Source organism: Pelodiscus sinensis, chromosome 5, assembly GCF_049634645.1.
Source record: "Pelodiscus sinensis isolate JC-2024 chromosome 5, ASM4963464v1, whole genome shotgun sequence".
In the NCBI taxonomy this organism is placed as follows: domain Eukaryota; kingdom Metazoa; phylum Chordata; order Testudines; family Trionychidae; genus Pelodiscus; species Pelodiscus sinensis.
In genome coordinates, this window is record NC_134715.1 from 118,797,805 (window position 1) to 118,912,358 (window position 114,554).

The 114,554-nt window shown below is 42.6% G+C and overlaps 1 protein-coding gene across 2 annotated transcripts; it reads left to right on the forward strand.

The window, feature by feature from the left end:
* The first annotated feature begins 5,608 nt into the window (after nt 1–5,608).
* LETM1 (leucine zipper and EF-hand containing transmembrane protein 1) lies at nt 5,609–67,474 on the forward strand. 2 transcript variants are annotated; one of them, XM_075930895.1, is made up of 14 exons: nt 5,609–5,792; nt 7,958–8,015; nt 13,288–13,741; nt 22,693–22,836; nt 24,164–24,301; nt 32,197–32,400; nt 33,803–33,922; nt 34,385–34,516; nt 38,889–39,068; nt 42,682–42,837; nt 50,063–50,197; nt 51,638–51,828; nt 56,783–56,939; nt 63,168–67,474. In XM_075930895.1, exons 1-14 carry the CDS (start codon nt 5,714–5,716, stop codon nt 63,315–63,317), a joined length of 2,298 nt encoding a protein of 765 aa, XP_075787010.1. In that variant the 5' UTR covers nt 5,609–5,713; the 3' UTR covers nt 63,318–67,474. The 2 variants fall into 2 exon arrangements, with proteins under 2 accessions (XP_075787010.1, XP_006134794.2); XM_006134732.3 differs by having other exon boundaries at nt 5,610–5,792; nt 56,801–56,939.
* The last annotated feature ends 47,080 nt before the right edge of the window (nt 67,475–114,554 follow it).

Here is a 114,554-nt window from a genome sequence, read left to right on the forward strand (position 1 = left end):
TGGCAGGGAAGTTGATCACCTTATCATCTCTCTGGAAAATAAGTGCTGCCTCTGACCCCACTACTCTGAACCTACCCAAGGCTACTAGTTCATGTTAAAAAGCAAGCAGGTATAGCTCCCTGACCTCCTCCCCCAACCTCTCCCAGCTCCAGGGGAACCAATATTCTTTGTGCCCGGGGCCCCAATACATCTTTATTCCCTCTTCATAGGCCTTTGTTATGCAGGTTATCCTGGCCTGTGTTTGTCAGAGGCTGGAGAAGGATGGCAGGAGACAAATGGCTGATCATTGTCTTCGGTCCACCCTCTCTGGGGCACCTGGTGTTGGCCACTGTCGGCAGACAGGCTACTGAGCTAGATGGACCTTTGGTCTGACCCAGTACGGCCGTTCTTATGTAGGTTAAATGATCACAATGGACACTTCTTATCTTAAAATATGAGACTCAGAAAAGTCACGTAGAATATGTAATAATATGAGGGCCTGATACATTATCATTGGTATGAGGCCTAAGGTCACAATGGTCAAGACTTTGCAAATATAAAACAAAATTAAGCTGTGAGCAAGAGGCAGGCCCTGTTCACAGAAGCTGGCAGGAACAGGGCTGATATTACAGAAACACTCATACCTAAGATGTAGTAAGCACAGGCTATCAGGGCCGGCTCTAGGTTTTTTGCAGCCCCAAGCAAAAACAATTCCGCCCCTGGTTGGCCCACTGCTGCAGGATAGGCACTGAAGAGGAAAGCGCCCCTTTCACCTTGCAGCTCTTTGACTCCCACCATGCTCTCCAGCCAAACCCAGCCTAAGTCCTGTCTTCCCTCCATACATATTCCCCCCCGCCCCCACTCACTAAACCCAGTTTCCACCTTCTCTCCCCTCCCAGGCAAACCCAACCCCTCAATGACCGGACCCAGTCTGTCCCCTCTTCTCTCCTCCACCTAATCCACCCTGTGCCCTCTTCACTCCTCCCCCCCGCTCCCGACTGGACCCAGTCCGCTCCCACCTCCCCCCACTGACCGAACTTCGTCTCCTTTCCCTCTCCTCACCAAACACTCGTGTCCCTTCCGCACAGCACGTGCGGAAGTGTCGGAGTACCCTGGGGGAGGGGTGAAAGTGGCACAGGTCCCCCTACTTCCCTTTCCCCGGTGTGAAGTGGGATGCCGCAGGCTCCCCTCCCCTGCAGGAGGAGAGAGAGGAGCCGCCAGGCCATGGCTTGCCTGCAGCTGCCGCGAGGGACCCTGCGGCCAGCGGCTCCTGGGGGTGCTGCAGATGTGCTAAGGGGCCGGTGCGGTAGTGCAGCTGGCTGGCTGCCCCAGGCAAAAACCTGGGAGCAGGAGAGGGGCAGAGCACTGGGTGAGGTGCTGGCTGTGCTCCAGGGTCCAAGCTCCGCGCGGAGCAGGAGAAGGGTCTCCCGAGCTCTCTTGGCGCAGATTAGACAAGAGGCTGGAGGGAAGGCGGTAGGTGAGGGGGAGGGTATGTGTGAAAACAACAACAAGCAGCACGGCAGTAGTCCGAGGAGGGATGGCAGCAGGCGGCTCGGAAAATGAAACACAGCTGCCTGCCCCTGCCGCAGCAGGAAGTGGTGGAAGCCTGGCTGGATGATCACTCGGACTTCACCCACTCTTATTGTGTTCGGAAAGTCCCTCCCTCCACACAGACGATCCCCGAGAGCTGCTTCCCCTTGACATCCCCTCCCCCCGCCACACATACACCTTCCCCCTCCCAACAGCTGGCAAAAACGAAACAAACACGCAGCCGCTCTTGTGCCGCTGTCACCCAAGTTCCCAGCAGTGGGCGCGCCCCGGCTCTGCCTTCCCGGCCCAACCCCCAGCGGGGTGGGAGGGTTGGGGGGAGCTGCTGCCTCACCCCTCGGCGCAGTTACCAGTGGCCACAGGCTTTGCGTGCCCCACTAGACACGCTGTCCAAGCCCCCATGCTTCTCCGGGGCAGTGGGAGCGCGTCTCGCCGCGTGCCACTGGCTGTCCCGAGCGGAAAGCCCCGGTGCGCCCCACGTCCACAGAGCGGCAAACCTGCACAGGACACTTTTCAGGAGTAGCCCTCCCCCCCCAGCTGGGCCCTGCTGGGCTGAGCCCTGCTAATCTCTGAGCTGTCTGCGGGCCGGCGGGGCGGGTCACTCGCTGATTCCCAAAGTGCTGCTGCTCTTGGGCTTGACATCTCAGCGGCCACGTGTGCACTGCATGTGGTGAGGCGAGGCAGGAGAGGGGCAGAGCGGGCTACGGGCCGGGTGAGTTGCGGGTGGTGGCAAGCTGGCGGGGCGCTGTGTTTGAGGGGAGAGAGCTGGAGAGGAGAGTGGGCTGGGGGAGGTCTTGCCAGCTAGGGGCGAGGGGCCGGGGCTGCTTCTGCAGTCGGAGGGGGAAGTAGGGGTTCCCTCCACGCCCAGCACTGAGGCGCTGTCCCTTCTTCCCAGTCAGCCACATGGGGAAGCAAGGCCGCAAGCTCCACCACCCCTGCAGGCCGCCAGCTCCACCGCCCCGCACATTGCCTTGAGCGGCCACAGGCAGCCCTGCGTCCAGTGGTAAGGCTGACCAGAACGCTGCCCCTGCAAATGTGCCGCCCCAAGCACGTGCTTGTTTTGCTGGTGCCTAGAGCTGGCCCTGCAGGCTATGAACACATTCCAAAGGGGTCATAGCAGAACACCCAGTGAAGAAACATCTTGGTACCAATATATTCCCCACAAATAACAAGCATACTGACCCAGGTTCAGGACAGCATGATAAATAGTGAACAAACCCCCATGTACAACATAATGGATGGTATCTAGGTAATGTCAGAAGGTGGCAACCTGGTACGTCAGGGGTGATGTATAACTTGTTTGTACCTATGTATAAAAACATACCCCAAGACTTGTCGTCTTTGTCTGTCCTGGGGGCAATGAAGGATCCTGTCATTGATTGAACTGGTCCATTTTTAGGCAGTATATTTGTAGTGGATCGGTAGGGTCTGCTGACAACTATTACTGTACTTCATTTGACAATAAACCTGATGCCTTTGATCCTTATCTGATTTAGTGGTCATTAAGCGCTCTCTGGGAGTCTGCTGTATGTGCCATTGGGGTAGTACAGCATACAGAGGGGTAAGCACACACCTGACAATCATTGTACAGAGCAAGATACCTGATAGGACACCACACTGGTGACTTTAACAATCACAGAATACAGCAGAAAAATAGAGAACTAAAACTTTCTATAGGTTTTGTTTAAACCATCCAATAAATGTAATGGAAAACTATATTACAGACTGTAGATTTTTAGAGTACGTTCTATAGTACTTCATTTTGTTTGTGTAACCCTTTTTGTTTCTTTTCTAAGCTATTGCATTCTATAGGATTTTCTGCATTGTGTACCTTTTCCTCAGTCTCATCCCTTTGCTTATGTGCTCCTCATTCTAATCCTCTATCTTTGTCTACTGAGTTTGCAGCAGGGCAGGGAACATATTTTCACATGTCTTTAAAACAGCCATCACAAACAAACAAAGGTGGTAAAAATGGAATTTGTTTTCACAACACATTTTGGAGTTCTAAAAACAATTAATAATACAAATTGAACTGGTGGGGAAAAATTTACTTTATCTTAGGAACAGTTAAATATTTGTTTTAGAACTTGGTGAATCTGAATACTGCTTCCTTGCATATTCCTTGCACTGGAAATATAAAGTTACAGGAAGAATGCGTGAAGATTCAGGTTAGAGAGACACATTATATAACTTTAAAATATACATTCATTTACTACACTTGCAAAGTCTCCAATGTTAAAGCAACTTCAAAAAAATTAGTATTTTCCTTTCCTGTATATAATCATGGTCTGTGCTAATATAGTTAATCACATTTCAGGTCAAAATGCAAATAAAAAAGGAAAAGCCTCCTCTTGATCAGGACAGCAGAAGTAACTAGGTTCATAGATGAAAAAGCATTTATCATTGTGCATAATCTGTGAAATACAAGACTTTGATAAACAATATCTTATTACCATTCTGAATCTGGTTTTGTGGCAGCCATCTTGCTGGAAGGGGATGTCAGCCATCTTGTTGATAAGATACAATAGCTTTGTTTTTCCTTGCTATATAAGTAAGGTATTTAGTGACATTCAAGCCTAACATAAAAACTGTTTCATATTTAACTATTCTGACAGTCAATTATACATTTTACAATTTTTTCTTTTATTCCCTGTTTCTGTCTGCATGATATGCAAAAAGGCAGCTAATACTGTCTTTACAGATTTTATTCACTGTGTGGTAAAATATAATTGAAATGTAGGCCAGGAGCAAAGTGATATTTTAATAATTATATGCTATCAGGCACTACATTGTAACAATACTACTAAAAAGTTCACTGTTGATAACATGATTTGTATATATTTTCTTTAAATATCTGTCTGTTCCATACTATAAGAAATATGCTCCCTACTGTATGCAGTATAATATCAGATAACTACACTTGCTTAGAGAAAAATTACAAAATTCTCAATTGCAGTTAGCAGAAGCAGGCAGCTAGTCCTGATAATATATAGGACTGGCATCAATACAAACATCTTTTTCTCCAAAATATATCTATAACCAGTAATCACACAGATATGTAATATGTCACACTATGCATGACACTGAATATGATTTCTATTAGAGGACATTTATTAATTTGAATTTACAGTGTTTGTTCTTCAGTGGTATTTTTACACTCTGTTTGAACTCAGTATCTATGGCCTAGTTAACACTTAAAAAAACTATTTAATGTACTATATGGACTACAGAGTCCATCCTGCTCAGGCTGAATTCTGTGGGAGTTTTAACATTGACTTCCATCATAGGAGGATCAGGCCCAGTGTCGACTTACAGAGATGCTGCATCCTCAGAAAAAGCTTGTGCTGATTTTTTTAAGACAGGCTTTTATATACAAAAGTAAAAAAAACCAACCCCACAACATCCACCCAGGATCAAGTAAACAAGGGTGAAGTGGAGGAACGACAATAATGGTAAAAGAATAGGAGTGTGATTACAAGGTCAAAATTCCCATGTCTATAAGGTTCTGTGACTGCTTTCGTGTCTTGTTTTAGATGTCTTGTTTTAGAAGCATGTGCCGCTGGACAAAACTGTATTTGACCTGCCACATGCAACACTGAAAATTGTATACTCTCCGATTTTTCCTCAGTAGCAGGAAAATGTGTCAATGTTACAACTACCACTTAAAAGTTTCTGCCAGGATTCCTTCCAGACTGAGAGCTCTACATGGTTTAATTTACCCTATTCGGGCCAAGAATAGGTTTTCTTCTAGCCCCAGATAACACTACTCATACAAAAGGTTAGTATCCTAGTCCCATGGGAGGCATCAGTATCCACTTACTCGAAGGTTACTATTAGTTACCACCTGCCTGAATCTCCCTCCCTGCCTGCACCCTACCTACAGTACTTGCTTCACCCTCCCCCCCCCCGCAGACCTAAAACTACATCTCCCAGCCTGCAGCGCTCTTCTTGCATTTCCGAGAGGCTGTGGAGTTCCCGGCTTGCAATGCGACACCGGGGTCCCTAGTCCAATAGGAGCCGCAGGGGGCGGGTCTATGCAAATAATCCCCCTCCCCACGGTTGGTCTCCTCCCCCAGTGGGCGACGGTTCCGTTTCCGTGTCGCGGCGCAGCGGGGTTGAGGGGCATGGCCCGGCGCGGAGCCTGCCGCTGCCCTTAGCGTCACCTCAGCCGCCGGCCGGAGAAAAGATGGCGTCCATGCTGCTGAAGAGCTGCGGCCGGCGGGTCGGCTGCCTCCCCAGGCCGCTGCGCAGGGAGCCCACGTGGGGTAAGGGCCGGGGCGAGGCGGGTCCCGCAGCGCTGGGCCCCGGCTCCTTAGGGCCTGGACTTTCCACGCACGGGCTGGGCCTAGCGGTCCCCTGGCGGCTAAAGGAGCCGGCGAGGGGCCTGGCAGTGACCTGGGGCCGCGTGCGGGGCGCCTCCTTTCCCCGCTTCCAGAGCTCCCCGGGCAGCTTTGAACTCCCGTGGCGATCTCCCCCGGCCTCCTCCTTGTGACCTCGCAGAGCTCCTGCCCGCGGCCCGGGGAGGCGTCCTCCCTCCGCGCCTCTCCTGTGCCCGCGGCGCCTTTAGTCTTCGCTGGAGCCTTGGGCTGCGGGGTAGAAGTTACCCGGGTGGCGGGGCGCCTGGGCTGAGTCTAAACTGTTGTGAATTAGTTAATAACGCGTGACAGGTTAGTGGCATTTAACTACAGACAATAAACAAATGGTTTCAGTAGTTGTGGAAAGGGCTAGTGTGAGACCTATTTAACCATCAGTGCTCTAGCTACAGGTCCTACAACGGCAGTGCAAGCTTTCTTGCAGTAGTTGGAGGAGTCCGTCACTGTGGATGAAAGTTAAATGACTTGGCCAGTTCAGTTCAACCAGGCCCTGCTGAGACTCCTTTGTGGGGCAGGTAATTTGGCGTGGAGCGTGTTGGCTTACGCCTTCCACCAACACTTCTAAGGGCTTTTGTCCACTCAAGGGAGGAGTTTTCTGCAAGACCTGTCTGAGCTGTGGGTCTTTTACCAGGACCTCTTCCAGACCTAGCAGCTGTTTTGGGCGACTAGGTCCGTTGTGGCCACTGAGGCGGTGAAACTCTTTGTAGAGCCCCTGATACACAATTAGTGATAGAAGAGGATAGTCAACTATTTGATAAACATAAGCTTATTGGATAATTGACTAGTGATGTGACTAGTTGCTTCCTCCCCCTGCCTCGCTGCCTCTTTCAGAGAGAGGCAACAAGGGGGGAAGTGGGAGCCAGCTTAAAAGCCAGTTCCCCCCAGTACTATATCCGTTGAGCTCAGGGGAGGTAGAGGCACAGCGGGAAATGAAACAGTCTCCACTCATGCTGCTTCTGCTGTGATTCTGCTTTTGAAATGTACAAGAGCCCCAGAAAGTCCTGCAGTCTCTGTGGGACTTCTGCTTTTGAACTGTAGCAAGATCCCAGCAGGACTCTTGCTGTAGTTCAAAGGCAGCGGTGCCCTTATAGACTGATCGAATAGTCAATGGAAATCACATTGACTATTTGATTAATCTAAATTTAACATTCCTATATACAATTCCTATTTTTGTGTGCAAGAGGCAGTCTCCCCCTTGGTGTGCTAGAAGTTGGTCCTGGCAGAAACCACCTGGACTGTAACAGGTGGAATTGAGTAGATCCCCATGCATGTATCCAGGAGATGCTCCCCATCCCACTGGGCCCTCCAGACCTTTTTATCCTACAAGCCCCCAACCTTCTCTCTCCTACAGTGTGAGCTGGCTGCTTACCTTGCATTCAGTTTGCTTTCAAACCACACCTAGGGAACCCCCTGTATACATTCATGCTCCACCAAATGGTGGGACTCTCTAGCCTCTGTAGTGGGTGAGGAGTCTGATGTTACAGGTCAGAAATGACTCTTCAAATTAGGGATGTAAAATCTGAGTTCATTAGTTAACCAATTGAGTACCAGGTTGAACCGGGTAACTGATTAACCCAGAATCCCTGGCTGCGTGGGGCCTGCTGCTGCCTCGCCAGCTCTTTCCTCCCCTCTCCTGGCCATGCGGTGGGCTGTTACTGCTGCTTCTGGCTGTCCCCCGACTGCTCAGGGGCTGCTGCTGCTGCATGCATCTGGCCTCTGACTCCCACACAGGGCTAGAGCAGCCTTCCGCCAATGGCAGACCATGAGTGGGGGGCTGCTCCCAGATACTGGTTAACTGGTACCCAGTAAGAATCATCCATTCACATCCCTACTTTCAAATGCAGATAAACCTCTAAAAGTTTAAATGAAGATAAATCAATAGTTTTTTGTTTTGTTTTTTTAAATCTTTGAACAACCTACATTTTTCATCTAATGTGCTGTACCTAATAAGATCCATTTCTAAAGTAACAATTGGCCTTCTAAAATAATTAGTTCATTATTAATGTTATGGATGAATTGTCTTTTTAAACTTCAGAATGTTTGCAATTTTTTTTCAGGTAACCTGCGAGAGCGTACTTGTCTGAGCTGTGTGTCTCTGAGGTTGATAAAGCATAAGTAAGTAAACATAAACATGACACAGTTATTTTTCTACACTTTTAAAAGTATTCCAAGTTATCCTAAAAGCTTTAGAATCTCATAACAGCGTGTATGGACTGCTGAACAAAACACACACTAACCACAGCCCATATTATGGAGCCACGAAGTTAGGCCCGAGAATAGCATTCTAATCATATGGCTGTTATGTCACTTTTGAGAGTAGAAATATATGAAATCTTTTCTTTTTTTCCCAATCCATCTTCCTTAACTTATGCCAATACAGTACACACTGTTCTTGCGAAAGCAGAAAAGGTAAATTAACTGCTCATGAACTGTTGCAGGTGACACCACCAGAAGTCAGTAACATACACATATCTAGATGTTGCTCTCCATCAGTTTTGAGCAGTAGTTGATAGTTGCAGGGTAAGCAGAGTTCACTTGAGCTGTACATACAAGGCTATAAGTACCCTGTAATATGGTTCTGGCTGAATCCTTCAAGTGGATGGTCATTATTGCAGTCAACCTTTGGATCCTATTTTATTCCTGGGCAAATTTGCACACCGGTAGTGCAGCAGAATAATGCCCATCTGCAGAATCCCTTTGTTTCCCTGCAGAATATGTATTCTGTGGGGAAGCAAAGAGATGCTGCACCAACCACTCACCCCATTGGCAGCTTAGATATGTCTGTTCAGGCACCAAGGGGGAGAAAGAAATCACTGAGAAGTGGTGGTCTGGGAATGCCTTGGCCACCTAGGGACATTAGTCCCAGCTGGGGAGAGGAAGGAGGACAGAGACAAAGTTCCCCTTCCCTATGTGGAGCAGCCAGGGTGGTTCAGATCAAGCTCTGGAAACTTCTGGCTTCAGGAAGGTCCATGCTTCCAGGGTCGGGAGTTCTAGATGTGGGGGGGGGGGAGGAGGTGGTCTAGATATGTGAAGATTTGTTAGACAGGAAGCAGCTCCCTGTACAGTGATGCCTCCCTCACACCTGTGCACCTGGAACCCCTCCTCTGAGCCCTCTCCATATCGGGAATCCCACTCACCACCTACATCAGGAACACTCCATTCCTGGACCCCCAGTCCAATGAGCCCCAACCAACTGGACCATGACACCCATCCCATCAGGGCCTCCCTCCTCCCAAACTTAGAGTCCCATTCCACTTGCACCCAGAACCCCTGAGCACTGATTCCCACCAAGCTGTCTATACCCAAATTGTGCCAAACAGAATGTTGGTACTTTTGAGGGAGTTCTACATTGAGAAATTTTAAAAAAGGTCAAAATTGTGCATATTTGAATTGTCAAAATAACAGAAACACAACAAAAATATAATCACACCATTTTCAATTGTTTTGGTAATTTATTTCAAAATTCTTGTCAGCAAATAATTGAAAATGGTGGGATTATGTTGTGTGAATTTGACAAATAAAAATGCTGAATTTGAAATATTTCAATTTTTTGCATAGTACTCCTGAGGGAATGTGATATGCTTTCCAAGCCTGAGTCTGGGCAGAATCCAGTCATTCTTCATAACTCTGGGCTTCTTAGGCTCATACCTAGGTGAAGACTCCCTGTCTTGCATTCTTTTGTGGGAGGTGGGACACCACAGACCAACTGCCCTAGACCCAAAAACTAATGCTGAGTTCTCCCGAGCTTCTCCAATAACTTGGAAAGGTTCCCTAGAGTTCCATCTCATTTATACTTCAGTCACTCAGGGATTACATGGCATGTAATACAAGGAACATGGGCTTTGCACAGGAGTTTCTTAGACACCATAACTTATGCTCTTGAAGCATGCAGGAGTTATAGCCTTAGGGAAAATGGAAAGAGTTGATCTGCTGTGTCCCCTAAGTCCGTACTCACCCCTTCCTGTAGTGTATAAGTCCTGGTCTTCTCAGAATGTTGGCTGTGTGACCCCTCACCTGTGATCCTTCAAAAAGATGAGATTTGTGGCAATTGCATAAAAATATTATTAGGAAGTCCAAAAAATTGTGAAGAATAGCTAGCCAAAGACTCAAAAAAATAGGCCCCCGCCCCCCCAAAAAGTTATGTAATTGTTAAGCAGAGTTCTGCTGAAACTGTTGAGCTATCAGTGGGGCCACTGAATGATTGAGATGCTGAAGTAGCACTCAAGAATAATAAGGCCATTGTTCTCTGAAAACACCCACTCAATGTGCAGCAGCAGTCAAAAAAGCAAACAATGTTAGGAATCATTTAAAAAGGGATAGAGAATATTGCCTCTATATAAAACCATGGTATGCTCACATCTTGAGTACTCCATACCAATGTGGTAGCTTATCTCAAACATATATTGGCATTGGAAATGGTTCAAAAAAGGGCAAGAAAAATGATTAGGGGTTTGGAATGGGTGCCATGTGACAAAATATTAAAAAGACTTGGACTTTTCAGCTTAGAAAAGAGGAGACTAAGGGGAGATATGATAGGTCTATAAAATCATGACTGGTGTGGAAAAAGTGAATAAGGAAAAGTTATTTACTTATTCCCACAATATATGAACTAGGGGTCACCAAATGAAATTAATAGGGTTTAAATCAAGCAAAAGGAAATTTTTCTTCATGCAACACACAGTGATCCTGTGGAACTCGTTGCCAGAAGATGTGGTAAAGACTTAAGACTTTAACAGGATTCTAAAAAGAACTAGATAAATTCATGGAGGTTAGGTCCATCAATAGCTATTAGCAGGGCTCAACAAATAATACAGTCTATTGTAACCTGGAAGAGCCAGATTCGGGCGATTTGCGCATGCGCAGATTGCCGGAGAATGCGGTTCAGCGAGCCCTGGCTATTAGCCAGGATGGGTAGGAATGATGTCCCTAGCCTCTGTTTGTCAGAGGCTGGAAATGGATGACAGGAGAGGGATCACTTGATTCCCTATTCTGTTCACTCCCTCTGGGACATTGGCATTGGCCACTGTTGGAATACAGGATACTTGGTTCGATGGACCTTTGGTCTGACCCAGTGTGGCTGTTCTTATGTGGAGAAACTAAATGAATTCTTTGCATTGTCCTTCGTGATGGGGGATATATGAGGGAGATTCCCAAACCTGAGCCTCTCTTTTTAGGTGACAGATCTGAAGAACTGTCCTAGATCAAGGATTTCATTAGAAGAGGTATTGAAACAAATTGATAAATTAAACAGTAATAAGTAACCAGGACCAGATGGTATTCACCCAGGAGTTCTGAAGGAACTCAAATGTGGAATTGCAAAAGTACCAACTGGTTTGTAACCTATCCTTGAAATCAGCTTCTCTACTAAATGACTAGAGAATAGCTAATGTGATGCCACTTTTTAAAAGGCTTCAGAGGTGATCCCAACAATTATAGCTGGATAAACCTGATTTCAGAGCAGGACAAATTGATTCAAACTACAGTAAATATCAGAATTATATGAACACAGTTTGTTTGGAAATAGGGATATTAGAGTATAGTCGAGTAAACGATTAACCAGTAAGTCTGGGTTTACTGGTTAATCCTATTGACTACATGCGCCCCCTCTCTCCACCGTTGCTTCTGTACCAGAGACAGCAACGGGGGAGAGGGGGGATCCAATCTTCCTGCAAACAGAGGCAGATTCACAGAAGCAGCCTCTGTCTGTGGGGGGGTCTGAGCAGGCAGCTGGGGAGCTAGTTTTTAAACCAGCTCTTGCCTGCCACCCTGTGCTGCTGCCTCTGATGCAGAGGCAGCAGCACAGTGTGTCAGGGGGCTCCCCGGGAGTGGGACTGGAGAACACTGGCTGCTGTCCCCATCCTTGGGGACTATTGAATAATCATGTAACCACTAAGATTTCATGTAGTTACACAACTATTCAGTTACATAATAGCTAACATCCCTATTTAGAGTCAAAATGTGTTCTAAAAGGGAAATATGCCTCACCAATCTACCATAATTCTTTGAGGGGGTCAACAAGCATGATGGACAAGGGAGAATCCAATGGATATAATGTACTTATATTTTCAGAAAGCCATTGACAGGGACCTTCAGCAAAGGCTCTTAAGCAAAGTAATTTGTCATGGGAGAAGAGGGAAGGTCCTCTCCTGAGTTGGTAACTGGGTAGGAATAAATAGACAACTTTCAGAACAGAAGCGGCGAGGAGTCCTGTGGCACCTTATAGACTAACCAAAGTGTTAGAGCATAAGCTTTCGTGAGCAAAGACCCACTTCGTCAGATGCATGAATGGAGAGGTAAATAGTGGTGAATGATTTGGAAAATTTGTACATGATACAAAACTACCCAGTATCGTTAAGTCCAATGCAGAGTGGAAAGAGCTACAAAGGGATCTAACTGCATGACTGGGCAAGAACATGGCAGCTGAAATTTAACATTGATAAATGCCAAGTAATGCACATTGGAAAACAGAATTCCAACTATATATATAAATTGATGGGGTCTAAATTAGATCTTACCGCACCAGAGAGACCCTTTGAAGTTGTTGTGGATGTACAGTGGCTGTCAAAAAAGCTAACAGAATGTTAGCAGTTATTAAGAGATGGATAATAAGACACAAAATAACATCCTGTCTCTTTATAAATCCATGGTGTGACTCACACCTTGAATACCGAGTGCAAATGTGGTCACACCATCTCAAAAAAATCCATTGGACTTGGGGTAACTTCAGATTTTCAGTTAACACAGAATTATCTGCACTTGCTTTAGTTGTTACCTTTACAACTTCATAGTTCCAGATGGTTAACAAAAAAGTGCTAAAGTACAAACATGATTGCGTTTAGTGGGTGGTTCTAGTTTTGTACATCTAATAAGCACTTGGAACAATGTCTTTGTTTTCAGAGTAAGTTTCATTCCTCTTTCAGAAAGGCTAATGAAATACGATTCTTTTGTCTTATGCAGACCATTGATAGTTGAGATTGCAATCAGAGCAGACCAAACATCTGCTGGAGAAAGGTTAGAAGTATAGAGATGATGAAAGGATACATTTCTTTGAAGTGGATTAATCTGATACCAATTTCTATTCTGCTCCTTAACCCTAATACTGTAGCTTGTACTTTGTCTCTGTTTGCCATCCGCATAGGAGATATGAAATGCTTTAGATAGGTTATTTGTCAATGATTTCTAGTTTTTCATCTACACTTAGTTTTCTAAATTGAAAAAACTTCTGGTCATTGTTTTCTCATTTCTAAAATGTTGAAAATTTTTTCTCCTCCCTTGAAAGTACAGGTTGAACCTTTCTAGTCCTATTGCTATTTTAAACACATAGTAAATCTTTCTCATTTAGTGCTTATTGATAGATTTTTTTAAAATGCTTTTTTCTTTCTTAAAGGAATGTACACTTCAAATATTGCACTAGTGTCCACCCTGTTTACATTTACTATGGAAAAGATCAGTACAGTTGTTGGACTAAAGGACATGGGCAAACATATTTTAGAGTTGTGAGCTCTCCTGGCTCATGGACTCCACTTTCAAGTTTGGGCATTTTGGGGCCCCAGTACCTTCCAGTACGATGGTGGCATTCTTCACATCCTTGTAAAGATGACTCCATGGTGGAAAAGTCACTTAAGTCTTTGAAGGATAAAAACAAGAAGTTGGAAGAAGGAGGCCCTGTATATAGTCCCACAGAAGAGGTTGTTAAAAAATCTCTTGGACAGAAGATTGTAGATGAGGTGAAGCACTATTATCATGGCTTTCGATTGTTATGGATTGACACAAAAATTGCTGCAAGAATGCTCTGGCGAATACTTCATGGCAATGTTTTGTCTCGCCGGGAACGGAGACAGGTAATGAGTACATATAATCTCTGTTTACTACTGAGTGATTAAGCTTTTTGCTTGGGTTAAATTAAGTGGGTTCCTTGTGCTTTTTGCCTTGTATTTAGAATCAATAAGATTACTTCTAGCATTCCTAGCTAAGAGAACTTTACTCAATATTTGACGCAGCCAACTGAGGGAAAAAAAGACTGGGGTTTATTCATATCATATAACCAGTATCTATATTATTTCTTTTAGTGAGTCTCCCAAATATAAGTTTTTGTCCTAGTTGTATCTTTCGAAAAACTTAGGAGCAGACACTTACAATTTTGTCTAGTTAATAGTCACAATGCTATCTGTATTTTCGTATTGTTCCGTTAAATAATTGGGCAGTCACCGACACTTACTGCATTAGTTCAGTATTAAAATTAAATTATAATTTTTACATTATTTCCACAGCCACATCAGCCTGTCCATGGGTTTATCAGTTTGTCACAACATGACTTTTTATTTTATTTAAACTCAGTGTTGCTTTGGTCTTTAACTGAAGTAATTTTATTTTTGTTTTGGAAAATAAATGAAAAATGTACATGCTTTATCTAAATGATTGTTCTTTTTAAAAATGAAGGCTGGAGTGAGGATGGGGGGGCAAGGAGAGGCAGAGGGTGGGTGGAAGTGTGTGTGGGGGGGGCAGGGAAGGTTTATCAAGCTTACCGAGACCACTCGCAGCTGCTCCAGCAGGGGCCTTCATTGGGGCAGTGCCCCCCTCCTATCTTGCAAGCCTGAGGGGGGGCAGTTTTTTCACAAAACAAATCAGAAAATATTGGAAGAGGGCTTGCATGTTAAAAATACAGAATTATCTTTGTAACTGGAATTGGGAATGTGGAAGAAACACTCCAAAGAACAACACTGGAGAATAAAAGTATTAAAAATATACAGATTGCTGAATTTGGAACCATAATAACATTAAATTATGGAAATACACATTGTACATTGACTATTTAGGTGGTTCTGGAATCTTATTGCAGTACAAATGTAATTTAAAAAAAATTATTTCAGATTACTATATTAAAGCAAGGGTTCTCAAACTTCATTTCACTGTGACCTCTTTCTGACAACAAAGTTACTACTTGATCTGGGTTGGATATGTGTGGAGCACAAGCCCTGTTGCTCCAGATGGGGGAAGAGGGCCACAGTCCAAGCCCTATAACCCCAGATGGAGGGCGCAGGCTTCAGCTTCAACTCTGGGTTTCAGAGAGTCTAAGGTTGGCTCTGGCGACCTCTAGGGATGTGAACAACTAGTCGACACACTAGTCGATTAGTCACCTCCCCCCCCCCCCCCTTTGCTCCCTCTATCAGAAAGAGTCAGCAAGAAGTGGGGGGAGAAAAGTGGTGCTTCAGATCAGTAGTGCTGCATGGAGCCCAGGATCTGCCACTTTGAAACGCCGTGTGCAGCCCATGGCTAGCTGGGAGTCCCCAGCTGGCCCAGGGCTGCATGCAGCATTTCAAAATGACAGTGCTACATGGTGCCTAGGGTCTGCCGCTTTGCATCACCACGTGCAGCCCAGGGCCAGCTGGGCGTCCGACACCAGGCTCCCTGCTCACGCTGTCTCTGTGCTCTCTGCTGTGCTTTTGCCTTTGAAGTGTAACAACAACTCTAGGCAGGAACCCTTATTGACTTAATTGAATAATCGATACAAATTGTATCGAGTATTCAATTAGCCAATAACATCCCTAGCAACCTCATTAAAATCGGGTTGTGACCTACTTTGAAGTCCTGGCCCACGGTTTGAGAACTGCTGCATTTTAAAGGAAACACTAGATCCACAGCTAGAATTCTGGCCTTTTAAGACTTCAGGGCTGACCCCAACACACCTTTAATAACAATCGAATCGTCCCATAATGGTCCATACGACTGTCAAGCAAAAAAAATTATAAAGCACACTCTGGTGGATTATAATGTTGTTAATATGTGATTAGTCATTATGTACAATCTTCATTGTGATTTTTTTTTCCTGTTTTTCTCTTTAAAAAAAAATTTAGTAGTTATTTTATGTCACTTATCTGCCACATATGTAAGTTGAAAAGTGCTTCCTATTTCTTTATAACAAGTGGCAAACTGTAGTAATCTGCTCTTTCTCTGGTTGTCTTTCCTTTTTTTCCTTTCCCCTTGTGTGTGTGCACATTCCATTTCTTCCCACAGGCTCTCTCTTTCTTATTTCACCAAGAAAAACAGATGTAAAGCACCTTTGGAAAAAATTTTCACATAAGTTCTGTATTTATTGCTATACAAAAAAAAAGGAGATTAAAATTTTGATACTAATTTTTATTTATGTGATATACTGGTATATATTTTAACTAAGATTGCAAAGAGGTATTGCTTTATTAAAACCATGACACTCACATATTGCTTAGTCCAGAAAGAGGTATCAGTCTAGGAACAGATCATCTTAACTTTATACTGGTTCTCACATTGGTGGCATGTAGCTTAACATTGCATAAAATTAATGAATAAAGGAGTGTAATACTTCTACAGATGAACTTGGAATGATTTGTCATCAAGATTGCAGTACATTTTAATGTGCTTTTCTTAATCAGTTCAAAGAAAACTGTCTCTAAACAGCTTTAAATTCCTAGAAAAAGGATACCTGTTTATGTGGTAAAAGTTAAATCTTTTTTAAAATTCCACAAATTCATATTGTTGGGGGGAAGAAAGTTGGTTTTTAATTACTTATACATGCAAAGATTGAGAAGCTGTAAAAACAAAATTAACTGTTGGAGAACTGGCCAATTGAGTAACACAGATGCATTCTTTAGCACCTTTAAAAATAATCTGCTTTAAAGTTCTGATTAACTTGTACTTGTTGCAGTTTAGTCAACAGCTATAAGTTTAGTTGAGAATGCAGGGATGGGGGGAGGGAGAACTTGAGGGAAATAAGGAATCTTGAGTGGTGGGAATGAGTTTATTCTTGAAGCAGCAATAAAATAGAATTGGTGCAATACTCAGTATTTGTCTAAACTGCACTCGCTGTTGTGATCATGTGCAAAATATGTAACTAACTTATTTTCACATTCAGTTGCTCTATTTCCATGCTTTTTTTTGTAGCTAGTTTTTTAAAAATGAGTAAAGTGCTGCAAATCTGTGTATCTGCCTGTTTGTGGATCATGGATCAGATGCAACACGCATTTTATATTCACACAGGGCTCTAAATATCAGTATCTTGATGAGAACAAAAATGCTGTATTATAATACTTTGCATACATGCATAAGGTTAGTTTACACACACTGTTTTTAATCTAGAGTAAGTATTTACAAAGCTGGGTATTGTCATTACCTTTGTTTCAGAGATAAGAGTGGAAGGGTCAAAAGTTGTAATTTCAGTTAACATGGTTGAACTAGAACACAGCTGTCTTCACTTCTGTGTCCCAGTGGGATCACTCTACTTCTGACATGTTCAAATATGCAAACTGGGATAGAAACTTGGATGCTCTGCTGTTGAAAGACTAGTCTTATCTTTAGACAACTTGTATAGAATCTGATTGTGAACATCAGTACTGTCAAGTGCTGTTGGCTAGCAATGATTGAATTGTGCTATTTGCAGTGGGTTGGCTCTGGTATTTTTCCATGTTAATTCCTTATCTGAGCATCATCTAAGGCCTTGTTTCATACTGAGGGTTTTTTCGACCAGTGTATGTTACATAGTGTGTCAATGTACAAACGTATGTAATTGGATAGCTATACTGGTGTAAAAAACTTCAGCATAGAAAAGGACTCTTTTACAAAAAGACACTTACTGCAGATTTAAAATATAGCTTTATTTTTCATTACATGGAGCTACAGATATTTGAAGGAATGTCAATTAGAACTGTACTTTGCAGTAAACTTGCTGAAATGCAGTAATCATCTAAATTCTGAACTTCTGGATGACCAATTATCATAAGATTGGAATAAAGGGGTAGTCAACTCTTTTCACATACTTATTTTAAAACTTACCTCCTTTTAATGCAGCTTTTATTATTTCTTTAAACATTAACCTTAACAGCTAGTGTGATTCTGACTAATAACATTTTAGGTTGTTCAAACAGGTTTCAAAATCTTGCAGTTCATACAAAATGTACAAATTCACTGTTGATTGAAAATAAAACATTTTGTTTTATTAATTATTTCAATTAAACCTTAAATCTCTTGACAGTCTCTGGTGAAATCTTATCTTCACACCAACTGACAAATGAGTTATATTTCTGCTTTCCTTTTCCTTCCTCTCTGGAAACAATTATAAACAGATATCCAAGTAACCTGACCACATGAAGAGCAACAGTAACATGAACAGAGCAATCAAACTGTTGCTTTTGTAAAACCAAAAATCATTGTTAAAATCCTGCTCTTGTAGAGGTTAGTGAACTTAATCATGCGTGGAGATCAATTGGGCCAAACCACAATATGATTAGCACAAATTCTTCTGTGTGGGAGAATCAGAAAAGCTTCTTGGGGATGAGGTGCTGTATGCCATCAAACCGAGCTTTTAGGGTGCTACTGTTTGCAGGGGCTGTAGATTTGGGGTAGAGTCATTGAGTTTTCAAATGACGTGTATCAATTAGTGGCATGAATCTGCAGGCCACAAACTTCCTTCTCCCCCAACCTTATGTCCAGGTCCTGAAGCAGCTGCCTGTGCTCAGTGGCCAGCTGCTAGCACGTGCAGGCTGGACGCTGTGTGTGTTGGGGACCGTGAGCAAAACGGCACGGGCTGTGAGCGTTCATGCGGCTCACAGCAGCCCGGCCGTGAGAGCGACTGACCTGAGCAGTTCCGGGTTCTAGTTGATGCTGGACTATAAGGAGTGCCGGACAACTGGATGCTGGACTATTGGAGTTTTACTCTAGTAAAACTGCACTTTAACTCTATACAGCTTGATCCAAAACACTCCTCTCTTCCATCCCCAATGAAACACCATTGCAAGCAAAAACACAGTTCTCCCAGGGTCTGTGCTGGGGTCTTTTGCTGGAACAGCTCTTTTGGTGTCATGTCATACCTTTTCACATTGCTGACCAGCATAGCTATAAGAGTATATTATGATGAAGTGAGAATAAACACTTCATATTTTCTTGGAAAAGCGACGAGGAGTCCTGTGGCACCTTATAGACTAACTGAAGTGTAGGAGCATAAGCTTTCGTGGGCAAAGACCCACTTCGTCAGATGCATGTAGTGGAAATTTCCAGAGGCAGGAATAAATATGCAGGCCAGGATCAGGCTGGAGATGATGAGGTGATCCAATCAAGGAGGATGAGGCCCACTTCTAGCAGCTGATCTGGAGGTGTGAATTCCAAGGGAACAGAAGCTGCTTTTGTAGTTAGCAAGCCATTCACAGTCTTTGTTTAATCCAGAGTTGATTGTGTCAAACTTGAAGATGAACTGTAGTTCAGCAGTTTCTCTTTGAAGTCTGGTCCTGAAGTTTTTTTGCTGCAGGATGGCTACTTTTAGATTTGCAATTGTGTGTCCAGGAAGATTGAAGTGTTCCCCTACAGGTTTTTGTATGTTGCCATTCCTAATATCAGATTTGTGTCCATTGATTCTTTTACGTAGGGACTGTCCTGTTTGGCCGATGTATATAGCAGTGGGGCATTGTTGGCACATGATGGCATATATTACGTTGGTGGATGTGCAGGAGAATGTACCAGTGACAGTATGGCTGATCTGGTTAGGTCCTGTGATGGTGTTGCTGGTGTATATATGTGGGCAGAGTTGGCGCCGAGGTTTGTTGCAAGGATTGGTTCCTGAGTTCGAGTTATTATGGTGCGGTGTGTAGTTGCTGGTGAGAATATGCTTCAGGTTGGCGGGTTGTCTGTGGGCAAGGACCGGCCTACCTCCCAAGGCCTGTGAAAGCGAGGGATCATTGTCCAGGATGGGTTGAAGATCACTAATGATGCGTTGGAGAGGTTTTAGCTGGGGACTGTAGGTGATGGCCAGTGGTGTTCTGTTGGTTTCTTTCTTGGGCTTGTCCCGTAGCAGGAGGCTTCTGGGTACACGTCTGGCTCTCTCAATCTGTCTCCTCACTTCCTCGTGTGGGTATTGCAGTTTACAGAATGCTTGTTGAAGATCTTGTAGGTGTAGGTCTCTGTCTGAGGGGTTGGAGCATATGCGGTTGTACCTCAGTGCTTGGCTGTAAACAATGGAACGTGTGGTGTGTCCGGGATGGAAACTGGAGGCATGCAGGTAAGTATAGCGGTCGGTAGGTTTTCGGTATAGGGTGGTATTGATATGACCGTCACTTATTTGTATCGTGGTGTCCAGGAAATGGACCTCCCGTGTAGATTGGTCCATGCTGAGGTTGATGGTGGGGTGGAAGCTGTTGAAATCATGGTGAAATTCTTCCAGAGTCTCCTTCCCATGGGTCCAGATGATTAAGATGTCATCGATGTAGCGTAGGTAGAGAAGGGGTGTAAGTGGACGAGAGCTGAGGAAGCGTTGTTCCAGGTCAGCCATAAAAATGTTGGCATATTGTGGGGCCATGCGGGTGCCCATAGCGGTGCCACGGGTCTGGAGGTATATGTTGTCACCAAATCTGAAATAGTTGTGTGTGAGGATAAATTCAGAGTTCAGCCACCAGTTGTGCTGTGGCATCATCAGGAATAGTGTTCCTGACAGCTTGTACTCCATCTGCATGTGGGATGTTTGTGTAGAGAGCCTCTACATCCATGGTGGCTAGGATGGTGTTTTCTGGAAGATCACCTATGCATTGTAGTTTTCTCAGGAAATCCGTAGTGTCACGAAGGTAACTGGGAGTGCTGGTGGCGTAGGGTCTGAGCAGAGAGTCCACATAGCCAGACAGTCCTTCAGTAAGAGTGCCAATGCCCGAGATGATGGGGCGTCCGGGATTTCCAGGTTTGTGGATCTTGGGTAATAGATAGAACAACCCTGGTCGGGGCTCTAAAGGTGTGTCGATGTGGGCCTCATCCTCCTTGATTGGATCACCTCATCATCTCCAGCCTGATCCTGGCCTGCATATTTATTCCTGCCTCTGGAAATTTCCACTACATGCATCTGACGAAGTGGGTCTTTGCCCACTAAAGCTTATGCTCCTACACTTCAGTTAGTCTATAAGGTGCCACAGGACTCCTCGTCGCTTTTGCAGATTCAGACTAACACGGCTACCCCTCTGATACTTCATATTTTCTTGGTTACTCAGTGTCCAGTAGCTCATGCAGGTAAGGGAAAGAGGGAGAATAGAAATGAGTAAAAAGGGACACTTAAGCTGCTTTGAGGACCAAGAAATTACCATCTCCTGTGTTTAGGTACTTTCTAGAGTTTACATGAGATCTTTGTTTAACAATACTATAGAAAGACAGTGAGACTTATGCTTTGGAAATTCTTTCACTAGTTGTAGAAACACTGGCATTGAACTCAAGTGTATCATAGTCAACAAGAAAAAGAAGCCTTATTGTGATGACATTTATATAGGTGTGTAAGGCAGACTTGTTAGTTTAAATGTGTTAACATTTAGCAGCTGACAGAAGGGCATTGAGCATGTTCATGGAGCAGAGAGTTAAGAAGGCTCCACTTATTCGCAGTGTGTCTGACACCATGTCTGAAGCAAATGAGCTTTGCCTATGAGTTCCACACTGTTGGGTCTGTCACATGGTAGGCATTGGCTATGTTTGAAGTTTGTTTTTTCATCTAGTATACTATCTGAGACTGAGTCTTAAGAATTCATCACACAGAATGCCTTGAATTGAGACACTTGACTGATGGAATGACATCTTTTAACTAAATTGGTTGTGCTGTGTCTTCCATCTTAAGGAGCAGATTCTACAGGGTTGCCTAATATCAGAAAGGGCAATAATGGACAGGGCTGGCAGCTAGGTCAAGTTGGTTGGTCTCATAGTACCAGTTTTTATGCATAATCAGAGCCCTGCACAGGTACAAGATTTATATCTGTATCTGTTCCACAATCTGCAGTAAAGGTCTACAGATACCTATATCGGTGGATGTAAATCTGATCTCCGTGGCCACTACGACCAACTTCACAGGTCACGATACATCAGTGATGCCGTTGAATCAACCCCCCCCCCCCCCCCCGGCTCCTCTCACTTCTCCCCAGAGACTTCCTGTCCTGTCACATCTCCTTCTCCACTTTTGGCAAGGAGGCTACAATCCTGAGCCCTGCTGTGCAGTGCTGCCCTATACATGAGCAAGCCAAACACAGCTACACATCTGCGGTGACGCTACTGCCAGGACAGACAGTGTGAACAACTGAGCTTTTCTCAGCATGTGCTCTGTCTGCCTGCTAGTTCAAAATACAACAGCACTTCTTTCAAAATGGTGCTTGACTTTCTTACAGGAGCACATTTTCATACTCCCTTCTGGGAGTTCAAGTTACCCTCCCCTGCCTGATCAAGCTGGGGGCAATTCCCAGAATGCCCAACAGGGTATTGCCATGTATTGCAGCCACTCAGTGTGTGATTCAGAGAGCTGCAGGAACCTTTGGGGCTGTATGACAGTTGCTGCATTTGAATGAGTGTGTGCTGCTGTCAGAGCTTCATCCCTGCCTCCTCCCCCTCAATCTTTCTCCCTCTTGGGCCTCTCACATTTTTTAAGTTAGGGCCAACGCATGTGCCTTGTCCCACCCAGTCTGCTAGAGTGTCACTCTGACTTCTATGAGGAGATTGCTAGAACCCAGTGTGGATACAAATTTTATATGCACACGTGATCTGCAGTCCACAAAAATGATCCACAGGTATAAAGCAGTTTTCCACCCATTTGCAGGATGCTATTTATTGTTTTGTTCAGCTCAGTGTCCACTATGTCAGGCTGAACCATGCTTTGGAGCAACTCAACTCATCATATCCTATAATTTGTTACTTTGAAATATCTTCATAGAACAAATATATTTAAATTGTAATATAGTCTATATTAATCTTATTTTGTTTTTAATGTTGCTATGTAATATTTTGTTCTTGTTTTAAAAGCCTTTAATTTTTCTTCCAGTTCCTTCGGATATGTGCTGATCTCTTTCGCCTGGTTCCTTTCCTAGTTTTCATTGTTGTTCCATTCATGGAGTTTTTGCTTCCAGTAGCACTTAAGCTGTTCCCTAATATGCTTCCTTCAACATTTGAGACAAAATCTAAAAAGGTAACTGCAACATAGTTTGGGATCAGTCAAATATTTGACAAGAACTAAATTATACTTGAAATTCTAACTTGATCCTTGTTGAAACTTTGTAAGAAAAAGCTGTGGTTTGGTTCTTGATAGCAAGGCCCTAAAATTTTCCTGGGTTACAAAATGCTGATGGTTTAACAAAGTGGATTTAGTAATTTATTCATATTTAAGGTGGCTAGGATATTGTTAGCATCTTGGTAGCCAGAATCACATTTTTAAAGAGTTGTAACACTAAGGAGTGGTGGCCCTTGCCTAACTATCACCTGGAAAGGATGGTAGGTCGGCTTGTTCCACTGAATAAAACCTATCAGAGGCAGCAAGGGGGAGAGGAGGTGCTTCAAAGTGTCAGTGCCACATGGAGCTCAGAGTCCCCAGCTACTCCTGGGCTGTACTTGGCATTTCAAAGCGGCAGCGCTGCTTGGAACCTGTGGTCAGTTGAGGACTCCATGGCTCAGCCAGGTTCCCTGTGACATTTCAAAGTGGCAGTGCCGCAGGGAGCACGGGGCCAGCGGGGGACTGCTTGAGTCCCCTGCTGGCCCTGTGCTTCCTGCAGCTCTTTGGCCTTTGAAGAATAGACACAACCTTGGGGCTGTTGCTACACTTCAAAGGCGAAAGCATCCTTATCGACTAATTGAATAGTTGATGCAAATTGCATTGACTATTTAATTTGCCAATTAATCTAAATTTAACATCCCTAGTAAGTACTTAGAATCATAGAACTAGATGGAATGTCAAGAGGTCATCAAGTCCAGTCTACTGGATTCATGGCAGGACCAAGCACCATCTATACCATCCCAGACAGGTATAGTTGCCTAATCTTTTAGAAATTGCAAGGACATTTTACTGTTGGCATCTTGATTTGACTAGTTTGTGACTCAGATTGAAGATCCCCTGGATCACATAAGTATTTGCTCAAGGAGCTAGTCATCCTGTTTACTACTGTAATTTGATGGTTTGTATCCAACACCAACTAATATTCCATCCATTAGACCATCAATCCATAGCATTTAAGACAATCGACTTCCTAGTTAGTGACTCAGAAACAAGTAATGTCATTTTTGACAGAATGCCACTCTCCTTCTCCTTTTGCCTATTCAGTCCTTCCTAAATAGATTATGGATGGAAAATAAATGGCTAGTGTTCAAATATTGCAGTATAATAACATTTACACACCGTGATACAGAAAATCCTATAGAGTCTCATTCAAAGAGAGGTTTGCAAGTTGTGGGGAAGGGGAATCTTAGAGGGTATAAGTCTGAAAAGGACATCTTTTAAAGCAATATACTCTTGTTTTATATAGGAGGAGAGATTGAAGATGGAATTGAGAGTGAAACTTGAAGTGGCTAAATTTCTTCAGGACACTATTGAGGAGATTGCCTTGAAAAACAAAGCAGCCAAAGGAAATGTTACTAAAGATTTTTCTACTTTCTTTCAAAAGGTAAAAATATAACCTTGTACTCCATTCACTTAGAAAGAAATAGCTTGATATTTACTTTTTTACTCAGCAATCGCCAGTGGTGAAGAAGAAAACTAAGATTGTGGCATAATCCGTTGCTACTTATACCATGGTCATCTATCTTTACTCATGCTAGATTTAATTGGATAGCATGTGTCATATGCTGAACAAAAGGTGCGCAGAACTGTTGCTTTTCTAGTTATAATGTATTTTTCTTTGATATTCTGGGTGAACTTTTATTTTTTCCAATGTTTTTCCATTTTAATTCTATAAAACCGTTGATTACCTTATCATTCATTCCCTCTTAAGGTGATTCTAATGTTGACTGTGTAGTAGCATACATATTACTAAACATTGTGGCTAGCATTAGGACATGGAATAGGAAAAGTAAGAGAGAAATATAAACTCTGGTCACCTGTCTAGAGATTACTTAATTGTAGCCAGATAGTAGAGAAATCTGTGCAGGCCTACTGGCTTTTGCCAGCCTATTTAGTTATAGTCCATGCTAGAACAGATATGCCAGCATAGCTGTATGTTATGAGTGCTTTTGCTAATATATCTTATGCTGGTTCCCTGAATGATGTAGGCTATACTAGCAATTTTTTTTTGCACTAGCATAATGGCCTGTATAGGGGCTTTGCCTGCTGTAAGAGAGGCTGTAAAAATCACACCCCTGACTGATTCAGTAATTACTGTACTTAGACCTGGACTTCAGTGTACACTCGTTTAGAGCAAATGGTCTTGTTCTCCACTGCCTGAATCACTGACTTGATTAATACATGCAACATTTATTTATTTCTATTGTGCCAGCGATCAGAAACCCCAAGCAGGTGTCTCTATCCCACAGCTCACAATCTAGGTGAATGTAGGTGCACCAGGTGAATAAATAGACGAATGACAGGTAGGTTAGTGGAATAGTAACAGTTCCCATTCGCTTCTCTATCCGGGGACCGAGGCATTCCTCGGTCTGGGCTTTAAGGCTTCCCAAGCTTGTGGTAAGCTTATGCTGAAGAGTTACCTCCACATCAAGTGTTTGGGTGAAGATAACCAGAACGATAAGTGCCAAATTTGGAAGAGCTTTTGTCCACGGATACTTAGACAGCAGAGGCTTAGAATTCTCCTCCTGAAGGCCATCCTTTGAACCCAGTTGGATCCAGGGCCAGCCAGCACCACATCCTTAGTGCAGTGTGCTCCAGTGCTATTTAGGGACCGTCATCTCCATGGACCAGTCGTAGGAATGATAGATGCAAGTCTGTATCCCTGGTGCCGAAAGGAAGAAAAGAGACTGACCCTCCAATTGTCAGAGGAAGCAATTGACCTTTCAACACCAATCACAGGTGTCATGGCTCTTTTCCCCACTCTGGCATGATAAATGCAGAAGTGGGGGCCAGCAAGTGTACCCCAAAGCCTTATCTACCAGGCTTTGGTATAAAACTTCCCCCCAAGATCTTAAAAACCTAGATCTTGGGAATAAAACTTCCGCTCCCACCACCCAAATGTTGATAAAGAAATCAGGGGAAAGATCATTTGGGAAATCTTACCCCTAAAATAAAAATCAAGGCACACAATTAACCACTGCCAGGTTAATAAAAAGAAAAGAAAGAACTTTTATTATTACAACAATATTTCTGTTGCAACCATAATGACTAGATAGGGAGGTAACAAAATATACTCATGGAGAAACTCCTAGAACTTAGTTACAAAGAAAAGCCAAAACATCTTTTACACCGTGCCAGATCTCAGATCCCATACCCAATCCTTAAAACAATAAAACCTAACGAAACTGCCTAAACTTTACCCTAGTTACAGAAAATGAAGAATGGTGTCTTGGAGAGAGAGAGAGAGACATGCTTGTCCCTCTCTGTAATTGCAGAGAGCTCCCTCAGAGAGAGACAAAAGGGAGAAAAGAAAAAAAGCCAAATTCCTTTGTCCCAGTTTGAAAAATCCCACCTACATTCCTATTGGTCACTCCACCTGGCTAGGTGTAGTTAACCCCTTAATCCCCAGGCTGCTGGCTAACCCTCATAATCATGACAACAGGTATGGTCTGAGAAACTGGTGCCTGGCGGCACATCAACTCCAGCCCCACGAAAGGACCAATTGAGTCCACCCTTCCATCACTCCCTGGACTGTCATAACTGGCACATTTAGCTGCTTTCGACCCCAGAGACCTTTGAGGTGGCCCTGGAATTGATTCGACAATTCCCATTACCATGCAGCTTGCCATCCCCAGAGAGTACTTCTCTGTTGCACACACAAACCATGATGAGACCATGTCTTACAGTATCCAGAGTCCTCCTGCTCTGCAGTGCTTAATTGGTCATCAGCCTCAGAGACAGATTCTGATGCGGACTCCTGCTGTTTACATACGTCCAGCAGTAGGAGGTCGAGGTCCATGTGTCACCATAAACACCCACTGAGGCAGTGGCACCCAGCTGGGAATCCCTAGTGGTCATTCTGGGTACTTTGGGCCTATTCAAAGTCCCACGCCAAGACTGACCTTGGTAGCCCTGGCACCAGAGTTCACGCAACTTTCCCAGGTTCCCATGGTGTTCACTCCTCAGGCTGCGGCAGCAGACTCCTTGGTCCAGTATGTGTTGGTACCACTTTTGGGACCAATAGCAGGTATAAATTTAGTTTCTACCCCAATACCTCTTCCATTGCTGATAACCTTGGTGCAGGCAGTAACTGCACTGATGATAGTCATGACTCCAGAGACCGCTCCCCCAGTGGAGGTGACTACTGCTCTGATGGTCATTCAGGCATTATCATCAATGTTTGCTCCAGCACCGGCACTGATACCGGTGGCCACCACAGCACTGGCACCTGTGACTGCCATGGCACCAGGAGTTGTCTATTCATCTGTGCCAACATTAGGTGCCCCCTTTTTACTACCTAGGGTCACAATTTTGGTGTTCCACCTGGCACTGTATATGCCTCCTGCAGTGTATACCTTTGGAACACAGGAGGTATGTCTAGACTACATGGCTCCGTCGACAGAGCCATGTAAACTAGTTTACCCAGCATAGGCAAAGAAGCGGGGATTTAAATAATCCCCTCTTCATTAAAATAAACATGGCCGCTGTGCTGTGTCAACAATCAGCTGATCCAGCACAGTGCAGCAGTCTAGATGCGGATCTGTTGGTTGGGGAAGCCTTTGCCGACCGATCCTGTAAACCAGGCTATGTCTAGACCACATCTCTCTTTCGACAGAGGGATGTAAATTAGACACTTCGAAATTGCAAATGAAGCGGTGATTTAAATATCCCATGCTTCATTTGCATAATTGCACCATTTTGAAAGTAAAACAGCAATCTAGATGCAATTCTTTCGAAAACGGCAGGCTTTTTCGAAAGATCCTGTAAACCTCATTTGTTGAGGAGTACAGGATCTTTCGAAAACGGCAGGCTTTTTCAAAAGAACCATGTCTAGGCTGTAGTTTTAATATCGAAATGGCGCTTTTTCGAAAGAACACCATGATGCGATTATGAAAATGAAGAGCAGGATATTTAAATCCCCACTTCATTTGCAATTTCGAAGTGTCTAATTTACATCCCTCTGTCGAAAGGGGGATGTAGTCTAGACACAGCCACAGTGCCAAGAAACTCACCATCTCAACCACAACATGATCCTATGGGAGTAGAGGGCAGTGATTCAGCACTTAACCCCTCCTCTCCAAATGAGTCGGTGGAAAATTCTTCTATTGCTCTAGCCCTCGAGGACAGCAGAATGCTGCAACAGTTGTTGCCCAAGGTAGCCCAGAATTGGGGCATACTCACAAAGGAGGGTCACTGAGGAGACGGACCCAGTTGTAGAAATCCTATCCTCCTCAGGTCCCTTCTGTGTAGTTCTCCCCATTTTCAACACTATTTTCAACATGACCAGGTCTCTCTAGCAGATCCTTTGTCCCCCACAGCAAAATGAAATGAGGTGCTATTTTGTACTCTCTAAGGGGTATGAACATTTGGATGCCCACCCACCACCAGACTTGTTAGTAGTCGATGCTGCTAACCAAAGAGAGCACCGGGGAATCCAGGCACCATCCTCAAAAAACCAAGGGTGCAAAAAACGAAATTTGTTTGGAAGGAAAATTTATTCTACTGGGGACCTGCAGCTTAGAATATCAATACTTGTGCAGTGCTCTCCAAATTCACACCTATCTGTAGGATCACTGCACTCCTTCATTGCACCTACAGATAGCAATGAAGGAGTATGGGTTTTACACTTGATGTTTCCTAATACCGAAGGCCCAGGGAGGTCTCAGATGCATTCTTGATCTGAGGGAACTGAACATATTTATAACCAAGTCTGAATTCTGTATGGATTCTCTTGCCTCGATAATCCCATCTCTAGATCTGGCAGACTTGTATGCCATCCTCGGCCTAAAAGACATGTACTTCCATATAGTCATTGTCCCTTCCCACAGGAAGTACTTCAGATTTGTACTGAATAGAGCTCACTATCAATTGACTGTTCTACCTTTTGGCCTGTCATCAGCCCCCTGGGTATTCAAGAAATGCATGTCCATAGTGGCACATTCCTCCAGAAGAATCACATATAAGTATTTCTGAATGTGTACAAGTGGCTGGTCAAAGGCTGTTCCAGTCTTCAGGTAGAGGCTCAAATCAGACATTTGAGAACCTGGGACTGCTCGTAAATGAGGCAAATCCCACTTTGACCCCAGTTCAAAGAATAGAGTTTATAAGGGCCATCCTAAGCTCTGTTAAAACAAGAATGCCTCTATCAAAGTCCAGATTTCAGGCTCTGGTGGACATAATCTAGAACATTTCCCAGTTTCTGACCACTACAGCAAGGAACTGCCTTATGTATATACCTGCCTGCACCTATGTGGTTCAGTACTCAGGCTGTTAGAAATATGATTAGCATCAGTGTAGAAACCAGCCTATCACAACACAGGCATAAAGCTGGGACCCTGCTGGGACCAGTCCTCAACTCGCTACGTTTGTGGGTGGACGCCATGAACAAGGGGCCTGGTGTCTCCTTTCTCCCCTCTCAGCCATCTTACTAGTGATGGACGCTTCCAACCTAGGTTGGGAAGCCAATCTACGGGGCCAGTGGTCTCAGGCTGATCTGGCCCTACACATCAACAGCATAGAACTGAGGGCAGCATGCTTAACGTGTCGAAGCAAAAGACTTCTCTGTGTTTAGGCGACTAACCAAACAGCTTTATTGATCAATAAGGCACAAAGTGAGCCAAACGTGACCCCAGCAGAGGCGGGCCCCATAAAGCTGCTAATACAAATCAATCCTAGTACTTTATACTCTTAACCAAACAAGTCTGACGTCAGGGCATCCAATTACAGAAATCATCAATTAAACTCAAAAGAGGAGACTGTTATCAGCAAGAAGAAACAAGTAGTAGGGAGTAAGAGCTTCAGCTCAAAACAACGCAATTAACGCATTCCAATAGCTCATCCTTCTGGCCTTTCTCACATTGGTGAAGGAGAGTTCACTCTCTAGCGTACATGAAGAAGCAAGAAACTTAAATGGCTTCTGTTATATGAAGTGGCTTCTAGCTAAATATGAAATGGCTTCCACACGTCAGACCTTTATTACGTATCTAGCACAGCTTTGTCTATTAGTAATGACAGACTTAAGACTTAATTAGGTACTCTGACGGAGTGATGGGGGGTGTGTGTGTAAAGACTGAACCATTTATCCTTAAGGTTCTTTGAATTCCGTATTACTATTTGTTAAATCATGATAGATAATTTTTAAATTTAAAAAAAAGTACACCTTACACAATGATGAATGTTGTGAGATAGCATGTTGTGTTCTTGGAGCAAAGGTGAGAAATCCTCTTTGTTTCTCTGAACAATTGTCACAGTTTGTGAATTAAATTACTTTGAGCTGCAATTAGGTTTTACAGTATATTGTTTTAAATGTGGAGTTAATCATTTAATAGTGCCATTTCATTTAGAAGAATTCCAAGTGGCTTTCAAATTACTGTTTGTACATAGGAATAATGTCACTCGGAAAAACAGACTCCTCTGCTGTGGAACACAGTAACCGTATATAGCAGTATTACAGGATAGGAAGTGAAATGTAATAGCCATCTGCAACTATAAGGTGAATTTAGATAATAACCCAAATTGGCATTAACCAAGAACACCAGAGATGAGAACATAACAGTTGCAAAAATGCTTTTGCATCGTTAATAATAACAAATAATTATTTCTGTTGTACCTCCACCAGCATGAATTCCTTAGCATTATTTTATATTGTCTGCATACATAATCAAAGAGATCAGTTATCACCAATTCCTGTAGCGCATGGATTTTTCTTGCAGATGTACTCAGCAGGCTTGACTCTGCTCAGGTCAACAGCCAAGATGGTAATGCACAGTAAAACCAGTCAATATGCTTATTCCTGGTTAATCCTCACTGCAGTGGTCTCCAACCTTTTTACATGCAAGATCACTTTTTAAAATGTTCGGGCAAACCAGGATCTACCCCATCCCTTCCCCAAGGCCACCCTCTCCAAACCTTTCTGCAGACTGCCCGTTGCTAATGGAAACTCACCATGAATTACATAATTACACCCAAGTCATTTTGCTGGTGCTGCAGCTGGGGGGAGAGAGTTTTAATTTAAATTATTAAACGGATTAAGTATGTTAACTTTCTCGCATTAGTTTATCAAACTTAATGTTTTACTTTATTTAAAATTATGTCCAACACAAAATGTTTCCATTTTTTTTTTTCTTTATGGCAGATGTGGGGAACCTTTTTTGGGTTGGGGCTACTGACTCTCAGAATAATCAGTTGGGGACCACACAAGTGAGAAGCAAAAAACTCCCAGAACTCCCAACTCTCACTGATGTGCCCCCAACTGACACAGCTCACTTTTCTGGCTCTCCAGCCTCTGTGAGGTGAGGGAGAAGGGACAGGGAAGACTGAGATTCAGGGCTTTCCATAGGCCAGATTTATTTTTCTGGGGTTCCAGAGTTAGTGGATTTTGTGGACCTCCTCTGAGGTGGGAACAAAAATGAGGGGCTTAGTGTGCAGGACAGCACTGCCATTGAGTGGGATAGGGATGCAGGATCTGGGTGGGAGGTGGAGAGCAGGAGGGGGTGAGGATAGTAGGGTCTGGAAGGGAGTTTGGTGGTGGTAGAGGGTATGGGAATGAGAGGGAGTGTCGGGGTACTTGTTGTTGGCCTCCGTCGGTCAGTGTTGACCATGGATGACGTATCCTAGTTCTCGTCTTGGTTCGTGTCGAATTATCTGGGAAAATAACACAGAAAAGGTGAAAGGGTAAGAATGCAGCCAAATACAGTAAAACGTGTTATCCAGCATGCTCAGAGATTAGGGTGTTCTGGTTATCTGAGGGTCCCATCAACCTAGGAAAAACCAATGGACAATAATAGTAAAACTCAAGTTTTTAATATTGGTAGTTTTGTAGTGTGAGGCAGTTGGTCTCACATTTCTGTTTTGAGTTAGATGATTAGTACTTCTTAAATAAAAAATTAAGCCAGTCGTGGTAAACCAAGCTAGGCCTGTACGCATGAAGATGTGACTGGGGGCAATGACAGTTAACAAAGTTTTCTGGTTAACAGGGTGCCGGATAACAAAGGTTTCACTGTAGCTAATTGGGGAGGGAGGTAAAGAAGTGGGGAGTAGAGGGAAGTGCAGCTTCTGCAAAGTAAAACTTTATTTTCCCTCTGTTCCAGCCTCTCTCACCTTTTTTTGAAAGGCAAAAAACCCCTGCCTCTAAATACAAAATGTGATAACATTGTGAAAAATCAGAATTGGAGCAAAATATTTTAGTTAAGAACTGTTCAGTACTAATTGTTAAAAATATTTTATCCATGAAACTTGCTTTGAGATTTTTTTTTATTTATTTTTTTTTAATTATCTTAGATCCGAGAGACTGGTGAACGGCCTAGTAATGAGGAGATCTTACGGTTCTCTAAATTGTTTGAAGATGAACTTACACTGGACAATCTTACTAGGCCTCAACTGGTAGCTCTCTGTAAACTGTTGGAACTTCAGTCAATGGGGACAAATAATTTTCTGCGCTTCCAGTTGATCATGAGGCTGAGATCCATGAAAGCAGATGACAAAGTAAGTCACTTGAAACATGATTTGATGAAAAATAAATGCTTATCTGTTCCAATGCTGTAGTTAAGCTTGACAAGTATATTTTTATTTTTTATACTTTTGATTAATATTATCCATTTTATTTTAAAGCTTTTTAAACATTTTTGTGGATTTTAAATATCACAGTGGTGGGAAATTATGGAGGAGAGAGTCATTTAATGACTGATTGTTGAGATTCAAAAAGTAATTAAGTGAAAAATAAAATGTCTGCATCATGTCAAATCAAACTTTAATAAGTCCTAATCCATATATTTCTCATTTTTCCTATCTGTAATTTTTTTAAATTATTATTGAGGGAAATATTTTTTCATTGGTTTGTGTATATGGTCAAATTGATGTTTACTAACATTTATGGATAAAAATCTAACTTAGGCATATATTTGTTTTTGTCTGTTTTACTAGTACTAATTGTAGACTTCAGCAAAAAGGTTGAAGCCTTAAAATTAGGCGAGTTTCCTCAAACGATCTAGTTTGTGTCTTCTGCTAACCACTTGTGCTCATCTTTCTCGCTATGTGCTTTACCATGACTGGCAATCTCTCTGATCAGGAGTGTTAGAACTGAAATGTTTCATGTTAATATGAATATATTAGGTATGATTACATCAACAGAACTGTTTTGGAGAAGCTTGCATAGTGCATACTTGCACAGACAGCATTGTTAATTGAACAAAGTTCCAAAGTCCAGTAGCTTTAATTGGTTCTGAAAAGCCACTCATATTTGAGGAAAAGTCCTGTTTATGAAGGACTTCTAGAGATAGATAAATACAAGTGAAAAATACAATAGTTTTCTGGTTAATAAAGTCACTGATGCAGGTAGTACATCTCTGAATTTATCTCCTGTAACCACAGCTCATTAACTCACCTCTCAAGTTCTTAAAATCTGTCAGTTACGGATCCATGGACATAAAGTGGTAAACATGGACTTGATAGGACTATCCATTTGACAAGTTTAGCTATATGTACATTAGCACTAGGTTATTTCCTTTATATCCACCATACCATTTCACTCTTTCGATTTATATATGTTTCCCCACAGATCTCTACTTGTAACTACCATTAATGACAATATAAATAGCTCAATTAGAATGAAAGGGAAAATATTTTTATAAGTGCAAATTTAATGGTATAGAATTGATTTAAAATATTTACCAACTCTATATCTCCCACCCAAACCCATGAAGTTCTGAAACTTAACTCTGCTTGAACCATACCACATAATAATGTCCAACTCTTGTTCCAAACATTGTGGCTATCTATTTTTTTTTTATCACAGCAGCCCTTAGTGATTGTTTTAAACATCTAGGTAATGTGCTTACTATTCTGTTACATTTTTACACATGAGATGTTTATTTTTTATTGTTTATAGCTGATTGCGGAGGAAGGAGTTGACAGTCTTACTGTTAAAGAACTGCAGGCAGCATGTAGAGCAAGAGGTATGAGAGCTCTTGGCGTAACAGAAGAACGACTAAAGGAACAACTTAAACAGGTATATATCCAGTAAGATTGCTTCAATATGGTAGTAATAATAGTACATAGTAGTACTGTACTGTGTAAGTATATTATATAAACAAACAACATGGGTATTGTCCTTTTCTGAATCTGTTACTGTTTTCTGAGTTATAAATTAATATACATTAATCAGACTCAAATTATGGATCTTTCATAAATTGTGACTTTGATCTCAAAGGAAAACAGTTATTTTATCTCTTTAGTTTAAGAGAATGCTACTCCTCTGGCATTTATTGTATATAGTGGCTTTCATCTAAAGATCACAGTTCTTTTTGGGAGAAATTAGTAACTGGTAAGAATTAAATATAATACCCATGCGTGTTGTTTTATATTGTATCTGGAAAATAAGTGGTAACTTTCAATTTACTGCATAATTCCTATTGTTCTCTGTGATAAAATATAACTATATATATATATATATATATCTATTGAATTACAGTGGCTAGATCTGCACCTGAACCAAGAAATCCCCACTTCATTGCTTATTTTATCCAGAGCTATGTATCTTCCGGATACACTTTCACCAGCTGATCAGCTTAAAACTACACTCCAGACACTACCAGAGATTGTGGTATGTATTGCTCTGTATCACCACTACAGTACACTGTCTTTCGGTGAGAACTAGTTTATTTAAAAATAGGCTCTGTGTGTGTGTGTACATACACACAGCAATTACATTGTTTTTAGTGTTAAGTGTTAGTTTTGTATTTCTCCTGTGTAAAAAGTGTAGCTACTATAATTTACTTGAATGGTATATTTATTTGCTTATCTGGAAGACTGGCTGATCAAAATCAGCAAGTGTTTGAAAATTTTGTGCGTGCTACTACGTGTCAGAATGAATAGGCAGGAGTTGGAAGACTTATTGTTCATAGTCCTGAGGAAAGCCTAACTGTCTTTAACAGGTCGCTCTGAGGCACTTTGAAAACACATAGAGAAAATTGGCATGTATTAAAGACTGAGGAAAGAATGAACCTTAAATCAAATGTGTCCTGCTTCACATTGATCTTTAATCCCATAGGCATGGCAGGCCAAAAAATAAAATAAAATAAAAAAAAGTTCAAGCTTGGAGTATTATGTCTCAGTATGAGGTAAAGAACATACTGAGCAAGGTAAAGATCTTAAGATATGTAGCCTGTGAGGCTCTACTGCCATGTTAAAGATGGCTACAGTGAGGATGGCTGCTGTCTGTTGCACACATTGTGACTCTCTGGCTCTTGCAGGCTGCTGTGCAACATGCAGTTGGTCAAAGTATACATTTCTCTGTCTGCAAATTCGAGTTTGAGTTGAAAATAAATAAAAGGCAGCCTGGCTGTATTATGCTTTTTTCTTCCATTAAGAGTAACATATTGGGTGAGCCTAACCAAAATATCTCTGATGTCCAAAGACCGTAAGTAAGCAGGAGAAACTAAAAGTTTACTGTTCTGCTTTGTAGAGAGGAAGGGATCTGAACAAATCTTCATTAGTAAAAACTGTTTAAGAGTATGCTGTATCTGAAATCTTGCATTAAAAATTAGTTATGGAAGATCAGCATGGTTCTCAAAACACAAATTTCTCTTTGGACTTTGAAATCATCATCACTGGCACAGTTATAATTAAGCTTTCTGACATATCTCGAGAGTAACTTTTTCTCACAGATTGCTTGACACAAAGATTTAATGTTCACCTTATTTGGAGAATTTGGCTCCTTTCTACATTTTCAAATATTAATTTCAGTTAGAACACAAAGTGCACAGTGCTCATTTTTTATTTATTATTTATTACAAATACTTGGAACTATAAAAAAACAAAAGGAACAGTATTTTTCAGTTCACCTAATAAAATTATGTGCAATCTCTTGACCATAAAAGTTGAACTTAAAATTGTAGAATTTTAAAAAGGCATTCAAAAATAAATCTATGCATGTAAGAGAGCAGTATTATTGCTCAGAATTTCAGTATGAAACCGGAAAAAAGCCTGTTGAGAGTCTTTGGGTTAAGATTAGCAGCAAGATTAACAGGGGTGATGTCATGGTGGGTGTCTGCTATAATCTATCACAACAGGAGGCTGAGGTAAACAAGGCTTTCTTTGGACAGTGAACAGATGTTTCTAGATCACAGGCTCTAGTTCTTATGGGGAATTTAAATCACCCTGGTCTGGCATCTGCTGGGAGAGCGATACAACAGTACACAGACCATTCAGGAAGTTTTTGGAGAATAGTGAGAGAAATTTCCAAGTGCAAGTGCTGGAGGAACCAATTGGGCGTCATGCTCCTCTTCTCCTGCTGTTCACAAACAGGAAAGAATTTGTAGGGGAAGTAGAAGCAGGTGGCAACCTGAGCAGCGGTGACCATGTGATGGTTGAGTTCAGGATCCTGATTAAAAAGAAGAAAGGAGAGCAGCAGAATATGGTCCTTGGACTTCAGAAAAGCAGACTTTGACTCCCTCAGGAAACTGATAGGCAGGCTATATGAGAAGGAAAGGAGTCCAGAAGAGCTGGCTCTATTTTAAAGAAGCCTTCTTGAGGATGCAGGGCCAAACGATTCCAATGTGCAGAAAGAATATCAAATATGGTAGGTGACCAGCTTGGCTTAACCTCACTGAAGATTTCTGTGTTAAATACAAAAAAGACCTGGAAACTTGGACAGATGACTAGAAAGGAGTATAAAAATATTGCTTGAGCATGTAAGGGTGTAATCAGGAAGGCCAAAGCATAATTGGAGTTGCAGCTAGCAAGGGATGTGAAACATAATAAAAAGGGTTTTTACGGGTACGTTAGCAACAAAAAGGTCAGGCAAAATGTGAGACCCTTACAGAATGGAGAAGGCAACCTCGTTACAGATGATATCATAGAATACTAGGACTGGAAGGGACCTCAAGAGGTCATCTAGTCCAGTCCCCTGCCCACATAGCAGGACCAAATACTGTCTAGACCAGGCATGTCCAAAGTCCGGCCTGCGGGCCAATTGCGGCCCGTGTTCCGGTTTAATACGGCCCCACAGGTAATTTGGCAATATCTATCTTTTATGGCCCCCAACAAATCCATATGTATTGAGATGAATACATTGTAAAATCTCAGTTAATGTCAGTTGGTCTAAATCAGTTATAAATATATTTGGACACAACATGTATACTCGGTGTTATGTTCCAGTTCATATTTTTTGAACTTAAAAGTTGACAGACAACCTTTATTACCAATAATATGTAATGTACTTTACAATGTTCCTGACATATATTTCAGCTTCCTAGATTTTTTTTTCATCTGGCCTTCAGATATGAAAGGCAGAGTGATTTAACACCTGTTTAGATTTGTCATCCATGTGACGAAATGAAAAGTATGCCGTTTGCAATAAACTTTACATAAAATAGTTAATTTGCATTTAATTTTAATGGTTCAAAGAATGTCAGGCAAAATGGTCGGCCCTCACTCATGTTCACTTCATAAAATCTGGCCCTCTTTGAAAAAAGTTTGGACGCCCCTGGTCTAGACCATCCCTGATAGACATTTATCTAACCTACTCTTAAATATCTCCAGAGATGGAGATTCCACAACCTCCCTGGGCAATTTATTCCAGTGTTTAACCACCTTGACAGTTAAGAACTTTTTCCTAATGTCCAACCTAAACCTCCCTTGCTGCAGTTTAAGCCTATTGCTTCTTGTTCTATCCACGGAGGCCAAGATGTGAACAGGTTTTCTCCCTCCTCCTTATGACACCCTTTTAGATACCTGAAAACGGCTATTATATCACCCCTCAGTCTTCTCTTTTCTAAACTAAACAAACCCAGTTCTTTCAGCCTTCCTTCATAGGTCATGTATTCTAGACCTTTAATCATTCTTGTTGTTCTTCTTTGGACCCTTTCCAATTTCTCCACATCTTTCTTGAAACGCGGTGCCCAGAACTGGACACAATATTCCAACTGAGGCCTAACCAGCACAGAGGAAGTACTCAATGCTCTTTTGCCTCGATTTTCTCAGACAAGGTCAGCTCTCAGACTCCTGCACCAGCTAGCACAGTATGGGAAGGTAGTGAGCAACCCTCAGTAGTGAAAGAATAGGTTAAGGACTATTTGGAAAAATTGGACATGCACAGATCCATGGGGCTGGATCTAATGCATCAGATGGTGCTGAGAGAGTTGGCTAATGTGATTGTAGTTCCCCAGATTTTCCACTGGTCAGCCGTACCTTCATTTAATCCGTTTTCTGTATGGTTAATTGAGAAGCAATCCTATTCCAAGTTCCTCCTATTTTTCTGGCTCATCTTGGTTCAGTCTTTTTTAACATTCACTCAGTTATGTCAGTTTTGAGGACTATACTTATACTTGCTTTGGTGATTCTCATTTTTGTTTGTTTTATGAGAAGCAATCCTATTTATTCCACATACATCCCATTTCCCTGAATAACCAAACCCTCATGTTATTTTAAGTTATGGTACGAGAGAGCTGTATACCAAATGTGATGGTCCTAGCTCTTACCGCTTAGGAGGAATTCTTAATCAAACAGACAGACAAACTCTCTAAAATATATAGTAGATTATAAATGTTCTTCCTCATCCTTCTGATGTTGCTTTTGACTTGGATTGTAAGCGCTGCATCTTCCTGTGTGTATAGTTCACTATTTTGGGAGCTGTTACTGGGATAAAAGTTAACTTAAAAATATGATCTGCCAAACATGTCTGTTTTTAAGGAAAGGTTTTTCAAAACTTGCTTAAAGTTTTGTTCTGAAAGATTCATATAGGGAACAGGAGAAAGGAATGACTTGTATAGCTGCTTAGTGATCTTAGACAATAAAAAGTTTTAACAATATTGAAGTAAACAAGTTATGAAAGTTTTTCAAGATAAACAGAATTCTCTTTGATATAATTTAGAGTATTTTTTTGTTTGACAGTGTGTTCAAGACTGTTGAAGACATCTTAACTACATAATTCAAAATGTAGTAGTTTGTTCATGTTGTCTTTGCAATCTGTTTAGGCCAAAGAGGCTCAAGTCAAAGCAGCAGAAGTTGAGGGTGAAAAAATAGACAATAAAGCTAAGCTGGAAGCAACACTTCAGGAAGAAGCAGCCATTAGAAAAGAAAATCAAGAAAAAGAGATGGAAAGAATGTCTGAAGCTGCTGAGAGAGCCAAAGAAATCCTTCAGGCTGCAGCAACAGTAAGTGCAACTTCCCACTGTCAGAAAATAAGTGCATAAATAGCATGAATGTGCCCATTGTGGACTTTTTGGATTTATAGTGCATCTACTCCTGGGTTTTGTGTCTAATCAAAAAGCCTTCAAAATGCACATTTGGAAGATGTGGTGAATCCTACACGTGGGAGAGTGCTGTCAAAGAAATATAGAGAACAATCCTGAAATGCAGGGGATTGACTAGATGATCTAAAATGTCATTTCCACCTGTTCTGTTTGATTCTGTTATAGGAAGCCAACAGAAAATACTTTTTGGTTTCTTTAAAGATTTTCCGAATTTTTCTAATCTAAAACATTCTTTGCAATTAGATTTGCTAATATTTAACATTCAAAAAATTTGAATATACGTGATATAAACTATTAGGCTTACTTGTTTGTGGAAATCGTTCTTCTTCAATCAAGCCTTATCTTTAAAAGGCATAATTTTATTCATATTTTTATGAAATATGCTTCGACATGCTAATGGAAATTGATCAGTTTGTAACAGACAGAAATATTCTTGTAGGTTTTGTAGTGTCTTGGAAATAAGGATGTAAAATCTCATTTAATTTGCTAATCCAGTGTTTCCCAATTTTTTTTGACCACGGAACCCTTTCAAACTCAGAAAAATTTCAAGGAACCCCCTAGCCAGGGATTAAGTTTGTCGAGCAAAAAAAAAAAATAAAAAATAAAACCCCACACCCAAACGCACACAGACAGCCAGTACACCACAATTGGTGGTAATAAGATGCTAAATACGGTCATGAGATCACCATTCATTTAAATTCAACATATTGAATATAACACCATTAATTTATATTCAACAAAAATCATATTAAATATGTACAAAAAATAAAACTATCAAATATTAATTATATTCATAGTTTTCAATGTGAAGAGTGGTTTTTCTTCTTTTCTTGGTAAATTCTTTTTATATTTGGTTTAATACTAGAAAGTTGGATTCGCATATCTGGCGCAGCATTCAGTCGATTTCTGTATTTCGTTTTCTTTGCTGCATAGTTCGAGAACCCAGTTTCGCACAAGTATGTACTGGCAAAGGGTAACAGCTGACGAATTGCGCATCTTGATAAAGATGAATATTCTTGAGTTTGACATAAGTCACTCCAAAATGTAATCAGAGAAACTTCTTTACATTTTTGTATTAATTGGCCATCTGAAGCGATTTCAATTAGGTTTTCATAATCTTGTGTAGAAAAACTGACTGGCTTTTCTGTTAAACTTAATGGATTTCGAATCCAGTTATTGTTGTCATTGATGTTTGGAAAATACTTAATGATGTTCGTGTATAAATCGCAGAGATGATCTGCAATGTCACTGCGAATATCTTCATCAAGTTTGTATCCATTTTCTTCAAGGACATCATTCAGAGTTGGTAAACAATCCAAATCATTTCGTCCTACAGATGAGATCCAAAACTGTAGCTTCCGTGACAATGACAAAATTTTGTCTTTCGCATTAAAAATATTTACATTCTTTCCTTGCAGCGACAGATTTACTTCATTTAGTTTTGTAAAGATGTCTGCAAGATACGCAACTCTAGATAACCACAAAAAGTCTGTTAAACGATCAGACAGTTGGAATTTGTGATCCATCAGATTTGCAGAGAGCTCATGACACAATTCAAATAATCTAACCAGCACTTTTCCTCGTGATAGCCACCTGACTTCTGTATGTAGAAGCAGGGCTGTGTGCTGACTACCCATATCTTCACACATAATTTTGAACAGTCTTGATTGTAATGGTCGAGTTTTTATATAATTAATAATCTGTACTGCTTCGTCCCACACGTTTTTAAGAGAGGGAGAAATATTCTTAACTACCAGAGTGTGTCTGTGGAGAATGCAGTGACTGCTGGTGCACTTTGGTGCTACATTTTTTATTCGTGTTACAGCGCCAGCCACTGTTCCTACCATTGCTTTGGCACCATCACTGCACACATCAACACATTTTTCCCAGCTTATTTGATGTGTTTTCATAAAGTTATTGATACAATTGAATATATTCTCACCAGTTGTATTGGTTTGCAAAAATTCACATAAAAGTAAGTCTTCAATAGAACTATTAAAATCATAACGGACAAATACAAGCAGAACTGCAAGACCTGCAACGTCAGTGGACTCGTCTAATTGTAATGCATATGCATCACATAAATGCAGCCGAAAAATAAGCTCCTTCTCGATGTCAGCAGCAAGATCGTGAATACGACGTGTGATAGTATTGTTTGATAGTGGCACAGCCTCAACTTTTTTTACTAGACTCCTGATCCACATACACATCACAATATCTTTTGCACGTGGTTTTATGAGTGATTCCCCAATAGTGTGTGCTTCTTCGGCGAGCGATATATGATAGCTTACTTTGTAAGATGCCTCTGTTGCATTTTCATTATCAGATCTGGCAATTTTTGACATAAAGAGTTTACTTTTTTCAAGCGATTTAGTTTTTTTAAGCAAAAGCTTGATGTCTTTATCTTTGTATTCTGGATGATTTGTTTCAAAATGTCTTCGCAATTTAGCAGGTACTAAACAACTATTAGATAATATTTTGTTGCACACTACACACTGGGCACCTGGAGCATCTTCATTTCCATTGCTTGTGAATCCAAATGCCAAATAGTCCTCACAATACATGCGTTTCTTATTAGTCAGCTGAAATTTTTCATAATTAACTTGAGCTGCCTCAGTATTTTCCTTGCTGGTTTCAGTAAAAATATTGGAGTTTGAAGTACTCACTTTTCTCTTTAAAGTTCCTTCTTTTAACCAACGATCCATGGGGAATTTTGATATTAGATTGAATTCTTAAACTTAGTCACACACAGGAGCCACGTGTCCTCACAGTGTGTATGGGGATTTGTTCCGATCCTCACGGTGAGTAGGAGTTCCAGTGTTCCACTCACTGATAGTACTCTTCCCCCCCACACACACACACATGCTGCCTTTACCAAGGGACCTAGCAGCAGCAACAGCTGCTTGTCCCGCTTCTGCCCGATCAACCCAAGATCCCTCTCCCACATCCCCTGCTGCCACTCTGCTTTTTTGGCTGGGCTGGAGGGCCCCATCCCGCGGGGGACGTGGGAGATGTCTGAAAGGGGAGCGGGGAAGGAGCCAGCGTCTTTGTGCGCTGGGCTCCTCTGTCTCTTTATGGGCGGGGGGAGGGGAGCACCATTTGGGAAACACTGTGCTAATCAGTTAAACATTACGTTTAAGTGATTATTAGATGAAAGGGAGATTGTGCAGGTTGGAGTGGCTCCTCCCTTACCACAGGCAGGGGCTGTTCCAGTCTGGCCAGAGCAGCCCCTGCCTGCAGCCCCCACCTCTGCGGACCAGGGCTGCTTTGGCTGGGCTGGAGGGCCCCATCCGCAATGGGTCCTGTGGGGCTGAAAGAATCCCCTGCCTCTGTGGTGGGCAGGAGCTGCTCCAGACACTCCTCCTCCGTGGGTGATGCTTACTGGTTAACTTGTTAATCTTTCACATCCCTGCTTGTAACCTGTATCTAATTAAGCAGATAATTCTGAAAACCGAAAAACATAATGCAGGTTTGTATTAATCAGTGCCTTTGTTAATGTGGTTTTGAAATTCAGAAAGAGGTGGATTCTGCAGTGGACCTTGAAGCAGCTGCCGAACATGTAAAGAAAAGCCAGATAGCTGTGGAGACTGAACAGGAATTGACTAGTGTGGATTTGACAAAGCATACAGAGACCTTGATAGATACAGCACCAGTGTTAGAAGGCATTAAGGTAATTTTTTAGTATCAAAGACCGGTTTTATGATACAGTACAAAAATATCACTGTCTTTAGAGACAAATGAATTTCCTCAACACAGTTCAGTGATTTGAGGAAAATAGTAGACCTCTGCACTTCCACTTTTAATGTTACTAATTGTTTGTATAACACCCTTGGGCATTATGTGGCATTTTGCTAAACAGATAACAATTGGTCAAGATGAAAGGAAAACATTCTTGGGGTGTCCATTTCATCATTTAGCTACTTAATAGAAGATTTGAATAGCTGAAGGGTAATGTTATAAAATGGGGAATGTATAGGGCTTAGATGATAGTTCACTGTCCCCAAGCAAGCACAGTATTTATACATGAATATAAGTACTTTGCTGGATCTTGGGTTTAAAATACATATACAGGATGAACCTCTCTAGTTCGGCACTCTCTGGTCTGCCAGCATCTGTGGTCTGGCATGACTTTTAGTTAGCTGGATATCCATTTATTATGGATGTGGCCAAGTTTCCTGCAATCCCATAAAGTCTATTTACAGCCTACAGTCCTGGCTTTCAGAGTTCTATGCTGCTGTTTAGCTCTGATTTACCCCTAAATCTCTTCTAAGAGACTAGTGAGCAGCTGAAGTGCTGATAATGCTGCTAGACAATATTGACCACCTGTGATTCGTCAAGTTCTCTGATTTGGCACAGGTCAGGTCCCAGGTGTCTAGGATTAGAGAGTTTCAACCTGTACTATGTTAAGAGAAGAATTTTACAAGCTTCGCAAAACCCAGACTGTTTTGTGGAGGAAACTCAATACAGAGAGGAAGGAACCATCTCAATCATGAGTAGCAATACTGTATGTTTTGTTGCATTATTGTAATCTGAATTTATTGAAAATATACTATAAAAGGTTTTTTTGGATTCTATCTGTCACCTATTTTGTGATCTTGAAAACTGACATACTAGGATACTGATTCATACACGGAAAACTAACCTCGCTTTCATAGAACAAAATAGTGAACAGCAACACTCTAATTTCAAAAGAAGCGAGGAGTCCTGTGGCACCTTATAGTCTAACTGAAGTGTAAGAGCATAAGTTTTCGTGGGCAAAGACCCACTTTGTCAGATGATACTTGACTCTAATTTCAGAGAACTCTCTATAAAGATAACTATTAACAATCCCAAAAAATCTAGAACATAGTTACAATATTTTTAAGCAGTCATTAATCAGGAAATGGCTCTCAACACATACAAATGACTAGTTTATCCTATTTATGTTGATCCGTGGTTGTCAGATTTGCCCTATAGAAAATCTTGTTTGAAAAGGTGATTGTGCTCTGACTTCCAGCATTCTGTCATAATTGAGGAAACTTTTCCATAAGCTTGTCAGCTCCCTCTTCCCCCATATATTGGCTCCCATGCCTGCCCCCACCCCCACTCTGCTGCCTCTGTATCTGCCTTCCTCCCTTCCCCTGTGTGTAACCATGTAACTGCTGAAATTTTCATAATTAACATTTGCATTTGCAACATAATTGCATTTTAACATCCCTATTCTCTCTAGTATTCGTTCTCTCCTCCCCCCAATACTTGTTCTGTGGAATTCTTCATGAGTATTTTTTTAGTTTCTGTTAGGTTTATTGAAAACAAACCTCAGAACTTTTATTTATGTTAAAATTCAATATGTTGCGAATGGGCCTTAATCTAGGTGATGATGATCTTACACATTACAAAGACAGCCTCCCCACCTTTTGATATTCATAGTGACCCCAGATTAGCCACTTAATTGACTCTTACAGTAAGCAATTTCCTCCTTCCTTGTTAACCCTTTCCCCTTGGCCCCACCTTCTGTTCTATGTAGCTGATTTGTCAGTTTCTCTCTTTTCATTGTATCCCTCTGTTATTTAATGGTCAGGGGTCGACAAATTATGGAAAACCCTACTCGCCAGACAAAAAAGGGACTCGCCACCCTCCCCCCAAAAAAGTGCTTTTTTATGGCATAAATTCCTAATAAGAATAAGAACAGTAATTACTAATAAGTTATTAATAAATATCACCCAGGTTATTAATAAAAATCTTATAAACCTCTACCTTTTCTCTCTGCTGCCATGTCTCCTCCCCTCGCTCCATCAGCTCCCTTGGTGCCTGCTGCCCCTCAACCCCTCACCCTCTGCTGTCCTGACTCCTGCCCTTCTCACTGCCCTCAGCCTTCCTGAGACCTGCCCCCCTCCGCCAGCCCTTCTCTCCGCCCTGTTCCCACTCCTCCAGTAGCCCCACTCTGATCATGAGAGCTACCCCTCCTCATCCCCTCTCCTAAAACCTCCCTCTACATACCTGCCCTGCCTCTCTTCTCTGGTGCTGGTCCCTCCCCTGCAGGTGTCTGCCCTTCTGCTTCACCCCCAGAATCCCTTGGCACACTTGCACCCTCCTGGTGCCTCCCCCTTCCCTCACTGCCCCTGCCCCCTTTTCTCTTTTTCCCTGATACCCACCCCCTCACCAACCTCTGCCTCCGTTCCCCTGTGTCCTCACAGATGCCTTGCTCCATCCCTGCCTTCCTCATGCCCACCCCTTCTTTCAAGCCTTCTCCTAGCACTTCCTCCTCCCCATCTAGCCCCCAGTGCCTTTACCCTCTCCTTTCCCAGCATCACCCTGTCCCCCCTCCCACTGACACCTCCCCTCCTGCCCTTTTCCTCATTGTCTGCACTTGGCCCCCTGGCATTTGTCTCTCCTGCACCCCTGTCCCTTTCTCCTCCTTCTCCTTCTCCTTCTCCTTCTCCTTCTCCCAAGGGGCCAGCTCTAGGTTTTCTGCTGCCCCAAGCAAAACATTCCCCCCCTTTGTTGTTGTCTTTTACATGTTTGCATTTTACAATGGTTTTTTTGTTTTTCTTTTTTATCCCAGCATTTTAGCCCTATAAATAACAAATAGCATTTTCATTCATTTTTTTCCGTAAAGGCAAAGGCGCTTCATGTGAAGTCCCCCTTTCACTCGCTGCTGGGTCACAGCAGCTTTTTCCCTGGCCTGTCCAGCTCCTCCCTATGGGCAAGCACCCGTCACTCCCGACCCATAGGGGGAGCAGGGTGCAGGGACAGCACAGAGCCAGAGGGGTACAGGGAACAGTGGGGGAGTACAGGGGTGGCGCGGGGAACTGGAGGCACAGAGCCAGAGGGATGCAGGGATCAGGGGTAGCAGGGTGCGGTGGAGGCACGGAGAATGGGACGCAGGGAACGGGAGGGGCAGAGGGATCGGGGTCTAAGGGCAGTGCAGGGAATGGGCAGCACAGAGCTGAGGGGGCAGGGATCGGGGGAAGCAGGGTGCGGGGTGTAAAGGCAGCATAGAGTGCAAGGGTCGCAGGGAAGAGAGAGCAGGGGGTCCGGGGTGCAGGGGAGGCGTGTGGAACAAGTGGCGTGGAGACAAAGTGGGGCTGGGGCCATGGCAGGACTGGAGCCGCACACCGCAGCCAGCTCCCAGGGACACACAGGCAGAGCCAAGCTGCCCCGGCCCTTTAGAATCAGTGTCCTGGCGTGCCTCCCTGCCTCCTCGCGCCAGAGCTGCATGCAGGCAGCCTGGTGGGAAGAATTGCCGCACTTCCCCCTTCCCAGCAACGCTGTGCTCCTCTGCAAGCCGGCGGATCGGATGGGGCCGCGCCGCCCATAGTGCGGGCTTCGGCCAGCCCGTCACAACGGCCCACCAGGCCAGTCCGCCCCTGCACTCGCCAGCTGGAAAATCTACTCGCCGCGGGCCCTGTCGAGCCCTGATAACGGTCATACCAATTCACTTTCAGAATATGATCTGAAGAAGTGGGTCCCCACAAAAGCTCATCACCTGTTAGTCTTTAAAGTGCTACATGACTGCTTTTTTTTGTTTTTCCCAGTGGTAGTTTTTTGTGTGAGAGATTTTGTAATTCCATTTAGACTATGTAGCGTAGGGTATCTGCACCATATTGTAGTTGCATTACATTAATCATTCAAACAACTGACATTACTAGTTGCTATTTTCTTTCACGCTGCAAAGTTTGAAATGTGGCAGTGGTACCTAAGATTAAGAACATATTTTACATTTCTAAGGTTAGAAATTGAATTACTTAGCTGATTAACACTCTGTTAAAACTTAGCATATTGCTGTATAAAAGATTTGATTTTAGTGGTGCTTACTCTGGGTTTTCTGCCATTTGTGGGAGTGTTTTCTGGAGTAAAATAATATATATGGGCATTTCCCACCTAGTTACAAACCCCCTTACATATAACTTGTATCTAAACTCTTATTTTTCAAATTATAGTAAAATTCACTGTTGCCCCAGGAGATGGGGCTATCAGATTTTTCTAAAAACCCAACATCACTGCTAACTTTAAATGCCTATTTTAAACATCAAATTGCTTGTAGGTAATCATCACTTCCTTAGTAAAATAAAAATATGTAAGGTTGTAATAATAGCAGAGTAACTCCAACAAAGAAATTACATAGAGTAGTCACTTAAAAGGTACTGATTGATTCTCATCTGGAATACTGTGAACAATATTGCCTAGTATACAATAGAATTTCACTGTTATCTTGGGAAGAGTCTAAGAAACTAACATAATATCAGGTGCCAAAATTCTAGATTGTGATATGAAGAAGGGGAAGCAAACATAATTGGGTTTTGTTTCCTTAACAGAGACTTCAAGGTAATCCATCTATTTAAATGGTATCCTTTTTCCCCACATGTAAAGAGTTTAAATGCTATGGGATATCTTTTTAATGGAAGCAAGGAAGAAATTGTACAGAAATGTTTCATGTGGATATCAATAATTATGTGGCAGAAACAAAGCATGTGTCCAAAGTAGACCAAGGTTCATTTTTGGAGTGGAAAAGGATTGTGAAAGGCAGGATGAAAATAATTTGATAACTAAATCTGATGTGGGAACCTGAAAAGAGTTGACACATTTGGTCAGAATTTTCCAGTCGATATTTTTGTGCAATAAAACTTTGTGATTTAGATGAATGAGTAATTTTAGATGCTTTCTGAAACAATTTAGTGGCTTCTTTTAAACTGGCTGCTTTAACCTAATAAAAGACAGCATGAATGGATGAGTTTGTTCTAAATAACTGTTGTTTTGTCTTACCTCTGACTTTTCTTTTTTTATTACATTATACATTTAGGGACTCTATTGAAAATAGAGATTGATGGTAGAGGTTGCACCTCCATTGTCAGGTCCTGAGGGTGCCAGACTGGTCTAGGATGAGGGATTTTGCTCACCCACCCAGACATGGCCTCGTTGCCAGTCTCCCCTCTGGCTTCCGAGGGGTATTGGCCCCACTGTGGCAGCCACGCCGCCACAAGCACAGCCTCACTGTCTCCCAGCCCCACAGCTAGGCTCCTGTCCCCACGGGGCAGCCCCCCTGCTGGGGTCCATTTGTGCCACCAGGCAGCAGCCCCACTTGAACTTCAGTCCCACTTAGGCAGTCCCATTGCCTTCCAGCCTCACCGGGCAGCTCCGTGAGGCAGCCGTGGGGCTGCTGGGCTCTTGGTGTGCCGCCAGGCAGCCTTACTCCCCAGTTCCTTGCACCACTGCCAGGCAGACCCCAGTTGGGCTCCCAGTTCTGTAGGGCAGTCCCACTGCCTCCTAGTCCCACTAGGCAGCTGTGCTGCTCAGCAGCAGTGGGGCTGCCAGGCTCCTGGTTGTGCTTCTGGGTGGTCCCACCACCGGGCAGGCCTGCTGTGCACCCCCCCCCCCCCTTGCAGCATTGCCAACAGGCAGCAGCACTGCTGCTTGGCTCCCAGTTTTGCTGCCACAGTACAGCCCTGCTACTGGGCTCCAGCCCCCTGCTGCAGGGCTGCCAGCCACCAGCCCTTCATTGGGACTCTGATTCTGGAACTTTCGGACTGGAGAGTCCCAGTTAAGCGGGATTCAACCTGTACCTGTAAAGTTAGAGCCTGCCAAAACCTCATTTCTGACATTGTGAGCTGTTCTCTGGTTAGAGAGTGAGAGTGAGAGATCTTGTTGTGACTTATGCAGTAAATGAGATGTAAAATCAGTCACACAAGCATTGAAACTTCAGGACTAGTTTGTTTCTAAAAAGTGTAAATGCACACTGGTATACTTGATTTGTGAAATACTGAGTTTTCAGTATCTGTCTTGTGCAAATGTGACTATACCAAAATAAATAGATATTGTTAATAAAAAAGCATATTTCATTGTCAGAAATGGAATAAATTGTTAAATGGACCAGCAAAAGTGACACTGTTATATTAATGGATGATGGCTTGCTAACTTTTGCAGGAAAAAAAATCTTGATTCTTTTTATCACTGGTCAGCAAACAAATTCACCTAGAAGGGTCAGAGCTGTCATTTAGTTATTGGAAGAGTTCATTATGATTTTTGCTCAGTGTTCATTTATCAGTGAATTGTGAAAAGGAAGATGATGATTTGGAATAATAATTTTCCCATGAAGCAACAGGGTGAAATTTTTTTCATAAGATGGACAGTTAGAGCTAAGTGTTACAAATAATCATCACATTTAACAGTGTCTGCTACTTTTGCGGGCTAAAATACTATGTTACACTATTTTTTTTTCTTATGGATGAATGTAAATATGTTTGTTTATTTCTTTATTTGAATTTTCTGGCTTCACATAAAGAGATTACTATCCTTTCTTGATTTTGTTTGTTTGTGATGAGCCGCCCCCCCCTTTTTTTAAGTCCTTCTTCCGGTGTTCTCATTTTGGGATAGTTGAAGGTTAGGATTGTTTTACTTTGAGCATTAAGTATTTTAAAAAGACACCAATTTATTAGTCACATAACTGTCTTGAAAGTGTTACCTGCTCATCTTACAAGAATTACCAAAGATTAATATACATTTAAAGAGATTAGAGGAAGAAAAATATTTTTCAATTGATTTGTGCATTGAAGAACTTGTACATTCAGTTTCATTGTTTTTTCTGTCAGTCATTTCCTCTGTGTTCTTTCATACAGCAACAGGGAGGAGAGAAACACTTTTTAAATAACAGGAAAATATGGCTGTGAATATCTCGGAAGTTGCCAGAGGGGCTACGGGAAAAGTATAGTATTCAAAAGTATATGTAATTAACTTTTTAAAAGTTATTTAGAGTTAAGACTGACTATTCTAACACACCTAATATCCATGCACTAATCTTCATATTGGCCTATATGTTATACCTGCTCTGAAACATAAATATACAAACTCAGTCGTCTTTATTTTCTGGAAGAAATCACAAATATGTCATATGCCCATTTGGATATTTTACTTTTCAGGGTGAGGAAATTACCAAGGAAGAGATTGACATGCTGAGTGATGCTTGCACCAAACTGAAGGAAAAGAAGAAATTGCTAACAAAAGAAAAAGAGGAGCTTCAGGAGCTAAAAGGAGATGTTCAGGAATATAGTGAGGTAAGAATGGGTTGGTGAAGGACTCTTTCTACAATTGCTCTGTCCATACATATTCTTAGAAAAACTAGTCTTAAACTATTATAATTTATGTTTTGGGTGCTAACCCCAGCTAGAAATTGTTTGTAGAGGCCTACTTCCTCAGTGGTTGTATCACTCCTGACAGAATTATGTGCCCCTTCTACCCACACACACACACATCCCCTTCCACACCGCACCCCCACCAAAAAAAAACTATACACAAGATTTTAAAATTCTGCCTATTTTATTTGTCAGAATAGCATACTATCACTCCAGTTTCAATTATTTTAATTATTTTTCAAATTACATGTCACCAAGTATGTCAACAGTACAAACAGTGGCAAAAAAGATTCCCTTAAGAGCACAGAGTTAAATAAACCTCCATAACAACCTAGTTCCAATTGAAATGTGTTGGAGGGGGTTTTGTGAAACCTGCAGAAACCTGCAGTCCTCCAGAGCCCAGCTACTGGACAGCCTAAGGCCCAGACATCAGCACTCTTCTCCCCACAGAGCTCAGCCACAGGGTAGCCCCCCAACCCATATACTTGCATCCTTAGAGCCTGTACTTTTCCCAGCTTCTTTACGGTTTCAGCAGGGGCCGTGTTGTGGCCCTGCTGGCTGCATCTCCCAGGCCCTCTCCCATTTCCAGAAGAATGGGGATCAAAGAGTTGACTGTTACCAGGCCCACAGGCTGAGTGTTCTGCCCACTGGGAGCTGGGCTCTGCAGAGTCCAGTGGACTTTGGTGGCAGCCAGCAATTCTGAAGGAGGTGGAGGGGAAATGGAATTCTGCAAAATTCTGCACTGCACAGTAATACAGAATTTCTCCAGGAGTAATATTGTGTGGTATGCTGTCATGCGGGACTATCAGATCCCTCAGCTTGTCGTAAGTTGTTCAAGTTCAGCTCAAGTCAGTGCAATGACGACACTTTATACCAGCTAGCCTCTGGTCTTTACTCCCATGCTTGATGGGCTGAGTGACCTGTCAGGGGCAGCATAGTATAGGAGGGAAATGTAGTGCCTCTCCTTATTTCTTATTGATTCTCTCTCACATCTATAAAATGGTGTTAACACTAGCTGAAAGAAGTCTTTGTACTATACTGGAAAGATGTATGGTTGAAATCCTAGAATTGATACAAGGTTTTTAATTGGGAGGAGAGGAACCATTGAGAGTTCTTACAACTGTATAAGGGTCATGTAGAAATAACCACAAGGTAAGAATATTTCTGAATTTAATCTTTATTTTTAGTCTCTAAATTTCACTTTTCCCTTGACTGACAACAGCAATAATTGCTTCCACTCCTGCTGCAACCAAACTTTTTTTATTTGCACAGGTCTCCTGCTTTTCTGTGTAAACAATAGTATATTTGTTGTTGCAAATTTATCTCTTCATGAATGCTTTTTTGCTAAAACGTTTCCTTTAGGATTTGCAGGAGATAAAGGAGCTATCTAAAACAGGACAAGAAGATGTGGTAGAAGAGTCTAAGGCGAGCAAGAGGTTGACCAAAAGGGTGAATCGAATGATTGGACAAATTGACAAAATTATTAATGAATTAGAAACAGACCAAAAGGTGGTGGATGGACAGTTGGACAGCGGTGCTAGTCCACCTATTGGGTAAGTGAATGAGGACAATACACTTCCTTACTCATTCTCCCTATCAGCCTGTATGTAGGCGGAAAATGAATTCTTGCCTTAATAGGTTGGTTTGGAAAAAAATAAGTTATTTTGTTTCAAAATGTTAACATACAGTTCAATTCTGAATAGTGACTGTAAAAATAGCATTGTGAGCTTCGCTCTTAGTGTCTCCTCATTGTCTGTCTTGAATCTCTTAATACATAAATATAAAGATGATGAGTTTCTCCCCAAACTCCCAGTTCTGCAAACGAAGTCTGAGCTTTGAGAGTCAGGATGGGTTCTTTAGGACCTTGATTTCTTGTGCTTGACACCAGTAGTAAAGATTTTGCATGCCAAATCATGACCTTAGTTACATGTGTGAAGACCTTATTTAGGCGCTAGGTTTAGGGTAGTTTTGCTGACTGCAACTTAGTAAACAAAATCAGATGCACATAAGATAGTTAGCTGCCTACTTTAATCTGTTTCAGTTTTGTGCGCACTCTTGAGATTAAAAAGCAGTAGAATCAAATTTTGTCCATGAGGTAAACCATTACTACTTGGGAGAAACCAAGGGAATGTGGAAAAAAAGGCAATATGTTTATATAATCCCTTTTCAGAGAAGACCTATCCTTTATCTTGGCACACTTTCTGATCTCCAAACAAATTCCATAAAGGTTTTATTATGCAGGTATGGTGCAACTATCAAACCTCAGACACTTATGCAGTTCTGATTTCAGTGGGAGTCTCTCTCTCGCCCCTCCCGCTGCCTCTCTCCACCTTCAAAACTCAGGAATACCATTGCTGTCACACATTAATATTGCAGCCAGGCTTCAAAATCACAGGTGGGGCCTGATTCTGCTGCTTGGTATATAAATATAAAATATTTGTGCCCCCAAACAATTCACACTATAAATAGGGATGAGTATTCCTTTTATTAAATTCTAAACTTCATAAAGTCTTCACTCAATTTCTATATTGATATAAACTATTTCAATTTCTGTCATAAGATTGAGACAAACATGATTGATGATCGCTATAGGGAAAACCAGAGGGTGACCAGTCTTCACTAACAAAGATTGGGTTTTTTTTAATCTGGTATTTTTTATTTAATATTTAATAAGGTATTTTTAATCTGGGCTTTCTGTTTAATTGTATACTTCTATAAAACCATTATATGCAAAGTCCTCTAGGAGTGCAGGAAATCAGTGAGTGATCAGTCAAACTTTGTGGTTCTTCCAATATTTCTGACAAAGGTATGTAACTGAACTGTTTTTACTAGATAATCAGTTCCATATTACAAGAGTGCACAAAAGCCCCGTTGTGCTCAGATGTGTTGTAGCCATGTTGCTTAGAATTTTTACCCGTTATGGGCTTGATCTGGCTTCACCTGAAATGGATGGAAGCCACTTCAATGGGAATTAGATCGGGGTCCTGTGTGCAAAGGGTTCTGTTGCATGTCCTTGGGCTATTTGTGTGTCTTTTTTAACCTGATGTTTTGAATAGCTGCTCTTAAGCATTCCCTTTGTTGGCTGGTTTATCAGAAGTGAGTGTTTGCTCCATTAGGGAAGAGGCTTTCTAAACTGGATGTGAGATAATGGAATGATAGCTGTCAATAAAAAAAGGAGAAAATATCAGCTCAGATAGGAAAAAATTTCCATGAGTTGGCATGAATTAAACTGACAGTACTTAATGGTGTTGGCAGGAGGCAAGGCTTATCCTTGTAGGTGTATCAGGTTGAAAAATACAAGATTTTTGATTGATTGTCAGTGGAAGTTAAGTGAATTACTGTCAAATTTTGGAGCACTTTGTATATGCTCTTTGTGTGTGAAAGTGCAAATGGGTTGACCATCATTTGACTATTACAATGGGTAGTTAACATTGTGTATTTGAGTTTTGAAACAAGCTTGGTAACCCAGTACATCTTTAAACTTCCAAATTAGACCCTATCCTCATGTCTTAATTTATGCATGTAAGTGTGTATTTTTCCTTACTGTTGGTTAAGCTTTGGAACAGTCAATCTCCTTTTTTGGGGGGGGGGGGGGGGAAATATCAGCCTAATAATCTGTTTCATCTTAGTTGAATTTCTAAGTTATTACAATGAAATGTTTGGGTTATTTCAGTGTCTTATGCTGAAGGGTATGTCTAGATTGTATTCCTCTGTTGGCAGAAGGATGCAGATTAGGCAGATCGACATTGCAGATGTAGCGGGGATTTAAATATCCCGTGCTTAACTTGCATAAAAGTGGCCGCCATTTTTGCCGACTCAGCACTTTGTCTGCAAAAAGTGGCAGTCTAGAGGGGGATCTGTCGAGAAAGAAAGCCTTTTTCGACAGATCCCTTATGTCTCCTGCAAGGAGGTTTGCAGGATCTGTCGAAAAAAGCTTTCATTCTCAACAGATCCCCTTCTAGACTGCTGCTTTTTGCCAACAAAGTGCTGAATTGGCAAAAATGGCGGCCATTTTTATGCAAGTTAAGCATGGGATATTTAAATTCCCACTTCATTTGTAATGTCGACCTGCCTAATCTGCATCCCTTTGCCGACAGAGGGAAGCAGTCCAGACATACCCTTTCTTACCTTAAACCATTAACACAGAGGTGGGCAATAATTTTTGATGGGGGCCCTCTCCAAGAATTTGGTAAGCGGTTGAAGGCCACTCTCTTCCATTATATTAATGGAGAAGGTGCAGGGGTCTTGGAGAGAGGTTGTGTGCAAAAGGGAACTTGGGGTAAGAGAATGGAGTACGGAATCTGGGAGGGGGTTTGGGCGAACTAGGGAGTCATGACCTGGGGCAATGGAGTGGCGTAAGAGGGGATGCAAGGCCTGGGAGGGGGTTGTGACCTGGGGCAGGAGTGCAGGACGGGGTGCAGGAATTTCGGCTCTGACCAGGAATAGTGGGTTGGGGTACAAGGTCTGAAAGGGGGTTATAACCTGAGGAGAGGTGTAGGAGGGGATGCAGTGTCTGGGAAGGCCTATGGGGGCTGGAGCAGGGGTGCAGAAGATTTGGTTACATGAGATGCAGGACAGAGGGTTGGGAGGGGAGGGACTAGGGTGCCAGAGAGGGGCTCTGGCTCAGAGACCTTACCTATTTCCTTAATGAGGGACCCTGCCTTCCAGCCCTGTATGTGCTCAGGGGAGCTGCAGGAGCCATGTTTATTGCTCTGAACTAAATGTTGTGAGCCTGGGGGAGGAGGGAAAGGTCACATGCAACCAGGCAGCTGGTATTGGTGGAAACTGGCCAATGGGAGCTACTGGGGGTGGAGTCAGCATGAGATGCCTTTCTCCTCCTCCCTCTAGGCTCTCAGAATTCAGAAACACACGAATCTAATGTATAAAGGAGAATGTTTGTATGTTTGTGCTCTAATAACTTGGACACTATAAGACCTACCACAACCAGACTTTCCACAGGATAACCTTTCCTCCAGGAGAAGGTTTTAAGGTACTTTTGGACCTGATCGGGCCCAATCTCAACCTGTAAAAATGAAAAATAACCTGCCCCGCTATTCTGCAGGGGCAGCCCTGCCCACCCTAGGTCACCATCTGGGACTCGCCCCACCCCCACGTGCACAACAGCTCTGGCATCTGCCCTGCCCCCTGTAGCTACAGTTACCAGATAGTCTTAAAAAAAAAAACCAAAAAACAGCCACACTTGATGGGGGAGAGAGGGTGGGAAAGCAACTGGCTGGGAGGGGAATGGGAGGGCTTGGAAGCAGGGCTGGTTGAAGGGCAGCGGGGCTGGCCGGGGGAGATCAGGTGGAGGAGAACCGGCCGGCAGGAAGCAGGGCTGGCAGTGGGAGAAGGGGAAACCAATCGGCCGGCGTGGAGCAACGCCGGTCCACTCCAGCTAGTATGATTCTATGTGGCCCTGCATCTAGCTTTCATGAGTGCTGAGCAGGGTGTGCAGGCAGGGAGCTGGCTGAAGCTCTCATGGCCGGATCCAGCCCATAGATCATCTTTTGCCCAGTTCTGGAGTAGAGGCTGGACCCAACCAGCTTCTCCATTTATGGCAGGCAGGCAGAGTGTCCCTTTCCCCATTCCCCAGCCAATCCACTGAGCTTCCTGCCTGCACAGGGCTCAGAAAAGGGCTGCGCGCCTACGTGGGCACATAGCTTACAGTGAACATCATGGTCACTGCATCAGCAGAAGTCCAGGAATTTGTAATGGTAGTTCAAAGAAATGTCTTTCTTCCCACTTGTGAAACATCAGTCTGTGGCCAAAAACGTGACGTTAGGCAAATATGGAGCTCTTACCTTAAAGGAATGTTAGTTTTATCAACTTCTACATCTGTGTAACTTGGGTTGGAAGGTGTAAACCACTTCATGAGGGCAAGCAGAGGCTTTAGCCTACAAAAGGCAAAGGTGAAAGCACCATGTTGCCTCCTGGCAGACTTCAGAATTAATGAAGCAGTTTCTGAAATTTTTCTAGGAGTAACCTGGAGCTCAGTCCTTATGTTTTGTAGAAGGATTTGTTTCTTTGATGTTTGAGGAAATTAAGTGCATTTTAACACTTACAAGAAAATATTCCTTAACTCTTGCCTCCCTAGGATTTGTTCAGATGGGTTCTCTTGCCTGCTTTCCTCTCTCTTTTCTGTAGACCAGTCTCTATTTTCTCTTAAGTCCAGCAGGATGACTGAGGCAGGGTAATAATGCACCCAGAGTGAATAGGACAAAGTTTTTTAGGTGCTAAGGAGCACAGAAGCTTTACCGAATGTATTTCTGTTGTCATTGGCTTTTGTACTTGTGCAACTCAGCATCTGGAAACCACGAGTGAGTATGACTGGAGGATGAAGACCTACTTAAAGAACTCTAGTAACTGATAGAGAAATCATTGTTCCCTTTTTATTTTTAGTTTTTGATTAACATAAACCTTTTGTTCATATAAAATACCAATACATGTGCTTTACTATCCTTTTCTCTTCCTCCTTACTTCTTTGTAGTAACTGTTTGCTGTATACAGATTGTGTTTCCCCTTTAGGGAAAATCTCATCAGTATCAACGAGCTTATTAGTGCGATGAAACAAATCCAGAAGTTTCCAGAGACCAAACTGAACAGAATTGCTGAGGCATTAGATGAAAACAAAGATGGCAAGATTGATATAGACGATGTTACCAAGGTGAGTCTCCAGAAGAGTTTAATAAAACAAAACTAGTATTACACTGTTAAAAAACTGCTGAGTTTGGCTACTCTTTACAGCAGGGCTACTTAACTTTTGAAGCCCCGGGAGCCACAATAATACCCACAGCAGATGCCGAGGGCCGCAACTTAAGTGTGGCTGTGTGTGTGTGTGTGTGTGTGTGTGTGTGTGTGCAAATATATGCAAATAGTGTCTTTCATACTGACAGGCAGGAATACAAAGATTACGGCAAGACTATACAAGACGCAGGCCCCATTTCAGTCAGTTCTGCTGATATTAATTAAAGTCAATATTTACCCAACTTCTACGCATATGACAGCACTTGTGGGGAATTTCTGCCACCTCTTACCGCCAGCTGGCAGCTCCTGCTCATGCGCAGGTGCAGCTTTTATTAGTGCCGCGCTGCTCTGCTTCTAGGGAGTCTCTGCCACCTCTTGCCGCCGCCCCTCCCCCCCTGCCCCCGCCTGCTGGCCAGCAGCTCTTCCTTACGCACAGGTGTGGCTCTGCTTCTGGGGGGGACTCTGCTGCCTCTTGCCACACCTCCACCCCCCGATCAGCCGGTAGCAATCAGTCAGGCAGCATGGGAAGTGGCTCAAGGCACCATGGTTGCAGGGAAAAGGCCCACGGGCTGCATGTTGAGTAGCTCTGCTTTACAGTTTGCACTTAATTTCATGCTATTTCCTTTGCCCAAGTCTTTATTTTAATACTGCTGTGATATAAAATACCTGAATCATAGATTACTCTTTTGTGGTTGTGTGTTTCATACATACTGCAGTAGATATCCGTTAATCCGGCACCTTTGGGACCTAGGTGGTGCCAGATTATCGGATATGCTGGAGTATCAGGAGGTACAGCTTACTCCCAACCCAAGCCCCCTTCCCTCCCCCCTAAACCTTATGCTTGGGCCTAGAGCTGCCGGTACAGCCACGTGTCTCCTGGGGCACGTGTGCTGAGCAGCCGGCTTTTCAGTGAGCTGGCTGGCCGGGACGCCATGCGTAACCCAATCCCCCTCCCTTCCCCTGCCCCAGAGCCAAACACCTCCCCTCCCTGCTGTAACCCAATTCCCCTCCCCTTCTCCGGAGTCAAATGCCTCTCCTCCCAGCTGTAACCCGATCCCACTCTCCCCTCTCCCCCCCCCCAACCTTGTGCTCCTGTCCTGGTACAGCTGCACGTCTCCCTCCAGGCGCTGGGGCACATGTGCTGAGCGGCCAGCTTTTCAATGGGCTGGCTGGGACGCTGTGAATATCCCAATCCCCCTCCCCTTCCCCAGAGCCAAACACCTCCCCTCCTTGCTGTAACCCACGGCTGTAACCCACGTGAGAGCGGCTGACCTGAGTGGTTCCGGGTTCCATCCCGGTTCCGTCAGGAGCTCTTGCCATTTTGATGCCAGACTATCAGGAGTGCCGGACAATTTGGTGCCGGACTATTGGAGTTTTACTGTACCTACTGCAAAATTAATGGAGACTTTTTGCCATTAGTTTGGGGGAATCAGGACTCCTCCCCATATCCAATATTTGTCTCTTCATCCATAAACCAAAAGCTTCTCTTTCTCAGTGGAAGAGGTTTCTTAGTGTAAACCTGTTACCTTCATTTGTAGAGGAGGGTATCCTCTGGGATGCTTTTTGGTGGCACTCCCCAAAAGACCTACTAGTTAGCTGGCTGGAAAGCTTATTTTTTAATTAAAGCTTTATACTAGATATTTATAAATTAACTCCTTTTATGCACAATGCTTTAGAATATGAAAATATTAACTGTCGTGGGGACAGAAAGGGAGGAAGCAATTGTTCCCTTCTCTTTAGAAAAGTGCTGTGAGATTTTTAATGATTACCAACAGTTAAGACTGGTATTTTAGCCAAAATCATTTCCTAATGTGTCCAGAATACTAAACTATATGGACATGTGGGAGAGATGCTTCCATGTTCTCTGAATTTCTAAGTCTAGAGCACACCAGGCCATCGGTTGTCCTTAAAAAAGCAGCTATTTCTCTGAAGCTTCCTTGCTGTGAAACTACAGAACCTCTTCTGTTTTGAAGCTCTGTGAAGTTCTGTAGCAACAGAATTTCAGGGATCCTGATAATCTGAACCCCCAAGTTTCTTTTAAATGCATATAATAGAATCATAGAACACTAGAATTTGAAGGAACCGCAAGAGATTAGGTCCCATCCCCTGCACTCACAGCAGGACCAAGCACCATCTAGCTTCATCCCTGACACGTGTTTATCTAACATGCTCTTAAATAGCTCCAATGATGGCGATTCCACCACATCCCTAGCCAATTTATTCCAGGGCTTACCCACCCTGACAATTAGGAAGTTTTTCCTAATGCCCAACCTAAATTTTCCTTGCTGTAACTTAAGCCCATTGCTTCTTACCCTATTATCAAAGGTTAAGGAGAACAATTTTTCTTCCTCCTCCGTGTAACACCTTTTTAGGTATTTGAAAGCTGTTATCATGTCCCTTCTTTGTCTTCACTTTTCCAGATTAAACAAACCCAATTCTTTCAATCTTTCCTCATAGGTCATGTTTCCTAGACATTTTAACTTTTTTTTTATCTTCTCTGGACCTTCTCCAATTTCTCCACATCTTTCCTGGAATGACGTGCCCAGAACTGGACATAGTACTCCAGTTGAGACCTAATCAGTGCAGAGGAGAGTGAATTACTTTTCATGTCTTGCTTACTCACTCCTGTTAATGCATCCCAGAATGCTGTTTGCTTTTTGCAACAGCATCACACTGTTGACTCCTATTTAGCTTGTGGTCCACAGTGACCCCTAGATCCCTTTCTGCAGTACTTCTTCCTGGACAATCACTTCCCATTTTGTATGTGTGGAATGGATTGTTCCTTCCTATGTGGAGTACTTTGCATTTGTCCTTAGGGAACTACATCCTATTTATCTCAGATAATTTCTTTAGTTTTTCCAGAACCATTTTGAATTATAATCCTATCCTCCAAAGCACATGCAGCTTGGTATCATCCTTCCAGCTTGGTATCATCTGGTATCCTTCCAGCTTGGTATCATCTGCAAACTTTAAGCATTCTCTATATTCCATTATCTAAACAGTTGATGAAGATATTAAACATTCTGTTATTCAGTGGTATTCAACAGTCCCCACAACTGATCCCTGCAGAACTCAACTTGTTAAGCCCCTCCAGGATGACTATTCACTGAGAATGGTTATCCAGCTAGTTATGCATCCACCTTTTAGTAGCCTCATCTAGGTTGTATTTCCCTAGTTCATCTACAAGAAGATGATCATGGGAGACTACCAGATGCTTTACTTACTTCTAGGTATATCACATCTATTTCTTCCCCATTATCCACAAGGTTTGATATTCTATCAAAGAAAGCTATCGGCTTGGTTTGACGTGATTTGTTCTTTACAAATCCATGCTGACTGTTACGTATCATGTCAGTTTCCTGATTAGTGCACTTTGGATTATTCTGGGATGCACTGTAAATACTGTCCACTTCTTCCTCTTCTTGGTGTCATGTTACATTTTTCTTTCTTCTCAGAGGTTTTTCTGGCTATCCCGTGCTATTCTCCTCCTTTCTGTTACTTAGTTGTGTGGAAACAGCTCTAGGTTTGCATTGAAGCTCATGTTAAAACTTAGATTAGTTCATTTGAAAGTTATTTTTCTGCTGTTATGCAAGTGATGACTTATAGTAGCAGTGAATACAATATTACATTCTTTCCTTTTTTCCTCTTTAATGAAAGCCCACTTCTTTTAGGCCTTTAATTAAAAAAAATCCTTCATAATAGCTCAGCGAAACTATTTAATTGAGCTACATTTACCAAGTCTAAAAGCCAAATCCTTTCCTGATGTAATTCCTTTAACTTCAGAGACTTTGGTGGATATATGAGGAATGCTGTCCTTAAATCTTTGTGGAGTAAAATCACCATTATGGAGTTTTATAGAATTTTATACAGGGATAATAACTTTCTTCTTTTGTTTTTAAAAAGATTGAAAACACTTTTAATTTTTTATTCAATTTGGGTTTTTTGCTCAGCATTTGGATTGCCCCAGCTTTAGGATCATATGTTTATTAACACTGTTTATCTGACACTGCTAATTTTAATATGTTGAATTTTATTAAAAAACTACTTCAGAAACTCTACAGATCCTAAAACTGTTTTTTTTTTCTTTTAAAAAAAATTCAAGTTGGTACAGGTTTGTTAAAATACTATTGTCACATTATATTCCTCATGCTTTTAGATGATAAAAACTTTTAATAATAATTTTATTTTAAAACCCATCATTCTTTTTAACTTTAATGCTCTTTGAATTTACTGAAGAGGAAGATGTTAAGCTTAAACATATTTGTGACATATAAAATAGTATTTGAGATACCATCATTATTTGAGCCCGTTTGAGACTCTGTATTTTAGCATTTGGTAAATGTAGATTTTATACTCTTTACTCTTGTAGAATACTTGTTTTAAAATGTTGATAAAAGCAAGTCCACATAAAACATAGGTGCCAATTCATTTATCAGATAAAAGCTGAATTTAACTTATGGGCTGGGGTATAAATTTAGGATTATATACGATCTTCAAGGAATGGCAGATTTCCCATTTTTATTTAGAGGTTTGCACTAGGATCAGGAACAGAAAGTAGCCTTTTTGTACTAATGAATATAAAGTATGCTTTACTACTGCATTTTTCCAGGTTCAAACTGGTATAATTCCATTGGTTGACAGCTAATAACACAAATGTAAATCAGGTCCTTAGTTAGCAAATACGACAAAAAGTTCATAAGTACTTTATTGTTGCATTTCACCATCTTTCAATACAGAACAAGTCAGCTTTAGAAGAAAGTAATATTTCTGCCTTTTTCTTTTCCTCTCTCTTGCTCTAGTTCTTCTATTTTAATTTGCTTTTCTCCAGCAACTTTCAGATCCTTCAGTTTTAGCCCCTAAACGATCAGCAGTGAAATGTTTAATGTTGATTTTAAAGTGTTCTCATTATTGAAATTTGGGTTAACACTTCTAGGGTTACCAGATGGCTTAAAAAAAAAAATACCAGATACACTTGATCTCAGATGGGGGACGCAGGCCGGGAGGAGGTTGGGGGGAACAGGGCTGGCCGGGAAGGGAGACCAGGGGGAGAGAATTAGCTGGTGGGGAGCAGGGCTGGCCGGGAGGAGATTGGGGGAAGAGCGGGGCTGGCCCAGGCGCATGCAGATCCCGGATGCTTCCCATCCCACGCACAGCCCTGGCAGAGCTCATCCCACCCCGCCCCCATCCTCTCTACTGCTTAGTTGTGTACTGCCTGGCTAGTAGACACGCACATGCAGTGTGCAAGTACATACTGATACTCATAATAAAGCTTACTTAATTATTATGAGTGTCAGTATGCAATAATAAAACTTAAGTATTATGAGTGTCAGAAATTTTCCTAAATTTAATATATGCTAAATATGTACTGATACTCATAATAATGAAACTTACTTAATGAGAAATTACCAGACATTTATATGTCCGGTATTTTTTCATTTTTCCCCCGGACAGAAAGCTCAAATACCAGACTGTCCAGTTCAAAACCGGACACCTGGCAACCCTAAACACTTCAGTAAGATAATGGGTGATGGGTTATTCAAATGTGAATATATTTTTTAAGCTGCCTGCAGTCTAAGGAAGAAATTACTGCATGAGGTTTCCAAACATGAACTGAGTGTAAGGCTTTCTTCACAATCAGGAAGACATACTGATATTTAAAAATACAAAAGTTCAGAATCTGAATGCCATGTGGGCTGTCATAGTTCCATCAAGCAGACTATAGATGTCTGACGCCATGATTCAGTGTCACAGTCACTCTAGGTATATGTGGGTGTAAACCTGCTTAGTGAGGGCAATCTGCTGTAGCTTAAACAACTTGAGGAACATGCCCTTGTTAATTTGGCCCTTAATTTTTGCATACACATTCATAGCAAAATGGACTTGACAAGGACAGTTAATTAGGAACTAAGCTTAGATCTCCAGACACTTTACATGAGTCATTAAAAATCCATTGGATTTTAATAATTTTTAAAAATATTGCAAAACTGTATTATGGTATATGATCTGACGCAACAAGTGAAAGAACTTTATTTTGCTTAGGCACATGAAAGAACTTGTGCTCTTTCTTAGCTAAATTTAGGATGTCAGAATGCTTCCACCTGTATGAAAATTAATGTTTTTGTGCATTTCCTTTTTGATATTTATATAGGTGGTAGAATTAATTGACAAAGAAGACATAGATATCTCAACAAGTCAGGTTGCTGAGATTATGGCACTGCTTCAAAAAGAAGAGAAACTGGATGAAAAAGAGAAGGCAAAAGAAAAGGTTGAGAAAGAAGCTGTGGAAGTAAAGAATTAAACTACAGAATCTGAAGTAAAGTCCAATTTAACCAATATATCTTACCTTCTGATGTACTAAAGCCTGTTTATGTATTAGTTGAGTTTCTGTGGTGATGAAAAATGTTATTGCTTTGAGGTGATTCTAATGGCAAATCAAAGATATGTTTTCAGAAATATGGAATCAAATAATTTATCAAGTAAGTGATTTTGCCGTCATTCATGAAGCTGGAAAATAATATGATTCTTTAAGAGCATGTTCTTTGCTGTAGAATCATGCATTTTGCAGTCATCACTGGTGTAATGAATCACTAAACTTGCTAGTTTCAAAACATTATTATAAATAGAGTATCTATCATGGAATAATATTTGTAAATGTCCTTTATTTCTTTGCATCATGTAAACAAAGTGCAACATTGTTCTTCTGCTTCCTCTTTGAGCTTTTTGCATAGTTGAATACAAAGTTTTCCTGTCATTAAAATATTTCATTTTCCCTTGACATGCTGCTGATGGGGCTGTGGCATCAATTAGATTAGATTATGAATTTTCTTACAATAATTTAGCATATATGAAATTTATGCCAGATTCTGCATTAGCGAAACTCTGATTTCTTCTATTAAATCAACATTTTTATGTCATTTTAGGGAAGGGGAAATTCAGTAGAACTGGAACCTTCCACAAAGACTGATTTTTTTTTTGATTTTTTTTTTTTATGGGTGCATTATTATGACTAAAGTGTGGGTGATTACTTCTAAGGCAGTTCTCATAATTCCATATGAATTATCAAAGCATAGGGGAAACAGGAACCTTTAACATACTTTCAAAATATGTTCTGACACATATAAATGAGTATGCATATTTAAATTGTTAAAGTAATTAGAAGGGAAAACACCAATGATGCTATTTTACATTTTTTTTTAAATTGCATTTAAGAAAAATTGGTGGTTCTTATCTATCTGAACCTGTATACAAAATATCAGGTGTTTTACCTTTTGATTTTTCATCTCAGGTATGAAATCATTAACCACTTGATAGTCAGGAAACAACATGTAAATACGTTCATCTCATGGCCTTGCTAACGGCAGTGTTACCAAATGTGGTATAAACAGTGTTTTGAGTACATGATTGGCTTTCTGGTTAATTGGTTCTTTTATTCAGTTTCTTCTCTAATTACATAGTAAATTAAATATTAGCAAATAATGTATCTAGATTTATTATGCCATGTCTTTTTTAATGAAAATGTAAAGCTCAAATATTGAAGAATTTAGTATATTAACTTATTTTCTGAGCAGTCTGAATTTCCCCTTCTTAAATTTCAGATTTAATTTGCCAAGGAATATTAATATTATGACTTTCACCCAAGTTCTTTTCATTTTGTATCCAGTGGTTTATAGTCCCAAATTTGTATAATTATCAGATTAATTGGATGTTAAACCTGCTGCTGTAGAATGCTGTACAGGGAGAAGAAAGTCTATATGTCTTTGCTATAGTAAAAATTCCATACGGTCTCACAAGTTTTGACTCCCAAATACATTTCAGTGTAATTGTTTGTTTTATGTGTTAAATCTGAATTAAAACGACTAAAATGTTTATAGACACCTGGGACCTATATGGCTACAGCTACATTGCAAACTAAAATGTTTATATAGAAACGCCTTCAAGTTAGTGGAACAAAATATAATTTGGGCATTTTTATGGCTTGCATGGTGGACCAGTGTATTTAATAAATTGCTTCTTGCACAATTTGCTATGTCGATGTACAGTTTAATTTTAGAAGCAAGTTACAAATGTATTTCACAGCTGCAGAACATTATTCAGTTTATAAACTATACAGTTTGTAAAGAAAGCTGCTTACAATGGGTAATGTAACTAATCCTCCTGAGAAGTACTATAATTGCTTCCTACTGAGTAAGCCAGACATTTTGAAATTACAAAGTAATATGATCTTTGCTATTCTTTTACTGTATTTTTAAGTGGATAGGCATATCTGCTTTCTTGTAAGGTATAGATTCTGGCATGAAGTCTATTTCAAGGTGTATGTGTTTATAACTTGACTATGATGATTAAGTCTAAAACCTGTCCAGTATTCCATACTGTGGGTGGCACTTATCAAGGCATTGAGACACTTTGTCTTTGGTAAGTTTGGTTTTGCCTTTACTTATATGAAGTATTAGGTGAAGTGAATGAGAGAAGAGAACTGAAGTATATAATGAAATATTTATAAACATCCTTATTAAATTCATTCTGATAAATTTATGGCGAAAAATGTTTGCCCTTGGACTCACCTGAAAAACGATATATTGAGATCCTCGAATCAGTTAATTTAAAGCACTGCTTTCAATAACCAGTGTCAGTTTCCCCTGTTGTCTAAAAAGTTTTAAATACATCATGTATATATCAGCAATAGCAAAATGCATTAACTTATTTTGAAAAATATTGCAAATCCAAACTATGTGGACTAGAATTCTTTATGGTAGGCATTATGTCATTTTACATAGAGAGTGGGCAAACCCATGATGAGCTGGGCTTATTGCATGTTCTCCAGGTCTCAAAAATATTTGGCAGGCTTTAGTGAATCACCAAGGATCCCAAATCCAGAAACCTTCCTTGAGTTATTTTATGGACGTCTTTAAGATTACACAGGTGAATGGGATGAGGATTTGGCAGGATTTGGCTTCAAATCAAGAGTTTTACTGACTTTTATCTAGGCCAAAAGAATAAGCAGGTCTAATATATTGTTTAAATTTATTGAAAAGTTGTATGATATTTGAATGATCTTATGAGTTTCACAAGCGGAGCATTCACTCACAAGTGGGTGAGCAGTAAGATCATTGTTGTCACTGTTTCAAGTTTGGTTAAAGATCTGAATTGATAAACAATTCAGGAAAAAAAATTACATATGAATCATTATTACTTATGACTTATCCAAAAAATCCAGTTGGATAACAGAGTTACTGAAATAGAGCACATAGAGGCCTTTACCTTTTGCCTATGACGTAAAATTAGATACATGTGTAACTTAATCATATTTCATTAAGTAAACAGTTCTTTTCTATTTTTTTTCAAATGCCCACTTTCACTCAGTTGTTCATCATTAATCACATGCTGTTGTGCTATGTAAGTAAATCTGTGTGATGGCTGTCTATGTAAGTAAATCTGTGTGATAGCCAGAAAGTTAATTTTATAGAGCATTATAAATATTTTTAAAAGATACTGACATTAACTGTTTATCTGTTTTGAGTGCCACATCCAATTTTTAGTGAAGGTAAATTTTAGAGAGGTTTTCCAATGAGTTCAGTAAGAGTTAAGAGTTGGATCAGGCCTGGAAAAGGCAGGGATTTTTTTAACTCATTTGTTTTTGATGTGTACATTACACGCTATCAAAAATCATTAAAGAAATTTGTGAAGCTCCATAAACTAGAACTAATATCCTAAAAGAGCATTTGAAGCAAGATCTTAAATTGCTAACAGGATACATGAATAACCTTCAATAACAGCAGTAATCAGAAGGCTTTTTGTTTCTCAAGGCCTGAGTGTTGGGTATTCATTGTTTTTCTTGTCACAACAGATGACCTCGCTAATGCCAAAAGTGTGCAGGGAGCTGCATTCATGTAGGAGAAACACAGAAACCTAAACTTGGGTCTTGAAATAAAAATGCTTTTCAAATATCTTTGCTGGGGCCTCTGATCCTGCAAAGAGAAATGTGTGGACAGACCTATGCCTCTGTACAGATCTTCAGTGATTTTACTTGGGCTGCATGCAGGCATGGATCTCTTTGCCTTAAATGGTAGACTGTGTAGAAGGGGCTGGCTCTTCTGATTTGTGCAGTTAGAATACTTCATGTAATTTAAATATAAACATGTGCTGGTAGTGACTTAAGCTTTTAGATACTTTAGTATGTATTTTAAAAACATTTGTTTATTTTGAACTTGAGATTTACTTCAAATTATTTGGTATATTTGAAAGAAATTCCATATTCTACTTTTTGAGATTTGTTGCTGCTGTTTAAGGAGTTCAGTCCATGTTATAACACTATACAAAAAGTCACTTGCTATCTTTGCTCTGAGCATGCTGGTCCTAAATTTGCCACAATACAATATAAAGATTTTTTGGGGGAAGTTTATTAAAATGTGTGTAATGTCTTCAGTTTTAATAAACTTATAATATTTTTACACCAGAGATGTTGCTTCTTTTTATTATATTCCTTAACTCATCTAAACACCAATAGTTATCACGCACAGGCCTATAGATGGAAGATCCCTGATTACAACTATAGGATGAAAGCAGGCAGATAAAAGTACTAAGGTGTAAATTTAAAATATTGGTTCTCCTAGCACTTGCTTACGCCATTACATATTAGGTATATACGTATCTCGTGTGCCTTTGCCAAAGATTTTTCCCCAAGTGGTATCCATAAGGCTGACTGTATCACCCCCTGAAAACCCACGCTTCTGTACTAGTTTAAGGGGCTGATTCTGGCACCTCTCCAGTTCCCTCTTGCATCCTATGATCATTGCTGAAGTGAGAGAGAAGACTTTTTCAACAAGACCGTTACCAGTTTTTGTATTGTATTGTTGTAAATACCTATAGTCAGTCCCATTAAGAGACATTGTTCCCATTGTTCATCTCTCTCAACAACCTTTGAGCCCACCAGGAGTTCCAAGACTACAGACCCAATTTTTGATGTTCTGGAGTCTGGGGCTCTTGCCAAGGTGGTGCCTAAACCCTAGGAGGTACTTAAAGAATGGGGCGGGTTAAGGATTGACTTTTACATTTCCTGACACAGTTCTTCAATCAAATTCTCAGTTACAGCTTTGATGTTTGTCATTAACATTTCATTTAATTTTAGTTTTGTTTGTGGAGAGCAATGTTCCCTGTAAGTTGAGTGCTTGGGTGGCCACCCTTAAGAGAATCAAATGCCACCCCGCTGATTAGAACAACCACAGCCAGCACCATCTGTTTCTACCGCTTGTGCCCATCTTCACATGCTTTGGTGCACATAACATTTATTCCACACATATATGGAAACAATTAGAGGGAACATTGGTGGCAGAGTTGTTGTATAAGATTTGCAGAAAAAAACATTAATTTGTTCAGAAGCAAGCTTTAATTATAACAATGGTAGGTGTTTTTAGTACCCCCAAAATATATTGAACTCTGGAGCCATCTTTGTCTTTACTTATAGCTATGTACTCATCTGTAGAAAATACAGCTTAAATAAGATAGTACTTTGTATTTAAAACAAGTCTAGTTTATAGATATAAGAGAATGTAAAATGTTTTCTGGACATTCTTTGATGTAAGGAAAAACACAAGAATGTAATTGGCCTAATTGTGTATGTGCACTGTGAGATTTCTTGTGTATATAATTTGAAGGTAATGGTGGTTCTGAAATCTCCTTTTTGTTTTTTATTGCAAGGGATTTTGTATTTGGTGTGTTAGTATACAGTAGTGAAACAAATTGACTCTACTAGTCAAAAGTAACTGGAGAGATTCCACCTGCAGTTTTACTTCAGGAAATAAGTTCCTTCCTTCTTTCATATAGTCACAGTGAGACTAGGGAAAACCCATAAAGGGATGTATAAAGAACCTTGACTAATGATTATGGAGTTCACCTAGACCCAAGTGCTGAAAACCCTCAAGGAGCCAGAAGGCATTGACTGGAAAGGATTTAATGGTCCCTAAACGATCTCAGATGATGTCTCAAGTCTAATCCTTCTGGGCATGGCATGATACTGAGAAACAATGACCTTTTACATCTCTTATTACTTAGTCAAATATATTTGGAGGAGGTAATTGAAAAGGTGGTGGTGGTTTTCTTACCTCTAGAATATTTCATCTGATTAAATTATATTAGCTGCCTACATAGGTATAGAAAGCTAATTAACTGGATAGCAGCACAGCATGGAGGGGTAGGTTTTCACTTGCTATTGAAACGAATAACCGTACATTCCACTTTTGTACCCCTCCATGACTTTTGAAAATAGTGATGAAGATATCCCAGAAAAGAACTGTGTTTAGCTGTAAAATGCTTCTGTACGTCACTGTACCTGTGAGGAATGGTGCAGGTTGGTGCCTGAAATATGTCATTCCTCACCTTGCTCCAATTGATGTGATTCTGTCTGTCTAAAGTTATGGAAGGGAGTCAGCATTCGTAGCTTATACTAGAACTGAGGAGCTGCTGGTTTCCAGTTGTATGCTTAGATCATTGCACTACACCTAAAACTAAGGTAAGGCACAATGGAATATTCAGAGGGAATCTGTTGATGTCCTCCTCGACAGTAAATAGACTTCCTCTTTTCAGAAGAAGGGAGGATTCTTCTAAGATCCCTAGTTTATTTGTGTTGGGTTTTTTGCTCACCTTTTGATACTTCTTCCCACTGTCCTCAAAGGCTGAGTGGGGCTAGGTGCTCTAACCTGTGAAATATGTTTCAAGGCTTCCCTGTGCATTAGCCAAAGGGGAAGAGGTATGCTGTTGCTTTGTAACTGGTTTCAGCCACTAGGCCCAAACTCTTTGGGTATGTCTTCACTCGAAACATTACAGTGGCTCATCCACAGTGGGTCAGGTATGCCATTGGACTCCACCTCTCTGAGACGTGATAGAACTTTTTTGTTGGCCTAGTGCTGCCTACATTGGGGCTTACGTTGGCTTTGCTATGTATTTCAGGGGCCTATACGGGCCATGGGGCCTGAAATTCAGGATCTTTGCTTGGTTAGGCTTGTATTGTCAGTAAATTGCCAAGATAATTCTCTTCATTTTCTTACTGATCAGGATTTTTTGGTAGTGAGACCGTGCTGCCTGCTTTTTTTGCCCTTAACTTAGTTACTAGCTCCAATCCCACCATCTAATACTGTGTTGCAGTAAATGCCTTATGAGTGATTTCCTCAGAACCCCATCAAAACAATTTTCTATCTCAAGCCAGGAACGCAGCCTGCTGACTTCACAGTGCTCTCAAGGCCAACTCTGTTAAGTTGTAAGGTACACAGCTCTACTGAAGTCAGATTCCAGCCTGGCAACCTAAACTCTGGCTCTAGCAGATTGAAACAAAATGTGTTCAGTAATTTTGTTTAAAGATGGCTGGGCACAGCAGCTTTTGGACACATGCTGCAGAAGTTTGAAGAAATCAGAAAGCTGCTCATTTTTTATGTAAGGAAAAAAGGAGTGGGTTCTGTGTTATAACTGATGCAAGTGGCAAGGTCGCATATCAAAGGTCACTGTCTCCCACTGGACAAACTAGTGACATCTGAAAGGGATTTTAATTATTTTTGAGTAAAACTTTCACAAGTGCTAAATGACTTAGGCTTCTGTCTCCGAAGAGTCTAAATCTCATAGCTCCCCACATACTAAATCCCATTGACTCTCAATCAGACGTTCAAACATGCCTTTGAAAATGTTACCCCAAATTTTGTAATTCCAATAGGAAAGTTTTTAAAGCCAGGATTCTAAAAAGTCTATAGTTACTTGCTTAATTTTGGGTGCTTAACTTAAGACACTTTCAGAGAGACTGTTTGTTCCCCTTCCCCTCCCCCCAGCATATGCAGAGGACCCATTCTGAAAATCAGATCCCTTTAAAATGTCTCAAATTAGGTATCCAAAAGTGGAGGCACCAGAGCACACTTACCAGTTTTAAAAAGTCATGACCAAAATCTGTCAAGGGGGACTAGTGCTTTGGCTTCATACTCTTCAATGGGAAGTTTTTATCTTAGCATTAAATACATTATCTGAGCACATCTACCTTAATCCTCACATACCCGCTGTGGGGTAGGCTAGTGTAGTCCCCATTGTATAGATAGGGAATGGAGGCACAGGGTGATTGGTCCATGGTCAGAGGGAATCTGACCATGTCAAGAGACCGGGAGAGCTGAATTTTGTTCTTGAGACTCACCCAGATCAGTGTCTAGCACTGATCATCTTTCCTTCCCTAATTTAATTTAATTTCATATTGCATAGTCTTGTTTTGTACACATAGAGAACTATATTGAGGAAGGTAAACAATGTAGCACATTTTATCAGACACTTGAGCCTGTTCCCATTGCAGTCAATAGTGAAGTCCCTTTGACTTCAGTGGACTAGGAGCAAGCCTTCAGAGGTTTTTTAAAGCCATTAATTAACACAGCTTCCCCTGCCTGCAGGTGTAAGTCATTACCCACATTTTGCAAAAGAATAAGGCTTTGTCTACACTTAAGTTTAAAGTGCAGCAGCACTGCCATGGCAGTGCTTTAATGCGGCAGTGTGGTCATGGCACCAGTGTTGGGGGAGAGCTCTCCAAGGGCTGTAGATAAAACATCTCCATGACGGGAGTAGCTAACAGTTCTGGGAGCGTGGTTCCCAGTGCTGGGAGCTTGTTTACAGTGGTGAGCTTGTTTACAGCACTGTAACTGTGTGTGTCTGTGTGTGTTTTCACATCCCTGCACAAGAAGGTTATTGTGCAGTATACTGGGAGTGTAGACAAACCTTAAGTCAGAGTAGAGACAAATAGAATCTCACCTCTTCTGCCCTAAACATTAGGCTATATTATGAAAATGAAGTGATGCTAATGCTGTATGAATCCACAGATGCAAGGGTGCATGTTGTGCTGTCAGTTCTTAAGCAGAACTCATCTGCTTAAAAATCCATGGCTTGATGTGACCCAAGAATGTTCAGAAAAATTGCTCTTTGTCTTTCTGCTCAGGCTGAGGACAAGAGGGACGCAGAATCAAGTAAACCTATGAGTCCACCATAAAACAAGATAAAATGCTTATTTTCACTAGATGGCGCACCAGGACCACTTAGTTGCATTTGCCTCTGTGTCTGGAGTGTAAGTGGCATATATCATCACATTACTCCCCTGAAAACAGATTCTCAGAGCAGGCACCACAAAGACTAGACACCAGGAAGTTAAATGTGCTCAGAGCACAAAAGCCGTAGGTTTCTACTACCTTTGGATGTTTATTACCTTCTTGCTGTATCGTCCTCCACGTATCGCCAGAAATCAGAGTGTTCTGACCTGTTTAGCTATCCAACCCCTTGTCCTGGCCCTTTTTATTGCTTGCCTTCCTTATCGCTACCTCATGCTCTGTAAATATCCTCTTAGTCTTTACTTACGCACAGGGTGGCAGAACTGGGAAGGGGGGCGCTAAGAACTCATGGCCCTTCCACTTTTGATAGTGGACTGGGCTGGCCTGCCCACTTTTCACTCCTGCTCCCCTCCCCCTGAGGCTCCACCTCTTTTAACAGGAGAGAAACACGAGCCCAGCCTGGATAAAAGCAGACCTGGGAATCCAGCCAGCTGTGGGGAGTCATAGACCCTTCACCTACCCTGGGCAAGAGGTCCAGAGAGTGGAGAGACAGGCCAGGGACTGTTCTGGGACCTCTCTACCCCAGCAGGCTGTCCAGCTAGGGTTGCTAATCCTCCAGGATTGTTTTGGAGTTTCCAGGAATTAAATATTAATCTTTAAGTAAAGATTAATGATGACTAGGACTATGTCCAGCCAAAGTTGACAACCCTATGCCCGACTATGGCTTCCAGCTTGGCCAATGGGCAGGGCTTCAGGAGGAATTGGAAGGGCCCCCATGTTAAGGAAGAATCCATTGCCCCTGTGTACACATAGGAAAACTTCTCTCATAGTGAGGGCTATGATAGGTCTGGTTGATCCTGTAAGAGGAGTTGGTCTCAGATTTGCCTGTGAAATAGCAGCTGACCCCAAGTTAATCAGGTGTCTCAATTACCATTAGTGACCTCAGCTGTGAAAGACTTGGGCTGACTACACACACAGGGTGAAGGAATGTAGGGATGGAGTTGGCCCCTCTAGCAATGTTCCCTCTAATCTTTTCCATCCAAGAGTGTATTTTTTCCATCCATGTGCAGAATAAGTTTTTCTACATGAACCAATGCATACACAAATGTGCACCACCAGTAGAAACAAAAACCTAGCCGTGGGCGTTCTGCTAATCAGCTGGGCAATATTGGAATTTCTTCCGAGCAGCTGCACAAGTACCCAGCTTCCAGGGAACACTGCCCTCTAGCAATCTTTGCAAAAGAGTGAAGGTCCTGTAAGGTACATCTGTGAGGTGATGCTCCATAGGAGGGCAAGGAGTTGAGTTAAGCTTGAGAACCACATAAGAGGCTGTACTAGCCACAGGTTACTGGAAAACAAGGGTAGGTGGTGGTTGAGGGATAGAGCATCCGCATTTCCAGAGAAGCCTAGCTGCTTAACACAGGTTCCCTGGACTGTAACGCAAAACAGAGGGTTATTCTGGGCTCTCTTACCAGCCCCAGGGAAGGCTGGTAAAAGCCCTGATACAAGGACTATTGTCTTCATTGTGAAGATGGGTTGAAGATAGCCCAACAGGGCTGAAAGGATCTCTTGTTAGGGTATCTTGACTCTTGTTATTCCAAGGGGATCTGGAAGACTAGATGTGACTTAGCCAGAGGGCTGCACTATAGAAGATGCAGAGCCCAGCAGAAACAGAAGGCTGGACACCGGGTGCTAGAGGCAAAGAAGCCCGGACCTGTTGCCAGAGGGTGTTATGACAGAGAGTGGAACTGCTTACAGGGGATTTTCAGTCTTGCTGACAAAATCATAAGATTCAATGTCTGAACACTGCAGTTACTTCAAGCTGAATTTGTCTAGGGTAAAGTTTCCTAGCAGTACAGGTAACTAAACATTGGAACAGTTTACTGGAGAGGAGGTGTATTTACCATTGCCTGGTACTGTATTTTTAAAATGAGATTAGATGTCTTTCTACATGCAGTACTTTCATGCAGCTTCTGGGAGATATTCTATAGCCTTTGTGTGTCTGGTGGGATCTGCCTGCATGACTGGATTTTTTTAGTTCCCTTGTTGATTCCTTTCCCTCCTGAACTGTGGCAAAAACAGAAGCCCTGCATTGCTGTCAACATACTCCTAACACCTGCAGCTGTGCATTAACGCAAATGACTATAATCAAGTCTCAGACTTTAGGGCTTACCTGTGGGGATCATGAAAGAGCCTCCACTCCCCAAACGAGCAGATGTATTCTTGTTTTTTATTTATTCTTTATCATCCGCCCAGGATTGTTCAGATTTAGAAATGGGACAGGGTGGACCAGAGCTCTGAGGTGGCACAGAGAATCCTTTCTCTTACATGTGCAGCTGATATGTCCTGCTCACATGCTCGGGATCTAATGGTTTTGGGGTTGCATAGGAATTTCCCCCCAGGTTGATTTGGCTGTGGTGTCGGATGAGAAGCACAGCTCTGTTAGAATCATCTGGGCATATCCCAGCTAACGGTTTCCTGGCCATCACAGTAGCCTCCAGAACTGATGGCACCTTGGTTGCTCTGGCTCTTTTTCTGTGGCACACAGTTCAGTCCCTTCAGAACTGAAATGCTTTAGCCCAACCCAAGCTATTGGACTCTACATAGGGGTAACTGAGAAACTATGTCCTGGAAGACCGTCAGGCTAGGTGATCTAATGGTCCTTTCTGGCCCTAAACTCTATACCTTCCTGTTTTATATACAGTCTTGGCCTTAGGGTTTTTACAAATGTATCTCTCATTTAGGACCAGATCCTCAAAGGATCTGGATTTCAATGAGAGTTATAAGCCTAAATAACTCTGGGAATCCAGGCCTGACCACTCAGCATAGTGTTCATGACTGTACTTGCCTTGGCAGTATTTTCAGGATCATAGGGGTAACTGAGATCATAGGGGCCCTTAATCTAATACCAGGGGTACTGTCAAACATGATTCACCGGACCTTTAAGTGAGTGGCATATACTTTTAAAATGTAGTCTGGTGGTGATGGTGAAATGGCTTGCAGAGGAAGTATGTTAAGGATTTAAATGACACGAGGGAGGTCCCATGGCTAAAGAAAATGTACAGCAATAAACCTAGCATGCCAAACGGCAAAGGTTATTTAGGGGCAAAACCAATTTAACTACTGCTATGGAATTGATGACAACTGAAGCCATTATTGTGTCTCAAACAGAAACTACTAACCATCGAGGAAGACTTTTGGGTCAAATGCGAAGGTGCTAAACTAATTGACAAGAATAATCTAAACATAGAAATTTGAATCTCAAAGAAGCAGAAGTTTCTCTGACTGATGACCAATTACGATTTTATTTGTAAGTGCTGTGACTGACTGTTCTCATTCCTTTTGTAGGGGGCATTTAGCAAGGAGGAACGGCCTCCCATAGAGAGAGACAGGGAGAGACCACAACACGCCCACTGATGGGCTGAACCAGGGGAGTCACATCTTCCCTCCTGGAATTGGGGCAGGAAGGGGAAGTACAAAAGGCAGGTTCTGCAGCTTAATTGGACTGGAGCCACCTCAGGAGACCAAACCTCCTGCCTGTTGCTGGAGCCTGCAGAGACACTGCCACATGAGAACTGGCCTGAGCTCCCAGGGCTGCTGGCCAATGCAGATGCCGAGCTGCTGCTGAAGGAGGACTGCCTGGAACTCCCCAGGCTGCTGGCTGACCGATACGCTGTGGGGCTGCAGAACTCTCCGAGATGACAGGTGCCGGTACACCTGTGGGAGGGAGAGAAGGAGGAGTAGGAAACAGTCCAGAGAAAGCAGACCAGGAGCTAGCCTGATACAAGGTCATAATTGATGACTGCTCATCCACTGTTAGGACCCTGCGGTGCAGTAGATTTGGGCGGGCCCATGTACTCCTTGCCACACCACCCTGGGGTTGAAAGTGCTCCCCTTCCTTAGGCCAGGAGCCTGCACTCCTCGGTCTGGGTCCCACAGACTAGTGAGGGGTGATCTAGGCTAGTGAGTTGGCCACATGAATGCCCCCCCCCCCCCCCCATCTCAGTGGGTCTCAAGATTGTCATAACCGGGATCGTCTCCTGAGAGAGGGTATTTTTGCTAACCGCAGTTCCGTATCTAGCATTTGCACGGTGTGCTGACTGACCTGTAGTAGCACTGCGGCGACAGCTCTCACAGGCAGTGTGGTGTGCGATCGGCACACATCTCGCTTCGTCTGCCTTTGTGTTCCATGTGGGTCACTTACGTAATAGCGGTGGGGGAAAAAAACCTATGTGGACAAAAGCCAGCAGAATCTAGCAACCCCTGTCTGTGCGTGGGCAACAGTAAACAAAATGCCTTGTGGACCGCACAGAGCACCCTAATGGGCTGCATTCGGCCTCCAGGCCACAGGTGGCCCACCACTGCCATAGACTGTTATTGGTGCTCACCCTTACCTGAGCCCCACAGACTGCTTAGCCACTCTGCCCTGATCACAGGCCAGAGCCTGCCCATTGCTTTGCTGCCCCACCCTGAATGGACCTGGGGCTCTGTCATGGCTCCTTCCCCACTCTGGCATGATAAATGCAGAAGTGGGAGCCAGCAAGTGTACCCCAAAGCCTTATCTACCAGGCTTTGGTATAAAACTTCCCCCAAAATCTTAAAACTCTAGATTTTGGGAATAAAAGTTCCGCTGCCACCACCCAAATATTAATAAAGAAATCAAGGGAAAGATCATTTGGGAAATCTCACCCCTAAAGTAAAAAGCAGGACACCACCATTAACCAATACCAGGTAAATAAAAAAAAAAAAGAGAAAACTTTTATCATCACCACAATATTCCTTTGTCCCAGTTTGAAATTCCTATGTACATTCCTATTGGCCACTCCACCTGCCTAGGTGTAGTTATCCCCTTAGTCCCCAGGCTGCTGGCTAACCCTCATGATCATGGCAGGCTCATAGACTGCTGTATTATGAGAACCAGAGCACTAGGCGAAGCTAATCCCCCCCGCCCTTTGAGCTCACCTTTACAGGTATGTGATAGTGAGGAGGTGTGACCTCCATCAGAGATTGACAGGGAGGGATGGCCAGGCAGCCTACAGAGCAGTTCAACCCTGTCTTTTTTCAAGCAGTTATGCTCATTCTGATGCTAGAATAATTAAACTCCTATCTAAATGAAAGCATTATGAATTGATAAAGTTCTGCGACACTCTACATATTGATCCTCTGAGTTACAAGTGACATTTGTTGTTAAGGGATTTTATTTAAACTACTTGAGTGGCAGAAAACATTGTTTCTGGAATCTGTAAGAATATTCTGAGATGACTTTTGGTTTCTGTATTTAAATTTTGTGTGCTTGAAAGCAGCACTTTGCAATATTTTGTGGGTATTTATATGGATTTTTTTATTTGCTATGTAACTATATGTGCCTGGGGTTGGTCATGTTTTTTGTGTCGCAGCAGTATTGAAGGACACTAATCATGGGATTGGCTCCATTGGGCAAGCCCTGGTATGAACAGTGAGCACAAAAATGGTGCCTGCTTACAATTTAAGGGAAAAGATAATTAGTGGATGCAGTAGTAAACTGAGAAGGTAGCATGAGATAACCACGAGTCTACTGGCCAACATGAGAATCAGTGGTCACAGCGTACCAGCTAACTAGTGTTGTATAATTTCGTGCCTTTGCCTGGATGCTGCCACCTTCCTTTCCTGCCATCTGCTCATGCCCCAGTAAACCAAAAAATACCCCTGCTATTTTCCCCCTTTTTGGCAACCAAGTGTGAAAGGTTCTGCCTCACCCTCAACCAGGCCTGTCGATGGGGGAATGGCAAAGGGGACAACTGCCCCAGGGCCTGGAGTTTCCAAAGGGCCCCAGCTGCTGGCCACCACCTCTGCTACAATGGGAGCGGCGGCATTCGGAGTCTCAGGCCCTTTAAATCACTGCCAGAGCCCCATGCAGCGCACTTTGGGCAGCCCTTCTCACCACAGCTGCTTGGGACCAGGTGAAAATCACCTCTCCATGGCCTCTGCAGCTCTAGTAGACACAACCAGGGGTGGGGTGCATGTCCCTCGTCTGGTTTGTCTGCTTCCTGCACTCCTCAGCCAGAGTGAGTAATGCAGAAAACTGTGCACTTTCCCTGGCTCCCTGACAAAGGTGAACAGCCAGCAAGGTCCCTATATGAATTAGGGGAAGGGGGAATTTCAGCCCCCCCCTTCCCTCTAGGGTGCTTGGGGAAGGAGGCTCGGGGCTTAGGCAGTCCCAGACAGGAGGGGTGCACCCCAGCTAGCCCATTTCACCTGCCTGGTGATTGTCTCCTTTCTGTATGGTTTTCTGAGAATCAATCACATTCCTGGCCCAATCAAACCCTTAATTTGCTTTAAGTTATGATAAGAGGCAGCTGCATGCTGAATTTGGTGGTGCTAGGTCTTAACATTTAGGAGGAGTCCTTGAACGAACAGGCAGACAGACAAACTCTCTCAAATATATAGTAGATTTGTGTTCCAAACAGAGGTCTCAGTCAACCAAGACTGAACCCTATACATAGATAAATGGAGAAAGGGAAGCATTTCATATGGCGTGAAATGGTTCCTCCCTTCTGAATGCTGACCTCGTGTGACCCAAGTTAGCTTGAGAGCAAAGGGTGTTTTACACAAAGTGATACAGCTGCAGGCAATGATTGAGGTATTAATGCAATAAACTGCTAATGCAGTATTATGGCAGGGAGCTGAAATCTGCCATATCAAGAAATTCCATTCTCTGGTTCTCAGTCCTACCAGCTGCAATTCATCTCATTTGAGCATTTGAAGATCTCTGCTCAAGGAGTCGTTGCTTGATGTTTACTATCTTACTACTGTCCTGTCTGTGACTGGCCCTTCTGGAGTAATGTTATTCGGATGATGATGGTGCCTGTACAATTAGTAAGTGGACATAGCACACAGTTGATCCCACTTTATCACATGGGGTAGGCATAGAAAAGGGAGACTTCTAAGGAGCATGTAGGTACTAAAGGAAATGAGCACTGGTGATCAGTAATAAATCAATGCCCAGAATATTTTTACCCAGCAACATATTGCTGTAAATACTGTCTTTTTGTTACTAATTTTGTGGACCCTTTTGCAAGATCAGAGGAATTAAAGCTCTAGTGTTTTGACCAAGTTCTAACCTTGGCATGGTAATTGCATTCTGCCAATGTGATTACTCTGTAGTGTAACTGAATACAATATTCTTCCCTTTCTCTCACTAGCTGTCCTGTGAGCGGCTGTGTGCTGCTTTCTCACCCCAGAGACAGCTGCATTTATGTGGAGGAGGAAATGATCCATTTTATATAGCATGTGTATATCAGTTTAAGCTTGTAAAGCACTTTGGAATCCTTTGGGATGGAAGGTGCTATAAAAATGGAAGCTGTTTGTTGTCATGATTGCTAAAATTAAAACTCTAAAAACCCTTAATGTGGAGTTCATTGAAAGGTTTATAGTTTGTGGTGTTTTATGAGGGAAGGAAATTTCTTTCCAGGAACCAAATAAGAGTAAGTCATCTCCCTTTAGGAAAATGGAAAAGGAGAGTTCAAGTATATTACAGACAGAGTGCAGATGTATATTTTTTTCCTTTTTAAAATAAATTGCTGCTTAGTATCAGATGAGGAGAAAAATCCTCCCTGAGTCTGTCAGCCAGAATGTCATTCTCTTTCTATTGGGAAACCACTAAAAAAAGATGTAATGCGGTGGCTGGGCCCCGACAGAATTCGAATGTCACCCTTTTCTATGAATAATGCATTAGTATTATGCTTTTCAAATGCCAAGTCTGGGAGGAAGTAATCTCTCTTTCCTAAACTGAAAAGTAACATTGTGGATTAGAATTCCAGAGTTCCAAGGGACACAAGCTTAAGGGATCCTTTAATGATCTGACTTCCAGGTGTTAGCAGCGTACCAGCCAGCATTACACGTGATTAGAACTGAGTGACTAAGCTGCTGCAAAGAACAGACTTGATGAATTTAGCCTCTTGTTCTGAGAACTATCCATAACAAGTTTTTTTTTTTTTAGACTTACTTGCTGGGTATTTTTTTGTGAATAATTCTTAGTCTCTAGACAGTTTGTGAGTAGCCTATTGTGAATACATGCTGTCTGAAATTTGACCTAAGTCATAGCATTGCTTTGGCTGGCTTCTTTGAGGAGTGTGTGTGTGTGTGTGTGTGTGTGTGTGTAGGGGGGTGGGGGAGAGGATGTAATACTAAAAGCCTGTCTACATTTACTGGTATAGCTATCCTTGAAAAACCCTCTATTGTAGACATGACTATATATCCCTATAAAAGTGCTTATACAAGTTTATCGTATTCTGGTTTCCACAACCAGTACAAGCAAAATTATATTTGCATCCACACTAGGTCTTTTTACTGACATAGTTGGTCACCACTCCCAAATCAACATAGTTGTGCTGGTTAAATTTCAGTGCTGACCAGCTCCTAGGTCAAATACTTGTACACTCTGTTCACCTTGAATACAGAGATTCATTTAATACAGATCCCAGAAGATGATGTCAGTCTATACCTCACACTTAGGTCTACACTGTTAGCTTAAGGCACGCAACTCCAGCCACGTCTCCACAGCAGGAGGTCAATGGGAGAAATGCTCCTGTTGACTTCCCTTACTCTTCATGACAGCGAAGAGTATCGGTGCCACCCGGGGTGCCCTCCAGCATTCAATTTAGCGGGTCTTTACTAGACCCGCTAAATTAAATCCAGGAAGATTGATCACCAGAGCATCAATCCTCCATTAAGTGGAGACATGGCCTTATTGATGTATCTAAACTCACAACACCTCCTTTTCTGGGGGGAACTGAGGCCAGCTCTAAGCTTTTAGAATCATGACTATGTCAGTTAGAGGTATTATTAGCTTTTAAGCTTTTTTAACCTACTTAGTTATTGCTAGTAAAAGCCATATTGTGTGTGGAGGCAGGACTGTGTTCACTCGGGTATATTCAGTGGTGCCACAAGCCACACTAACTAGTATGGGTATGCCTATCCGGACTGAAATCAGACCTCTGATAGCAGTGTAAACATACATTCTGGTACTATGAGAATTGTCCCAAAGAGAGGGAGAAACCTCACCACTTGTCTGTGTGAGATGTGGCTGACCAAACTTTTGGAAAGCTTTTGTTTCATCAGATGGGCCTACTTGACTCAAAGGAAGACTAATCTGGAGCTGACTGACCACAGGAAGCTTTCTGAAAAAAACTTGCTATTTTCTCTATATTTCCTCCCAAAATTATTCCTGTCCCCTTAAACTCCTTCTTAAAACTAAAAGCTGTAAACTAACATTTAAAACTTTTACCAAAAAGTTTTATTAATAAGATTGCATCAGTAAATCTGACCCAAAGTGAAAATGTTCAGTTAAGATTACTCCCCCCCCCCCAAAAAAAGGGCATTTTCAATGAGAATCTCTTCAACCCGCTCTTATCCAAATCCTAGTTCCACTGAAATAAAAGGCAAAATTCCCACTGATTTCAATGCAACCAGGAATTGGTGGCTTCACAGTTTTCTGCTGGTGATAAAGTAGCAGACCTACTGGATTGACACACCTGATGGACCAAGCATGTTCTGATTTTAAGAGTATTTTACACAGGGAACCTGACTGGATTAGTTATTCTGGAATAGTTACCTGCAATTGATGCTCTATTCTGAAATCAAAGTGTCTTTCCTCAAGAATAATTGCTTCTCTTTGGAAGTGCCTGAATTTTTCCAGAATAAGGATACCTTTTGTTTTGGAATAGAGTTCCAGCACAGGGCGCCATTCTGAAATAGGCACTATGGAATAACTTACACTTCAATTGCTATTTTGGTCAAGCCTTAAATCTCTGCTGCTGTCACATATGGGGACACGCCCAGCCCATATAGCCACTGGCACTATCAAGTGGTTTTCTGTGCTATTATGTGGCCATGATCCAATAATGCTATTATTGTGCTTGTGTTTGAGTGAGACAAAATGGGAATCACTCTATGGCCTCCCTTAACATTACTGCCTTCTAGGGTTCTCCTTTACATTGACTGTCCTCCCTCTTGGATTATTTCTTCTTAGGTTGCATTTTTTCCAAGATGAATCTTATGTTTTTACTAGTGTTTCTAATCTCTGTAAATCCTTCAGGATAATTTTTCTGTCAAAACTGGTGTCTGCAGCTCCATTCCCTTTAGCCTCTGCTGTGAATTTAATTCAAGCTGGCTTTGCTCCCTCTTCCAGATCACCAATGAAGAAGTTAAATAAAAGCAGACTGAATCCAGATCCTTGCGGTACCCCACTAGGCACTTTCCTCAGTGAGACACACTACCATTTATCTTTACCCTGTCTTCAGGGACAATTTTCAATCTGTATGACAGTGTTTTCCTACCCAAACCAAATTGAATTATTTTTTAGTCTAAGATTTCAGGAGACAGTATCAAATCCTTTGCTAAGTTTCAAATATATTACAGCTGCTGTGTGTGCCATTCACCCCACAACTTTGTAATTCTGTCATCCCACTCCCACCCCAAGCTATCAAGTTTGTCTGGTAGGATTTGTTCTCTACAAAATCCTGCTCCTTACTAGTAATTTAGGAATTGCCATGCTGGATTAGATTAATGGTTCTACTAGTCTAATAGTTTGACAGTCACCAGTACCAAATATTTCAGAGGAAGATGCAAGAACTCTGGCAGTGATGAAGTAGCCTGGTCATTAGGGACAACTTCTTCCTAACTCCCCTTAGAAGTTGTCTTACATCCCGAAACTAAGAGAGTTTTTTAATCCCTTCCAAAACACTTGGCATAACATTTTCATAGTCACCCTAGTGACTTAGGGGCCTACAGCCATTTAACCACTTCTGGAAACTTTCCCTTTGATTTTCCTCTCCTTCTCCAATCCTTACTAGTTCTGGATGTTTTCATTCCCTACAGAGAGGTCCGACGGCTTCTGAATCCTGCTGAGCTTTTAACCCTGGGGAAGTTCTGTGGCAATGAGTTACACAAACTAACTATGCACTTTGTGGAAAATGTTGTGGGCTTCTTTTGAGTTTTAAATGTATTTGTGAGAGGGGTGTCCTCTCCCTACAAAGCCTGAACAGATTAAAAAGGGTCAATTAACCTTTTAGGCTGCAGCTGGAGGAGAGTCTGAGCTGATAGATCTAATTGATGATGTTGGCCAGCTGGCTAGAGGAGCCTGCAGTCACTCCCTGGTGAGAAAGGGAGTTTAGACAGGGACAAGGAGGAATTCTAGTGAGAAGAATAGGCTTCAGGTTCTGTTCTGGTCTACAGAGTGTAGCAAGAAATTGACAGAAGAGATGAAGACTCTGGCTGATAAACTTAGGAGTGATCCAGGTAATAGAGAGGGAGGTAAAAAGGAGCACATGGAAATAACAGGGTATGAGACTAAGTGGACTGTCATTGCCAGATAGAGGGACCCTGGACTGGAACTCAGTGGGCAGGCTGCGGTTCCCCTGCCAGACATTGAGAAAACAGCATGAGACCTGGACCAGACAACTGCTTGACAAGGCATATGGACAGCTTGTGTGGGGACTCAGAGCCCCTAGAAGCGGAGAACCAAATAGTGACCTGGCTAGAGGGCTGAATGAGGAAGAGGGAACACTTGGAGTCCCAGAGTGAAAGAGGGGCCACAGTGCAATGAACCATATGGGGGTGCCAGATCAGGCCGGAGTTAATCCCAGAGGTGAGTGAATCCTCTGTGTTGCTTTTCTGCTTCACTGAATGCTTTGTTGTTCCAAATTCTGCCACCTTCTGTCTGTCAAGAGATACATTAATTGTTTTTCTCGGCTACATGGACACTGGAAATTAACTTTAAAAAAAAAAAGCTATTCTCCAGTCTTCTAGTGTCTTTTGAGTTCACGGGTACTTTTATTTTTTTAAAGTGGTACAATGTTTGTTAGCTATGTCCTTTAATAACTTAGGGTAATATAACCTGAAGGTTATCTGCAGAAATGGGGAAATTCCTTTTTCCTGAACATAATGCTGACTACGTTGCTCTTCCCTACTAAGATGAACAGTTGTCTTATAGTGAAAATATATGGTCAAGGGAACCCCAAACATTGTGATGCTATTGGAGTGGTTAGCAAAGCACTACTGGCTCAAAGTCCACCTGCATGGAATAACTTGCAAGACTTGGATCTATGTGAAGTGCACATAGTCAGGAGCTGGTAACTGACCCCAAGAAGGGGCTAGGAGAGTTAAGAGTTAAAACAAGTACATGTGAGTTCTATTCTAGAGTAAAAGAATCTTATGGGAAAGGCCTTAGTTCATCAAGCTACTTAGGCAAAAGCACAGCTCTGAGCAGATGAGGAGTCTTATATAAGGACTCTAGTGCTCAGCTGCTCAACTAGGTCCCCGAATCAGAGCTAGAATGAAGATGGTCTTTCAGAATAGAGAAAACTGGAGAGACTGACAACTTAAGCTCTTACAAGTTTAGTTTTCTCGGTCATAGGAACGTGCAACACAAAGCAGAGATTTCCTTCCAGTGTCTCAAGCTAAGCTGCAATAAAGATATAATGAAAGCCAGGACTGTTGTAAACACTCAGGTAGGGAAATTATACATTTGCGCTCAATTCTGCAGCATTCAGCCAACTCCTGGGTAAATACATCAGCCTCACATACCCCGCTTTGCTGATCTAAGGATTTTCCCAGTGTAGCCTACAGCAAAATATGAAAAAAAAACCCAACGATATACCCATAGAAGCCAACACATCTTGCAGAAATTAAATTTATTTTTCTATCTTCCCAATCCTCAACATCTAATTTAAACTTCAGATGTGAACAACCAAACATCTTAAGACTTTTTTTCATCCTCTAATTGCTGTCAGATAAAGCTAGCAACCAAAACTTCATAGGACTTAAATTTTTGCAACAGATCTCCTGTTTACAAGTTGGGTTCCCACCACCAGTCCATAGTTTTAAAAGTAAATGATCCCACATGCATGCACGCGCGTGCGTGTGTAAAAACAGTCATTTTGATGCCATTTTTAATACATTGAAGTGTATGATCTCTGAGTCTCTAGAACACATTTTTAAGCGAAGGTTCTAGAAGTGTATTTGAATAGTGTGGAAGAGAAGGAAGGTCTTTATGGTTAAGGCTTAATGGGGGATTCTAGCACTAACATGCTATGTGTTTTTAGAGCACTTTGAGTGCTTAACTCTTAAGCGCCTTTGAAAATTCCAGCCTTAACCTGCCTTATTTTCCTAGCTGTGAAATATGGATAATCTGTTACAAGGCAAACTGTAAATTTAGAGCCAGACGGTCAACTGGCGTAAAGCAGCATAGCTCCATTGAAGTCTGTCAAATTCCACTATCTAAGGTAGGGATGTAAATGGTTAACTGGTGATGCTTATTGGTTATGGTTAATCGGCGGGGACTCAAGCAGCCAAGCGGGATCCGCTGTGGGCAGGGGTACTCCAGCCAGCTGGACCAGTCTGAGGTGGGTCTAGCCCGATGCTCCACAGGTAGGGGCTGGAGTGGCCCTTTGGTTCTCCCCCATATAAGCAGTTAGCTGTTTAAACCTAACATTTAACTGGTTAAACGTTATGTTTAACATTGAATCAGTTAACTAATTAAATGGGATTTTACATCCCTCATCTAAGGATCTGTTCCACAAGTAATTGTGAGCCCTGCACTGGTGTGTCTTGTTCTGCCTCTGCTCATTGCCTCCCTATTGTGTTACACCCATGCGCACTGTCACATCTACAATGACACCTCTTGGTGGCAGGGTCCTTGTCTTTGTCCTGCAAGACATCTGGCATGTTGGGGGATGTGCAGTAAAGAGAACGAATAGTGCAGCATGAAAGCAACAGTTCAGTTTCAGGTTCTCTCCCATTCCTCTTGCCTCAGTACAAATTCTAGTAAAAACGGTTGCTTTACTTCATGAATGTTCAACATAGAAGTTCATGATTTCTGCAGATTTATTAAATTAGGCAGTGCATTAATGTGGAAAAATACTTACTGCTGTTTTTATTTGGTTAGCATTACTCCTGGTGTTTAGGGTTTAACATTTGACTGCTGTAGCAACTCTATTTAAAATAAAGCACATATGTTCTGGACTGAGGATATGTTCCTAAACAATAAATCTGGGTTGTTTAGACCTACAGAGCAAAGATTTTTAATGGATTTTATATGTATTTTTCTATTTTGTTGTCCTTGCTTTAATATGTTTAGTAAGTTAAGCGAACAGTATTTCTCTGGTTCTCTATTTTACAAATTGTTGGTAAAACAATCAGGTTCAATTTAATGTACGCTTGATCTAGTATTTCTATTATCTCTCTCTATGAATTAATACTGTGCAGATGTACAAGAGTGTTTCCTCAAAACTTTAGCAGGTTACCTTAACTACTCAACTTCTGTGAGTACTATTTCATGAAATGCTTTATTAGTGCTATTTTTAACAATTATTTTTGCCCACCGTAAGTGGTTTCTTGGAAACTCTTGGTTAAATTATCCTCTAAATTAGACTTTCTCTATCTTTTGTGCTGCAGTCTGCACCATAATAGAGACAATGTATTGCATATTTATGCATCTTCCCATTGAATTGACCATCTCTCCTCCCAATTGCAATTGCTTACTATTGCTGTAGCAACTACAGCAATTGCTTACATGGCAAAGTCATTACAAGACTTTTGCTTTCTCTAATGCAATAGGTTTGTCCTTTTGGAAAGCAACTTATCACACTAGCTGCTTGTCTTCTTTTGTGCCCTTCTTTCCTTGTTCATGTCTGTACTGCTTCTCACACCTGGAAACCCAGAGGAGAGCTAGTGCTAAATACCTAGTCCGCTCTCTTGGAAAGCCTTATCCCAAACCAGTGCCATAATCTTGAAAGGAGGTTGATTTATGGTTAAGATACTGGATTAGAACTCAGGAGGTTTGAGTTCAGTTCTTGACCTTGCCACAAATTTCCTTATGGCTTGTTCATGGGGGATGGGGTGGGATCAAGAGAGATGACTAATCCACTATGGACATTAATGGTGTTGTAATTGCTCAAATTATCCTTGGAGAACCATTTCATCCTTTGTTTTCCTGTTTAATAGCATTATTGACAGACTGCTTGGACCGAAGGAAGGAGCTGTTTAACTATCGCTTCAGGAGTTGCAGAGCAGTACTGGAGAGTGCATTTGGGATTTAAAAAGAAAGTGGTGCTGTTTGTGGAATAGGATGGAAGCTGCAGGAAAAAAAACATGCCTAAGATTATAGCAGTGTGTTGTATTTTACACACTATTTGTGAGCCTAAGGGTGTGTTTAGACTATATGGCTCCGTCGACGGAGCCATGTAGATGAGTTTACTAGACATAGGAAAATGAAGCGGCGATTTAAATAATCGCCGCTTCATTTACATCAAAGTGGCCGCCGCGCTGTGCCAATCAGCTGTTTGGCGGTACAGAGGGGCAGTCTGGACGCACTGCGGTGGACAAGGGAAGCCTTTGTTGACCGCTCCGGTAAACCTCATTTCACGAGGCATAATGGAGTGGTCGACAAAGGCTTCCCTTGTCGACCACGGCATATCCAGACTGCCCCGCTGTGCCGCCAAACAGCTGATCGGCACAGCACGGTGGCCATTTTTATGTAAATGAAGCGGCGATTATTTAAATCACCGCTTCATTTTCCTATGTCTAGTAAACTCATCTACATGGCTCCGCCGACGGAACCATGTAGTCTAGACACACCCTAAGAGACAAAACTTTAATGATGGGAAGGAGGCTGGACTTGCCTGGCAGTCTGAGCAGTCAACAAGATGTGTCACAGAAAATGCAGACAGCTAGGACGATGCTGTCAGAGATGCCTCTTACTTGTACTTTTAGTCACAGGCTTGAAAATATGCAGCTGTTATCCTCAGGAGTGGGCTGCAGGTGTGTGAACAGTACAGTTCTGTTTATGGGTGGTGGAAGTGGGACACCGTGGCAACCCTTATTTTACCTTATGGCTGCCTCGATACTTTCATAAAACCCTATGTTCCTCCTGTTTTAAGGATTTTCTGTTAGGCACGTTGATGATTTACGAATGAATGTTAATTATTTCATTATTAAACTATTATTATTTTAGTAACAACTAAAAATTAACGGTAGCTTAGGTACAAGTGATCACAACTTGATCACATTTATAATGTCCAAAGAGAATGAAGTCCAGGCCACTAATATATGCATACTTGGTGCTTTAATAGAGCCAGTTTCACAAAGCTGAAAACAATTGAGGCAAATCAGCAGAGGGGAAGAATTTGATCGGAACAGTGGAAATGATTTGGAATTGTTTAAAAACAGTTTACTAGCTGCCCCAAAAGCCATGCTCAAAGGTCCTACTGGTTTTAAAAAACAGCCTGGCTTAGAGGGGAAGTGAAAGCAGCTATAAAATACTATTAAATAGAGGGGGGAGGGGCGGAGAAAGGAAAGTTCCTAATGAATGTAAATTGGATAAGAGGAATAGAAAAGTTGAAAAGGAAAGTAAAGGGATACAAGGAGAAATCTATATGGCCAGCAATGTTAAGGGAAACAAGACTTTTGAAGTATATTAAGAACAAAAAGAATCCTAACAAAGATACCTCTCCGTTACTAAATAGGAATGGTAGAATGATCACTTTGCCTTTTTCACGTTATTAATGTTCGGTAAACATTTCTGTTCTGTATGTGAGGCAGTAACAAATGATCTATTCTCACATGGTGATGAGAACATATCTCAGGTTAAATAGCAGCTAATAAAGTTAGACATTTTAAAATCCAAAGGTCCAGATAACGTGCATACAAGAGAGTCTTTAAAGTTGGCAAAGGAGCTCGCTGGACTATTAATGTGGATTGTCAATAAATCTTGTAACACTGGGGACATTCTAGAGCACTAGAAGATAGCTAATGCTGTGCTTAATATTTCAAAAGGGTAATGGGAGGACTTGGGTAGTTACAAGCCTGCCAGTCTAACACTGATCCCTGATAAGGTAATGGAACAGCTAATTTGGGACTAAATCAGTAACTAATCAAAGAAGTGTAATATATAATTAACGCCATTCACCATGGAGTTATAGACTGACAGGATGTATTTTCTAACTTGACATCTTATTTTGACAAGTGTACAAGTTTGTTTGATAAAGGTAATAGTGTTGACATGCTATAATTTATAGGCTTTCAAATTGGTACCTCCCTTGTGATTTAAAAAACAAAACCCTTGATTATAAAATTAGCATGGCACACATTAAGTGGATTAAAAGCTGGCTAACGGATAGCTCTCAAAATGTAATTGCAAATGGGATCTTCAACGAGTGAATTAACATCTAGTGCAGTGGTCCCCAACCTTTTGGGCCTGCCGGGTGCCCGGGGGAGGGGCTACTCACGCACCAGGTACCCGGGGGCTGGGCCACACACGCACCCGGGGGTGGGGCCGTTCACGTGCCTGGTGGCGGGGCCACCCATACGGCATGCGCCCGGTGCTGGCACCACCCATGCGCCGCACTCCTTCCTGGGGCCGGCGTCGCTCCTGTGCCGCATGCCCACGGGTGGGGTTGCCCATACGTCGTGCGCCGGGGCCGGAATAGCCCATGCACCACATGACCAGGGGCGGTGCTGCCACCGCCCATGTGCTGCATGCCCGGGGCCAGTGCTGCTCCTGTGCCGCGTGCCCAGGGGCCGGCACTGCCCATATGCCACGCGCCCGGGGCCAGCCCTGCCCTTGCACCGTGCACTCGAGGGCTGGGCCGCCCAAATGCCGCGCGCCTGGAGCTGGCACAGCCCTTGCACCGCGCACCCAAGGGCAGGGCCACCCAAACGCTGCGCACCTGGGGGCGGGGCTGCCCATGTGCTGCATGCCCAGGACCGACGCTGCCCATACACCATGCGCCCAGGGGGCCAGCACCGCCCATGCGCCGTGTGCCTGGGGGCCGGGCCAGCCCCGTTCACTCGGTAGGCGCACAGAAATGGCCCGGCGGGCACCGCGTTGGGGACCACTGATCTAGTGTGTGTCTGTAGGTTTGGGTTCTTGGTCCTGCGGTATTTTTATTTTCATCCAGCTCTCAGATAAAAATATTAAAATGATAAAGATTTTGGATGACATGAATTGAGCTTGTGGTGATTAATAAAGAGGATAGGTTACTGATTTACCAAGTTGCTCTGAACTGGGTGCAAGTAAACAACATGTATGTAGATGCAGGCCGTACTTAACTGGATAATCAGCTGAACATAAAGCTCTCCATGCAATGCTGTGGCCAAAGGGCTAATGTGATCCTTGGATGCATAAACAAGAGAGTCTTAAGTAAGAATAGAGGTTATTTTACCTCTTTATAGAGCACTGGTGCAACCACTGAGGGAATCCTGTGTCCAGTTCTGGGCCCTGAAACTCAAGAAGTTTGTTGATTAAACTGGAGAGGGTTCAGAGAAGAGCCATGAGAATGATTAAAGGTTTAGAGACCATGCCTTATCAGTGATACAGCGAAACAGATTGAGCTTGTTGAGTCTAAGCAACAGAAGGTTAAGAAGTGATTTGATTAGAACATAAGAACAATCATACTGGATCAGACCAGTCGGCCATCTAAAACATTTAAAGTGCGCCAATGCCGTGAAAGGCAGAACAAAACAAGGTTTAAAGTCACAGGTGAGTATATGCCTTGCCTCTGCCTTGTGTTCTGGAGTTGTGTTGACACTTGACGTTACCAGGGGGATTAAAAACAATGGGTAGTCCTGTGGTATCTTAGGGTATGTCTACACTACAAAGTTAATACGAACTAACAAACGTTAGTTCAAATTAACTTTGATAGGCGCTACACTAGCAAACCGCTAGTTTGAACTTAATTCAAACTAGCGGAGCGCTTAATTCGAACTAGGTAAACCTCATTCTACGAGGACTAACGCCTAGTTTGAATTAAGTAGTTCGAATTAAGGGCTGTGTAGCCACTTAATTCGAACTAGTGGGAGGCTAGCCCTCCCCAGCTTTCCCTGGTGGCCACTCTGGGCACCACCAGGGAAACTCTTCTGCTCCCCTCCCGGCCCCAGAGCCCTTAAAGGGGCACGGGCTGGCTATGGTGCCCGTGCCAGGTGCAAGCCTGCCAGCACCCAGCCAGCAGACCCTGCACCTGGCACAGCTCGAGCCAGCCACCCGCTGCCACCCAGCCCTCCGCCTCTTCCCGGGACCAGGCTGGCAGCTCCTGGGAGCCTGCCCAGATCCGCAAGAGGCGGGCGCTCGCCTGGTCTAGTGCAGACATCATGGACCTCATCCACGACCTCCGCACTAGGCACAGGAAAGTGGTCATCTAGGGCAGGATAGCTGCCAGCCTGGCCACCCAGGAGCAGGTGTGCATGAAAATCAAGGTGGTCCAGTGAGACCCCCGACCGTGAGCTAAGAATGGCCATACTGGGTAAGACCAAAGGTCCATCTAGCCCAGTAGCCTGTCTGCCGACAGCGGCCAACACTAGGGACCCTGGAGGGGATGGACTGAAGACAATGACCAAGCCATTTGTCTCGTGCCATCCATTTCCAGCCTTCCACAAACAGAGGCCAGGGACACCATTTCTACCCCCTGGCTAATAGTACTCCATGGACCCAACCTCCATGACTTTATCTCACTTCTCTTTAAACTCTGTTCTAGTTGTAGCCTTCACAGCCTCCTGCAGCAAGGAGTTCCACAGGTTGACTATTTGCTTTGTGAAGAAGATCTTTCTGTTATTAGTTTGAAGCCTGCTACCCATTCATTTCATTTGGTGTCCTCTAGTCCTTCTATTATGGGAACTAATGAAGAACTTTTCTTTATGCACCCTCTCCACACCACTCGTGCTTTTATAGACCTCTACCATATCCCCCCTCAGTCTCCTCTTTTCTAAGCTGAAAAGTCCCAGTCTCTTTAGCCTTTCTTCATATGGGACCTGTTCCAAACCCCTGATCATTTTAGTTGCCCTCCCTTCTCCCACCCTCTCTCTTCCCCTCTCCCACCTCCTTTTCCCAGTCTCCCTGAGTTTTGTTCAATAAAGAGAGTTTCTATTTTTGAACACACATGTCCTTTATTTTGTACATCAGGAAGGGGGCTAGGGATGGGTAAGTGGAAGGAGGTGAGGGAGGAATGGGGTACAAGCCCCCGATGGGGAGGACTGGGGTGGCTCTGCTCCTCAGGGTGGAAGCTCTCCTGCAGCCCCCCGATTGACCCCCACCCCCCCCGGATTGCAGCCTGCGGCAAGTGCAGCTGGGCTGATGGCTGAGTGCTGTGATGTGCCGAGTGTGGGCACTCTGGGCACTCCAAGTCAGGACTGCTTTGCAAGCGGGGAACCTCTGAGAACTGTCTGTCTGGGATAGGGGTCGGGTCCCTTTAAGCACAGCCCTCGGCTAGCCTGAGACAGCAGCTCCACGCTCTAAGTCCTATTCTGCTGCCCTGCCGGCACTGCTTCAGGCCATCCTTAACCTCGGCTTTGCTCAGGTGTCCCGGGTCTGCTGGGGGGGTCCAGCGGCTTTGCTGGACCCCCCCAGCAGACCAGGGAGACCGGGAGAAGCTTTTCTCGCCCCGGAGGACACGGGTGGCGACCCGCCGCCCGTGAGCTCCGGGGCGAGAAAAGCCCCGTTCGTAAGTGCGGATCCGACATAAGTCGGATCCGCGTAAGTCGGGGACTGCCTGTATCAGAAAATAGTAGAACTCGCAGACCTGTTAAGAAATCATCAAGTCCAGTCGCCTGCACTCATGGCAGGACCAAGCACCATCTAGATCATTCCTGACAGATGTTTGTCTAACCTGCTCTTAAATATTTCCAGTGATGGAGATTCCACAACCTCCCTAGACAATTTATTCCAGTACTTAGCCACCCCAACAGTTAGAACATTCTTCCTAATGTTCAACCTAAATCTCCTAAACTACAATATAAGCCCATTTGCTTCTTGTTCTATCATCAAAAGTTAAGGAGAATAATTTTTCTCCCTCCTAATAACCTTTTAGGTATTTGAAATCTGTCAACTCTAACTGGCACGTAGTAGAATGGAAGAATTACTTGTCATGTTGTGCTCACAACATTCCTGTTAATGCATCTCAGAATGATGTTTGCTTTTTTTGAAATAGTGTTACACTTAACTCATATGTAGCTTGTGGACCACAAACACCTAGTACTTTCTGCAGTACTCCTTCCTAGATTAGTCAAGCCATACCGAAGCACCAACAATTTTTTTTTAAATTACTGAGAATGGAGCAAGTTAGAAAGCCACAAATGGTTTCAATTTTTAACAAAGGAAATAAAAGTGCTCTTGGAAGATATTGTAAGGTAACAACTTCAGTCATAAAATAATGGAACAAGTTCTAAGGTTGGGGAGGTGGAGGGAATAGGACGACTATGTATGTAGACCTGCTTTAGAGCTAACCATGTTAGCCTGTTTCAGCAAAAACAAGGAGTCCAGTGGCATGAAGTGAAAGACAAAGGAAACAGATGATAGGGATACAGGAGCTCTGATATAGCACTTCCAGTTCTGTATCTCTACTATCTTTTTCCTTTGACTTTCACTTTGTGCATCTGATGAAGTGAGCTGCTGCTCATGAAACCTTATGCCATAATAAACTTCTTTAGGCTTTAAGGTGCTACCAGCATCCGTATTGTTTTTGCTGAAGCAGACTAACATGGCTACCTCTAAAACCTATGTACATATATAGCCTTTTGGCTAATCCTTTTAATGCAACAAATCTACTTTAAATTGTTTTAAAAACAAATCTTCCTTTAAAGTGATTTTAAAAAACCCAAAAGGAATTGTCTAGATAAGGGAAACGAATGCTGAATGTGTCCTTAACTCACCTAATACGTGCAGGTAGATTTGGAAACAATGTATATGGTAAAGTACAGTCTGTCCTCCAACACTTACCTGCACAAGTGATGTTCTCAGTGAAATAACGTTCAACTTCCCTGTTAGTTTATATTCCAATTTCAATGTTTCATAGTTTTTTGTTTGTACAGCACACTTTTCCATACACAAGTGTTTGCAGTAAAAGATCAGAAATAATTTTACTCTTGTGGGAAGGACTATTGGCTTCAATGACAACCGGTATTTCTCAGATGCTTAAGTGTTTACAATATATTTTAGCCTTGAAAATGTCCACTCCCTACAACAATGAACACATTATTAGAGGAAACTCTTTATTGTCAGAGAGAAATGTATGCTCTTGAAATCTGCCTGGAAAAGTCATCTTAACTCAAAATTTACATTCAATGGAGTGTATCATATTGATGGGCAAACTGTATCTTAAATGACTATTCCAAAATTCCAGACTTCTAAAGATGGGAAGTGAGGAGGAAACTGTCTATATCTTATCTATCCACTATGGAAATGGAAGAAAATGTAAAGTTTAATGTATGAACAAACACTTTCTTATAGTCACAAAATTAACATTTTCACATTTTTGCCACTTGATCTGAAAGTTGGAATGAAACCATAAAGCTATATTCTCTACTCAGTGAAAACTGGCTTTACTTCCAGGTGAGAAATAAGAGGCCTTGACCCATGTGCTGAAATACATAGGGGAAAGTCTTGATTTCTGTGGCTCTGCAAAGTGTTTACAGACTTGTGTTCATTTCAGACAATAGGAGTGCATCTCTTGTTTTAAAAGACTGGTGATGTTTTGAAGTATACGTGTATAAGGAATTATTTAAACCACTCAAACTTCCCTGAAACTTGGGTCCTGACCTGCATTTTATATTTGAGGTGTGCATTCAGTGACTTTACATTGCAATGTGGCAATATTGTTAAACCTTCATGGTAGAATTTTGCCTTGCAGAACAAATGCAAGAAGTGAGGGGTAAGGAGGCTAGATGCAGCAATAATGTGTTTTGAAGAAAGCACTGCCACAACATGCTCAGTAGCCTGTTTGTGTTTTGGAGACTGATCATAGCTGAGTCCTACCTTTTCTCTTTTCAAACACCCAAAGAGAGGGTGGTAGCAGTGGTCAATATTAGATGATGAAGGGAGAGGTATGAAACCCTCCCATCTAACATGCTTATAGAATAATCCACCTATCGAGCAATTTTTTTTTCTTAGCTCCAAGCAGACCATGGTTGGCTTATGCCCTGAAATCTTTACACCCAATGTATCGTTATGCTGGCTTGTATAACTGCAGCTGCCATTCTTATTCAGAAAGAGGATAAGCACTTATTTTGATACTAGTGAAATATCAAAACAGCCACTGTAGGGTTTTTGCCATAAAAAGCTGGTGGCACTTTATCAACTGGTATTCTCAGCAGGGCTGAGAACGTCCATTTTGACCTGCAAATGTATGCACACAACCATTTATAGGAAGACTGCCAGAAAGCGTTCTGCTGTAGAATTTGGGTTTTTGACTGAAAACTTTCCCAGAAAGTGTCTTCTGCCTGTGGTAATGCTTGACTTCATATAAAAACCCATAAACTAACTGAAAACATTTTTTTACTGAAAAGTTAAAATCTGGTGGGTGGGAAACCTTCCAACCAGCTCTACTTTGCATTTAACATTTTGCTGAAAAATTCTGATTAAAAATTAGAACAAAACTGGATACAAGGCCTGATGTGAATATGGCTACACTGCGGGTGTGCCTGTGGAACTTTACTGAATGTAAGTGTGAAGCTGAATTAGTGAAGTGACCCCGAGGGAAGAATTGGCCTATAACTGCCCTACAGAGTTTACAGTTAAGACTGCTACAATTATCAACAAGCTTAACTTTGCACATACAAGTCAGTGTAATGTTTTGTGGGATCAGGGCCTAAACGTTTGATCCTGCCAAGCACTTTACACTCCTCCCTAAACCAGAGGATCTGATCTTGCTAATACTCCCTGTTAATAGCATCAGATCACATCTTCATCCATGATTCAGGTGAGGGTTTTAACCAAATGGGGGAAGGGAGGAAATAGGGATTATAATAATACTATTAGGGAACTCAGAAAATATCTGGGTTTAATGACTTAATTTTATCCTGATGCGAATTACAATTGTGGCATTATCAATGTAGTTGAAGATCATGCTTACTACTTCAATAAGCAAAAGCGTATCGGTTAATGCTATTGACTACACACATTTCCCTCCCCCTGCCAGTAAATTTTTTAGAGGGCTGGCCAGCAGCCTGGCTCAGTCCAGCAGGCACGGAGTTCCCAAAGCTACCCTTGCTGAGGCTCTGTAGGTGGGCAGGCAGCCCAGCTCAGTCCCGACTCAGGGCCCAGGACCTCCTGGGACACGGTGTGAGCTGGGACTGAGCCAGGCTGCCTGCCTGCCAGCTCCTAAAATACTTTTCCTGCAGAGCTGCAGTAGGGGTAACTTCCAGAACTCAGTGCAAGCTGGGACTGAGTGCTTGCAATACTGACCCTTATTGATTAATCGTGTAGTCGGGTACTTTGAATACCAGGAGAGGCAACTACGCCAAACTTTGAGTGATGTTGGTTGCAAATGATCTTGATGAGGGTTTGAATGGAGCAACACGAGAAGACATCAAAAACATTCAGCTGTACTCAGTTTTTAAACACCAGCTGGAGAGAAGCATGTGCCAGAACATCTGTCTCCAGAAAGCTAGACCTTGAAGTTCACAGATTTAGTCTGCAAGCTGTTGAGCTCACCAAAGCGAGCATGCCTAACATGTAGGCCTGAAATTCAAAGTGCTGCAAGCACAGGTGCTAGTGCAGCAGCTGCAGCTACCAGGTAGCTATTACCATAAGACCGCTACACCAGAAGCTCAGTGTAAATAAACAGGGAAGTATGAAGAAAACAGATTTGAATGAGTCACAGAAGGAAAGCAATTGAGAGCCAAACAACATTAATTTGCAGTTTATTCATTTATACACAATACTGTAAACAGCCATTTAGTGCACAACCCTGTCAGTATAAAAATATCCAACTACTCTTACCAGCGGCATCACTGGACACAAAGCTCCTCCCTCTGCTGGAATGGCTGAGTGAAAATCTGGGCTCAGTTGCGCAAGAGTTCAGATTAAATGAATACACTGGTTCCTGCGGCGCTTGGTGGGATTTGTTGTTACTACATCACTAAACACAAATCCCCAAACTGTCTCACGGCATGAGCTCAAGCCACATGCAGACTTCTAATGGGGCTTCCATTTGTGGGAGACTGTCCCCACACCCTGTGCATCTCACTCCGTGGCTGTCTGCCTGATTCTTTTCACCAGCGTTACTCTCTTCTTGTAATCATGGGAAAAATTCTAGCTGTTTTCTCAAGGGCTTAAAGTGGGGTCAGGCACAAACACAAGTAAAGACAGTCTCTATTGAATAGTGCAGCATCTGGGTCCAACAAATGAGGGTTGTAAAGTGGGGGAGGGAGACCTTTGAAAGGTCACGTAGTAACTCAAGGGCACGGATGCGTTTCAGTGATTACAGCGAGGTTATTGAGCCTGATTTTGGCTCTTGTAAATCAGCATCTCTCCACTAACTTCAATGAGTTCTGGCTGGCAGTGGATAAGAGATTTGTTACTATTATGTCAATTTTACACCACCTACAGATCTAGCCCTAGTTATTCCCCTCCCTTCTACCTCTTCCAGGGTGAGATTTTTAAAAGGGATTTTAAGGAAGAGTGGTTGGGTCCTAGTCCAGGGCCTGTTAAGCAATGGAGACAGTCCCTTTTGACTTCAATGGATGTTGGTGCACTTTGCCCCTAGAAGTGGCCCTGCTTCCAGAAATGGGAGGGGTACCAGTGTTAGTCTGTTTTAGCAAAAACAGCAAGCAGTCCTGTGGCACCTTACAGACTGACACATTTATTTGGGCATCAGCTTTCGTGGGCTGGAGCCCAGCGGACTGCTTGCAGCTTCAGCTAAAGAGAAATCTTATACTGAGACCCCCATTGTCCATAGATTGGGCAGATGCAGGATATTGGGGTTCACTCACTGCAGAAGCACCTCTTCTGTGGGGCCAGGCATGGCATAGCAGTTGTCTTCCCATATGGTATCCCCTGCCTATAGGCACTCTATCACTGGGGGTCTCGCTCCCTGCAGCTTGGCTCTCTGGCCAGGTCCTACTTTGGCTCCCCCCTGCTAGAGTCTAAGACTCAATGACCTTACTACAGATTTTCCATTTGGGTTTTTTGGGCCTGTGGTCCTTACACCCCATATCTCTGGGGGGTTTACACTGCCTTCCTTAGGGGTTGGTAGGAGAAACCAGGCCTCCCCTACTCTGTGTTCCAGCCCCAGGATCCTGTAGCTGGCAGCCAAGGTCTGCTCTCTTGGACTCCTTGCTGCTTACCTGGATTGCTTCCTGCCTGTCTTCCAGAGGCGACTCCAGCCCTTTTCAGGTGCACGCTTCCTGGCTTTATAATCATCCTAAGTCCCTCCCTGGCTGGGCTTCATCATCAGGTAAGCCCCTCCCCCTCTCTGGTGCTACTAGTTATGTTATTTGGCCTGTCAGACCCATATTAACACCTTCTGTGCTTATGCTGGATACATATCCCATCACAGGAGGACAGGTGACGTTTCTCTCATAACAGATGGCTGTATTTAGGTCTGTTTACTCCACTTTTTGACATGGGCAGCTCTATTTTTGGTTGGCGCTAAAGTCAATTCGTGACCATGGGGACGTGTTCCATTTATAGCTAGAATTCGGGCAGGTAGTCCTGCGGCTGTTATTCCCATGGGCGGCTGGTATGCGAGGCAGGGGAAGGTACTGCCTTCCCAAGTCACCAGCCTGCTCCGCCCATGCTCTGCTCCCAGAACGCCTACTGTAGGTCTTCTTTGGGGGGAGTGTTGCTACCCTGGAGCGCCTGTGCTCCGGGGGCTGGGGTGGCCTGGGCAGAAGAGGCAGGGCTGGAGGCGGATTTGGAGCTTGCTTCCCCCAGCCGTACCTTCACTAGTTGCCCATGGCTATTCTCTACTGTATTAACTGCTGCAGAATTGGCCTGTTTGTTTCTCTTTCTGTATATGCTGCTCAGGAGTCAGCATGGCTGGACATCACCCCACATTTAGCTCTCTCTTGTGAGCCTCGCTGTCTGTACCTGGTTGGAGGTCGCTGCCTCTCTTGGTCTGTGGGACGAGCAACATGTGTGTGCAATCCCAGCCCCAGAGTGCACGGCAGAATGTGAAAACCCACAAGCACTTGTCAGACCAAAATGTGGCAATGGACTATTCTAGAGATGAGAAATGGTGCCAGAGACAAGGGAAAAGAGCTCAGACAGATGCACTGGCCTGGAAAGGACAATAAGACCACCTCTGGTAGAGCTCATCAGAGCTATTGCGACAACAGGCAATTCTCAGACAAAGTTTGAGACTTATTTAGCTGCCAAAATGCTTCTGAAATGCAAGGTCCATTGAGCTTATGATTGTGCAGCAAGTTACTTTTCACAAGCTAATGCTGTGAGTGCAGTAGGAATGCATCGGGTCCTGTGATTTTTGCAGGCCCTCAAATATGTAAGTGGTTAACGTTAGGGAATCATGTTGAAAACAGAGATGGCAGACTTTCCTGAAGTCCTGGTTCAAGATTTATTGGGTTGGCAGTTTTCTAAGAGCTCTTTTTCCCTCTCATTTGACTGTCCATTCTGGGGCTATTTTTGTGAAGATCTTCATTGTCTAAGGTTTGTATTAAATAATATTTCCTCCAGATTTAAATGTACAAGACACCAAAATCTCTGTCTGCATGAGTAATATCAAATAGCCAAACCTTCTGAGGCAGCTGGGGTAACAGTTGCTATGTAGTAAAAACAATCTAACTAATTTTTGTGTGTCAGGATATATTGCAAATATCACAGGCTTAGGCTGTAGCTGAGTGTAAATCTAGGTTGTGTTCTGTTGTTTTCATAATGTCAGCCTCACTCTTCAGATAGATTTTAAACCTGATTAATGACAGAGACACTTTTATAGGGGCCTCCTATCATTCATCATTACATGTCAGTCTCTTTAATCACTAATTAAACCAATAACATTCTAAATAACTGGGAAGTATTTTCTTAGCTGAAATCAAAACAAGCCCACATACTTTAAAAATCTGCAGAGAAGTTGTTTGTTGCTGATTCTGCTAGGAGTACAACCCATAAGTTTTATTCTTAAAAGATTCTTTAGGACTAAGGAAACAGATGGAAAGCTTGCTATTTTATTATCTTAGCAAATTGCCTTTCATTCTTGTCTTTTTTTACCCCCTTCTATGCTTCAATGTATATGGCTTTTCTAAAATGTTGCTATAAATAATTAGGGAAAATCTTCTGTGTGTATGTTTCTACTGTAACTTGAAGAGTGCATGGTCAACTCTGTTCAACAGATTGTCAGTAGTATTTTGAAGCCCAAAGCCTTTATGCTTATATACCTTGGTATCCTTTGACTTTCATTAGCGTAGCTGGATACTGATTTATCTTTGTTCACTGCATATATTAAGTTAAAATTTATTTTATTTTATGATATGATAAATCTATAGCTACTTAGGCCAGGTCTATCCTAGGGGGCAAAGTTGAACTAAAGTATGCAATTCTCTTTCCATGGAGGGGTTTATATAGGTTCACTTTTAAAATGTTGCTATGAATTACAGTTCACATCTCAAGCATTAGGCTCTACAACCTTCTCTATCAGCTTCATGTAACATGAACACTCTAATTCACTACTATTTTCCCCCTTCCTCTATTTATTTTGGAGCTGGACTGTTAATACTCCATTCATCTGAGGAAGTGGGTTGTACCCCCGAAAGCTCATGATACCATCTACATGTTTTGTTAGTCTTTAAGATGCTGCTAGACTATTTGTTGTTTGTAAGTTTTTCCAGTTAGTCTATAACTCAGCTACCCTTCTAAAGCACAATGTCTGTGGCTTTTAAAAGTGCACTCATAATTTCAGCAAAGCAACTCAGGTATGGCAGTGGAATATCATCTTGGGATTCCATCTCTGAACGTAGTAGTGTGATTTGAGAGTAAACACGAGTGGAAAAAAGTTTACTCATTTAAGGAATATGGAGGTGAGATGATTTTACTGATACTTTTAACCACTGGTTTGGCCTACTATAATTCCTAGGGAGACCTCTGGTGGAAGAGCTGGGTGAAGCCCTAAATGGATTAATAGAATTACTTGTCGTCTTTTAAAAAATATCCTCCCCAAAAACAAAGCCCAAAACAATCACTCTGTATTTTCTCTTTCTAATTTTCCCAAGGCCAGGGTGGCTTTTTTTTTTTTTTTAAAGACGCATCAACACCCTTCCCTTAGGCAGAGAGATGGGTGGATTTGCTATTGTATCTCTTGGTGCAGGATTTCTTTATTTCAACTGACTGCTGTTTCCAGAACTTAAATTACTTTGATTCAGGAATGGAATATCCCAAAGACTATCACCAAAGCCATTACTCAGCCTAATGTGTTGGCCAATGGAAAGAGAAAAGACGGTTATTCTGCACCAAGAGCCACATTATGGGCTTCCTAGCTGCAATGCATATCACTTGCACTGAAAACTCTGTTCCTGATCCTTGCTACAGGTTCCAGGGATGCCAAAATCAGAATCAGAATGTTTGTAGACAGTAAGCTTTTGGGAGCAAAGGCCGTGTGTTTGTACAGCTTCTAGCCCCATAGACCTACAGCCCTGGTTTTGGGACCACAGGGTGATATAAGAATGCAATGATTGAATACTATTACTTTTCCACCCTAGCTCCTGCCACAATCCCACACTCTGCATTCAGACCCAGAATAGCTGGATGTTTCTGCTGGAAATTCAAGAAGAAACTGATCCTATGTAATGGCATCAAAATGTAATTGATTGGCTTCAGAACCCTCCTGTAACCAGCAGGAGGAATTCATAGAATCCTAGGACTGGAAGAGACCTCAGGAGGTCATTGAGTCCAGCACCCTGCCCAAAGCAGGACCAATCCCAACTAAATCAACCCAGCCAGGACTTTGTCAAGCCGAGACTTAAAAATCTGTAGGGATGGAGATTCCACTGCCCTGCTCCCAGGTAACCCATTCCAGTACTTCACCACCCTCCTAGTGAAATACTTTTTCCTAATATCCCACATAGACCTCTCCTATTGAACTTGAGACCATTGCTCCTTGTTCTGCCATCTGTCACTACTGAGAACAGCCTGTCTCCATCCTCTTTGGAACCTCCCTTCAGGACGTTGAAGGCTGCTATCAAATCCTCCCTCACTCTTCTCTTCTGCAGATTAAAGAAGCCCAAATCCCTCAGCCTCTTTTCATAGGTCATGTGCCCCAGTCTCCTAATCATTTTGGTTGCCCTCCGCTGGACCTTTTCCAATGCATCCACATCCGTTCTGTAGTCGGGGGGGGGGGGGAGGGCAGAACTGGATGCAATACTCCAGGTGTGGCCTCACCAGTGCCGAATAAAGGGGAATAATCACTTTTCTAGATTTGATGGCAATGCTCCTCCTAATGCAACCTAATATTCCATTAGCCTTCTTGGCTACAAGGGCACACCATTGACTCATATCCAGCTTCTCATCCACTGTAATTTATACTTTTCTTGACTTCTGGGACATATTTATCCATCTTTTTGGAGTCATATGAATGGTCCCATGGACTCAGCTGGTAGCAACTCGCGTTATGTCACTTTGGTTTTCACATTGAATGTTCTGTCTGGAACCAGTACAATTAAATATCCAGGGCTTGACGATTGTGGCGAAAACCACTTGCCAGCCCCGCACATGCACGGACTGTGGGTGAACGAAGCGACTGGCTGAAATCTACTTGCCACGGGCGAGTAGATAAGCGGATTTGTTGAGGCCTGCAAATATCGATGGTGCATTTTCCTCCAGTGAAGCATCTGTTGTGCATACAGCCGTAAGGCCACCAGAAAAAGGACTGGTTCAATCCCACCTGTGCACTCGTGTGCCTAGCACACCACATCTTTACATCAAGGCACTCTCAGCGCTTCAAGGGCCATATTGTGCATAGGGTAGTGGTGAGGGGTGGGTATATGGAGCCTTTCTTCCCCCATCACTGCAACTTGTTCTCCCAAATGGAATGGGATAAAGCCATGACCCTATCTCCCCTCTATCCACTCTGGGTCCTTTAGGCCCACTGACAGGGGAGGGTAAGGGGGCCAGTTGCCCCAGGGCCTGGAGATTTTGCAGCAGGGGACAGAGTCCTGGGCCCCTTTGAATTAGGGTTGCCAGGTGTCCGGTTTTGAACCAGACGGTATTTGAGCTTTTCTATCCGGGAAACAAATTGAGAAAATATCGGACATATAAATGCCTGGTATTTTCTAATTAAGTTTTTATCATGAGTATCTGTATGAAGTTGCGTACTGCCTGGCTGGAGGGAGGTGGGGCCGGGGCCGGATGGAATCCCTGGGGCCAGACTTGCCCATATGCCCCGAGGATTCCATCCCGTGCATGGGATGGGCAGCACCCCAGGATCTGCGTGTGCCCGGGCCAGCCCTGCTTTCCCCAAACCTTTCCTGGCCAGCCCCGCTTTCCTGTCGGCCGGTCCACTCCCCTACCCTCCCCCCAATCTGAGATCAAGTGAGTCCAGTATTTTTTTTTTTTTTTAAACCATATGGTAACCCAACTTTGAATTGCTGTGGGATTGCTCCATGTGGCCAGGAGGGGGCATGCTGCATGTCTCAGTTGTTCTAAGGGCTGACTACCCTGGGACCTGTCCTTCATCCTCAGCCTGCCCGTTCTGCGGTGAGGAGCTACCCACCCCTCACATTGCCTTGGGGCTCAACAAGGCTGTCGGCCCTGGTCTTTCTCTAATAGTAGGATTAAAGAGTCTGATCCAGTGTACCTGGTAGTCACTCGAAAGGCTCTCATTGATTTGTGGGCTTTAGAACAGGTCTGAATGTTACAGAAATACTATCTATCATTCTTACATACCAGTAATGGGGGGGGGGGGGGCTGCATGTTTGAGCATCTCAGTCATTACAGTAGAGTCTGGATTATCTGACCTTCCTTTATCCAACATTCCCTGTTATCCAACCTGCCTGTGACCGCCCAAAGCAATTGTGCGGGCGGCGGAGCTGGCAGAGCGGAACGAGGAAGAGAAGGTGCCGGACAGCGCAGAGACAAAGGCAGTGAAAGAAGAGAGAGGAGGGAACAGGGCCATGCAGCAGGATGCTGGAGAGCATCCACTTCCGCCCCCTAAAGGTCACAGGGTGCCCTGATCTCCTCCATCCCCTCCCGGCCAGCTGTGCTGCCCCTGACCTCCCTTATCTCTCCCGGCCAGTCACGCTGCCCCTGACCTCCCTTATCTCTCCCGGCAGTTGTGCTGTCCCTGATCTCCTTGATCTCCCCTGCCCAGAGTTTGGGGGCAGCGCAACTGGCCGGGGGAGCTGCAGAGTGGCAGCTGATGGAGAAAATACCTTGGACACTGCAAGGTATTTTCCATATTATCCGACATTTCGATTATCCAACCATCCTTCGGTCCCGTTTAGGTCGGATAATCGAGACTCTACTGTAATACATTTATTCCCCGAACATCTCTGTGCTGGAGAGAATTAGCCCCATTTTACAGGTGGTGATGTCTTTTTTAGTACGGAGGTTTAAACCCAGGTCTCCCAAGTCCCAGACTGGCACCCTAACCACTGGACCATCGTTCCTTAATAGAGGGTTGATCCAAAAGCAAAAAAGATGTTTTTGTGCCTGTTCTTTGTAACCCATAGTCATTCCCTTGAAACTTTAAGCAAAAGCACTCCAAACAATCCTGCATTGTGCTGCCTGAGCAACTATAAAGCATAGCTGAAAGGATATTACTTTGTGCCAAACATTACTTTATATAAACATAATTAAAGGAGTGGCTTTGTTTTAAATGTGTCATTCTGACTAATTAAGATGTCAGAGAACTTAGCATTACATGATACTTACACTATTATCTAATATGCTTTGGTGACAGAGGTACAAGTTAATTATTTTTCAAGGTGACAACTTTTGATCCTATGTATTATAGTGTTTATTATGGAGAAGCTGTTGATTTAAAGGGCCTTGTCAGGGAGTAGACTCACCAGCATGGCACCTTCAGCTGGTTGCCTTGGGGAATTAGCTTGTTTGGGCACCTTCCTCCAGCTGGTATCTCCCTGTGCTCTTCTTTAACCGCGGCGTGCTCTTCAGCACACTGCCCTCTGGCAGTGCTCACTCCTGTCTCTCTGCACCCCCCCTCCCCCTCTGGGGGTGAGGGGGTGTTTACTCCACTGCATACTCCAGGGTCCTCCCTTCTCCCAGGGACCCCTAGTTCTTCTCCCAGGGAACACCCAGTTCCTCTGCACCCACCTTGCCTCAGTGACCCACTGCAGTCTGTAACGGCCACCCATCACTGGCAAAGGGGTGTGGACCTGCTGCCTCCCACAGCCCCAGTAGCTTCAGCCTTGCAGCCTGGGGGCTTACTTGGCCAGAGCCTCCCCAGCCCTGCCTTCCTTCCCCAGCACTGCTCTACCTCCAGGAAGCCTCCCACTTCCCTGGCAGTCAGGTCCCTAGTGCTCTCCAGCCAGAGCAGCAGTCAGTTCTCCCCTCCCTCCAGGAGTCCTCCTTTATCTAGCCCCCAGCTGGGCCCTCATTAGCAGCGCTGCCTCAGCAGGGGCTTCACTCTCAGCCCTCACTCAGGGCTGGGGTTTTGCCCTTAAAGGGCCAGTGCAGGGCAAATGCTCTGTCACAGGCCTGCTGTAGTATAGTGAGTTCAGGGGCACCGAAGAGAGGTGTCAGTTCAGGGTGAATTGCTTAGACAAGGCTACTTACAGCCCAAAGCTGGAGTCCTTCACTATAAGGCCCTAAACCAGTTACAAAGATCACTCCTGCTTGTCACATTGGCAAGCAGGAAGTCACACGACAATCCCTTTAGACGCTCCAGCTTCTCCTGTGCCACAACCAGTACCTCCCCTTACACGGATGAGAGGTTATGAAAACCAATCTCACTAAATCCAAACAGATTGTCCCAATCCCAAAGGACCAGCCACCTTTTATACCTCAGATCTTACCCAAAAGAGCACGCTGTGCAAATCCTTTAGAATCTACAATCTAAAGGTTTATTAACTGAAAGAAAGAAAAGGTCGAGAGTAAAATGGTTAAAGGAAACAAATTATATACATCAATTACAAAGTTCCTGGTGCAGGCTTGTAGCAGAGATAGAATAAACTGCTATTTTAAATCTCTGGAATACATCCTTTATTAGGAGGGGTGATCAGTTCTTCCAGGCTCAGTTCATAGCAAAGATATTTCAGAAGTGATGAGCTGGAATGAAGGTGGAGGAACCCTCAGGGCCCTGTTTATACCCTTGCCCATGTAATCTCTTTACCATAAAAGTTGGATTTACAAATACAGAATTATGCAGAAAAATAATTACATTCAAGAATAAACCAGTATATAACCTAGTGCCTGTAAGTCTACTCAGTCTTACCTTTTGTTCAGCTAGTCACTCAAACAAGTCTGGTTACAATTTGCAGGAGATAATACTGCCCGCTTTTTGTTTATAATGTCACCTGAAATTGAGAATGGACATTGACATGGGTCTGCTGTAGCTGACATCAGTGGATATTTATGTGCAAGATGCACTAAAGATTCATGTATCCATTCATCTTCAGCTGCCATACCAGAGGATGTGGGTCCATGCTGATGATGGGTTCTGCTCTGAAATGATGCTAAGCGGACTGGAACTATGCAAATTCACTTTCATCATCTGAGTCTGATGCCACCAATAGAAGGTTGATTTTTCTTTTGGGGTTGTTCAGTTCTGTAGTTTCCATGTTGGATGTTGCATTTAGGACTTCTGAAAGCATGCCACCATCTTGTCCCTCTCAGATTTTGGATTGTACTTCAGATTCTTAAACCATGGGTTGAGTGTGGTAGCTATTCTTAGCTTATATTGGTACCTTCTTTGCTTTTTTGTCAACTCTGCTGTGAAAGTGTTCTTAAAATGAACATGTGCTGAGTCGTCACCCGTGATTGCTATCACAAGAAATATATGCAGAATGTGTGTGAAACAGAATAGGAAACATACAATTTCCCCCCAGGGAGTTCAGTCACAAATTTAATTAACAGATTTTTTTTTTAATGAGCCTCATCACTATGGACATACATCCTCTGGAATGGTGGCCAAAGCATGAAAGGGGCATATGAATGCTTTTCGTATCTGGCACTTAAATACCTTGTAACATCAGCTACAAAAGTGCCATGACAATACCTGTTCTCACTTTCAGGTGACATTGTAAATAAGCGGCAACATTAATTATCTTCTGTAAATGTAAATAAACTCTTCTGTTTCAGCAACAGGTTGAACAGGAAGTAAGACAGAATGGATTATAGGCTCAAAAGTTTTGGTTTTCAGTTTTGGTTTTGAGTGTAGTTATGTTAAAAAAAAAAAATCCTACATTTGTAAGTTTCCAGTTCACAATAAAGAGTTTGTGCTACCATACGTATCTGAGATGAGCTGAAAGATACTGTCTCATCATTTTTACAATGCAAATATTTGTAATAATTATGTGAACATTGTACATTTTGTATTCATTGTGTAATAGAAATCAATATATTTGAAAATACAAAATATTGAATACATATCAATTGAAATTCTATTGTTTAATAGTGCAATTAGTCAGGATTAATTTTTTGAGGTTACTTGTGTGTGTTAATTATGATTTAATCAGCAGCCCTAGGACGCATTTGTACAAGTGGGCAGAGGTATCATTGGAACTCAAGCTACCTTATTTTTTGTCCTCTGCTATAACAACTAAATTAATGGAAGTACAGCCAGTCCCCGAGTTGTGAACAGTCGACTTAAGAACGTTCTCAGTTACGACCGAAGCTGTCATGAATGGCGGACCCTGAGTTATGAACGTGATCTGTGCTTACGAACAGCACGGTCGCGTGTAACTCTATGGGGTCCGACTTACGAACAAACCGAGTTACGACCATTTGCTTGGTCCGTAACCAGTTCGTAAGTCAGGAAGAGGCTGTATTCCAAAGCCTGCCAAGTGACCAAAGACATATAGGTAGAAAGGAAAAATATTTCAAGGCTTTCTTTAAAACAAGCATCATAGCATAGGTGGGTGTGTGTAAATACTTTAATGTCCTCTTAATTGTATATAACATCAGATGTGCAGACTCTTCAGTGAGAAATGAAATGAGTAAAGAACTAATTATAAGCAGCTCTGGGTTTTATCTTAAGTCCCAGACTTAGAGTTCAAATATCTGAATGTGTTTGTGAATGAGCGGATGCAATTATCCTCTTGAAATCTTCTGTTCTCAGAAAGTGTTTTGTATAAAGTTACCTTTTCTTGGCTGCTAGGCTGACCCTTGAATAAATTCACTGAGCCATAACATGCTGTTTGTTTGACTCTCCTGAACAGTGAGTACACACGTGGAGTTCAGTTTCTGTCACACATTCATCATTCATATAGCATAAAGCAGCCTATTTAATCCTGAGACCTTGCTGTTGGATGTCAGAATGACCCAAGCACATTATAGGGAAGAAAATAAGACTGGAGCTGAAGTATAGTCACAGATTCTTCATTTCATATTAAACTCCAAAATCTTTCTTAAATTAATTTCACTTTGGTTCAGGTTCAAATATAAACCATGGATCCAGAACTCCTAATTAGATTTAAGTTTGTAGGTGAGCCCATTTCAACAGTGAGTTGAATCTGAACAGCAAACATTAGCCCTCTGAAACTTGGGAAATCTTGAATCTAAACTTTGACATCCCACATTCGTACATGTCCTGTCCAGCTAACATACTTATTGAGCATAGTGCAGAGATTGTTGAAGGAATTTCTGTGGTCAGGGTCATGCAGAAGGGGAGACCAGATAGATTCATAGATTGTAAGGGCAGTTGTGATCATCTAAACTACCACAACCACAGTCTGTCTAAATCTAATCTGGGTTTTCTGCCAAACTCATAGCTGTGGTGTCGACTGCCTGATCTTGGGTTTTGGTTTGGGCCCATCTTTATCCAGAATGTTACTTTAATCACTCGAGGGAGTTTATTTCCATACTTTCCTTCTAGTATGTAATTTAAAAAAATACCCTGCCAAAGACAGAAATGCTTTGAGTTCTGGAAAACATTTTCTTCATGTGCATGGAGGAAGCTGTTTTGCTTGGCTTTGCTTCTGAAATACATGGCACAACATGCATGAAATATTTGAGGCTGGTAGAAGAAATGAACTTCTTTTTTAAAATTTGATTTACCTTTTGCCTGTAGACACCCACAGGCCCCAGGACTGTGGGGGAGAGAGGAAGAGGATTTGATTTACCAGAGGCAGCCAGAGCAATTACAGGAAAACTCTTTTCATTATATTAAAAAAAAAAAACCTCAAAAAACCCAATTCCTGAAACTAAGGGGAAATTTCTGTTGGAATTTTCCCTTAGTTTTAAGATGCATTAAACAATGTGCTAGAGAAACCTAATAGTTCTCAAGCAGAGCCACAAGAAACATGAACAATAAACTTTGAAAAACAGATGAAATTCAGGTTTCCTCTCTGCACTCAGGTAGGAGAGGAAGTGGCATTAAGGGCCTATTTGCTTTATTGTGTGGGCTGCTCCTCTCATGGGTTGCAGCAGGATTTGGGGGCAGAATAGCCTGTGTTGGGCTTCTACTCCCTTCTCTTGGAGGCAGGTGGAGAATGAGGGGACCCTTGACTCTTCCCCTCCCCCTTCACACTGGCTGGTTCATTTGGGGGGGGGGCAGTATGAGACTCCAAAGGGTGGGCAAAGAGGACTGACTGCTATTCAATCTTCAGTTCAGTCCCTGGCATAAACTAGAAACGTCTCCCCTGGTGGAATGCTGATGGTAACCCTTGAGACCTATTGTTAGGAGCCTTCCAAATTCATGGTCCATTTTGGTCAATTTCATAGTTAAAAGATTGTTAAAATAGTAGATTTCATTATTTCAACTATTGAAATATAAAATGTCCTGGTGTTGTAATTTTAGGGTCCGGACCCAAAAGGGTGGTGGTGGTAGTGTCACACGGTTACTGTTGGAGGAATTGTGGTACTGCTACCCTTACTTGTGTGCTCTTGCTGGTGGTGCTGCCTTCTGAGTTGGGCAGCTGAAAAGCAGCGGCTGCTGCTTGGGAAGCCAGCTCTGAAAGCAGTGCTGCTGTCAGCAGCAGTGCAGGAGTTAGGGTGGCATGACACGGTATTGCCACTCTTACTTCTGCACTGCTGCCTGCAGAGCTGGGCCCTCAGTCAGCAGCTGCTGCTCTGGCTGCCTCATTCTGAAGGCAGCAATGCAGAGTATGGTACGGTATTGCCATCCTTAGTTCTGTACTGCTGCTGGTGGACCACTGCTTTCATAGCTGGGTGCCCAGTCAATTGTTGCCTAGCTCTGAAGGCAATGAAGAAGTGAGGCAATACCACGACCTTCCCCCACAAGTAATACTGTGGTCCCCTTGCATCTCCCTTCTAGGTCAGGACCCCCAGTTTGAGAAACACTGGTCTCCCCCATGAAATGCCTATTGTAAAGGGACAAAAACACACACAAAGGTCTGGGATATGTTTTTCATGACCAGAAATGTGGGAGCACCTTGCATGGCAGTTGTCCTGACATGCCTCCACCTGTGAAAGTTTCTTATTCTGCAACATCTTCCCTCATTTGCAAGGTTGGTTTGAGATGTGCCTGAGGGTTCTGGTATCCAGGATGGGAATGAACGAACTGTTCCTCCCCTTACTGGGAAGCATCACTTGGTGCCAGGATAACTTGCTACACTTCATCAGATCTTCAGGATTCAAGCATATCTTTTGTTTTTCAAAAGTGGATAGCTGTTGGCCAGATGCTAACAACAGAGAAGCAGACTTCTGTGTCCTTGTACGAGCGCAGCTTTTAAAATGTAGACTCCAGAAAAGTGCTGGATAAGGGATAAGACATCGCCTCCTTACTACCCCAGAAGCCCACTGATTTTCTTCAAAACAACTTATTTTAAGGAAATACCCTCCTTCTTTTTGTACAAACCTAGTAACTAATGTTACCCATTTTTTGAGTGGTAATGTTAGTTCGAACCAAGGGGTTTAGTTCGAACTAACGCGTCCTGGCGTGAACTTCCTGGTTCGAATCAGCTGTGATTTGAACTAGCGTGCTGGTGAGATCATGCTAATGAAGCACGGGATATTTAAATCCCCACTTCATTGACTATTTTGAATGCCTGCATTTGCATCCCTAGTTCGAACTAGGGTGCATGTGTAGACATACCCTTAGTGTCCACAAGAAAACACTGACCCCAATGGTTCATCTACCTGCCCACCCACTCAATATATCATTGTTGCTCTGGAGAAAATACTGTAGGAACATGAAAAGGTTGACGTTCAGAGAGTTTCCAGGGATTTGTTTCATCATGGGTGCCAGAGGTGATGTACCCAAATGAAAGTGAGTGGATATCATACCCTATGTCATTAAACTGTATAATTAACTTGCACACTTATCTTATTTCCTCACCAATGAAACCAGAGCCATTCACAACATGGAAAATACTCCCTAGAATATCTGCTACATGAACAGGATAGCAACTGAGCCATGGACTACATTGTGACTACAATATTCTCCTCTTTAAATTCCTCCTCAAAATGTAATTTACAAGTTTCCAGTGAGAGTCTGTCAGGTAAAGGCTACTTCCACCTCCAGCGAGGGGAAACAGCGCTCTCTGTTGTGCACATCTTTCTGCTCCTTCATTTAGGATTCCTCTTCTTGTCCATCTCCCATGTTTTTTGTCACGCTAATATTGTTGCTCTAGCTGCTTCAGGAGCAGTTTCTTGTATGTTTGAAAAACATGCTTACCACACTATGTAGAGTTATTTGAGAATCTTACTGACATTAAGGCAGAAGAGGTAGGGATTGCTTTAATAGTGTAACACTGATTTTCATGATAAAAACACTGGGTCAGACCAAAGGTCCATCCAGCCCAGTATCCTGTCTGCTGACAGTGGCAAATACCAGATGCCCCAGAGGGAGGGATCACAACAGGTAATCCTCACTTGATCCCTCCCCTGTCACCCATTTATAGACAAACAGTCTAGGGGCACCAAGGGTACCATTCCTACTCATCCTGGCTAATAGCCGTTGATGGACCTAACCTCCACAAATCTATCTATATCTATATCTATATCTATATCTATATCTATATCTATATCTATATCTATATCTATATCTATATCTATATCTATATCTATATCTATGATCCTTCAATAGTGGTACTTCTAGATGGAACCTGGAAGTGCAAACTTAAGCAGAATGAATTCAAACATTTCAGAATTGCCAGATGGCTTAATTGTAATATTACTTGTCATTTATTTTACCCAGACCAGTTCTGCTTCTTTTCATGCTTTGAAATATTTGGGTGGGGACTTTGACTTTCAATATTTACAAATATGGCAAGAAGTAACATGCTCTTAATAATTTAATCTTGGGTGTTACCTCAGCCCAAAACTTGTGATGCCGGTACACACCTCCGCATTGCTTATAGGTAGATAATTAAGCACCAAAATTTGTTATGTTTATGCTCATACATGCCTGCCTTTTAAGCAATCACATTTTCCACAGCACATGAACATGTTTAGATATTACTGGTTGTTGTGCATTCTGCACTGCAAAATAGTTTGAAGAAATATAAGACAGATGCAAACAGATAGTTAGTGTACAGGTCTGCCATTGAGCAAACTTCCTGGACACACATTACAGCTGGTTTATACACAAACTGATAAACTCATTCAGTTAACTTCAAAATCTTTTTCTCCCTTTTACAAAAATGTCAATTTTTCACATCAAATTTTGCTAAATTACAGTTTAAGTGGATAATTATTGGTTCCATGTTTCAAGAGAATATGGCTCTGGCACGGAAACCAAATTAAGACCAAATTTTTGTTTATAGTTAATGGGAAAATAGCAATTTTGTTGAATGAAATCAAAGTTGGAAGGTTGCAAGGGGAGGTGGCCCACTGCCTAGAAACAAACTGACAACAGCGTTTCATTCAACACTTCAGTGACGCCACGTTTCATGATTTCATCATAAATGATATCATGTTTGGTGGATTTTCTTTAAAGCCTTACCTCTTGGAGTCATCTGACTACATAAGAATCTCAGCTTTCATTCTAAAATATTAAAATTTCTAGCCCGTAGTATGGAGGAGAAAAGCTTGGAGGCATGGATCCTGAAGGCTCAGAAAACCAGAAGAGCCTTAGTTATTCTAAGCTCTCTTGATATTTTTTGGGGGGAAGGAGGAGCCTGACTCATGGTTTTTAAAAGCAGGAGCTTGGCAGTACTGACGGTGTGGACCAGGGCTTACAGGAGATACTGGGGACTGGGGCTTCTGCCCCACAGGTATGAAAATACCACCCAGAGCTCTGCTCTGGACAGCTCTGGATGAATTTAAGTCCTGGTTCTGACAGGCTTCTGTGGGGAGCAACCCTGGAGGGTCCGTGGCTGCCCTTGGGGCTATCCTGCTTGAGTTGGTCACTGATTCAGAGACTGAAAAAAAACAAAGCACGGCTCAGCTGCAACTGACTCCATGAGGGTGGACCCTTACATGAGCCCTCAGCCCTGTTCACCCTAGTGGTTGGCTTGGCAAGATTTAGGACAAAAGGACCTGCTCAAAGTCAGCATGGAGAAGAACCTACTATGCAGCAAAAGCCGCTTAGAATCCTAGCGCTGGAAGAGACCCCAGGTGGTCCTAGAGTCCGGCTCCCTGCCCAAAGCAGGACCAAGCCCAACTAAATCATCCCAGCCAGGGCTTTGTCAAGCCGGGACTTAAAAACCTCTAGGGATGGAGATTCTACCACCCCCCTATGTAACCCATTCCAGTGCTTCACAACCCTCCTAGGGAAATAATTTTTCCTAATATCCAACCTAGCCCTCCCCCGCTGTAACTTGAGACCATTGCTCCTTGTTCTGCCATCTGTCACTACTGAGAACAGCCTCTCTCCATCCCCTTTGGAACCTCCCTTGAGGTAGTTCAAGGCTTCTATCAAATCCCCCCTCACTCTTCTCTTTTGCAGACTGACTAAGCCCAAATCTCTCAGTCTTTCCTCATAGGTCATGTTCCCCAGTCCCCTAATCATTTTGGTTGCCCTCCGCTGGACCCTCTCCAATGCATCCACATCCTTTCTGTAGTGGGGGATCCCAGAATTGGATACAGTATTCCTGATGTGGCCCCACTACTGCCAAATAAAGCAGAATAATTACTTCTCTAGATCTGCTGGCAATGCTCCTCCTAATGCACCCTAACATGCCATTAGCCCTCTTGGCTACAAGGGCACACAGTTAACTCATATCCAGCTTCTCATCCACTGTGATCCCCAGGTCCTTTTCTGCTGAACTGTTGCTTAGCCAGCTGGTCTCCAGCCTGTGACAGTGCTTGGGATTCTTCCATCCCAAGTGCAGGACTCTGCATTTGTCCTTATTGATCCTCATCATATTTCTTCTGGCCCAATCCTCTAATTTGTCTAGGTCAATCTGGACCCTATCCCTGCCCTCCACCGCATCTACCTCTCCCCTTAGTTTAGTGCCATCTGAAAACTTGCTGAGGGCGCAATCCATCCCCTCATCCAGGTAATTAATAAAGATGTTGAACAAAACCAGCCGTAGAACCAATCATTGGGGCACCCCGCTTGAAATTGACCACCAACCTGACATCGAGCCATTGATCACTACCCATTTTGCCCAGCAATCTAGCCAGCTTTCTATCCACCTTAAAGTCCATTTATCCAACCCATACTTTCTTAACTTGCTGGCAAGGATTATATAAGAGACCATAT

Coding starts and splice junctions, on each gene's coding strand:
- LETM1 (XM_075930895.1), top strand. CDS start 5,714: ATGGCGTCCATGCTGCTGAAGAGCTGCGGCCGGCGGGTCGGCTGCCTC. Junction 13,742..22,692: donor CTCGCCGGGAACGGAGACAG/GTAATGAGTACA, acceptor TTTTTCTTCCAG/TTCCTTCGGATATGTGCTGA. Junction 39,069..42,681: donor TCCTTCAGGCTGCAGCAACA/GTAAGTGCAACT, acceptor TTTGAAATTCAG/AAAGAGGTGGATTCTGCAGT.